Source organism: Ascidiella aspersa, chromosome 5 (genome assembly GCF_963924565.1).
Source record: "Ascidiella aspersa chromosome 5, kaAscAspe10.2, whole genome shotgun sequence".
Taxonomy (NCBI): Eukaryota; Metazoa; Chordata; class Ascidiacea; order Phlebobranchia; family Ascidiidae; genus Ascidiella; species Ascidiella aspersa.
Window position 1 is genome coordinate 23,986,774 of NC_139451.1, and position 144,179 is coordinate 24,130,952.

At 36.1% G+C, this 144,179-nt stretch overlaps 4 protein-coding genes and 1 long non-coding RNA gene across 5 annotated transcripts; all 5 read left to right on the forward strand.

Annotated features, from left to right (window-relative positions):
* The first annotated feature begins 3,220 nt into the window (after nucleotides 1-3,220).
* LOC146145521 (fibropellin-3-like) lies at nucleotides 3,221-8,702 on the forward strand. The gene is made up of 5 exons (XM_083390598.1): nucleotides 3,221-3,359; nucleotides 4,573-4,763; nucleotides 5,995-6,154; nucleotides 7,284-7,403; nucleotides 8,407-8,702. The coding sequence occupies exons 1-5, from the start codon at nucleotides 3,305-3,307 to the stop codon at nucleotides 8,700-8,702; spliced, it is 822 nt and encodes a 273-aa protein (XP_083246724.1). The 5' UTR covers nucleotides 3,221-3,304.
* Nucleotides 8,703-9,253: 551 nt separating this feature from the next.
* LOC146145522 (dorsal-ventral patterning protein tolloid-like) lies at nucleotides 9,254-24,199 on the forward strand. The gene is made up of 14 exons (XM_083390599.1): nucleotides 9,254-9,354; nucleotides 11,009-11,128; nucleotides 11,920-12,033; nucleotides 12,590-12,768; nucleotides 15,209-15,356; nucleotides 16,963-17,082; nucleotides 17,601-17,714; nucleotides 19,014-19,195; nucleotides 20,116-20,269; nucleotides 20,564-20,680; nucleotides 21,251-21,472; nucleotides 21,821-21,934; nucleotides 22,837-22,950; nucleotides 23,444-24,199. Exons 3-14 carry the CDS (start codon nucleotides 11,973-11,975, stop codon nucleotides 23,638-23,640), a joined length of 1,722 nt encoding a protein of 573 aa, XP_083246725.1. The 5' UTR covers nucleotides 9,254-9,354; nucleotides 11,009-11,128; nucleotides 11,920-11,972; the 3' UTR covers nucleotides 23,641-24,199.
* A 22,336-nt stretch (nucleotides 24,200-46,535) lies between these two features.
* Nucleotides 46,536-113,918, forward strand: LOC146145523 (tolloid-like protein 2). The gene is made up of 19 exons (XM_083390355.1): nucleotides 46,536-46,669; nucleotides 47,780-47,970; nucleotides 48,764-48,923; nucleotides 49,621-49,740; nucleotides 50,956-51,137; nucleotides 51,797-51,956; nucleotides 53,636-53,755; nucleotides 54,547-54,660; nucleotides 55,217-55,395; nucleotides 57,801-57,948; nucleotides 59,558-59,677; nucleotides 60,196-60,309; nucleotides 61,609-61,790; nucleotides 62,711-62,864; nucleotides 63,159-63,275; nucleotides 63,846-63,956; nucleotides 110,215-110,328; nucleotides 112,344-112,457; nucleotides 113,042-113,918. Exons 1-19 carry the CDS (start codon nucleotides 46,615-46,617, stop codon nucleotides 113,236-113,238), a joined length of 2,652 nt encoding a protein of 883 aa, XP_083246481.1. The 5' UTR covers nucleotides 46,536-46,614; the 3' UTR covers nucleotides 113,239-113,918.
* On the forward strand, nucleotides 93,218-106,836 carry LOC146145524 (bone morphogenetic protein 1-like). The gene is made up of 13 exons (XM_083390065.1): nucleotides 93,218-93,348; nucleotides 94,460-94,650; nucleotides 95,454-95,613; nucleotides 96,310-96,429; nucleotides 97,823-98,004; nucleotides 98,666-98,825; nucleotides 100,498-100,617; nucleotides 101,398-101,511; nucleotides 102,069-102,247; nucleotides 104,319-104,466; nucleotides 105,256-105,375; nucleotides 105,782-105,895; nucleotides 106,613-106,836. Exons 1-13 carry the CDS (start codon nucleotides 93,294-93,296, stop codon nucleotides 106,834-106,836), a joined length of 1,887 nt encoding a protein of 628 aa, XP_083246191.1. The 5' UTR covers nucleotides 93,218-93,293.
* A 4,227-nt stretch (nucleotides 113,919-118,145) lies between the features above and the next one.
* On the forward strand, nucleotides 118,146-119,570 carry LOC146145525 (uncharacterized). Its single transcript, XR_014498740.1, has 3 exons — nucleotides 118,146-118,283; nucleotides 118,403-118,480; nucleotides 119,415-119,570. It is a non-coding gene; the product is annotated as an uncharacterized LOC146145525 (long non-coding RNA).
* Nucleotides 119,571-144,179: the final 24,609 nt, after the last annotated feature.

A 144,179-nucleotide genomic window follows, 5' to 3' on the forward strand; every position in this document is an offset into this window, starting at 1 on the left:
TCAAAATTTTTAAAACGTTTTACGTTAACGCCAGACGCGTCTAGTGTGAACCAACCTTATAAATGATGTCATCGACATTCAAACCTCTAACAACATCACTATCTATGCTTAAAAAGGGCCATAAGGTCGGAATAAGAACATCATAAACGTAGCAATAAAACACACATCTGAATAAGACCAAAATAGGATCGATACCTAATAGTCGTATAGTACGTATAAATTGAAATAAGTTTAAAACCCGTCAGAATAAGACCTAAATGGCCAGAATAAGGCCTAAACAACACTTTACCTAACCTCAAACCTCACCCTAAGTACATCACTAACTCTCCTAATAAGTTTAACCCCTAACCCCACCCATTACCTACCAATAACCCCAAACAGGGCCAAAATTCCAATGCAAAAACAGCGGCGTTATAAAGGCGCCGGTCAAACTATAGGGCGTCCAAACGTCGACATCAAAACGGCCCATGCCAGACCTAACACAGCGCCCGATCGACCCATACCCTCTCCCTACAGTTTCAGGCGTCATTTGGGCCATTTAGCTTTTATTCAGACGATTTTGATCTTATTCTGTACTGGGCAGTAATCTGCGTATTTGGCTTTATATGTCATTGGTCTTAATACTATGGGTTTATGGAATTTTCTGCTTTAGGTATTAGCCTATTGCTTTTTAGGTTTTATTGTGTGTTCGCCGAAAAGGTGATATAGCACAGAACGTAGATAGTTCTTAACTCGTTTGGAGCATACATAAAACGATTTATTTATCTACTCACACACAAGGCACATATTGACTCGACTCAGTCATTCGTTTTGAAGCAAAACTGTACTGTACCGGTAGTGGATCTGTATCATTGTCAGCCTTACAAAAATTTAACCTTAAAATATTGAGGGCCGAATTTTTTCAGGGCCTAAGGCTATAGCCTTATTAGCCTATTGGTTAATCCGGCCCTGCCTACTACCCTTGATTGCATTGATGCTTGATATCAGTTGGATATTTGCGTGCGAAACTTAATTTATGACGTCTCGTTATTACAATGCCGCACTTTAAACAAAATTGTGTGATCCATCATTGCTCGAATCCTTAATTGTCCTTTTTGTAGATTCAAGTCACAAAGTTCATTAACATTGACAGTGTGATGGCATTTATTTAAGAAGTCCTTAAGTGTAAATAAAATATCGCTTAAATGAAGTCTACACGCAATATTGCTAGTGTGCAACACAACAAATCTATGTGAGCAAAATATAGCCTCTATACTATTTAGCCAAGTAATAAATATGGCTCTTAACTGATTGGCGACCCCTGTGCATAGGCCTAAGCATGCAACTGTAACCTTGGATGAATTTAGTTTAGGCTAAATAATTTTAAATTATGGTGACGACCATTTAAAGACTACAACTTCATCAATACTTGATGACTAGGCCTATTGTTCACGGATATGCCGCGGTAAAACAAAATTATACTTTATTTCAGTTAAAAATATTTTTTGTTAGGCTAATCTACCATAGCTGACATCGAAAAAATTTAAAATGGCACTTTTAAAAATGAAATTGTAATAGGCCTGTATATTCACTTCTTTTTTGTATTTTCCAGCCCAATATGGCCATCATTTTTTTTGTTTTATTTTGATTTGTTGTAGCCTATAGTGCTTGACAAAGTGCTTAGCCTACTTTACTTTTAAACCACGTTTATTTTTCAGTTTTGTGATGATATGCGATAGTAAATTGCACTAGAGTTTTTTATACCATAATGCGATAGTAAATAAACGAGAGTTTTATACCACAAATGCTCGCTCAGAGCAAATCAGTACTTTTTGACATCTAGGCCTACTGATTGCCTGCCGTATCTATTGCTGTCACTGGGATGTCCAGGAGCACACAAAAATTACAACGGATACAGATCTTGGTAATTGACTGTTAAAAAAAAAAGCATTAGATTTTCAAAAACGGTATCATAGGAAACTTCAAATGACAACAAATTTACAAAGCAACTTTTACGTGAGTATCGAAAATCAATCAAATATCAAAGACCGTGACAGTTCAAAGGTGAGTTACAATATTTCAAACAGTATAATGTTGCAACATATTCCCTTTGCCGATACGATGCGAAATTAAATTTATTACAGTAAAACAAGAATTTCTTTCAGAGATAAAGCAATTTCGTGAATCTCAGCACGGAAAGCATTGCGTTTGCACAACACAAATGGCCGATAATATCGGATCGGTGCCGATACCCGATGCCAAGTGGTCAATACTTGGCTGATATCCGTGCCAATATGTTATTATTGAAAATTTCTATAATACCGTTCGACAAGATTTTGGTATGACTTGATACTTTTTGCAGTTTATTTAAATAGCGAACTGCTTGAACGGCGTGCTGTTGTCCCCGTCATAGTCTGGAATCGTGTTGAGAGGAAATTAAAGATTGTGCGTTTAAAAGCGATGATATTTTTAGCGAACCGCTGGTCGATGCTACCATTGGAGACTATAGCTAAGTTACACATTGCTTTTTCTTGGCAGTATTTGCGGTTTGGAACACTTATAGTTAAATTAACAGCAATGATATTGTGCAAACCGTTAAATATGTTGACGTCGAAAGCAAAAAAGCATCTTTTTAAAGTAAGCTTAACGCCCCAACGTAACCCGTGAGTCGCGCGACTACATTTTCCATAAAAATGTTACGAATTTCCAAATGGTAGGCATGTGCCCCATATTGCACCAACAACCAAATTTTACAGGAAAAGTTTTAGGTTTCGGTCTTCGCAGGCAAGACAGCTTAAAGAAAAACCGAGTGTACGAATAATTCAGCTGCCAAAAATACGCTATGTCTTATCACGTTAATTGCGACCCGTCGCAGCCACAACCCGTCGTCCCCGAAACGTTATTGCGACTATACTTTTTTCGGGAAAAAACCTCGGAAACAGAAAACGCCGTGGACATTCGAGCTAATGACCATTAAAACGGTCAGCACGCTGGCAAGAGCGTAGAAAGAATTGCAAGAAATAGATAGGAAAAAATTAAAATTGGTTAAAATTAAAAGTATTTAACACAAAAATAATTTTTTTTTTAGTTTGGTAGCGGTTGTATTTTTTTATAACGTTATAATTTTCAAAGGGCATCCACACAGTGTTTTCTTGGTGGTAAAGTCAGTGATGAAAATCCTCTGATTTAACTGATAAACTTGGCGAAATTTTAAATAAATTTTGTTTTTCACCTTTCAAGTTTCAAGTACTGCAGTTATTCGAATTAGACGAATAGTAGTTGATTAAAGTTTTCAGTTTAATCGATTAGCTGGCAGTTTGTGAAGATGAAGGTACACCTGATTATTACAGTTGCTGTTGGCATGATATTTTCTTGTGACGGTGAGAGAATTTAAGTACATTGTTCAATTTTGTCTAAAATAAACAGTTATTGTAATTTAAACTTTACTGATAAGAATCGGAGTAAGTAATGTTGGGCCGTTTTTCAACTAAAAACATATCGAAGTGTCATATAAAACCCTAAAATGAATCACTACAACCTTTCAAGTCCAATATTGGTGGGATTAAATTCAAATGTAAACACAGCCTGTTTGTGAGTGTTCTGTACACCCAACAACGTTCACCTAAAGTTTTTATATAATGTTAGGACATTTTTTTTGGTGTAGTTTATCACATTAACACAAGTCAGCATTAACAGTTATATGCCACACTAAAACGACTGCCTTGCTTTCTACGTTTTCAAGGCGTTTTTTAAAGCTACATGTTTGTTTTCCTTTCGTTTGATAGCGAAATTGTTTAGGAACACCGAGGTCCCATATTATCTTTTCATATATTCTATCATAAAAAGTGAAAAATTGATATATATTTAGAAGGACCTATGTCATTTGTTTTGGCGAGGTAAGCAAGGAGCAGTAGGCCTATCCTCGCTGTAAACATGAAAAGTTAAATTATATTTTTCTGTCAGTGCTCCGTGCACCGTATTGGGTACCTTGTAAAGTGCACTGTCGGAAAGCGCGCTACAGACATGGCGTCATTAATCATGGTCGTTACAAAACTATCGCAGCAGTTAGTGGCCGGTGATCCCACAGCAAATTGCGAGCCCCGAACACTGTAAAATCCAGAATGTTTTCTCTCAACCTTTGTAAATCTGACAATTTATTTGTTTGCATTTTGAGACAAAAAAACGCTGAGGTAAAATAATTTTAAAGTACATGAGTATTTGTTTATGCGTTTCAAAAAATAACAAAGACTATAGAAAACAACAACGATTTTGTTTCGTCTTGAAAGAAAAGAGTAAATGTCTCCACTCGGTTGTATGTGTGAAGTCGAAATGAGTAAAACGTTTTCCACAGGAAAAATAACGAAAGTCGGCCTACATGGGGTGGATAATGAATCCCTTTTATTAAAATATATAAATCAGTGCATTTGGTTTCTTTTTTGCTTTTAAAATTCTAATATTCATAATGTGCGAAAAGTATACGCTAATAACAATTCTCAAAATGCCGAGAAAAATATACTCCAGGATTCCGATTGAATTTTATTTTGTGCCCTTTAAACAACATAACAAAAATCGTATTGAACTGTGTTCGCATAGGTTGCAACAATCTGGGGGAAACCAATCTGACGGCCAGCGAGAACCCGCAGTACCTGACGTCGCCCAACTACCCCATGAAGTACGGCAACAACCTAAATTGTAAATGGGTGATCCGCTGTATTAAAGGCGTCGGCCACTTGCACCTAAAGTTCACGTTCTTTCGCACCGAGGCTAGGCTCGACTATCTCTCGGTAAGTCGAACAGTGACAGGGCTCGTGATTGGGTCACTGTACAGTGTACAGTAGTGTTGTAATGACTAGGGCGATTATTTTTTGACCTAAAAATAGGAAATTTTGACCTAAAATTTTTTTTTCCTAAAAATAATAAGAAAAAAATAAGCTGGTTATTTTCGAAAATATTACATTTGTCCAATTTAGGGAGGCCTGGGTGGTTAATTATACCGGCTCGCGTATACCGTATATTGCTCTAATCAAGATATAATACAGTTAAAATGTCGTTCTACATAAATAAAAACTAATTTTTTTAATAAATTTGAACAACATATTGCGAGAAAACTTAACGACAATTTTAAAAAGCTGACTATCAGTGTATTTTTTAATTTGAAAACTATATATGTTCATTTTTGTACGATTTTAACTTAAATTAATTTTGACAAATTTTGACCTAACATGTAAGTTTTGACAAAATTTTGACTTTTTTTGACAAGTCAAAAAATAATCGCCCTAGTAATGACTTAAGGCAATGATTCAATGACTTGACTTAAGTGCAATTAAAGACACTGATTTCAAATGACTTGACTCAGCTTAAGTTTTTTAATTACATTGACTTGACTTGACTTAGGTCATTTTTTCTTACAACTTCAGGTCAAATGAAGTGTTTTCATCAAACACATTTTAATTCAATTGGGTTATTTATCTAAAGTGTGCAGATAAAACAATTTGCATGCTGTATATTATATTTTTGTTATTTTTAGGTGTGTTATTGCTCATAGTTGGACGACTTTACTGATTTTAATAGCTTTAAACTAGGAAAACTTTTGTGCATGATTATTGGGCTTGTCGATAATCCCAGCAGGAAAGCAAATTATGGGATTAATAAATCATTAGCCTAGTTTAAAAAAAAAAACTTTATTGGAATAGCATGCTATTCTAAACAGGCAAAACAGGAAAAGGATTTGTGCGTTAACCCTCGTTAGTCGACATAGCAATGACAACTATTAAATAAATGGCTACAAGGTCTAGATAATTACGCAGAAAAAAAAGTATTTTTTAAAGTATTATTTTTAAAGTATTTTTTTTCTAGTTTGTACCTATATATACAATCATAGGTAAGCTAACTAAATGCAAAGTTGCCAATTTAAAAGCGTTCTGATGCCCTAGACCAACCCTTTCCAAAGAAGTTTTTCCGTCTTTCGATCAAACCTTGAAGGTGTTTTCTTTGTATGTTTTCACCTTGTGACAGGTGTATGACGGCTCAACCGGCGAGGAACATCGTCTTGCCAAATTGTCAGGAATACGAACAAATACGATTTTCACTCCAAATTCAACCAGCGTATTTCTGAGGTTCCACACCGACAGCTCTTACACGATGAAGGGCTTCAGATTGCGTTACTTGTGTGTCGGTATGTACCACGGTACCTTAACACTGTAAATACCTTGAATTATCTTTACCCTCTATAACTGTTGTGTTAAGTAAAGGTCAAACAGCGGTTATAATAAGACTTTAATACATCTCAAATGTCGTTTCACTTTGTTTGACAACATTCAGTGTTTTTTGCAAGTCTATATGTTGTGAGTTTGGCAAAACTTAACCAAATTTCGGCAACAAGTACGAACATTTGAGCCGATACAAATGACTTTATTAATATTTTTAAATAGGCAAAGCTTCTCATATGAAGAAGTACAATGGTAACTTTTACAAAAATAATTTTAAGAAATTTATCTTAGAAGGTATAATATTTTATGTTAGATCATCAAACATTCCTAGTGGAATTAATTTATTTTAAAACTACATGAACTTTTTTTTTGTCGTAGGCCAACTTCGTTTTATTTAAAAAAAACTTTGCGTTTAAATCTAATTGAAAAAGTTTTTTATTATAACCAAATTTTATTGAACTCAAAGTTTTGAAACTGATTAGCCTAAATGGTTTAAATAGTAAATTTATTTCGTGACATTCAATTCAATGTTATTTTGCATAATTAAGTCCCGTCAAACAACTTTAAATATTGGCTCAATGTCAATCAATTGAAACACTTCGAAATACTCACTGTTCATATTCATTTGTCGATCACTGTCAGGGCATGCCATGCCTTAACGGTGCAACCTGCAAACGCGAAATTCAAAAAATTCAAATTAGGACGAATTTTTAGAAATTTATCTTTAAAGGTATAATATCCTATGTTAGATCCCAAACTAAACGCATACTAATGGAGTTACAGACCGGTATCTCCATAATCATCAAACATTCCTAGTGGATATAATTTGATTTAAAACTACTTAAAACCATTTTTTTTTGTCGCAGGCCAAATTCGTTTTATTTAAAAAAAGTTTGCGTTTAAATCTAATTGAAAAAGATCTTGATAACTAAATTTTATTGAAACTTCAAACTTTTGCAACTGATTTGCCGGAATGAATTTGAAACTGGTTTAATCCAATGTTATTTTGCACAAAAGAATTAAGTTCCGTCAAACAACTTTAAATATTGGCTCAATGTCAATCAATTAAAACACTTCGAAATACTCACTGTTCAGATTCATTTGTCGATCACTGTCAGGGCATGCCATGCCTTAACGGTGCAACCTGCCAACGCGATGTTTACAACTACACCTGCGTTTGTGCTCCAGGCTTCATGGGACAAAACTGCTCTCAAGGTAAGTGGCGAGACAAAGTAACTTTTGTGAAACAATTATATTGGAAAAAATTGTCGTTACATAAATTGAACGCAGCTTACATTTTAAACGGGGTGATTTATATAATAATAGCAGGTCTGCAGCGAAATCGACAAAGTAGTTTAATTAGGCTGAGGTCAGGCTCGGGAGTCTCGTAAAAGATTACTTGGGTCCATACGACGTAAACTTGAGCTTGCGTTATAGCAAGCTCGAAACCTATAAGGCCGCGCTCTGTGAATCGTTAAAGTGGAATAACATAAGATGAAATATTGTTAATCCACGTTATCACGTTATGACACCCCAATGGTTGGATTGTTTTACACCCACTCTATTTTGGTTAAGGCAATGGATAGAATACAGGGCTGTGGAGTTGGAGTTAGACACGGGACTTGACCTGGTGGCTAATCTGTTTGAAATCGGACAAGACTTATTACTTTTTCGGCCGAATTCGAACTAGCGTTGTTTAAACAGACTCCGCAGCCCAGCTTTGTAGTCGATAAACGTACAGTGCTGCTCGTTGTACCGAAACGCCGTTGAGTCATATACCGCTTTGTTCTAATATACTTTTATCATAATTTTTAAGCAGCGCCTTTTCAATTTTATTTTTTTAATATTTTGGTAAATGAAAGGGTTAAATGGATCGGGTATATATTTTCAAAACTCTTTAAATAGTTCCTCCAATGCACATGGAAAATGTAATCTGACTTTCTAAATAAACTGACATCGAACAAACTGGTAATACGTTGACGACAATTCTTTGCAAACTGAATCAGGTGGCAGTTAAGTGTGTGTAGGAAAATATTTCTAAATGGTTAGCAATTGTTTGACGAGCGTATGGAAGGCGGCAACAGAAATTGAGAGTTGAGAAGCACTGGTTTAATGTCTTAATATAGCAGGATAACCAACATAAATATGTTTTTTTTTATTTTACCTGAAGAAATCATATTGTTCTTAAGATCAACTAGATTTTTGTGCTTTTCGACAGGTTGTGGGAGAACACAGATAGTGTTGAACGCTACAAGAGGGAATCAGTACCTTACGTCTCCAAACTACCCTAATAAATACCCGGACCGGTTGTTCTGCAAGTGGGATATCACCTGCGGCTTTGGACGCATTTACATCAACGTCATGCACTTGGCCACAGAATCTGGCCTCGACACATTAAGGGTATTCGTCAGATTTAAGAAAAAAGATTCAGATCACATTCCGTACCACGCCTTAAAAACAGGCAGCCCTTCCTTTCAACATAACGTTAAATCTATTAATTTCAAGACAGACTGACTTATTTTGCGATATCACTTTAGCTAAAAAACAGACTCTAAATCCTGAAAGAAAAATCCTGCCTTTTTAGTATAGTAGACATCGTTAGGCCCTACGTGATGTTCGTACTATATAATTAGCTTATGAGATTTAGTTAACAAAGTATCTTAATATTGATAAAAAAACAGCTCCCCTGGTAATTGGTATTTTTAATCAACGTTTCAAAAACCTATTCAAATCGCTTTCTTCGAATCCCTGATTAAAACAAATACATTTGACAGAGAAGCTGTTTTTGAATATTATTATTATTACGTCTGTTAGCAACAGTTTATATAAAGTATGGTAAAATGAAGGGCATTCGAAAACTCACATCTACCTTTGAAACATTCGATAGATGACGTCAAATTTAAAAATATAAGTAAGAAAGAGTAATTGTGCCGTGCTCGTTTCCCAATCGAGTCGGGAATCTTGAAAAGTTTCTACCTGATAAAAACTTCTGCATGTTTTATGTAGCTCTACGATGGATCGACGTCGTTTCTTAACATGGTGGCCACCCTATCGGGCTTCAAGAACGATAGCATTTTTGGCTTCAACTCCAGCAACGTATACTTGCAGTTTAGATCAGACAGGTCAGCATCGCAAAGTGGATTCCGCTTGAAATTCCATTGCGCAGGTCGGTGAAACAAATATAACCTAAAAAGTGTACAGCATTGCTCTAACCTACGAACTTTTTGTAACATAACTATATATTAAAGCGCATTGTTCCAGTTTGTGGCGACATAAACCATACATGCTAAATGGTGAATATCATTTTTTTAATATGTAAAAAGGTTTTTAAGAATATATGTTAAATCTACTTACTCGTAGTGGTTTAAAACACCAAGAAAAGAACTTTTTAATATCAGAGAGTTACGCCAGAAAAGCAACAAAAAAAGTTGCCGTTATTAAATAGCGTCAAAAATTTCATATTTGCCCTCGTCTCAAGGTCAATTCACGATGGAGCGTTTAGAGAACAAAGTAAATAACGAGACACTATCGGCTGATTAGGTGAATTGATATATGGAAGGGTGGTTTAATGGTTTAGGGCAGTGCTCTTCAACGGTGTGCACGGTGCACCCTAGGGTGCACCAAAATATGCTTGGGGTGCACCGTTACTAAAAGGTATACACGGGTACATCACAAACTTTTAATGAATCCTTAATATTTGACGTTGAATGCTGTTGTATGACATGCAATAGTAGGCTACTCGCAAGCAGCCTGCAGCCATAATAAAACTCTCACCGACAGTGTGTAAAACTTCGGCAGCTCCGCTCGGTTTAATTGACATTATGATATTGACATGCATAATGATTTTTCATATCGCTTCTTACCTCAGTTTACCTTTTAAGTAAACAGGGTGCACGAGTTCGTCACAACAACTTTAAGGGTTCATCAAACCAAAAAAGGTTGAAGAGCACTGGTTTAGGGTGCTGTAACGGCAATTCGGGGATTTCCCGAAATTTCATTGCGCAAAGCTGTCTTTTTAGGGCTGTGTTGTTTTGTTGTGTGTTCGTGACACTCGTTCATTCGCCCCTCGTGCAAATATTTGCATTTTTTCAATTTCCAGACGTGACATATCATAATCATTTACGTTCCTCATGATGAGTATCGCACCATTAAAAAAAAAAAAAAAAATTTGGGGGGGAAATCTAAATTTGCAGTTAAAGTTAGCTACTATAATGTTAAACGAAAAACGACAAACTTGAAAATCAGTTTCCCTTGAGTTATTTTTAATTAAGCAGAATTTCATGCAAACGATTTGCTACGCCACGTCAAATGAACAATAAAGCAGGAGAGTACTTCAGAAAGCTTGAAAAACGCTTAAAATGCTGTCAATAGCTGCACGATGTTTTACGAAATGGTTTTTGGCGGCTCAATATAATTCTTGGTGGCTTTTGGTTGGCCAATGTTTCCATAATCTCATAATGTAACTTTTAAGGATTGTGATTTGTTTTGTTACATGTTTAAATATTGGAAAATATATATAGAAAGTGGGTGTACTTTGTAAAGGGTCTAGGTCAAACAACACATTAAGAATAATGTAAACCTGTTAATCCACAAGGTGTGACTTACATTTTCTCACAGGGATGTTTTTAGGGTTTAAATTAACAGTTATGTCTTGTCTAATAAGACCTACGGAAATGCTGCGTTAAACATTATTGGGTAAATCATGGCAATCGGAAAATAGAGTTTAGGAACAGCGCTTTCAAACAAACACAATTGCCCACATTAACTCAACGGATGTTTTACTTAAACTTAAAATTAAACTTTAAAGCATTATATTGCAGATAACACAACGGACCAATGTCAAAAAGGCGTGTGTCTTAACGGTGCCAGTTGTTACAACAGAATTACAAACTACACCTGTATCTGCAAGGCAGGCTTTACGGGAAATAACTGTGAAACTGGTAAGCAATACATATAGTACACCTTTACTAAGGTTAAGCTACAGTTCCAGGCTTTATATTGTTTATTTTTTCAACCTGTTTGCCAAATCATTTTAATCAGATCAAGAACTTTTTTTCCTTATTATATTACTGAAAATGAACGTGGCGGCAAAAGCAACAGCATATGCAACAATATTTTTCTTTTGTTTTGCAACATTATTAAATGTTTTTTAAAGAAATTGCAAAAATGCCGTAGGGTCAAAAAGCTTCCAATAATATAAAATTTTCTGTTTTTAAAATTTAAATTTTTGATCACTTAATCATCATAAATGGTTTTATTATTTGGCTGCCAGACGTTTGTTTGTAGAGCGGTTTAAAGTTAATACAGTTTCATCTAGAGCAGGAGTAGGCAGTTATTTTTAACCGTGGGCCGCATGAGAAACTAAAAATGTTGTGGCGGACCGGGTCAAAAATAGGATCTCAAATATCTCGTTATTACGTTTGTAGTTGTAAAAAAATGTGTAATTAGCTGAAACAAAGGAGTTGTTAGAATGAAAACATCTAAAGCATGCTAGTAAAATTTTAGTCTGGTGCATCCCAGAATAAAACGATTATTTGGCAACATAAAGAAAGGTATAGGTAAACCTTTTTTTACCGGAACAGTGTACCTGGTAACATTTTGTTAACTTGAACACCGTTCCAGGTTACTTTACCACCTGGTAAAAGCTTACTAGCGCAAAGAATCTCATTCATAATGCTGCTGATATACTGTAGTCTCGAAAAACGCTTAACCTATTCCAGCTGCTTTACAGAAATTAACGAATGTCTTTCGGATCCGTGCAAGAATGGAGGAACCTGCTCTGACATGGTGAACTCCTTTAACTGCTCGTGTGTTGAAGGTTTTCGTGGAACCACGTGCTCCAAAGGTGTGGTTTGCCTCTAGGCTTAATAGAAAAGGTTTGGCCTACCTGAAGTGTACAATGACAACGCCTATAGGTGTTAGTTCAATGTTTAGTGAGTCTAATACAATAGGAAACTATTGAAATCTTGTAGAAATGATTTGAGTTTGATTAAACCGACCAAACGGCTGGATCAATGTTAAAGGCTGCCCACACTTGCTGTTATACTGAACAAACGACTAGAATCGCGTAGGCAACACCATCGAGCGTTTATTGTTCTATTATGTAAACCGGCATACATTACATACCTGGTAAAGCAAATCTCTGAGGATTTTTAGTAAAACGCTTGTTTTCCTCTATATTTGCTTATAATTCGCATGTAAGGTAGATCATACTCTGTTTTTCCAAACCATGTATATGCAACTTGCTAAGGCGCTTATAAAAGGCATTTAATGTATAGTGCGACGTAACATAAGCGCACAGTACATTGCTTAATCCACAGTGCTGTTCCGAGCAAACATTTTATAGATCTCCTTGTTCATCTTGATGTTGAGTATTTTCAATAAAAACAAACTTGTTTTAGGATGTTCTCCAAACCTTTATATTAACGCGAACTGGACAATGGGCACCATCAATTCCACAAACTACCCACGGAGATACGACTCGTCAATGAACTGCACATGGAACCTTGTTTGTCCCGGAAAACAAATTGAAATCATTGTGGTCCGCCTTGAAACCGAATCCTGCTGCGACTATTTAACGGTGAGTTGTCCCAGGCCTGCCAAGAAGACAGCTTATTGAAACGGTTTTCGATAGTTGAGGAATAATCGCATTCCTATATAGGGTTTCGACACTAAATGGTTTAAATTTTGTACTCGCCCTCTGGCCAATGCGAGCGCAATTCGTCCCGACGGGGTACTTATTAACATTCATTCACCCACTGGCGATTTATGTAAGAAAAAATTGATTGTCGGTATTTAACGAATCGGCTAAACTTTTGGGTCTTCGAAAAATATTATCTTAAACTCGAAATGCTAAAGGTCGATAATGCCAAAATTCGTTTTTTTTTGGCGAGTGTTATTTCGTCCAGACGGGTTATTGGTAGATAATATTCGGCCCACTGGCGAGTGCAAGTTTTAATTCAGTATTAACCTCGTACAAGATATATATTTTTTCTTCAATGTTTGACTTTTTTATAGTCTTTGTTTCTACTGTAGACATATACCGCTCTTGAAATTTCCGTATCCCTGATAGGCCTGTGTCTGAGATTCAGATTTCCAGAAAACGGTCTCGCAACTTGACTGCATTAAGGCGACGTGTATCAGATGAGAATACTATATTAAGGCGAAAAAAATGGTGTTGAGCTACACAAAATAAGCTTATTTAAACTTATAACTATATCCTTCTAATCTTTTCAGTAACGGCAGGAAAAATCCTCATGTGTATTGAAACGCATTCCATCAGTGCCAAATCTGCCTGCTTTAGGGTAATGCAAATGGCGAAAAAAACTTCTAAAAAAGGAAAAACACTTACAAACCGTCCAGTTATACTAAACAGCATGAAGTAGCAAAAAATCCAGTCGGATATGTCCGGATACGTAAAAATCGTGTGTTCGAGATGGGGAGCTCCAGTCGTGATACGTTAATCACAAAACGAAAAGTCACGCGCTTTGGAATTGCGTAATAGTTTAAAGACCTTGTGTCGCTAATTTCGGTTGGCTGACGAATGAGGAATACTTTAAAAACAAATTGCTTTTATTTTTGATTGGCGGACAGTTTTTTTTTTTGCTAGGAAGAAGTATAAAATTTAAATTTCCACCCTTAATATAGAAACTGAAATACAAAACAATTGCTCTTAGCAGCCTATATATAACAGTTAGTCATTTAAGGGTAGTTTGTTTCGCGTTTTATTGCGATGTTCAAGCAGGTTGCAATTTGTAACATTTTAAAGAACTGTCATAGGTCGATGTAGCGTTATCTTGTTCGATTCCATGGTTCGGAGGTAGAGTAAATTTATGATTAAAATACCGGATTAACTTGTAAAAGGACCCCTGCGTGAGGAGGTTAACAGTTAGTTCACTCGCAAATTTTGCACACGAAAACAAAATTAGGACACGATGTAAGGCCATTTATAAACGCATCCTGGATGTAACGAAGTAATTAACTCGCCATAGCGCTGTGAACAGGCCCAACTCATTTGGCAATCATTCGTTTAAAGATCGCCCTGTTTCGGTTTGTATGTAAACGGACTATTTTATTTTATTTTTTAAAGGAGCACATCAACAAATAGTTTTGCAGTAATTATTTTTTTATTTTTTTTTACTTCAGTTTTGCTTTAGTGGTTAGTGGCAAAAATCGAAACATTTCCAAAACATTTTTAGTTCCGTCTATACTCTATAATCTATATTGATCTTATTTCTCCCTCAATAAACCAATCAATTAAACTATATCCAGCAAATCCACATCAGATACATGAACAGAAACAAATAAGTATCCCATTTCTTTATTATTCACATATTCATACAAACATTTGCATTTGTTTTGCCCAACAACCAAATGTTGACTTATAATGGCAGTTTTGTAAACAATTCATTTTGAATGACTTCAGTCCCAGTCAAATCATTTGCTTAATAACATAATTTCAAAGACACTTAAAAAAATTATCAAGTCTAGTCCAAGTCCAAGTCATCAGTTGCTCAAGTAAAGTCCCAGTCAAGTCATTATAAAAGCAGGTCAAATTTAAAACAAGTCATTGATATAAAAAACGTTAATCTATTAAATTGGGTATAAGCTCGTCAAAAAATAAGCATTGCCTCAACTAAAATTAACAAAAACATAACAAATAGAAAATTGTTAGAGGTGCAAAAATTAAGATATATATAAATCAATTTTATTAACAATTTTTTTCGAAAACTTCTAATTTTCGTTCAAGTCATTTGGCACTATGAGCTAAGTCCAAGTAGGTATTTGTATATCAAGCTTAAGTCAGGTCAAGTCTGTTTGATCAATAAAATCAAGTCAAGTACGGTAATAAAAAAATGGCCTAATTGCATATAAGTTAAGTCATTAACTTTAGTTGTTACAACAGCAAAAATAAGCTTCGTTAACAGGGATCATTATTTCTTCTAAAAGAGTAACTTAAAAAAGCAACTCTTGCAACCCTAAGTCTAATACAAGCCGACCTAACAATTCTTATTGCTTAGATTGACAGCGGAAAAGGTAATGACACGAAGCTAAAAGGTAATGTTAGAAACCTTGTGCTGCACTACAACCGCCCATCTTTGAGGTTCAACTTTATATCTGACTCGTCTCTCTCCAGACGTGGCTTTAACCTCAAGTATCTCTGTCTAGGTCAGTGTTTCTTATCCTTTTCAGTGCTCGTACCATTTAAGCTTTCATGAATTTTTCTCGTACCCCTGTTTAAATGGCCGACGAAAGTAAATGAAAATTGTAACAACAGGAATTTAACTCAGTGTATTTATAACTTACGCGTTGAATGCATGCATTAAATACAGTCTTGTAAGTTCAACAATATTTACAGCACAGAAACAATCAGTCAATTTACTAATGGCTTTTATTGTTGCTTTTCGACAAATATGACTGAATAGCGCGTTTCACACTGCATGTCGTACCCCCTGTTTCCCTGCTTTGGTGCTTCGTACCACCAAGGGGTACACGTAACCCTGGTTACGAACCACTGGTCTAGGTAATCGAAAAAATATCCCACGAAAGCAAATCCTGCCTTATGATTGACGAGAATGGGAAAATTAGTTTATTTATTTAGATCGGTAAAATATTTCATTAGCGCTACAAGATGCATCGGAAAAGTTAAAAAAGTAATAGCATCAATATGTTATTAGCAGAAAAGTGGGCCCTTACTATATTAACGTAGAATATAATTTAAATCAAAAAACATCTGGTAATTTTAATTCTTGCCCTAACACCATGAACATCAGAAAAGGCGTGATGCTCTCGGCATGCTACAAGCAACTACAGGATTAGAGGCAAAACGTTATCGCTAATTGTTTTCTTATCGTTTCGTTGCTCGCCTTTTTTTCTGCTTTTTTTCTTTCGTTTCCGTTTATTGTACAAGCGTTTAGTGTTATTCACTCAGACCAGTGCTTTTCAACCTTTGAAATTTCCATCCGTACTTTTTTATTTCGAAAATTTTTCATCCGCACGAAACTAGCACAGAAAGTTTGCAACCTATAGTTTTTTTCCTTAAGTTTATTTTCAAGGAAAGGGTTTGTGTATTAAAACCGTAGGGGCGTGAGCCTAAGCCTTGACCGATATACATTAGATAGTTTAAGCTGCAATGAACCGCTGAGAGACTATACTACTGTGTCTGTAACGCATAAGTGGGCTCACCAGCTTATTTGATTACTGTAGTCGCATCATATAAAAAAAGAACATGCACCATTTGATCCGCGCAACGTTTGTCATCCGCATTACAATTTTTTTCATTCGCACAAGTGCGTACCATCCCACAGGTTGAAAAGCACTGACTCAGACGAAGGCGGATTGCATAGGTTTCCAAAACGTTGATCAAAAATTGAAATTACCAGAGAAGCTGTTTTTTTGATTTGTATTACTATGCTTGGTAGCATCAGTTTATATGTAGGATATAATTTATTCAATATTAAAGTTATATTGGAATCTTGAAGCCGTTTTTTTATTATATGCACTATGTTTAATGCTTATATACGTTTACAGTAGAGCAACTAAAGAAAAATATATCATCGGATTTGACGTCCGCTCGTTTGCCTAAAATATTGGTATGGCGAAAAAATAAAGCTAATTTAAGCCATTAATGTCAAATGTTTGTGTAAATCCTTATAACACTTGGCATGATACCGACTTTTAAGCATTCTAAAAAGTTATCAGACCGCTTTGGCACAAATAGGAAGCTTTTACATAGGAATCATGGCAGAAGTTTAATTCCACACCTGTTTTTCAGAATCTCAGTCGATCTGTGACATTAATAATCCATGTCAAAACGGAGCAAACTGCAGCGGAAACAGATTGAATTACATTTGTACCTGCGCTAGCGGTTTTACCGGCAAGAATTGCTCAATCAGTAAGGCGAACTCAAAATAATAAATAAATACTGCACATAATAACAGTGGCGACAGTTTAAAAATCAGTTTGCTGCGACATGTTAAACTTAAAGGGGACTGTCTATAGTGCTTTAAAAATAATTAAGTTTTAGTTGTATTCGTTCGTTTTAAAGTTCTGCATGCTGGGCTGTGATATATTTTCTACGAATTTTGCTACAGTCTTTATTCTATCTTTCTATTTTAATACTAAAACCAGAATATAATCATTTTATAAATTTCGAAGTATTAAAACGCTTTCTCATGGTGATCGCGTGTTGCGAATCTTTGCATAACAAGACGAGTTTTTCACCGACCTAAACAAAACGGAAAACAAGCGAAAGAATAAATGACCAACGAAAAACAGTGGAGAGCGCCAGTTTTCGTAATATGGTTATATTGATATTTCCTGCCAAAGCAATCTTTACAACTGTGCAGTTGAACTAAAACACAATGTTGAACCGACAAAGGCAGCACTGAAACATTAAAAACGTTATTTTAGATATTGACAACTGTTCTGGAAACCGGTGCCAAAACAATGGAACTTGTATCGACCTGGTCAACGACTATAACTGTTCCTGCCTGCCTGGATTCGGCGGTCGACGCTGTACCGTCAGTAAGTTACTTTCTATCGGTGCCCCAAGGGGGCATTGCTATATGTGCAGTGTTTTTTTTAAGGTGTTTAGGTGGACCGAAACGGTCCCCCAAATTTCTCCAGCAGTTTTCCAAATTTTGGACTTGCAACTTTTTGGTATTTAAATATAACACTTGCGGTCTCTTATACTACTTAGCGGTCACCCAAACCAAACCTTAAAAAAAAACTGTATATGTGAATCAGGGTTTCCAAAAGTTGGCGGTACAGTACCCTTATGTGTAGGCCTATAAAGACGTTAAGGGGTCGTTGTGTGAGTGTTTTTCTTTAATTAGTTGGTTTTCAAGAAACTTTGTTTTATCACGATTCAATTTTTTTCTAAAACGCGACGGAGCTACCCTTATTTGGCAACAAACACCTGTGACAAAGATAATAATAAGGTGTACTGTTTAAGCCAGGGATGTCCAACATTTTATTATAGTGGGCCGCATTGACACTTTAAATAATTTAATGGGACGCAGAACCTATTAAGTTTCAAGATTAAGTATCGCTCTTTAGAGTTATATATATATATTTTTACCCATAATATACTAGAAGTGCGCCCCTAAAAGCTGAGTGGAAATTTTAATTAGGCTAATATTGAACGTTTGAAATACTACTTGGGAGTGAAAATGACTAGCGGGCCGCACAAAAATTTTAGACGGGGCGCAATGTGGCCCGCGGACTGCAGGTTGGACATCCCTGGTTTAAGCCTTCAATTAGCCAACCTTGAAAAAAGCAAAACAGCCATAGTAAATGAAAAGCAAAGAGCCACAGTAGCCTGTAAGGCGTACACCAATGGGCGACGACTTGTACATAAAGATCTGCATGCGGCTGGTGAACCGTTATCTAAACTGTTTTAAGGACTCAATAGGCTTACTGTAATGTATATTGGTATAAGCATATTGATTGACACATTGATTATATCTTGACACATTGATTTCCCCAGAGACACTAAAATACGAGATAGAAATACCATAGCCTACATGAAGTCCCTTTGACATTGGTATCTATATAAGAAAGTCCATAAAAGTATCAATATCACTGTTTTGTATACCAAATAGACCGACAACGTTTCAATAATAGTTCTGAAAATACAGGGTATAATATAGTTAAAAAAGGCCGTCCGTGCTTTTGATGCTCTGTTACCGTTATTAAGCAAAACACTTAATTCGAAACTGCCCATTATTTAATTGCATCGAAAAGCAACAAAAAGCGCCTTTCTAGAAAAGCTCATTCTGCGAAAATTTAGCGTAAGCCAAAAAAGTTATTTTTGTATCCAAGGCTGCTACGGACTTCAGTACATTAATGCAACCTTCAACGACCAGCGTTTGACATCACAAAATCATCCGAACAAGTACAGGAACCGACGCAACTGCACTTGGGAAGTGATGTGCCCGGCAAATATGAAGGTCTCCATTCGCGTGACAAGACTTAGAACGGAATCGTGCTGCGACTTTCTCTACGTAAGGCATTTGCTCATGTGAGCTAAGATTGGTTTTTCACTAATCCGGTCTATTTCCGAAAAGAGTCATTCTTTGCTAGTTGTATGTGAGACTTGTTCAACCGGACATCTCAGTTTTAATTTTTCGAAATCCACCAATACAACATAAGCACTATTTGAGATGTATCAGGTTTGAACTAGAATACTATCTTACCAGAACGCATGAATATTTTAAGATTACGTCACAAAGTTACGTCTATAAAACAAGTAAACTTCTCAACTTGAAGTAAATGCTCGATGTCGTGCACAAAAAGGCCCTGAAAATCTTATTTTAAATACATATGTAAGATAAGATTACCTGTTTTAAAAAGAAACGTTTTTTAAATCTTTTACCGGAACACCATTTCTAAACCCGCTGGGTAGGCCCTTTTGGCTGTGAGCCACCAGGTATATGGAAGCTGATAAAAACAGTCATTGCCGCCAAAGCTATCTTTTCTATTTCGACAAGTACAATGTACTGTCTAAAACTTATCGATTTAGGTCTACACTAATAACTGCGAAAGCAAATGAACAGTTATATGCTTATTGTAAACTTTTCTAGTTGTAAATTAAACCGCCTTAAACCCGATTGTGGTTTTAACTCTGCTTAAGTAGGGAATCTAATTGATTAGTTTTGTCGCTGATAAATTGGTTCCGATAGGTTTTAGGATTGGAGAAGGGCAATAAGTAAACCAACCAAAGTTAGTGAATTCGACGTTTGTAACAAGAAAAATATATCAAATGCTTTTAGTACATGTAAATTAAAATAAATTACTGGAACAGAGCTCGATGCGATCGTATTAGTTTTACTATAGTAGTAGTGTTAACTGGCAAATAAATGTAATTTCAACAAGCGCCATTACCACACACTATTATCTAATACCGTTCAAACATAAATGACAGATATATCAAGACAGTCTGACAAGATTAGGCAGGATGGCAAGTCTTAGTGGCAATAACGATATGCGGAGATTCGTGACCAACGGCCGCGTTGCCTACATCCATTTCCAAACTGACAGTTCTGTTAATGACGAGGGATTCGACCTCAACTATAAGTGTGAGTTATACTTGGCAATAAATCAGTTCAACCTCGATGACAGATTCCTTAAAATACACGTTTATGTGGATTGTGTTTTTAGTCGTATTTAAAAAAATCGGCAATACAAAATTGAAAAGAAACGGAAACACAAAATTTAAAGTTTTGAATCTTGAATCGTATAATACGCTGTTAGTACTCATTTACGTTATGATATTACAATTTTTAAATTTTATTTTTCGGGGTGTATTTCTGCCTTTATCCAATTTATGACATAAATGCAGAATTGTTTAGTCAATTTTTTTACTGTGTCAGGTGAGAACACGGTGTGTGAATCAAGTCCGTGTCACTATGGCAGCCAATGCATAACCAGCGGTAGCAATTACACCTGCAATTGCACTAAAGGATACGAAGGAAGAAATTGCTCCAAAGGTTAGTTTGTTTTAAAAAAATACGTTACATGTAGTGGACATTTTCTTCTATAGTGTATCCTTAAACCAGTGGTTCCCAGCCTTTTTGTTATCGCTATTTCAGTTTTTAACAACCTAATCAACCCCTGATGTTGGTGTTATAGTTTACAATAATGTACAATTTAAAAAATGTCTACATGTCCATACACTTTGTGTGCTAAAACTTGAATGTTCGGATTTACTCCATAAACATGCACAATTAGCTATATAGCCTTACGGTTTAAGTACGTTATACCGATTTTGTTTGGTTATTTTCCTTGAACTATTTGTACTATAGTTACTATACCAAGCTTTTAGCCACATCTTTTTGATAAACAAACCACTTTTCATGAATATGACAGATTTTCAAAGTAGATTACAAATAAATTTTATCAGCACACAAAGTAAAGTTCGAAGCTTAAACAAATGTTAACACTCTTTTTATACATAGGCTAAAAAAAAAAAAAACATAGGCTAATCGTAACTTAACATTATCTATGCCCATTGGATTACAACTGGCGCTGCCTATCATTTTTTCTATTTTGTGTTTCAGTTGTCGAAACATGTCTCGCAAAGCCATGCAGTAGGGGAGCCTGTTATAATCGACCGAACGACTATTACTGCAAGTGCCCTGCTGGTTACGTCGGCAAGAACTGTTCACTAGGTAAGCCGGTCGGCGGGATTCTACGATTTAAAAAAGCAAAAAAGTATTTTAAAACGTTGAAACAGCATGCCGTTGTAAAACAAACATATAACCAGCAAATTTACAAAATTTGTGAGGTTTTTTTAAAAAAAATTGAGGCGTAAACGTTTTAAAACTTTTTATAAACATTTTTACTTTAAAAAAAAAGTCTTAGTCAATTCATAATTAAACCATAAGTCAATTCCAAGTCAAATCCTTGCCATAAAAGTTACACGTTAAGCGCTTAAAGTTGGATAAACTCGTCCAATTGCAATACCTTAACTATAAAAACCCAAAATACACTGTATACTTATAGTTATAGGCACAAATCTTTGAAATCATAAATGACTGGTAACCCTGGCTATCAGCGAAATCGCTTTTAACCACCGAGTTTTTCTGGCCCGTTGCTATTTCGTTATTTAAAGTACTCATGTGATTAAGACATTGACGAATGCGCTCTTGGCTACTGCAAAAACGGTGCGTCGTGTACCGACTTGATCAACGACTACCAATGCCTCTGTGCACCTGGTTTTAAAGGACGAAATTGTGAAACTGGTAAGTAAGGGGGGGAGCATTTTCGTTGTTGTACTAGAGTTCTATTTGTTTTTTTGTTGTACTAGAGTTCTATTTGTTTTTCTGGTAATTTTAGTTTCGCCCTTGCCTTACTAACATTGCTATTGCTGATGAACGACAGAAAACACCTGAAGGCCTTAGATAACACCTAGTTAATATCTTTGTCTTCGTATTTCTCTCACAATTTTCCCAAATTTTTAGGAAATCTTGTTTACAAGCACATTCTAATAAATCCCACCATATAAAATTACTGCGCTCCGCGGCCTAACCAATTTTAAAATTTTGCGTCGCTACCCATAGGTTGAGAAACACTATGATAAATAGAAAACTATAGGTACCTAAATCTCGCTAACTGACGTAATGCCATTTACTATACGGACTAAAACATAAAGGCCGAATAATTTGTCTTAGTTTGCTACTAGCCATTGATTTGTAGTATTGGGGGTTGTGAAGTGTAAAGAAATTTCTCTCTAGTTTAAAATTAAAAATTTTAATGCTGTAGAAATTCCGCTTTCGTGTGTCGATCCAAGAAATTTTTCCAATAAAATCTTCCGATTGTTTCGGAATTACTTTTCTAGCAATCATGCCGAGCAAGTACAATGATAAAATCACACGTTAATTCATTTAAGGCAAACACTTATACTTTTACTATCTTGTCGTTTAAGGTATATGGTTTATATTTTATAAGGTCACCTACTGTTAACTCGCTAGCAACCTATTCAAAGGGAGCTATGCTACAGCGGCGTTACCCATTGTTATAATCTTGCTAAAATCTTAAAATATCATTACCAAATGTTTTTACGCTCATCCTACATGGCAGATTATTTTGTCTTTTTCAGATAAACTGCTTTTTATAAATGTTTTTACAATTAACCTGTGCACAGAAATCAAAAACTGTAAAACCAACCCTTGCTACAACAACGCAAACTGCACCAGTCTGGTCGACGGCTTCAAGTGTACTTGTGCTCCTGGTTATACGTCAAACCTTTGTGAAATCGGTAAGCAAACCGAAATCAGTTGATTTAATAAGGATTTTTATGCAGTATAAATAAAGCATAAGTTTACTACTTAAGGCTTTTGGAAGTTCACGCACACGGAGCGTATGTTATACTGATTATGAACATTTCAGTCGGTCGAACGAAAGCCTTATAGCTACTAAAATTTAATACCTATAATTGATCACTTCGAAAAATAAATGTTTTAATTCTTGGACGTGTGACGTAACGAAATTACAATTTTGACGTTACCCCAAAAGAATCTTGACGTACCTCACCGCAGGCTAGATATTTTGGTCTTGCTTGTACTGCGATACTGTTTTAGCCTACTGCGTTCGGTAATAGATTTTCCGTAGGCAGCCTTTGTACCTGGCTGTAAATGGTTTCCCTGCTTCGCAAATACTTTACCGAAATAGGTTAGGCGAATCAGGTTTTTAGTGTAAGCAAGTCCGGGCTAGATGAAAAATCGAACAATCGTTACTTCATTTTTTTTCAGAAATAAACGAGTGTGATACGAACCCGTGCAAGAAGGAATACGCGTGCGTAGACATGATTGACGACTTTAAGTGCGTTTGCCCTCCTGGCAGCAAAGAAAAAGATTGTAAAAGCGATGGAATTGCTCCACGTTCGCCAGGCATGATGCTTGTGCTCCTTTCCACACTGTTTATCATGCTTGTTCAGAGGAGCCATTGACAGTGTAGACCAGTGGTTCTCAACCGCCGGTCCGCGTCAACTCTCCTGCCGGTCCGCCAAATGTATTACAATTTTAAATCTAAATTGCAAATCTTTAAAAGAGTACACATACCGTACAACAGGGTTCGGCAAACTTTTTGTAGTCGCGGGCTAAAACCAAACTCAGAAAGGTCTCTGCGGGCCTCACAGGATGTTAACTACGAATTATGTTGCTAAAATATTAGAACAACTGTTAATCAGGCGGGCTTCGGAACTGTTTTTGCACTTAAAATCGTGTTCAGTTACTTTTAAGGAGGCAGTAAAGTGTTGGCGCAAAGCGGGACAAAAAGCGTTTGTCAGGTTCAAAATTTTTAGGGAGTTTACCGGAATTTCTTTCAAATTTCTTCCAAGTTTTTATTACATTTCAAAAATAAAAAGTAAAAATGTTTGTTCAATATTTTTGAACACGTTATTTACGTTTGTATGCGACGCACTTTGGCACTTGGCAGTCAGTCTTCAACAGCGCAAGAAGCGCTAAACTAGTTCAAATGACAGCATCATAACGTAAACAAACCTGATGTATAAAGATCGTTAAAGCAAAGCGCGAACATTTTTTCGCACTTACATATAGTTAAACTAGTCAAAAAGTATGAGAAATGGACTCGTGTCTAGTTTGTCAAAATATAAATTACATTTGCAGGCCGGATCCGGCCCGCGGGGCGTAAGTTGTCGACCCCTGCTGTAGGCTACAAAATATATGTGTAACTTTTTTAATTTCTTGTCATATCGCCACGGACCACCTGTGCATTCGTAGCGGACCACCAATGGTCCGCGGACTACAGTTTGGGAAACCCTCAGTTAAAGGTCTACTTTGGACTTCATTGTATCGTCACAATGCTGCAAGTGTTTTGTCCAACTGTTTAAAAGTAGGCTACAACGCGTTTAAGTCTTCAACTTTAAGACCAGTTGTATGTGAAAGATAACAGTGTTTTAGTTGCAACTGTTGCGTTGTAAAATGTTTTTTTTTTTTTATTATTTTTTTTTTTTTGAAGGTCCACCGGTCCGCAAAACTTGTTTTGAAACTTTACCGGTCCCGTAAGCTAAAAAGGTTGAGAACCACTGGTGTAGACCATGGGTCGGCAACCTTTTTTGCACTGTGGACCGGTTAAAAACTAAAATTTTGTCGCGGACCGGCCTTGAAAAAAACAACAAATGTTCAGGAAAGGAAACTTATTACAACTTTCAATGCCAACTTTATGCTTGTTTTGCCTGAAAGAGATGCTCCCATCTAAGAATTATTGAACTTACTGAAACCCGCGAGCGGCATCCGGCCAGCCAAACAATTTAGTTTAACCCAGCCCGCGGCTTATTTCAATAACACTTTTAGGCCGTTACAGTTTTTTCTTAAATTACACTGGTATAACATAATTACCAATTCCTATATTCTTACCAGCTTCTCAAAATAAGGATATTTAAGTTCGTTTTTCAACAAAATTTTAATCTTACAACCCTGCTACGGCCCGGTAACCAACTCCTCGCGGACCGGCGTTTTGCTTAGCTCAGGGATGGCGAACCACTGTCCCACGGGTCACGAAGTGACCCACCACAGATTTTACTGACCCACTTGTCTCTCTAGAAATACTGAAATATTATCAATCATTTAAAAAAAAAGTCCTTCGTTAGATGACACTATACTGTTTAAACCAGGGCTGGGAAATCTGTGGTTCGTGCAAAAGTGTTTTAGGGTGACGAGTAGGCCTACATTAACTGGAATTTAACAATTGAGCGCAGAAAAGCAAACAACTGAAAGCATTTTGCTTGTCGCTGTAAAACTTAAAGGGTGGCGAAGCTTTTAATTAAATTGATAGTTCGCAGACTAAAAGTTCTAAAAACCCGGTTTAACCAATAAACCATGCTGAAAAGCTTTCTGCTGAACTCCTGTATTCCCATAAAAATGCTACATTTGAACTAATAAGCTTCTCAATATTTGTGGGAATCCGAATTTGGAAATCATCCAAAAACCTTAAATTACCAACCCAGACAATAACACTTAAAACGACGCAGCAACAAAGTTTCACATAAATTTAACAAATAATTAAATATATGACTTACTTTGGCATTTTGTAAGGATTAAGGTCGTGTTTGTGACCCGCGCGATGAAAAGGTTCGCCATCTCTGGCTTAGCTATTTGTTTGCATTTTCGCATTATCTCATTAACGAAACTCCTATTTGGGATGCGAGATCTATCTTTTCATCGTTCGTTACTAATCTACTTTTAATTTCAAATAATGTTTTTGCTATGCTTACCACAAATGTTTAACAAAAGCTGATTCCTATTAACTTTAGGATTTGGCAGCTGGAAACAAACTTGTTGGTCAAGCAAATTTGTCAATGAAAACGGTGCCTTTAAAATGGTACTGCCCGGTTATGACACATTTAGTAATCGCCTTTCACGACAAATCAATTCGCGTTATGTCCTTATTTAAGCCAGACTGAGTCGGCTCTGTGTACTTTATTTCGGAACATTTTGTTTAATTTAACGTGTGAAATATACTAATGCATCACTAACTCCCATTACAAACGTACGGTCTCGGAGTTTCATCCCCAGCTTTGATGAATTGGTTTTCTTTTATGTCCTTTTATTATAAAACATTTCAGTTATATTTGAACTGTACACCACATTTCACATTTACGTGTTTTTTTTATGAAGTAACAGTGCAGTCACCGTTGGAATCATACATACGAAAAACAGGAAAAATATTTGTCACCGTCAGTCCATGCTTCATAATCACAGCAACGGAAAAATGTATTAGATGATTTTATCTATTGATAACACTGGGGAACAATTTTGTTGCATTGACACCGACACTTGCCCTTACCTAATTTTTGTGGAGCTGAGTTTAAATATGAGCAAATTTTGCATTACTGGCGCAAAATAATAGATTTTTTATTGATAACCAAGTGATCTATAATTAAGCGATCTCAACTCAATCTTGCTCATCGCGAACAACCCCAAGTTACCGGGAGTTCATCAATGTGACTATATTGAGGAAACGGAGCGATATGCTCATGTTGCACCCAAGGTTGTGATGAGCTAGCAGCATTGTATTTACCAGAACTTTTTTTTTGTAACGCAGTTTTAATTATTATATAGCGACACAACAAAGCGAGTGCGAAGGAAAAAAAAGAGGCGAGATAAAACACATGTCAGAAAGCGACGAATTAGCAGGAAGGCATTAAAATACAGTTGGGGATTCGGGGGAATACATGTAGTGAGCTTTAAAATAGCCCTTGCCACTTGCAAAGAAAGTCGTTAATTTTATAATTCCAAATGGCGATAAGATGTTCCGACTTCTGAACCGATTTAACCATACTTAGGAACAATTTGAAATTCGGCACGGATTCGGCGTACTTACAGCGGTAAATTACAAAACGCGCGCACAACAACAAACAACTAGACGGGGTTGCGGTTGATGTATATTTTGTCATGGGGTATTTTTCAGGGCCTTATTTTCATGGGTGATTCAATAATTGGGTCATTATAAATAGAGTTCTCTACCAGGTTAGTTTTTGTAGTATTACGTATTATAAGCCTACTTTGGTTTATTCGTTTTACGCTTTACATTAAGTGGTACTTTCTCTTGTCTTGTTTCTGCAAGCAAAAACAAATATGGGCCGAAAATTTCCTGCCTTCATTTCTGATGAGATGCAAATATTTTTTCAAAACAAAAATGCCTATTGATTTAACCCCCTCCCCCAAACAAAATAAAAAAAAAAAATAAAAAAAATAAAAACTTATTTCCTCCCTATTATCAAAAAAACTGCAGTCCATTAAAAAAATATGTTTGATTCCCCCGAAACCAGAGACTAGCGATAAGCAAAACTAACATTCTCCACCCAGGAGTAAATATTTCATTAACAAAATAATATTTTTAATTTTTCTTTCAAACGCCCTTCAAAAAATGCTACCCCAACCCTTTGGCCAAAACCACAAAAATCTACAAACTTCTTCATCATTTTTTTTTATATAAATTCAAATTAACTTTTTTTATTAATTTCCCACAAAAGCACCCGAATGTTGGGTTGTTTAGGCCTGAAAAACAAACAAGGGATTCGTAGTATCATTTTTATGGTTTACTAGCGGTTTGATTTAAATAACTAGCATATTGGCGACCACTTAATAAAGGGAGATATATTGCTAGATACTACTGTCGCTATTCGCTATAGGCGTAGAATGCTTCAAATAACTTAACGTCACACTATTTTATAGCAAAAAAAGGACCCGCTCATAATGTTGAACCTATAAACCCAATTAACATAATACACATAAATTTTAAAGATGAAAGCCGAATATGTTAAGTTTCAAAGTTTAACTTTATGTGTACCATATTATAGACCCTAAAAACTATTTGAGGCTCAATTACCAAAATCCGTTTTTCAAAATCGAACAATGAACATGGTATAAACAATTAAAAAAACGTTTTCGCGCTTTGCGCAAAAACACTTAACTTAAGCTGCTTGTTTGCGCACTGTTTCGCGTGACAACAGCAAGTTTCTTATAACTTTAAAAACGTTTTGACGTTTCCGGCCTTTTTATGCCCCCTTAAATCATGATATTGTTTATCAGAGATGATGTAAAAAACATGGCAACCCTAGTAAATAGTATTGCACGACAGATTTCGTTCTGTTATCATTTTATCGTCTTTATTGTATAATTTAGATCAGCGGTTCTCAACCAGTGGGCCATGGCTCACTGGTGGGCCTTAAGAACATTTAAGGTTGGCCACACAGACCAATTTAAAAAAGCTAGATTTAGTTTCATTTGTGTCGCTATATTTAATTTTACAGGAATAATGGCTTGGGAAGGAATTAAAAAGGAATGTAAATTTATTGTTCAGCCGCAAGTATCTCAGGTTGAATATGCCCGGTTGAATAAATAATCTGTTTTTAAATATGTTCTGCTGTGTTTTGTTGTAAACCTGTTTTACATTTTTTTTAAACTATTGGGCAACAGAATTTTTTTGCAACGTAAATGGACCACAAAAGAAAAAAGTTTGAGAACCACTGATTTAGAAGATTGCTTTTACCATTATAGTCAATATATTTTGCTTAGTTTCGATAATTATACTTCCTTCTTAAAACTGTGAGATTTTAGTCTATAATTCATTAAAACTGTTTCTTATCGTATTGCCGTACGCATTTGTTTATTCAGATAAAAATTTAGATTGCGCATAAATTCAAATTGACGTTATACATTCCAATGAACTGTTTATACTGCGAGAAATCTAAAGGCTTGTGGAAACATATAAAACAGTTTTCATAGTTGCATATAACATCCGATGGCCAGGGAGACGTTTAGGTTTTTTTCTGTATTTGTTGGGCATACTGGCTTCTGGCGTTTTAAAGTAATATACAACGCTTTGACGTAATCTGTTTGGCTGCAATCAAAGCCCCTTAGTCACTTATTACCGCGAGACAACCTCCACAACTTTTTCGTTTTAACGTATTATGGGCTATCGAAATTATAGTCCAAAGAGCTGTACACAATGTTGAAGTTCTACTACTCATTTATAATTGATCTTCTCTTATATTCGACTTTTGACATAACATATTACAAGCCTTTGCGTTTTAAATATTAATCCTGGTAATGGATATTGTAATGGTTCTTTGAAGTGTGTATTTTGGCTAAAAGTAAAAATATTTTGCTCTGTACACTTAAAAAACATTAAGTGCATGTGCCACTTGTAAAATTGCGGCAAACTGGTTAGGTTCTTTTAAAACATGAACACAGGCTTAACCCGTTAGATAGGTTCCGTTTCGTTAGGACTTGTTTATTGCAGGGGCTGATATTCACCAGGTTTCGTCACTAAACCTGTTGGTGCTTAACGAAATTTCCAAGACCACAAAAAACTTTTAGAATTCTATTCAAAGACTGAATTCGTTTTATAGTTGCCCATTATATTCTACCATTGCAAGCGAAAGTTTTTTTCTGCCTATTTTGTGTAATTAATTTTTGCAGTTAAAATTCAAAATTTTGTTTCATGCTAATCCTGGCGAATAATTATGTTTTCATGGTATTGTAGCAATAAATAAACGTTGTTGTGTAATCGCAAGTGCGTAAAAGGTTCCGGTTCCGGTTAAGCGTAGTCTAATTCCTTTCGTTTAGTATGTTTCGCTATTCATTACGTATTTTTGTTCCAATGAGGTGCATTGAAGGTCACTAGAACCACATCACTGCAGTTTGTACGCGACAATAAACAGTAATTATATTGCGTTACGCGGTATCTGTTTAGGGCGGCCAGGCATCAGTTTCAAGAATGCAGCCAACCAAAGATCATTACATATCTAAAGGCTTATAAAAACATAATGGACAGTTTTCGTAATTGCAGATAACAGCCGATGGCAGGGAAGATGTTTAGGTTTCGGCTGTATAGATTGACATACTTGTGTCTGGCGTTTTAAAGCAGAATGTACTTCCTTGACGGAATCTGTTTCGCTGCTTTAACAGTGCCCCTTCGTAGTAACGCGAGACAGTCGATATAACCGGTGTCGTTTTATCCAGATCATTTTTTTAGGAAATATGTCACCGCTATAGGTAGGAGTACAGAGCTAAAACCAATTTTATGATGGCGTCATATTTTGTTTCCAATTTCTACCCCCAGCTGAAGGCCCCTAGATTAATAGTCTTCTAAACCCTTAAAAGCTCATATTCATATACGCCTCCCTCTTTTATGGACATTTGAAGTCTCTCCAAATCATAGTTTTCCTGTAAAACTCTGGACAAAAAACGGTCTGAAACAACCAAAAAAACCATAAAAGAATTCGAGCAAAAACAAGATATGTCCCGAAAATAAATTTTCGGCCCATATAATTCAAATAGGTTTCAGATTGATCTGCCACAATACCAAACAACATATAAACAGGGTTAAGGCGTAAATCAATCAGAAGTTTCGCCGAGATCCAGGCAGTTACTTCTTCCCAGAAAGTTACTGCAAAATAAAACACGTGCGCAAAAGTTTCTAATGCATCGCAGCAGAAAACACATTTATTTTATTCTTTAATTTGGTAAAGTTTGTCCCAAGGGATTCGGTTTGGTAAAACTTGTAAGAACAGTTCCCACTTGATTTGCTGTTTGACTGGGGGGGACAAGCCAGCTTCTTTAATATGTGAATAAATTTCTTTAACTGTCTTAAGTTTTAAGAAAAATTTGGTACAAGTCTGCAACTTGTTGTCAATCATGGATATGTTAGCCTACTAGGTTCATTAAAGTCATATTGTCCAGGGATAGCCAAATTAGTTTTAGATGTTCTAAATAATCCTTATTGTTGATGGAAAAGCTGTAATATTGGGCGAGATTATCGTAAGACAAATAATGGCCTGTATTGAAGATAAAATGAGCGTGAACCAATATGACAGCATTAATCATAGTTTTTTAAAAAAGGTTTGTTTACGGTATCGAACCTGGTCGTTAATCCACAACGGCCTGCCGTTCCTTAGATTTGTAAACATTATGTTAATCAACTGTTTTCACTCCGCAATTGTTTTTCTGATAGCTTGCAAAGGAATCAGTTTTCGGGCTTTTTGAGAGAGGGCAGACTGGCTTCCGCGAAGCCAACATTCTATTTCATTGTTGCTTATACTACTTCTTTCCAGTTTTTTCCAAACGGCCTTATAACTGTCATCAAACAGTTTTGTTACCCATTTCATACCCATCGCGAGGATGTAGGCATCCATATCGATCTTATTTGCGCCACCTTGACCAACGCTAGCGCATAATTTTGTTCGTTTTATCCTCTCCCATTTAGAGCCCCAAATAAATTGAAAAAGTTTTGTTTTAAGTTTGCGCAGGAAGTTTTCTGCAAGGTTGATCGGGTTGACGCTGACCCTATAAATTAGTGATGGGATAACCAGGCTTTTGAGAATACATAGGCTATTCGTCCTAGAAGGGTGAGCCCTCGTGCCGATTATAAATTAAGTATTGTACCTAAATTGCTTAAGAAGTTACCGAAATTTAGTTTAAAAAGATCATCTCGTGACATGATTGGAACTTCTATGCCTAAATACCTAAATGATTCTGCAGGCCAAGCTAACCCTTTATCCAAAAAGGGACGCTCCGTCCTAACCTGTCGCCCGGGGCCGACGTAAAAAGCCAGTGATTTATTCATGTTAATTTTACAACCTGACATAAGGCCGAATTCGTCGAGAACATTAAACACTCTGTCGAAGTACACCTGATCACCCTTGAGGAAAACCAAGGTGTCATCTGCAAGATGAGATACTTTAAATTCGTTATTAAATAGCTTAATACCAACAAATTCATCAGCGCGTAGTGCTGAGGCCAGGCAGTTGCACAGTACAAAAAGGGTAGGGGAGAGTGGGTCGCCTTGCCTCACACCACGTTCGATTACGAATGCCAGGGATAGAAAGTTATTGTTTGTGATTTTACATGATGGGTTGTTGTAGCAGCACCGCAGCCAGTGTAAAATGTTGTTTCCTAAACCAAAGCTTTGCATAGCTTCATATATAAAGTCCCACTCTACAGTGTCAAACGCCTTATATATGTCTAGGAATAGCACGGCTCCCGGGATCTCGCAAGAGTCAGTTAGATCCATAGTATCAAATAAAAGTCTGAGATTATCTCCGATAAACCTACCCGTGATAAAGCCGTTTTGGTCGTGACTTACAAGTTGTTGTAAGTTTTTCTTAATGCGATTGTTAATTACCTTTGATATAATTTTAAAGTCAGTATTAAGCAACGTGATTGGTCTGTAGTTGTTTGTAAACAAATGGTCTTTTTTAGGTTTAGGAATCAAGTTACTACGCCCTGAGATTGCGTTAGGCTGAAACGACCCGTTTTTTTGGTATGCGACTAGTAGTCGAGGAAAATATACTCAGGCCAAAATGATTGATAAAACTCTGCCGGAAACCCATTCAGCCCCGGGGATTTGTTTTTTTGGCATACATAGGACCGCTGTATGTAGTTTATGTGCAGTGATAGGCAGTTCGCTTGCGGCTAACTGTTCCGTGTTTAGTTGCGGAAGATTTAATTTAGCTAACCGTGATTTAATTGCAGGCAGTGAGTATTTATTGTTCTACTCCTTGGAATAGCCCCCTTTGTTCTAGTTTCAACTAACATGTCAAGTTCGTTTTTAAGTTTTGTTAGTTCATCATTTTTGTTGAATAGGGGTTGAGTGGATGACGTTATTTCATGTTCGAGATCTCCGATGGCTTTTTCTAGGTTATACTGTTTGGCCTTAATTTGTTTTTAAACTCAGAGCTTTATTTAATTGACACCCCACGAACAACTGCTTTGAGAGCGTCCCATCTAACATGCATGACCTTTTGGATTGGTTATGTTATAATCTTTAATTGTACTACAAATTACAGTACTTTTTATCCCCTTATAAGTTATTGTTAAGCTTCCAATAACCAGTTCCGTGCAGACTTGGAGCTAATTTAATAGAAATTTTCACTATTTTGTGGTCTGACATGATTGTCGGTGGTCAAAACATCACACATAAATGTTTGGGAAACCAGAAAGAAATCTATACGTGTTGCTGCCTTTGGATTAATTTGAATCTAGGAAATATTTTGGGGTTATTGGATGCAAGACACGAAACGCGTCATGCAAGCCTAGCGTGTTCATATGCGCTCTTATAGTAGAGCTTTAGTTGCGGTTTGCGTGCTATGGGCCTGTACTCTTATCTAATTTTTCATTTAGTATAACGTTAAAGTCACCACCCATTATAAGGTCAGGGCTGCTTGACGTCATTAGGTTTGAAATTACGCTCTCAATGAATGTTGGACTGTCAGAGTTTGGGCCATAAATATTAGTTAGTGCAATCTTTCTATCCTCAACTATCAACGAGGCAATCAAAAACCTTCCAAGTGGGTAAGCGATTAAATCTGTTACTGAATACGTTAGTCCAGGGGTCGGCAACCTTTCGTACGTAGTGTGCCAGTTTATGAATAATGTCAAAGTATTAATAACTCGCGTGCCAAACATTTTTCTATGTTTAGTTTCGCACTGGCAATCAGGGCTGCGGAGTTGGTTAAAAACAACCTGAGTCTGACTCCGGCCAAATATGAGATTTTATCGCGTCCCGAGTCCGACTCAGCCTCTGTGTTCACCAATTTACGTAACTAAATTAAGGTGGATATTTCGCAATCCACTCATAGGGTCATGGAAAAAAGTTCATTTTCTAACCAAGTTTGAGAAGTAAGCTGTGCTGTACTTGTTAAGTTACTAATTGTTGAAATGTGTGTTTAGCAAACTTAGATAAAAAAGTATAACTGTAAAACCTGTAATTGAATAGACCTGCGTCGCAAAAATACTTAATTTACTCTGTGAAAACGTTTGTCGTTTATGTTCGTTTCTTAAAAGTTGACTTTCTTGTTTAGAAACCATGCTTCGTCCTTTGTGCTGCGTGAAAGTGCTTCGTTGCTACTCGTGTACTGAATAAATTAGGCGTCATTAAACAAAGATTTGAAGACTTTCGTCTCTGTGCGTTAGGGCAAGGTGCTAGTTTCAACTTGACAACTCCCTTTGTGTGACTTAGCCTGCAGGTCGGCCGTTTAGAGTCTACAATGATTTTAAGCCCATACCTAGAAGTGTTAACTATCAGTTTCGCTTTTTGTTGGTTTTTCAGTCGCACAAAATACACGTGTGTTAGTAATGTAATGGTAAAGTTAATGATGTGGTAGTGATATAATCGTTGTACTTTCGTAAGGTGATACAACATGCGCGTTAAATCAATTGACGTGCCACGCAAAATCATCTTGCGTTCCACAAGTAGCACGCGTGCCAGGTGTTGCCTACCCCTGCGTTAGGCGCTTGGAAAACAAAATAGCCACACCTCTACTACGTTTAGTTCCATGTGCCCATATGACTTCTCCGCCCCATTCCATCCGCCATAACTTTTCGTCTGCGGGGGAACAATGTGTCTCCTCAAGCAACGTAATATAATACTTTTTGTCTCTAATAAAATTAAAAATCGATTTACGTTTGGTACCATCACGAATACCGGCAACATTGAAAGAAGTAATGTTAATAGGCATAAGTATAAACATTAAACAAATAAAAAACACTTACATCTAAGAGAGTTTACACCCGCTCTACTCCTAAGTCAATGTCCCATTCGTATTCAAAGCCACATGCACGTCTATATGGGCACCTAGGTTCGATTTGCTGTGCTGACTTTTGTCCACAGCTACGTTAATAAGTTTAAACTTACACAGGTGGTTAGAACATTCCTTGTTCGTAGTGAGCTTTGGAACCGGATTAAGGGTTTTGCATACACAAGCAATAGAGTACCTTTCACACTGGATGCATTCGAAAACGTTTCCGTCCACTCAGTGGCGTAGCAGCCACTTGGCGGTTCTGGCTCTGCGCCATGGGCGGCAGGCTGCAAGGAGGCGGCAAAATGAGTTTGCACAGTGCACACATCACGAGAAATGAAGTAATGCAAAAATAAATAAAAAGTAAAACAAGAAAATGATTTACAAAGAGACAGCTAGCACACCTTAAAACATTCAAGGATAGAACAACAGCTAAAAAGCTCGAGTTGCTTCTTCTTGCGTGATGTTGGATAGCTGTAGCCTGTACTCCGTCTGTTGTTCAATTCTTAGTAACATTTATTACGTCATAAATCTGTTGTTATTCCTCACGCGCTGCTGCAAAGCGAAAGTCACAATGGATTCACCAACGCTTTAAAAAGCTCTTATGACGACGAGGTGGACTTTTTGGAGTTAGCTGTGGAAATTGACAGATGGCTGGTGCGAAGAAATAAAACCACATTTGATCATAATGCAACAGCGTTTGATGTTTTTTTTTTCTGTGGTTAGCTAAATCACATCTACTTGATTCGACACCATATGCCTGTGTCTGAAACTTTATCTTACCATTGGTGTTTCAATTGCGAGCTGTGAGGGGAGTTTCTCAAAGCTTAAAAAGATAAGGTCGAATTTTTGTTCTACCATGAATAATGATCGGCTACCAGCTCTATCGATTCTTTCTATAGAAAGAGACTACGTTCAAAAACTTGATTTTGAAGATATTATCGCTGATTTTGCTTCGGCGAAAGCTCAAAAAGTTCAATTTTGAGGCGGCTAATGATCTTTTATTTGCCCAATACATTTGTTCTCCATTTTTTGTCTTTTATTTTTGGCCTTAACGCTGAGACAGTGAGGCTTCTTTCTCAAGCAATATAGAATTTCTGAGAGGCGGCACATTATTTGTAATTAGTTTTATTTAAAAGATTGCTTGAACATGAAACTATTTGAAATTTTGCTGCATTCTACTGAGGGGGGCGGCAGCATATGCTCCTACGCCACTGCGTCCACTTCCACCGCATGCTGGAGTGGCATTTTGGCAAACAGAATTCCCTTTGCTTGACCGGGACCAGGTACATAGCATATTCGCAACAGGCCTTTACTATATTGAAATCACTCTTGCACTTGTAACAGTGAAAGTGCTTGGAATTCGGAGCCATTGCGCTTTCCGTTTTACATTTGGAGCAAGTCAAAGATATGGTGTCTTCGCAGAGGCTCTGCGATTTGCTATCTGGCAAAGCTGGAGGGCTCGTACGGAGACGTTTCTTGAAGTTTGTTGTTGGAAACGTTGTCTTGTTCGATGCTGCTTTGTTCATATAACTTAAAATGTATTCTTAAGTTGTCATGGTACTATGTATTTTAGTTTTCATTTAACCATTTACACTGTTTAAATCCTAAACTTAAGCTTGAAATATAATTTATGTAGTACTTTTTGTATGCTAATGTCTGACCCTATCCGGCCTGTTTTTTGCAAAGTGCAATATAAGAGCAGTTTGCTGTCAAACTTTTATACTACAAGATGAACGATAGATAATGCTGCAGCTTGTTTTATATTATCGGTCCAAGTCACAGCAAATAGCAAAGTTTCTTTAAACCATACCCCCTGGCGAACCGAATTGTTGTTTTTAGGGCAGCATGTTTATTAACTTTCATGCCGACCCAGCCACCTTTAACTACGGCTTTAAGGCCACTTTCGAAAGTTAAGATTTAGGTTCTATTTAAAAGTTTTGATATAGGGGTTCCTAAACTAGGTTCCGTAAACTATCTTTAGGGGGTCCATAAATCCCCAGTTAAAATATTATTGTATTATATATTTAAAAAGGGAATATAATCATTAAACAAATAGATTTTTATAAAAAAAAACAGTTGATCCTGCACCTTGAATGTATTTAGACTTTGTTTTATGTTAACCGACAGTGGTCCATGCAAGCTAAAACATTTTAGGGCCCTCGTTAAAATAATTCAAGATCCCTTGTTTTTGAAAAAGGTATATATGGTTTAAATAGAAAACATATTGTTTTATTGTATAACTTTTTTATCTGTATTTTGCTTCCCCAGCTGTTTAACTGAGTATTGCTCTTTATGCAAAAATAATTCAAAGATGAAAAAAGGACAAACAATGTTTTTTTTACCATAATATATTCCACTTGTTTAAAATGTTATATTCGCTTTGGAATCTGCTGAAATTTTTCAATACACTTCTTAAAGGTTTTAAAAGACTAAGCGTCTTTCAAGATTTTTGGGCTTAATTGTTCTAACAAATATTGATTACTCAGGTGTTGGGGACCAAATGATTTAATAATTCCAACTTGCTAATTACATTTTTTTTTTGGTCTACGCATCTACGTTAATGCTGCCTGCTTTAAATTTTTTTGCGTGTTTTAAATGTGCCGAGAAACTCTTTTTAAACCTTTTTTTTCGGTTTGTAGGCGACATAAACGCCTTCACCCACTCGGACATTCTCAACACCGGGAACTGCACGTGGTGGATTTGGGTTCCCCACCAAAGCTGACTCGTCGAACTAAAGTTGTCTACTTTTGACCTTGAATCACACTCCGGATGCCAGTACGACTATGTCAAGGTCACTAGTCTTTAATTTAATTGATAATATTTTATGTGTAGCAATAAGTAGATATTTGGTTACTTTTTGTTGTTTTATTTTTGCATGTCCGAGTAAATATAGCTGTATTTTTTACGATTCATTTTCGCTATTTTTGTATTAGGCTTTCTTCTAAATGTGTGCCTCTTGATTAGAAACGTTACAGAAAAGTTAATACATCTTAAATAAATAAAAAAATAAAATATTATTGCAAAAAAAACTAAATATTTTGTAAAAGTTAACCTTACTATTGTTTATATCACGTTTTAAAAACGTTAAGAGTCTCTCATTAAAACCTGAAAGATTGAAAAAACGAGAGATTCTTTTGGAAAGAAAATACATTCTGTGAACATTCCCCCTTGTTTTTTTATGTATTTATTTTAAAAAAATTCTGTCTTTTGTTTAGGTTTATGACGGCATCAACACGCAGGCGCCTTTGATAGGGAACTACTGTGGAAGTCGCGTCAACTCCTACTCCTATTGTCACAACTGGCAACGAAATGACCATAGAATACGTCACTGATGATCTCATTACAGGTCTGTTTTATACACATTTTTATAACCTAATAATTGTCCTAAAAGCAATACATCCGAGTTGCCACCGATTCTTTCAGTCTTTAAAAGTCTTTAAAAAAAACTGGTTTTTTTTTCAAAAATCTTTAACCAGTCTTTGAATTTATTTTATGTATAACTTAAGTTATGTAAACAATGCAATTATAAACGAATGTTCAAACTAATTGTTGTTGAATTGACCATTTACCATGTTATTTAAACAGTATTGTTTTCGAATTATATTTAAAAAAGTTGAACGGTACAATTTTAGGACTGTTAAACGCTATAAATTTTCATTAAAAAGTCTTTGAATTGTATTTATAAAAGTGCGTGGCAGCCATGTACACTAGTTTTTTGTTTTTTTTATACTAATTGCAGTCTTACATTATAGTATAGGTAACATATTTTGAACGTTGTGAAATATTCTTTGTTCATTTTCAATATGTTAAATACTCAATCTACAAATAGGGTTATAAGTTTTTATAGATAAGTTTGGTTTTGGGCGACCAGCGACCCTGCTTTTTGTTTTTCACAAAACAAATGTTAAAATGCATTTTCCTTTTATTTAACATGCCAAAAAATATGATGAGTTGATTAATTGTTAGTTAACTATGTTCCAGGCAACGGTTTCATAGCCGGTTATCGCGAGATGCCTGGACCATAAGAAGGCTGTGGCAGATCACTTACTGCAGACACAGGGACATTCTCATCAATTCACCTCGATAACTCTCGTAAGACCATCGTCTAGAAAAAAGGAAAATTGTATAACCCCTTGAGCCGAATTAAACTAGTTTAACGTATATTTACTGGTTAAAGTCACTATTTTAGCTGTATTATTTGTAGACAGTTACTTTTATATTTTGTTTGGCAAATGTCGTTTATATCTTTATTTTAGCATTTTGTGTTAATGACATTACAGTGATGAGATGTATACACTTTGAATCATACATGTTGAAAGAATTTAAGTATTCTGTTTTTTTGATTTACAATAGTCATGGGCATGGCTGCCAGTTATGCAGTATAGTACAAAAGGAACCTCTTTCGGCAAGTTCCTGTTTATTTTATCCGACGTTTCGGCATATACATGATTTCTTTACTAGGGAATGCAAATATATAAATTTATAAAGAGAACAACTTAGTTACGCGCCATTGCTCTTTTGTGCTTTTTACTTTACTTGGCGTTGAGCGTGGTTCAATGTTGCATTCTCTGATAAAGCCATCCTGTATTCTACTTCTAAGCAAGCATAATATTTTTAACATTTATGAACACCCTAAACGCCCCCCAGATAAAATTGTGCAAAACGTTGAAAAATTAGCAAGGTGCGACCACTAGCGGAATTTATTATTTCAAAACAACATTGATCTAAATAACTAAGAATTTGCCGAAAGGGCTTATTTTTAAGTGTGGTCTTTGCTTCGTAGCCAATTACGACCCCAACTTAAATTGCATCTGGAGAATTGAAACCGATTTAAATAAAGTGATTAAACTGGAGTTCAATTCGTTCCGTTTGGAAAACGAAACGTCGTCCGGAGTGTGTGCTTACTACAGGGTTGACGTAAGTTTTTAATCTAGTTCTATTATCAAGGTATATTTTCCCTCCGTTAGACAGAAATTGCCAATACTTACATCGAATTGAAACCAGTTGATCGGACTAAATGAAACGTAAAGTGTCAGACAAAAACAATCTGTTTGTTTTTAAGCTGATTTGGTTTTTAGTCGGTAGTATAGTGGTTTTCAACCTGTGGGACACGAGATTTCATTTCAGGTCCAATGACTACTTTAGGAAATTAATTCAAGGCTTAAAAATGGTATAATATTATAAAACTGTAGCTAACGCTGGGAAGCGTGGTTTTTAAATTCATTTTCTGCTTAAATAGACATAAGTCGAATTTTAGAACCGATGTATTGATCATTTGAAAAAAGTTAAAACAGTTACTTGGCGCTTAACCTAAACAGGATAACAACCGCTAAAGTTTAGGGCAACGGCCTTGGCCAGCCTAACCCAGATAAGGTATTTTTTAAATATTTTTTTTTTTTATAAGCGTTTTAAGGCTGATTTCGCCAGAGCCAGCTCACCTGTTCACGTTTGGGTTGACCCGTGTTTTCTAATAAATTGCTGCCCATTTTCGCAGGTTCAAGAAGGCACCAGTGAATTGGACACAGGTACTTGGAAGACATAGGTACTAATAATAATAACACTTGTAATGACTTAAGAAAAGGAATTGACTTAACTTAAGTGGTCACTATTTTCACAAGACTTAACTTGACTCGAGTCTTTCGGACAAATAACTCGGGTTGAAATAAAGTGTTTTTTAGGGTTGTTCAAAAAAACAGTTTTTTGTCAAATTTCAGTGGGAACCCTCTGGAATTGTTAGGTTGCGTCTGAAAACCCCATCAACCAAATCTAAGCACTTTTGGTTCAGTATTAACTGTGGTACGTCAATTTAAAAATTCAGATTTAGGCTAAAATTTTGGAAAAAAATAATTTATCCTCCCCAGAAAAATTTTTTTGAAGGCAACGACTTCTTTATTATGATTAATATCCTACTGAGGTTATCTTCTGGTATAACTTCCTGTAATAATCAAAACACTAGAGCGCCATTAAAATTGCCATATGATTTTCTTAAGGATGTTATTGCCTTAATCATTCAAGAGCGAAAGAGGTTTGTTGTAGTCTGCCAGGAGGGGAGAATTTTTACTCTTCATTTTGTATAGTTTCCTGCAAATATAATCCTAGCACTGTACCCTTGCAGCATATCGCCTAGCTCATTTTGCTTTTTTGATTGCATTCATTCCGTGCAGAATGTTCAACCACCATTGGATTTTCATTGAGACAAACTACCATAACATTTAATTTTTCAAGTTTTAAATGTATATTTTCACACGTTTATTACTTGCAACATGTACGAAAACAATCAATACATTGTATATACATATTTTTCGGATATTTTTTTATTAGTAAGCCCGTTTATATGCACGTTTAAGCGGGATTCGAATCTATTTCGTTAATTCATTCTCTCTCGTTTTGGCGCTGGAATGAATTAAGTTCTCTCGTTTCTTAATCGGTATGAAGCGAGTAAAGTTAAGTAAATATAATGGTAACATAAAAGCACAACAAGGCGATAACGTAAAATTGTCTTAATAGTAACATGTTCCCAAGGGAGTTGTGTGTATTCTAGGCCACGAAAGACAGAAATATCGCTTTTCAGATTTTTACAATCACGGTAGAAATATACAATTGGTGAACATAGGGCGAAGATTTTGGTTTTTACACAGCATTGTTAATTTGAAATGTTCGCCTACCAAGTACAAAATGTAATTTGAATACATATCACAGTCTGTTTAGAGCAGGGTTTAATGCTTGTAGCAAAAAATGGTAGAGATTTTAAACACAAACACTGAAATTGTTTAAAAAGTAGGCCTACATCTGCCATGTGTGTCGACTAAACGTAAATCCTAATTTGTCTAGGACTGACTGTTGAAGTTTGTTCATACTTATAAGAAAAATGTTCCAATTATTTTTGTAAAATGTTTCGCAAATGATATTGCCATTTAAAAAAGGTCTGTAGGATGGATACAGGCCACACCATAACAGTTTTAGGTGAAAATAATTTTGAGCTCTCCCCAAAACAACTGAAGTGGAATCGCGAAATATTAAAATATGTATAAAAGTTGGCCAAATTTTGTTAACCAAACAGAATGCTTTCGACGATAAAACTAACATTTAGGTCATTTAATTATTGCCGTTTGGAAGATATGGCGAGCCTTTGCACACAGCGTTTTTCTCCTGCTCCCTGCAGGATATTTCTCCTAATAGAAAGAAAGAGTAAGCCTAAATGGCTTTCTTCTTTATGCTTAATATCCTACTGAAGGAATCTCCTGGTATAACTTCCCGCAATAATCAAAACACTAGAGCGCCAAGTAAAATTACCATATAATTTTTAAGGATGTTATTGCCTTAATCAGTTTAGAGCGAAAGAGGTTTATTGCTCAAAATCTGCAAGGAGGAGAGGTTTCTTCTCTTCACTTTGTATAGTTTCCCGGTACTCTGCCCTTGCAGCATATTGCCTGGCTTGTTTTGTTTTTTGTCGTTTAAATTTGATCTCACCCACTCTGTGAAGCGCGTTGGACCATCATTGAATTTCACTTTAGCATGGAGACCAACTTTTAAAATTATGAGTTTATTTCATCTTATTTTTTGTCTTACCGGTACTGCGGCATTAATATCGAACACGTACGAAAAACAACCTTCCAATATCTGTAATTCATACACTTTTTAACGTTTGTTTATTTTCGTTTTCTAAAAAACTTGACTGTCTCTCTTTACAAACATTGCATGTCAGATAAAATACATTTTAACAATTTTATATTGGCAAATCAACATAAAAAAGCATGGGATCTGTGTAAATGTAAATTTTCCATAATTATGTAAAATGGGGACGAAGTCCAAGTGACAAGTTCGCGTTGGCTACTAAGTTTCTGATGTTGCCGAGAACGGTTTACGCCTTTACGGCATAACAAACATACTGCTATTTTTGCACACGGGGCGGAGAGGCTCGTCTTCCGAGATGCAATGAGAGAGTTAATGACTTCCAATTAAAACCATCCGGTAAGTGCCAGAGAAGGATGCATTGATAATAATGCTGCAATTTGCTGCTGCAATTTGCGGCTGCAAGATTAGCACCGACCTTTGCTTTGGTTTATGAGTAAGGTTTGGTGTTGTGTAAATAAATTTAGGCTCGTTTAAGGATGTATCGTTACACGATTAGGAAACGTTTATCTTATCAAACAGAAACAGATTCACAAACAGCTACTTAGTTTGGTTTAGTGGAAAATTACTGAACTTTTTTCACAAGTTCGTCAGATGACGATATCAGTACTAGCTGGAAACCCAAAAAAAGCATACCCAAAGTGTATTTCCAATTTTTACGTAGTACAACACTCGTATATTGTATGTTACACTAGACGCGTGATATTTTAAATCACCTTGGCCACCTTGCAAAACAAAGAGCATACATCAAAATTTAAAAAAACGTTTAACGTTAACACCAGACGCGTCCAGTGTGAACCAACCTTATGAATGATGTCATCTACATTCAAACCTCTAACAACATCACTATCTATGCTTAAAAGGGCCATAAGGCCGGAATAAGAACATCATAAATGTCGCAATAAAACACACTTCTGAATAAGACCAAAATAGGATCGATACCTAATAGTTGTATAGTACCGTATAAATTGAAATAAGTTTAAAACCCGTCAGAATAAGACCTAAATGGCCAGAATAGGGCCTAAACAACACTTTACCTAACCTCACCCTAAGTACATCACTAACTCTCCTAATAAGTTTAACCCCACCCATTACTTACCAATAACCCCAAACAGGGCCAAAAATCCAATGCAAAAACAGCGGCGCTATAATGGCGCCGGTCAAACTATAGGGCGTCCAAACGTCGACATCGAAACGGCCCATGCCAGACCTAACACAGCGCCCGATCGACTCATACCCTCTCCCTACAGTTTCAGGCGTCATTTGGGCCATTTAGCTTTTATTCAGACGATTTTGATCTTATTCTGTACTGGGCAGTAATCTGCGTATTTGGCTTTATATGTCATTGGTCTTAATACTATGGGTTTATAGAATTTTCTGCTTTAGGTATTATTGCTTTTTAGGTTTTATTGTGTGTTCGCCTAAAAGGTGATATAGCACAGAACGTAGATAGTTCTTAACTCGTTTGGAGCATACATAAAACGATTTATTTATCTACTCACACACAAGGCACATATTGACTCGACTCAGTCATTCGTTTTGAAGCAAAAATGTACTGTACCGGTACTGGATCTGTATCACTATCAGCCCTACAAAAATTTAACCTTAAAATATTGAGGGCCGAATTTTTTCAGGGCCCAAGGCTATAGCCTTATTAGCCTATTGGTTAATCCGGCCCTACCTACTACCCTTTGATTGCATTGATGCTTGATTTCAGTTGGATATTTGCGTGCGAAACTTAATTTATGACGTCTCGTTATTACAATGCCGCACTTTAAACAAAATTGTGTGATCCATCATTGCTCGAATCCTTGTCTTTTTTGTAGATTCAAGTCACAAAGTTCATTAACATTGACAGTGTGATGGCATTTATTTAAGAAGTCCTGAAGTGTAAATAAAATATCGCTTAAATGTAGTCTACACGCAATATTGCTAGTGTGCAACACAACAAATCTAGGTGAGCAAAAGTAGGCCTATAGCCTCTATACCGGTCATGTTCAAATGGCGGATCGCGATCCGGTTCCGGATCTTTTCAACGTTTTGCGCGGATCTTCTAATGTACTCTTGAAAATATAAAATACTTACTTTTTGACTATTTTAACTATACGTAAGTGCGAGAAATTTTCGCGCTTCGCGCGAAGGATTTTTCTACGTCCAACTTGTTTACGTATTAATGCTGTCATTTAAACTAGATCAGCGCTTCAACGGAAAACGTATTCAAAAATAGTCATATATTTTTTAACTTTTTTTTTATTTTCGGCAATGTAATAAAAACTTGCAAGAAATTCAAAAGAAATGCTGGTATACCTAAAAAAAAATCGCGCTCGCTTCGCTCGCCACGTGCCCCTGACAAGTTTAACAAAAAATAAACAAGATTAACTATTATCGCGTTTCTTCGAAAGTACTTTTATTACACTTTTCATTAGTAGTATGGATGACGACGTTTGGGCTCGAATTTCAAACCAAACAAACGCCTTTTTTCGCGCTTTACGCCAACACTTTACTGTCTCCTTAAATGTAATTAAACACGCTTTTAAGTGAAAAAAGAAATCCGAGGTCCGTCTGATTAAAAGTTGTTCTAACAATTTAATAACACAATTCTCAGTTAACATTTTGTGCAGCCCACAAAGACCTTTCTGAGTTTGGTGTTGGCCCGCGACTAGAAAAAGGTTGCCGACCCCTGGTCTAAACCAACTCATCATTTTTCTCACTGAAACATTCTTGGTGCTGTAGCACACTTCATTTTTGACTTTTAAAAGTTATCAATATGTTGTAAGGTACATTTACACAAATAAAGCACCATAAAAATTAAAGCGTGACCAATATGTTTACTATTCGCATTTGGTGGATCATCATGTTGTCAGGTTTGACTGTGGTGGATCATGGCAGAAATCATTTAAACACCCCTGCTCTATACTATTTAGCCAAGTAATAAATATCAATCAAATATCAAAGACCATGACAGTTCAAAGGTGAGTTACAATATTTCAAACAGTATAGTGTTGCAACATATTCCCTTTGCCGATACGATACGAAATTAAATTTATTACAATAAAACAAGAATTTTTTCAGAGATAAAGCAATTTCGTGAATATCAGCACGGAAAGCATTGCGTTTGCACAACACAAATGGCCGATAATATCGGATCGGTGCCGATACCCGATGCCAAGTGGTCAATACTTGGCTGATATCCGTGCCAATATGATATTATTGAAAATTCCTATAATACCGTTCGACAAGATTTTGATATGACTTGATACTTACGTTGTTTTGAATTCCATATTTCTTGCAGTTTATTTCAAAGAGCGAACTGCTTGAACGGCGTGCTGTTGTCCGCGTCATAGTCTGGAATCGTGTTAAGAGGAAATTAAAGATTGTGCGTTTAAAAGCGATGATATTTTTAGCGAACCGCTAGTCGATGCTACCATTGGAGACTATAGCGAAGTTACACATCGCTTTTTCTTGGCAGTATTTGCGGTTTGGATCACTCATAGGTAAATTAACAACAATGATATTGTGCAAATCTTTGAATAAGTTGACGTCGAAAGCAAAAAAGCATCTTTTAAAGTAAGCTTAACGCCCCAACGTAACCCGTGAGTCGCGTGACTACATTTTCCATAAAAATGTTTCGAATTTCCAAATGGTAGGCATGTGACCCATATTGCACCAAGAACCAAATTTTACAGGAAAAGTTTTAGGTTTCGGTTTTCGCAGGCAAGACAGCTTAAAGAAAAAACGAGTGTACGAATAATTCAGCTGCCAAAAATACGCTATGTCTTATCACGTTAATTGCGACCCGTCCTCCCCGAAACGTGATTGCGACTATACTTTTTTCCGGAAAAAACCTCGGAAACAGAAAACGCCGTGGACATTCGAGCTAATGACCATTAAAACGGTCAGCGCGCTGGAAAGAGCATTGGTAGAAAGAATTGCAAGAAATAGATAGAAAAAAATTAAAATTAGTTAAAATTCAAAGTATTTAACACAATAATATTTTCGGTTTTATTTATAGTTTGGTAGCGGTTATGATTTTTTATAACGTTATAATTTTCAAAGGGCATCCACACAGTGTTATCTTGGAGGTAAAGTCAAGGATAAAAATGCTCTGATTTAACTGATAAACTTGGGGAAAATTTTAAACAAATTTTGTTTTTCACCCTCAAGTACTGCAGTGATTCGAATTAGACAGATAGTAGTTGATTAAAGTTTTCAGTTTAATCGATTAGCTGGCAGTTTGTGAAGATGAAGGTACACCTGATTATTACAGTTGCTGTTGGCATGATATTTTCTTGTGACGGTGAGAGAATTTAAGTACATTGTTCAATTTTATCTTAAAATAAACAGTTATTGTAATTTAAACTTTACTGATAAGAATCGGAGTAGGCTAAGTAATGTTGGGCCGTTTTTCAACTAAAAACATATCGAAGTGTCATATAAAACCCTAAAATAAATCACTACAACCCTTCAAGTCCAATATTGGTGGGATTAAACTCAAATGTAAACACAGCCTGTTTGTGAGTGTTCTTTACACCCAACAACGTTCACCTAAAGTTTTTATATAATGTTAGGACATTTTTTTTGGTGTAGTTTATCACATTAACACAAGTCAGCATTAACAGTTATATGCCACACTAAAACGGCTGCCTTGCTTTCTACTTTTTCAAGGCGTTTTTTAAAGCTACATGTTTGTTTTCCTTTCGTTTGATAACGAAATTGTTTAGGAACACCGAGGTCCCATATTATCTTTTCATATATTCTATCATAAAAAGTGAAAAATTGATATATATTTAGAAGGACCTATGTCATTTGTTTTGGCGAGGTAAGCAAGGAGAAGTAGGCCTATCCTCGCTGTAAACATGAAAAGTTAAAATATATTTTTCTGTCAGTGCGCCGTGCACCCTATTGGGTACCTTGTAAAGTGCACTGTCGGAAAACGCGCTACAGACATGGCGTCATTAATCATGGTCGTTACAAAACTATCGCAGCAGTTAGTGGCCGGTGATCCCACAGCAAATTGCGAGCCCCGAACACTGTAAAAGCCAGAATGTTTTCTATCAACATTTGTAAATCTGACAATTTATTTGTTTGGATTTTGAGACAAAAAACGCTGAGGTAAAATAATTTTGAAGTACATTGGGATTTTTTTGTTGCGTTTCAAAAATTGAAAAAACGAGAAAAAAAACAACAACGATTTGTTTCGTCTTGAACGTAAAAAGTAAATATCGTCACATGGTAGTACGTGCAAAGAAGTTTTTTTTTAATTCTAACATTTAAAAAGTGCGATTGGTATACGCCAATAACAATTCTCAAAATCCCAAGAAAAATATACTCCAGGATTCGGATTGAATTTTATCTGGTGCCATTTAAACAAAATTAACAAAAATCGTATTGAATTGTGTTCGCATAGGTTGCAACAATCTGGGGGAAACCAATCTGACGGCCAGCGAGAACCCGCAGTACCTGACATCCCCTAACTACCCCATGTTGTACGACAACAACCTAAATTGCAAATGGGCGATCCGCTGTATTAAAGGCGTCGGCCACTTGCACCTAAAGTTCACGTTCTTTCGCACCGAGATTTTGCACGACTATCTCTCGGTAAGTCGAACAGTGTCAAGGCTCCTGATTGGGTCACTGTACAGTAGTGTTGTAATGACTTAAAGCAATGACTCAATGACTTGACTTAAGTGCACTTAAAGACACTGATTTCCAATAACTTGACTCAACTTAAGTTTTTTATTTACATTGACTTGACTTAGGTCATTTTTTCTTACGACTTCAGGTCAAATGAAGTGTTTTCATCAAACACATTTTAATTCAATTGGGTTATTTATCTAAAGTGTGCAGATTAAACAATTTGCACGCTGTATTATATTTTTGTTATTTTTAGGTGTGTTATTGCTCATAATTGGACGACTTTACTAATTTTAATAGCTTTAAACTAGGAAAATTTTGTGCATGACTATTGGGCTTGTCGATAATTCCAGCAGGAAAGCAAATTTATGGGATTATTAAATCATTAGCCTAGTTTTAAAAAGATCACTTTATCGAAATAGCATGCTATTCTAAACAAGTCAATTGTGTGAAAAGACAAGGGAAACATTTTTATATTTTGCAAGATAAAAAGGATTTGTGCTTTAACCCTCGTCAGTCGACATAGCAATGACAAGTGTTAAATAAATTGCTACCAGGTCGAGATAATTACCCAGAAAGAAATTATTATTTTTTCTAATTTGTACTTATATATCCAATCATATGTAAGCTAACTGAATGCAAAGTTGTCAATTTGAAAGCGTTCTGATGCCCTAGACCAACCCTTTCCAAAGAAGTTTTTCCGTCTTTCGATCAAACCTTGAAGGTGTTTTCTTTGTATGTTTTCACCTTGTGACAGGTGTATGACGGCTCAATCGGCGAGGAACATCGCCTTGCCAAATTGTCAGGAATACGAACAAATACGATTTTCACTCCAAATTCAACCAGCGTATTTCTGAGGTTCCACACCGACAGGTCTTACACGATGAAGGGCTTCAGATTGCGTTACTTGTGTGTCGGTATGTACCACGGTACCTTAACACTGTAAATACCTTGAATTATCTTTACCGTCAATGACTGTTGTGTAAGTAAAGGCACAGCAGCGGTTATAATAAGACTTTAAAACATCTGAAAGGCCGTTTCACTTTGTTTGACAACATTAATTGTTTTTTACAAGTCTATATGTTGTGAGTTTGGCAAAACTTAACCAAATTTCGGCAACAAGTATACGACCATTCCAGTCGATACAATGGACTTTATTAGTATTTTTAAATTGGCAAAGCTTCTAAAACGGAGAAGTACAGTGGTCAATTTTACAAATTAGGACGAATTTTTAGAAATTTATCTTGAAAGGTATAATATCCTATGTTAGATTCCAAACAAAACGCATACTAATGGAGTTACAGACCGGTATCTCCATAATCATCAAACATTCCTAGTGGATATAATTTGATTTAAAACTACTTGAACATTTTTTTTTGTCGTAGGCCAAATTCGTTTTATTTAAACAAAGTTTGCGTTTAAATCTAATTGAAAAAGCTCTTTATAACCAGATTTTATTGAAACTTCAAACTTTTGCAACTGATTTGCCGGAATGAATTTGAAACTGGTTCAATCCAATGTTATTTTGCACAAAAGAATTAAGTCCCGTCAAACAACTTTAAATATTGGCTCAATGTCAATCAATTAAAACACTTCGAAATACTCACTGTTCAGATTCACTTGTCGATCACTGTCAGGGCATGCCATGCCTTAACGGTGCAACCTGCAAACGCGATGTTCACAACTACACCTGCGTTTGTGCTCCAGGCTTCATGGGACAAAACTGCTCTCAAGGTAAGTGGCGAGACAAAGTAACTTTTGTGAAACAATTATATGGGAAAAAATTGTCGTTTCATAATTTGAACACAGCTTACATTTTAAACGGGGTGGTTTTATATGATAATAGCAGGTCTGCAGAATCACTGCCGGACTCGCGATTCGGCGCAGTAGTTTAATTAGGCTGAGGTCAGGCTCGGAAGTCGAGTATAAGATTACTTGAGTCCAAGTATACGACGTAAGCTTGCGCTTGCGCCATAGTAAGTTAGTAACCTATAAAGCCGCGCACTGTGAATCGTAAAAGTGGAATAACATAAGATGGAATATTGTTAATCCACGTTATCACGTTATGACACCCCAATGGTTGGAGTGTTTTATATCCACCCATTTTAATTAAGGAAATGAATGGAATACAAGGCTGTGAAGTTGGTTAGGCATGGGACTTGACCAGTCGGTTGATTAGTTTAAAATCGGACTAGACGTTACTTTTCAGGCCGAATCGGACCAGCGTTGTTTAAACTGACTCCGCAGCCCAGCTTGTAGTCGACAAACGTACAGTGTTGCTCGTTGTACCGAAACGCTGTTGATAATCGTATACCGCTCTGTTATAATAAGCTTTTATCATAACTTTTAAGCAGCGCCTTTTCAATTTTATTTTTGTTTAATGATAAGTTTGTTTTTTAAATTCGAATAGGATTTGTCCCCTTTGTTTGTGTTATCTAATATACACCATACGACTATTATAAAATTCATCAATCAAATTTAAAATTGACATTAATTAATAGGCGAAAGTAGGGAAACCCAAATAAAGTTAAAATCGAAAGGTTGGACAGATCTTTGTAGTATGTATTATCAAAAGCTTTTGGTCAAACCGTTCCTCCATTACATATGCAAAATGTAACCTGACCCCCTAATAAACTGACATCGAGCAAACTGGTAATATGTTGCCTAACAATTCTTTGATAACTCAATCAAGTGCCACTTTAGAGTGTGGGGGGAAACTTGTCCAAAACGTTAGCAATAGTATTTGAGAACCGCTGGTTTAATGTTTTAGTATGGTAGTATAAAATTTGCGATTTCGAAACAAAATATGTTTCCGCGGAACGAATTGGGAACAATACTACGAGCGCATTGCAAATTCCTATAGAAGGCATCTCCAACATATACAGATTTTTTTCCCTGAAGAAATCATATTGTTCTTGAGATAAACCACATTTTTGTGCGTTTTGACAGGTTGTGGGAGAACACATATAGTGTTGAACGCTACAAGAGGGAATCAGTACCTTTCGTCCCCAAACTACCCGAATAAATACCCGGACCGGTTGTTCTGCAAGTGGGATATCACCTGCGGCTTCGGACGCATTTACATCAACGTCATGCATTTGGCCACAGAATCTGGTCTCGACACATTAAGGGTATTCGTCAGATTTAAGGAAAAAGAATTAGATCACATTCCGTACCACGCCTTAAAAACAGGCAGCCCTTCCTTTCAACATAACGTTAAATCTATTAGTTTCAAGACAGACTAACTTATTTTGCGATATCACTTGTCTAAAAAACAGACTCTAAGTCTAAATCCTAAAAAAAAATCCTGCCTTTTTAGTAGTAGACATAATTAGGCCCTACGTGATGTTCGTACTACATAATTAGCTTATGAGATTTAGTTAACAAAGTATCTTAATAATGATAAAAAAACAGCTCCCCTGGTAATCGGTATTTTTAATCAACGTTTCAAAAACCTGTTCAAATCGCCTTCTTCGAATCCCTCCCGGTGTCCTTCAGCCCGAAGAAGGAGATTTAAATTACCGAAACGTTGGTTAAAACAATTACATTTTACAGAGGAGTTGTTTTTGAATATTATTATTATGATGTCTGTTAGCAACAGTTTATATAAAGTGTGGTAAAATGAAAGGCACGCAAAAACTAACATCTATACCTTTGAAACATTTCGATAAATGACGTGACATTTGAAAATATAAGTAAGAAAGAGTAATTGTGCCGTGCTCGTTTCCCAATCGAGTCGGGAATCTTGAAAAGTTTCTACCTGATAAAAACTTCTGCATGTTTTATGTAGCTCTACGATGGATCGACGTCGTTTCTTAACATGGTGGCCTCCCTATCGGGCTTCAAGAACGATAGCATTTTTGACTTCAACTCCAGCAACGTATACTTGCAGTTTAGATCGGACAGGTCAGCATCGCGAAGTGGATTCCGCTTGAAATTCCATTGCGCAGGTCGGTGAAACAAATATAACCTAAAAAGTGTACAGCATTGCTCTAACTAACCTACGACCTTTTTGTAACATAACTCTATATTAAAGCGCATTGTTCCAGTTTGTGGCGACATAAACCATACATGCTAAATGGTGAATATCATTTTTTAATATGTAAAACGGTTTTTAAGAATATATGTTAAAACTACTTACTCGTAGCGGTTTAAAACACCAAGAAAATAACTTTTTAATATCAGAGAGTTACGCCAGAAAAGCAACAAAAAAAAAGTTGCCGTGATTAAATAGCGTCAAAAATTTCATATTTGCCAGTTCACGATGGAGCGTATAGAGAGCAAAGTAAATAACGAGGTGAATATGGAAGGGTGGTTTAATGGTTTAGGGCAGTGCTCTTCAACGGTGTGCACAAACTTTTAATGAATCCTTAATATTTGACGTTGAATGCTGTTGTATGACATGCAATAGTACTCGCAAGCAGCCTGCAGCCATAATAAAACTCTCACCGACAGTGTGTAAAACTTTGGCAGCTCCGCTCGGTTTAATTGACATTATGATATTGATATGCATAAGGATTTTTCATATCGCTTCTTACCTCAGTTCACCTTTTAAGTAAACAGGGTGCACGAGTTCGTCACAACAACTTTAAGGGTTCATCAAACCAAAAAAGGTTGAAGAGCACTGGTTTAGGGTGCTGTAACGGCAATTCGGGGATTTCCCGAAATTTCATTGCGCAAAGCTGTCTTTTTAGGGCTGTGTTGTTTTGTTGTGTGTTCGTGACACTCGTTCATTCGCCCCTCGTGCAAATATTTGCATTTTTTCAATTTCCAGACGTAACATATCATAATCATTTACGTTCCTCATGATGAGTATCGCACTATTAAAAAGCAAGAGAATTATTTTGTTCGTCCAGAAAGGCTGTATCGAGTTTTGCTGTTTTTGTGATTAGTCCAATACTTTTGGTTAATAAATATATGCGTTTTAATTCAGCTCCAACTAATATGTATAACAAGTTCTGTTCCACAAAAGAAAAATTAAAAATGATACTAAATTTGCAGTTAAAGTTAGCTACTATAATGTTAAACGAAAAACGACAAACTTGAAAATCAGTTTCCCTTGAGTTATTTTTAATTAAGCAGAATTTCATGCAAACGATTTGCTACGCCTCGTCAAATGAACAGTAAAGCAGGAGAGTACTTCAGAAAGCTTGAAAAACGCTTAAAATGCTGTCAATAGCTGTCACGATGTTTTACGAAATGGTTTTTGGCGGCTCAATATAATTCTTGGTGGCTTTTGGTTGACCAACGTTTCCATCATCCCATAATGTAACTTTCAACGATTGTGATTTATTTTGTTACATGTTTAAATATTGTAAAATATATATAGAAAGTGGGTGTAATTTTTAAAGGGTCTAGGTCAAACAACACATTAAGAATAATGTAAACCTGTTAATCCACAAGGTGTGACTTACATTTTCTCACAGGGATGTTTTTAGGGTTTAAATTAACAGTTATGTCTTGTCTAATAAGACCTACGGAAATGCTGCGTTAAACATTATTGGGTAAATCATGGCAATCGGAAAATATAGTTTAGGAACAGCGCTTTCAAACAAAGACAATTGCCCACATTAACTCAACGGATGTTTTACTTAAACTTAAAATTAAACTTTAAAGCATTATATTGCAGATAACACAACGGACCAATGTCAAAAAGGCGTGTGTCTTAACGGTGCCAGTTGTTACAACAGAATTACAAACTACACCTGTATCTGCAAGGCAGGCTTTACGGGAAATAACTGTGAAACTGGTAAGCAATACATATAGTACACCTTTACTAAGGTTAAGCTACAGTTCCAGGCTTTATATTGTTTATTTTTTCAACCTGTTTGCCAAATCATTTTAATCAGATCAAGAACTTTTTTTCCTTATTATATTACTGAAAATGAACGTGGCGGCAAAAGCAACAGCATATGCAACAATATTTTTCTTTTGTTTTGCAACATTATTAAATGTTTTTTAAAGAAATTGCAAAAATGCCGTAGGGTCAAAAAGCTTCCAATAATATAAAATTTTCTGTTTTTAAAATTTAAATTTTTGATCACTTAATCATCATAAATGGTTTTATTATTTGGCTGCCAGACGTTTGTTTGTAGAGCGGTTTAAAGTTAATACAGTTTCATCTAGAGCAGGAGTAGGCAGTTATTTTTAACCGTGGGCCGCATGAGAAACTAAAAATGTTGTGGCGGACCGGGTCAAAAATAGGATCTCAAATATCTCGTTATTACGTTTGTAGTTGTAAAAAAATGTGCAATTAGCTGAAACAAAGGAGTTGTTAGAATGAAAACATCTAAAGCATGCTAGTAAAATTTTAGTCTGGTGCATCCCAGAATATAACGATTATTTGGCAACATAAAGAAAGGTATAGGTAAACCTTTTTTTACCGGAACAGTGTACCTGGTAACATTTTGTTAACTTGAACACCGTTACAGGTTACTTTACCACCTGGTAAAAGCTTACTAGCGCAAAGAATCTCATTCATAATGCTGCTGATATACTGTAGTCTCGAAAAACGCTTAACCTATTCCAGCTGCTTTACAGAAATTAACGAATGTCTTTCGGATCCGTGCAAGAATGGAGGAACCTGCTCTGACATGGTGAACTCCTTTAACTGCTCGTGTGTTGAAGGTTTTCGTGGAACCACGTGCTCCAAAGGTGTGGTTTGCCTCTAGGCTTAATAGAAAAGGTTTGGCCTACCTGAAGTGTACAATGACAACGCCTATAGGTGTTAGTTCAATGTTTAGTGAGTCTAATACAATAGGAAACTATTGAAATCTTGTAGAAATGATTTGAGTTTGATTAAACCGACCAAACGGCTGGATCAATGTTAAAGGCTGCCCACACTTGCTGTTATACTGAACAAACGACTAGAATCGCGTAGGCAACACCATCGAGCGTTCATTGTTCTATTATGTAAACCGGCATACATTACATACCTGGTAAAGCAAATCTCTGAGGATTTTTAGTAAAACGCTTGTTTTCCTCTATATTTGCTTGTAATTCGCATGTAAGGTAGATCATACTCTGTTTTTCCAAACCATGTATATGCAACTTGCTAAGGCGCTTATAAAAGGCATTTAATGTATAGTGCGACGTAACATAAGCGCACAGTACATTGCTTAATCCACAGTGCTGTTCCGAGCAAACATTTTATAGATCTCCTTGTTCATCTTGATGTTGAGTATTTTCAATAAAAACAAACTTGTTTTAGGATGTTCTCCAAACCTTTATATTAACGCGAACTGGACAATGGGCACCATCAATTCCACAAACTACCCACGGAGATACGACTCGTCAATGAACTGCTCATGGAACCTTGTTTGTCCCGGAAAACAAATTGAAATCATTGTGGTCCGCCTTGAAACCGAATCCTGCTGCGACTATTTAACGGTGAGTTGTCCCAGGCCTGCCAAGAAGACAGCTTATTGAAACGGTTTTCGATAGTTGAGGAATAATCGCATTCCTATATAGGGTTTCGACACTAAATGGTTTAAATTTTGTACTCGCCCTCTGGCCAATGCGAGCGCAATTCGTCCCGACGGGGTACTTATTAACATTCATTCACCCACTGGCGATTTATGTAAGAAAAAATTGATTGTCGGTATTCAACGAATCGGCTAAAATTTTGGGTCTTCGAAAAATATTATCTTAAACTCGAAATGCTAAAGGTCAATAATGCCAAAATTCGTTTTTTTTTGGCGAGTGTTATTTCGTCCAGACGGGTAATTGGTAGATAATATTCGGCCCACTGGCGAGTGCAAGTTTTAATTCAGTATTAACCTCGTACAAGATATATATTTTTTCTTCAATGTTTGACTTTTTTATAGTCTTTGTTTCTACTGTAGACATATACCGCTCTTGAAATTTCCGTATCCCTGATAGGCCTGTGTCTGAGATTCAGATTTCCAGAAAACGGTCTCGCAACTTGACTGCATTAAGGCGACGTGTATCAGATGAGAATACTATATTTAGGCGAAAAAAATGGTGTTGAGCTACACAAAATAAGCTTATTTAAACTTATAACTATATCCTTCTAATCTTTTCAGTAACGGCAGGAAAAATCCTCATGTGTATTGAAACGCATTCCATCAGTGCCAAATCTGCCTGCTTTAGGGTAATGCAAATGGCGAAAAAAACTTCTAAAAAAGGAAAAACACTTACAAACCGTCCAGTTATACTAAACAGCATGAAGTAGCAAAAAATCCAGTCGGATGTGTCCGGATACGTAAAAATCGTGTGTTCGAGATGGGGAGCTCCAGTCGTGATACGTTAATCACAAAACGAAAAGTCACGCGCTTTGGAATTGCGTAATAGTTTAAAGACCTTGTGTCGCTAATTTCGGTTGGCTGACGAATGAGGAATACTTTAAAAACAAATTGCTGTATAAGAAGTATAAAATTTAAATTTCCACCCTTAATATAGAAACTGAAATACAAAACAATTGCTCTTAGCAGCCTATATATAACAGTTAGTCATTTAAGGGTAGTTTGTTTCGCGTTTTATTGCGATGTTCAAGCAGGTTGCAATTTGTAACATTTTAAAGAACTGTCATAGGTCGATGTAGCGTTATCTTGTTCGATTCCATGGTTCGGAGGTAGAGTAAATTTATGATTAAAATACCGGATTAACTTGTAAAAGGACCCCTGCGTGAGGAGGTTAACAGTTAGTTCACTCGCAAATTTTGCACACGAAAACAAAATTAGGACACGATGTAAGGCCATTTATAAACGCATCCTGGATGTAACGAAGTAATTAACTCGCCTTATCGCTGTGAACAGGCCCAACTCATTTGGCAATCATTCGTTTAAAGATCGCCCTGTTTCGGTTTGTATGTAAACGGACTATTTTATTTTATTTTTTAAAGGAGCACATCAACAAATAGTTTTGCAGTAATTATTTTTTTATTTTTTTTTACTTCAGTTTTGCTTTAGTGGTTAGTGGCAAAAATCGAAACATTTCCAAAACATTTTTAGTTCCGTCTATACTCTATAATCTATATTGATCTTATTTCTCCCTCAATAAACCAATCAATTAAACTATATCCAGCAAATCCACATCAGATACATGAACAGAAACAAATAAGTATCCCATTTCTTTATTATTCACATATTCATACAAACATTTGCATTTGTTTTGCCCAACAACCAAATGTTGACTTATAATGGCAGTTTTGTAAACAATTCATTTTGAATGACTTCAGTCCCAGTCAAATCATTTGCTTAATAACATAATTTCAAAGACACTTAAAAAAATTATCAAGTCTAGTCCAAGTCCAAGTCATCAGTTGCTCAAGTAAAGTCCCAGTCAAGTCATTATAAAAGCAGGTCAAATTTAAAACAAGTCATTGATATAAAAAAGGTTAATCTATTAAATTGGGTATAAGCTCGTCAAAAAATAAGCATTGCCTCAACTAAAATTAACAAAAACATAACAAATAGAAAATTGTTAGAGGTGCAAAAATTAAGATATATATAAATCAATTTTATTAACAATTTTTTTCGAAAACTTCTAATTTTCGTTCAAGTCATTTGGCACTATGAGCTAAGTCCAAGTAGGTATTTGTATATCAAGCTTAAGTCAGGTCAAGTCTGTTTGATCAATAAAATCAAGTCAAGTACGGTAATAAAAAAATGGCCTAATTGCATATAAGTTAAGTCATTAACTTTAGTTGTTACAACAGCAAAAATAAGCTTCGTTAACAGGGATCATTATTTCTTCTAAAAGAGTAACTTAAAAAAGCAACTCTTGCAACCCTAAGTCTAATACAAGCCGACCTAACAATTATTATTGCTTAGATTGACAGCGGAAAAGGTAATGACACGAAGCTAAAAGGTAATGTTAGAAACCTTGTGCTGCACTACAACCGCCCATCTTTGAGGTTCAACTTTATATCTGACTCGTCTCTCTCCAGACGTGGCTTTAACCTCAAGTATCTCTGTCTAGGTCAGTGTTTCTTATCCTTTTCAGTGCTCGTACCATTTAAGCTTTCATGAATTTTTCTCGTACCCCTGTTTAAATGGCCGACGAAAGTAAATGAAAATTGAAACAACAGGAATTTAACTCAGCAGTGTATTTATAACTTACGCGTTGAATGCATGCATTAAATACAGTCTTGTAAGTTCAACAATATTTACAGCACAGAAACAATCAGTCAATTTACTAATGGCTTTTATTGTTGCTTTTCGACAAATATGACTGAATAGCGCGTTTCACACTGCATGTCGTACCCCCTGTTTCCCTGCTTTGGTGCTTCGTACCACCAAGGGGTACACGTAACCCTGGTTACGAACCACTGGTCTAGGTAATCGAAAAAATATCCCACGAAAGCAAATCCTGCCTTATGATTGACGAGAATGGGAAAATTAGTTTATTTATTTAGATCGGTAAAATATTTCATTAGCGCTACAAGATGCATCGGAAAAGTTAAAAAAGTAATAGCATCAATATGTTATTAGCAGAAAAGTGGGCCCTTACTATATTAACGTAGAATATAATTTAAATCAAAAAACATCTGGTAATTTTAATTCTTGCCCTAACACCATGAACATCAGAAAAGGCGTGATGCTCTCGGCATGCTACAAGCAACTACAGGATTAGAGGCAAAACGTTATCGCTAATTGTTTTCTTATCGTTTCGTTGCTCGCCTTTTTTTCTGCTTTTTTTCTTTCGTTTCCGTTTATTGTACAAGCGTTTAGTGTTATTCACTCAGACCAGTGCTTTTCAACCTTTGAAATTTCCATCCGTACTTTTTTATTTCGAAAATTTTTCATCCGCACGAAACTAGCACAGAAAGTTTGCAACCTATAGTTTTTTTCCTTAAGTTTTTTTTCAAGGAAAGGGTTTGTGTATTAAAACCGTAGGGGCGTGAGCCTAAGCCTTGACCGATATACATTAGATAGTTTAAGCTGCAATGAACCGCTGAGAGACTATACTACTGTGTCTGTAACGCATAAGTGGGCTCACCAGCTTATTTGATTACTGTAGTCGCATCATATAAAAAAAGAACATGCACCATTTGATCCGTGCAACGTTTGTCATCCGCATTACAATTTTTTTCATTCGCACAAGTGCGTACCATCCCACAGGTTGAAAAGCACTGACTCAGACGAAGGCGGATTGCATAGGTTTCCAAAACGTTGATCAAAAATTGAAATTACCAGAGAATCTGTTTTTTTGATTTGTATTACTATGCTTGGTAGCATCAGTTTATATGTAGGATATAATTTATTCAATATTAAAGTTATATTGGAATCTTGAAGCCGTTTTTTTATTATATGCACTATGTTTAATGCTTATATACGTTTACAGTAGAGCAACTAAAGAAAAATATATCATCGGATTTGACGTCCGCTCGTTTGCCTAAAATATTGGTATGGCGAAAAAATAAAGCTAATTTAAGCCATTAATGTCAAATGTTTGTGTAAATCCTTATAACACTTGGCATGATACCGACTTTTAAGCATTCTAAAAAGTTATCAGACCGCTTTGGCACAAATAGGAAGCTTTTACATAGGAATCATGGCAGAAGTTTAATTCCACACCTGTTTTTCAGAATCTCAGTCGATCTGTGACATTAATAATCCATGTCAAAACGGAGCAAACTGCAGCGGAAACAGATTGAATTACATTTGTACCTGCGCTAGCGGTTTTACCGGCAAGAATTGCTCAATCAGTAAGGCGAACTCAAAATAATAAATAAATACTGCACATAATAACAGTGGCGACAGTTTAAAAATCAGTTTGCTGCGACATGTTAAACTTAAAGGGGACTGTCTATAGTGCTTTAAAAATAATTAAGTTTTAGTTGTATTCGTTCGTTTTAAAGTTCTGCATGCTGGGCTGTGATATATTTTCTACGAATTTTGCTATAGTCTTTATTCTATCTTTCTATTTTAATACTAAAACCAGAATATAATCATTTTATAAATTTCGAAGTATTAAAACGCTTTCTCATGGTGATCGCGTGTTGCGAATCTTTGCATAACAAGACGAGTTTTTCACCGACCTAAACAAAACGGAAAACAAGCGAAAGAATAAATGACCAACGAAAAACAGTGGAGAGCGCCAGTTTTCGTAATATGGTTATATTGATATTTCCTGCCAAAGCAATCTTTACAACTGTGCAGTTGAACAAAAACACAATGTTGAACCGACAAAGGCAGCACTGAAACATTAAAAACGTTATTTTAGATATTGACAACTGTTCTGGAAACCGGTGCCAAAACAATGGAACTTGTATCGACCTGGTCAACGACTATAACTGTTCCTGCCTGCCTGGATTCGGCGGTCGACGCTGTACCGTCAGTAAGTTACTTTCTATCGGTGCCCCAAGGGGGCATTGCTATATGTGCAGTGTTTTTTTTAAGGTGTTTAGGTGGACCGAAACGGTCCCCTAAATTTCTCCAGCAGTTTTCCAAATTTTGGACTTGCAACTTTTTGGTATTTAAATGAAACACTTGCGGTCTCTTATACTACTTAGCGGTCACCCAAACCAAACCTTAAAAAAAAACTGTATATGTGAATCAGGGTTTCCAAAAGTTGGCGGTACAGTACCCTTATGTGTAGGCCTATAAAGACGTTAAGGGGTCGTTGTGTGAGTGTTTTTCTTTAATTAGTTGGTTTTCAAGAAACTTTGTTTTATCACGATTCAATTTTTTTCTAAAACGCGACGGAGCTACCCTTATTTGGCAACAAACACCTGTGACAAAGATAATAATAAGGTGTACTGTTTAAGCCAGGGATGTCCAACATTTTATTATAGTGGGCCGCATTGACACTTTAAATAATTTAATGGGACGCAGAACCTATTAAGTTTCAAGATTAAGTATCGCTCTTTAGAGTTATATATATATATTTTTACCCATAATATACTAGAAGTGCGCCCCTAAAAGCTGAGTGGAAATTTTAATTAGGCTAATATTGAACGTTTGAAATACTACTTGGGAGTGAAAATGACTAGCGGGCCGCACAAAAATTTTAGACGGGGCGCAATGTGGCCCGCGGACTGCAGGTTGGACATCCCTGGTTTAAGCCTTCAATTAGCCAACCTTGAAAAAAGCAAAACAGCCATAGTAAATGAAAAGCAAAGAGCCACAGTAGCCTGTAAGGCGTACACCAATGGGCGACGACTTGTACATAAAGATCTGCATGCGGCTGGTGAACCGTTATCTAAACTGTTTTAAGGACTCAATAGGCTTACTGTAATGTATATTGGTATAAGCATATTGATTGACACATTGATTATATCTTGACACATTGATTTCCCCAGAGACACTAAAATACGAGATAGAAATACCATAGCCTACATGAAGTCCCTTTGACATTGGTATCTATATAAGAAAGTCCATAAAAGTATCAATATCACTGTTTTGTATACCAAATAGACCGACAACGTTTCAATAATAGTTCTGAAAATACAGGGTATAATATAGTTAAAAAAGGCCGTCCGTGCTTTTGATGCTCTGTTACCGTTATTAAGCAAAACACTTAATTCGAAACTGCCCATTATTTAATTGCATCGAAAAGCAACAAAAAGCGCCTTTCTAGAAAAGCTCATTCTGCGAAAATTTAGCGTAAGCCAAAAAAGTTATTTTTGTATCCAAGGCTGCTACGGACTTCAGTACATTAATGCAACCTTCAACGACCAGCGTTTGACATCACAAAATCATCCGAACAAGTACAGGAACCGACGCAACTGCACTTGGGAAGTGATGTGCCCGGCAAATATGAAGGTCTCCATTCGCGTGACAAGACTTAGGACGGAATCGTGCTGCGACTTTCTCTACGTAAGGCATTTGCTCATGTGAGCTAAGATTGGTTTTTCACTAATCCGGTCTATTTCCGAAAAGAGTCATTCTTTGCTAGTTGTATGTGAGACTTGTTCAACCGGACATCTCAGTTTTAATTTTTCGAAATCCACCAATACAACATAAGCACTATTTGAGATGTATCAGGTTTGAACTAGAATATTATCTTACCAGAACGCATGAATATTTTAAGATTACGTCACAAAGTTACGTCTATAAAACTAGTAAACTTCTCAACTTGAAGTAAATGCTCGATGTCGTGCACAAAAAGGCCCTGAAAATCTTATTTTAAATACATATGTAAGATAAGATTACCTGTTTTAAAAAGAAACGTTTTTTAAATCTTTTACCGGAACACCATTTCTAAACCCGCTGGGTAGGCCCTTTTGGCTGTGAGCCACCAGGTATATGGAAGCTGATAAAAATAGTCATTGCCGCCAAAGCTATCTTTTCTATTTCGACAAGTACAATGTACTGTCTAAAACTTATCGATTTAGGTCTACACTAATAACTGCGAAAGCAAATGAACAGTTATATGCTTATTGTAAACTTTTCTAGTTGTAAATTAAACCGCCTTAAACCCGATTGTGGTTTTAACTCTGCTTAAGTAGGGAATCTAATTGATTAGTTTTGTCGCTGATAAATTGGTTCCGATAGGTTTTAGGATTGGAGAAGGGCAATAAGTAAACCAACCAAAGTTAGTGAATTCGACGTTTGTAACAAGAAAAATATATCAAATGCTTTTAGTACATGTAAATTAAAATAAATTACTGGAACAGAGCTCGATGCGATCGTATTAGTTTTACTATAGTAGTAGTGTTAACTGGCAAATAAATGTAATTTCAACAAGCGCCATTACCACACACTATTATCTAATACCGTTCAAACATAAATGACAGATATATCAAGACAGTCTGACAAGATTAGGCAGGATGGCAAGTCTTAGTGGCAATAACGATATGCGGAGATTCGTGACCAACGGCCGCGTTGCCTACATCCATTTCCAAACTGACAGTTCTGTTAATGACGAGGGATTCGACCTCAACTATAAGTGTGAGTTATACTCGGCAATAAATCAGTTCAACCTCGATGACAGATTCCTTAAAATACACGTTTATGTGGATTGTGTTTTTAGTCGTATTTAAAAAAATCGGCAATACAAAATTGAAAAGAAACGGAAACACAAAATTTAAAGTTTTGAATCTTGAATCGTATAATACGCTGTTAGTACTCATTTACGTTATGATATTACAATTTTTAAATTTTCTTTTTCGGGGTGTATTTCTGCCTTTATCCAATTTATGACATAAATGCAGAATTGTTTAGTCAATTTTTTTACTGTGTCAGGTGAGAACACGGTGTGTGAATCAAGTCCGTGTCACTATGGCAGCCAATGCATAACCAGCGGTAGCAATTACACCTGCAATTGCACTAAAGGATACGAAGGAAGAAATTGCTCCAAAGGTTAGTTTGTTTAAAAAAAATACGTTACATGTAGTGGACATTTTCTTCTATAGTGTATCCTTAAACCAGTGGTTCCCAGCCTTTTTGTTATCGCTATTTCAGTTTTTAACAACCTAATCAACCCCTGATGCTGGTGTTATAGTTTACAATAATGTACAATTTAAAAAATGTCTACATGTCCATACACTTTGTGTGCTAAAACTTGAATGTTCGGATTTACTCCATAAACATGCACAATTAGCTATATAGCCTTACGGTTTAAGTACGTTATGCCGATTTTGTTTGGTTATTTTCCTTGAACTATTTGTACTATGGTTACTATACCAAGCTTTTAGCCACATCTTTTTGATAAACAAACCACTTTTCATGAATATGACAGATTTTCAAAGTAGATTACAAAGAAATTTTATCAGCACACAAAGTAAAGTTCGAAGCTTAAACAAATGTTAACACTCTTTTTATACATAGGCTAAAAAAAAAAAAAACATAGGCTAATCGTAACTTAACATTATCTATGCCCATTGGATTACAACTGGCGCTGCCTATCATTTTTTCTATTTTGTGTTTCAGTTGTCGAAACATGTCTCGCAAAGCCATGCAGTAGGGGAGCCTGTTATAATCGACCGAACGACTATTACTGCAAGTGCCCTGCTGGTTACGTCGGCAAGAACTGTTCACTAGGTAAGCCGGTCGGCGGGATTCTACGATTTAAAAAAGCAAAAAAGTATTTTAAAACGTTGAAACAGCATGCCGTTGTAAAACAAACATATAACCAGCAAATTTACAAAATTTGTGAGGTTTTTTAAAAAAAATTGAGGCGTAAACGTTTTAAAACTTTTTATGAACATTTTTACTTTAAAAAAAAAGTCTTAGTCAATTCATAATTAAACCATAAGTCAATTCCAAGTCAAATCCTTGCCATAAAAGTTACACGTTAAGCGCTTAAAGTTGGATAAACTCGTCCAATTGCAATACCCTTAACTTTAAAAAAACCCAAAATACACTGTATACTTATAGTTATAGGCACAAATATTTGAACTCATAAATGACTGGCAACCCTGGCTATGAGCGAAATCGCTTTTAACCACCGAATTTTTCTGGCCCGTTGCTATTTCGTTATTTAAAGTACTCATGTGATTTAGACATTGACGAATGCGCTCTTGGCTACTGCAAAAACGGTGCGTCGTGTACCGACTTGATCAACAACTACCAATGCCTCTGTGCACCTGGTTTTAAAGGACGAAATTGTGAAACTGGTAAGTTAGGGGGGGAGCATTTTCGTGTTGTACTAGAGTTCTATTTGTTTTTTTGTTGTACTAGAGTTCTATTTGTCTTTCTGGTAATTTTAGTTTCGCCCTTGCCTTACTAGCATTGCAATTGCTGATGAACGACAGAAAACACCTGAAGGCCTTAGATAACACCTAGTTAATATCTTTGTCTTCGTATTTCTCTCACAATTTTCCCAAATTTTTAGGAAATCTTGTTTACAAGCACATTCTAATAAATCCCACCATATAAAATTACTGCACTCCGCGGCCTAACCAATTTTAAAATTTTGCGTCGCTACCCATAGGTTGAGAAACACTATGATAAATAGAAAACTATATGTACCTAAAACTCGCTAACTGACGTAATGCCATTTACTATACGGACTAAAACTTATAGGCCGGATAATTTGTCTTAGTTTGCTACTAGCCATTGATTTGTAGTATTGGGGGTTGTGAAGTGTAAAGAAATTTCTCTCTAGTTTAAAATTAAAAAATTTAATGCTGTAGAAATTCCGCTTTCGTGTGTCGATCCAAGAAATTTTTCCAATAAAATCTTCCGATTGTTTCGGAATTACTTTTCTAGCAATCATGCCGAGCAAGTACAATGATAAAATCACACGTTAATTCATTTAAGGCAAACACTTATACTTTTACTATCTTGTCGTTTAAGGTATATGGTTTATATTTTATAAGGTCACCTACTGTTAACTCGCTAGGAACCTATTCAAAGGGAGCTATGCTACAGCGGCGTTGCCCATTGTTATAATCTTGCTAAAATCTTAAAATATCATTACCAAATGTTTTTACGCTCATCCTACATGGCAGATGATTTTGTCTTTTTCAGATAAACTGCCTTTTATAAATGTTTTTACAATTAACCTGTGCACAGAAATCAAAAACTGTAAAACCAACCCTTGCTACAACAACGCAAACTGCACCAGTCTGGTCGACGGCTTCAAGTGTACTTGTGCGCCTGGTTATACGTCAAACCTTTGTGAAATCGGTAAGCAAACCGAAATCAGTTGATTTAATAAGGATTTTTATGCAGTATAAATAAAGCATAAGTTTACTACTTAAGGCTTTTGGAAGTTCGTGCACACGGAGCGTATGTTATACTGATTATGAACATTTCAGTCGGTCGAACGAAAGCCTTATCGCTGCTAAAATTTAATACCTATTGTTCACTTCGCAAAATAAATGTTTTAATTCTTGGACGTGTCTAACAACAGTGACGTAACGAAATTACAATTTTGACGTTACCCCAAAAGAATCTTGACGTACCTCACCGCAGGCTAGATATTTTGGCCTTGCTTGTACTGCGATACTGTTTTGGCTTACTGCGTTCGGTAATAGATTTTCCGTAGGCAGCCTTTGTACCTGGCTGTAAATGGTTTCCCTGCTTCGCAAAGACTTTACCGAAATAGGTTAGGCGAATCAGGTTTTTTAGTGTAAGCAAGTCCGGGCTAGATGAAAAATCGAACAATCGTTACTTTATTTTTTTCAGAAATAAACGAGTGTGATACGAACCCGTGCAAGAAGGAATACGCGTGCGTAGACATGATTGACGACTTTAAGTGCGTTTGCCCTCCTGGCAGCAAAGAAAAAGATTGTAAAAGCGACGGAATTGCTCCACGTTCGCCAGGCATGATGCTTGTGCTCCTTTCCACACTGTTTATCATGCTTGTTCAGAGGAGCCATTGACAGTGTAGACCAGTGGTTCTCAACCGCCGGTCCGCGGACCGGTGCCGGTCCGCGTCAACTCTCCTGCCGGTCCGCCAAATGTATTACAATTTTAAATCTAAATTGCAAATCTTTAAAAGAGTACACATACCGTACAACAGGGTTCGGCAAACTTTTTGTAGTCGCGGGCTAAAACCAAACTCAGAAAGGTCTCTGCGGGCCTCACAGGATATTAACTACGAATTATGTTACTAAAATATTAGAACAACTGTTAATCAGGCGGGCTTCGGAACTGTTTTTGCACTTAAAATCGTGTTTAGTTACTTTTAAGGATGCAGGGTTGGCGCAAAGCGGGACAAAAAGCGTTTGTTAGGTTCAAAATGTTTAGGGGGTTTGCCGGAATTTCTTTCAAATTTCTTGCAAGTTTTTATTACATTTCAAAAATAAAAAGTAAAAATGTTTGTTCAATATTTTTGAACACGTTTTTTACGTTTGTATGCGACGCACTTTGGCACTTGGCAGTCAGTCTTCCACAGCGCAAGAAGCGCTAAACTAGTTCAAATAACAACATCATAACGTAAACAAACCTGATGTATAAAGATCGTTAAAGCAAAGCGCGAAAATTTTTTCGCTCTTACATCTAGTTAAACTAGTCAAAAAGTATGAGAAATGGACTCGTGTCTAGTTTGTCAAAATATAAATTACATTTGCGGGCCGGATCCGGCCCGCGGGGCGTAAGTTGTCGACCCCTGCTGTAGGCTACAACATATATGTGTAACTTTTTTAATTTCTTGTCATATCGCCACGGACCACCTGCGCATTTGTAGCGGACCACCAATGGTCCGCGGACCACAGTTTGGGAAACCCTCAGTTAAAGGTCTACTTTGGACTTCATTGTATCGTCACAGTGCTGCAAGTGTTTTGTCCAACTGTTTAAAAGTAGGCTACAACGCGTTTAAGTCTTCAACTTTAAGACCAGTTGTATGTGAAAGATAACAGTGTTTTAGTTGCAACTGTTGCGTTGTAAAAATGTTTTTTTTTATTATTATTTTTTTTTTGAAGGTCCACCGGTCCGCAAAACTTGTTTTGAAACTTTACCGGTCCCGTAAGCTAAAAAGGTTGAGAACCACTGGTGTAGACCATGGGTCGGCAACCTTTTTTGCACTGCGGACCGGTTAAAAACTAAAATTTTGTCGCGGACCGGCCTTGAAAAAAAACAACAAATGTTCAGGAAAGGAAACTTATTACAACTTTCAATGCCAACTTTATGCTTGTTTTGCCTGAAAGAGATGCTCCCATCTAAGAATTATTGAACTTACTGAAACCCGCGAGCGGCATCCGGCCAGCCAAACAATTTAGTTTAACCCAGCCCGCGGCTTATTTCAATAACACTCTTAGGCCTTTACAGTTTTTTCTTAAATTACACTGGTATAACATAATTACCAATTCCTATATTCTTACCAGCTTCTCAAAATAAGGATATTTAAGTTCGTTTTTCAACAAAATTTTAATCTTACAACCCTGCTACGGCCCGGTAACCAACTCCTCGCGGACCGGTAACGGTCCGCGGACCGGCGTTTTGCTTAGCTCAGGGATGGCGAACCACTGTCCCACGGGTCACGAAGTGACCCACCACAGATTTTACTGACCCACTTGTCTCTCTAGAAATACTGAAATATTATCAATCATTTAAAAAAAAAGTCCTTCGTTAGATGACACTATACTGTTTAAACCAGGGCTGGGAAATCTGTGGTTCGTGCAAAAGTGTTTTAGGGTGACGAGTAGGCCTACATTAACTGCAATTTAACAATTGCGCGCAGAAAAGCAAACAACTGAAAGCATTTTGCTTGTCGCTGTAAAACTTAAAGGGTGGCGAAGCTTTTAATTAAATTGATAGTTCGCAGACTAAAAGTTCTAAAAACCCGGTTTAACCAATAAACCATGCTGAAAAGCTTTCTGCTGAACTCCTGTATTCCCATAAAAATGCTACATTTGAACTAATAAGCTTCTCAATATTTGTGGTAATCCGAATTTGGAAATCATCTAAAAACCTTAAATTATCAACCCAGACAATACACTTAAAACGACGCAGCAACAAAGTTTCGCATAAATTTAACAAATAATTAAATATATGACTTACTTTGGCTTTTTGTAAGGATTAAGGTCGTGTTTGTGACCCGCGCGATGAAAAGGTTCGCCATCCCTGGCTTAGCTATTTGTTTGCATTTTCGCATTATCTCATTAATAAAACTCCTATTTGGGATGCGAGATCTATCTTTTCATCGTTCGTTACTAATCTACTTTTAATTTCAAATAATGTTTTTGCTATGCTTACCACAGATGTTTAACAAAAGTTGATTCCTATTAACTTTAGGATTTGGTGTACTTTATTTAGGAATAAAAATGCTCATGATATCACTGATAATGGCATGAGCATTTGCCGAAACGTTTGAACAATAAAGCATGTCGCTTTTTACGTCTATTTGGGCCCTTATTTTCACCATTAGACTTATGTTGGTTTAGTTACTTATTTGAGTTGAAATATGGATCAACTTGCATAGGTTAGCAATATAATAAACGATACATCACTAAATTGCAAAAACGGTGACTTTAAAATGGTACTGCCCGGTTATGACACATTTAGTAATCGCCTTTCACGACAAATCAATTCGTTATGTCCTTATTTAAGCCACACTGAGTCGGCTCTGTGTACTTTATTTAGGAATATTTTGTTTAATTTAACGTGTGAAATATACTAATGCATCACTAACTTCCACTACAAACGTACGGTCTCGGAGTTTCATCCCCAGCTTTGATGAATTGGTTTTCTTTTATGTCCTTTCATTATAAAACATTTCAGTTATATTTGAACTGTACACCACATTTCACATTTACGTGTTTTTTTTATGAAGTAACAGTGCAGTCACCGTTGGAATCATACATACGAAAAACAGGAAAAATATTTGTCACCGTCAGTCCATGCTTCATAATCACAGCAACGGAAAAATGTATTAGTTGATTTTATTTATTGATAACACTGGGGAACAATTTTTTTGTTGCATTGACACCGACACTTGCCCTTACCTAATTTTGTGGAGCTGAGTTTAAATATGTATTTTTTTTCTAGAAACTACAAATCATTTGCTGTTTAAGTTTCCCTTTTTAGAAAATTTTGCATTACTAGCGCAAAATAATAGATTTTTTATTGATAACCAAGTGATCTATAATTAAGCGATCTCGCTCAATCTTGCTCATCGCGAACAACCCCAAGTTACCGGGAGTTCATCAATGTGACTATATTGAGGAAACGGAGCGATATGCTCATGTTGCACCCAAGGTTGTGATGAGCTAGCAGCATTGTATTTACCAGAACTTTTTTTTTTGTATCGCAGTTTCAATTTTTATATAGCGACACAACAAAGCGAGTGCGAAGGAAAAAAAAGAGGCGAGATAAAACACATGTCAGAAAGCGACGAATTAGAAGGAAGGCATTAAAATACAGTTGGGGATTCGGGGGAATACATGTAGTGAGCTTTAAAATAGCCCTTGCCACTTGCAAAGAAAGTCGTTAATTTTATAATTCCAAATGGCGATAAGATGTTCCGACTTCTGAACCGATTTAACCATACTTAGGAACAATTTGAAATTCGGCACGGATTCGGCGTACTTACAGCGGTAAATTACAAAACGCGCGCACAACAACAAACAACTAGACAGGGTTGCGGTTGATGTATATTTTGTCATGGGGTATTTTTCAGGGCCTTATTTTCATGGGTGATTCAATAATTGGGTCATTATAAATAGAGTTCTCTACCAGGTTAGTTTTTGTAGTATTACGTATTATAAGCCTACTTTGGTTTATTCGTTTTACGCTTTACATTAAGTGGTACTTTGTCTTGTCTTGTTTCTGCAAGCAAAAACAAATATGGGCCGAAAATTTCCTGCCTTCATTTCTGATGAGATGCAAATATTTTTCCAAAACAAAAATGCCTATTGATTTAACCCCCTCCCCCAAACCAAATAACAAAAATAAAATAAAAAAATAAAAAACTTATTTCCTCCCTATTATCAAAAAAACTGCAATCCATTAAAAAAATATGTTTGATTCCCCCGAAACCAGAGACTAACATTCTCCACCCGGGAATAAATATTTCATTAACAAAATAATATTTTTAATTTTTTTTCAAACGCCCTTCAAAAAATGCTACTCCAACCCTTTGGCCAAAACCACAAAAATCTACAACCTTCTTCATCATTTTTTTTTATATAAATTCAAATTAACTTTTTTTATTAATTTCCCACAAAAGCACCCGAATGTTGGGTTGTTTAGGCCTGAAAAACAAACAAGGGATTCGTAGTATCATTTTTATGGTTTACTAGCGGTTTGATTTAAATAACTAGCATATTGGCGACCACTTAACAAAGGGAGATATATTGCTAGATACTACTGTCGCTACTCGCTATAGGCGTAGAATGCTTCAAATAACTTAACGTCACACTATTTTATAGCAAAAAAAGGACCCGCTCATAATGTTGAACCTATAAACCCAATTAACATAATACACATAAATTTTAAAGATGAAAGCCGAATATGTTAAGTTTCAAAGTTTAACTTTATGTGTACCATATTATAGACCCTAAAAACTATTTGAGGCTCAATTACCAAAATCCGTTTTTTGAATCGAACAATGAACATGGTATAAACAATTTAAAAAAACGTTTTCGCGCTTTGCGCAAAAACACTTCACTTAAGCTGCTTGTTTGCGCACTGTTTCGCGTGACAACAGCAAGTTTCTTACAACTTTAAAAACGTTTTGACGTTTCCGGCCTTTTTATGCCCCCTTAAATCATGATATTGTTTATCAGAGATGATGTAAAAAACATGGCAACCCTAGTAAATAGTATTGCACGACAGATTTCGTTCTGTTATCATTTTATCGTCTTTATTGTATAATTTAGAACAGCGGTTCTCAACCAGTGGGCCATGGCTCACTGGTGATCCTTAAGAACATTTGAGGTTGGCCACAGACCAATTTAAAAAAGCTAGATTTAGTTTCATTTGTGTCGCTATATTTAATTTTACAGGAATAATGGCTTGGGAAGGAATTAAAAAGTAATGTAAATTTATTTTTCAGCCGCAAGTATCTCAGGTTTAATATGCCCGGTTGAATAAATAATCTGTTTTTAAATATGTTCTGCCGTGTTTTGTTGTAAACCTGTTTTACATTTTTTTTAAACTATTGGGCAACAGAATTTTTTTGCAACGTAAATGGGCCACGAAAGAAAAAAGTTTGAGAACCACTGATTTAGAAGATTGCTTTTACCATTAGTCAACATATTTTCTTTGTTTCGATAATTATACTTCCTTCTTAAAACTGTGAGATATTAGTCTAGAATTCATTAAAACTGTTTCTTACCGTATTGCCGTACGCATTTGTTTATTCAGATAAAAATTTAGATTGCGCATAAATTCAAGTTGACGTTGTACATTCCATTGAACTGTTTATCCTGCGAGAAATCTAAAAGCTTGTGGAAACATATAAATCAGTTTTCATAGTTGCATATAACACCCGATGGCCAGGGAGACGTTTAGGTTTTTTTCTGTATTTGTTGGGCATACTGGCTTCTGGCGTTTTAAAGTAATATACAACGCTTTGACGTAATCTGTAAGGCTGCAATCAAAGTGCCCCTTAGTCACTTATTACCGCGAGACCTTCACAACTTTTTCCTTTTAACGTATTATGGGCTATCGAAATTATAGTCCAAAAAGCTGTACACAATGTTGAAGTTGTACTACTCATCTATAATTGATCTTGTCTTATATTCGACTTTTGACATAACATATTACAAGCCTTTGCGTTTTAAATATTAATCCTGGTAATGGATATTGTAATGGTTCTTTGAAGTGTGTATTTTGGCTAAAAGTAAAAATATTTTGCTCTGTACACTTAAAAAACATTAAGTGCATGTTCCACTTGTAAAATTGCGGCAAACTGGTTAGGTTCTTTTAAAACATGAACACAGGCTTAACCCGTTAGATAGGTTCTGTTTCGTTAGGACTTGTTTATTGCAGGGGCTGATATTCACCAGGTTTCGTCACTAAACCTGTTGGTGCTTAACGAAATTTCAAAGACCACAAAAAACTTTTAGAATTCTATTCAAAGACTGAATTCGTTTTATAGTTGCCCATTATATTCTACCATTGCAAGCGAAAGTTTTTTTCTGCCTATTTTGTGTAATTCATTTTTGCAGTTAAAATTCAAAATTTTGTTTCATCCTAATCCTTGCGAATAATTATGTTTTCATGGTATTATAGCAATAAATAAACGTTGTTGTGTAATCGCAAGTGCGTAAAAGGTTCCGGTTCCGGTTAAGCGTAGTCTAATTCCTTTCGTTTAGTATGTTTCGCTATTCATTACGTATTTTTGTTCCAATGAGGTGCATTGAAGGTCACTAGAACCACATCACTGCAGTTTGTACGCGACAATAAACAGTAATTATATTGCGTTACGCGGTATCTGTTTAGGGCGGCCAGGCATCAGTTTCAAGAATGCAGCCAACCAAAGATCATTACATATCTAAAGGCTTATAAAAACATAATGGACAGTTTTCGTAATTGCAGATAACAGCCGATGGCAGGGAAGATGTTTAGGTTTCGGCTGTATAGATTGACATACTTGTGTCTGGCGTTTTAAAGCAGAATGTACTTCCTTGACGGAATCTGTTTCGCTGCTTTAACAGTGCCCCTTCGTAGTAACGCGAGACAGTCGATATAACCGGTGTCGTTTTATCCAGATCATTTTTTTAGGAAATATGTCACCGCTATAGGTAGGAGTACAGAGCTAAAACCAATTTTATGATGGCGTCATATTTTGTTTCCAATTTCTACCCCCAGCTGAAGGCCCCTAGATTAATAGTCTTCTAAACCCTTAAAAGCTCATATTCATATACGCCTCCCTCTTTTATGGACATTTGAAGTCTCTCCAAATCATAGTTTTCCTGTAAAACTCTGGACAAAAAACGGTCTGAAACAACCAAAAAACCCATAAAAGAATTCGAGCAAAAACAAGATATGTCCCGAAAATAAATTTTCGGCCCATATAATTCGAAAGGGTTTCAGATTGATCTGCCACAATACCAAGCAACATATAAACAGGGTTAAGGCGTAAATCAATCAGAAGTTTCGCCGAGATCCAGGCAGCTACTTCTTCCCAGAAAGTTACTGCAAAAATAAAACACGTGCGCAAAAGATTCTAATGCATCGCAGCAGAAAACACATTTATCTGATTCTTTAATTTGGTAAAGTTTGTCCCAAGGGATTCGGTTTGGTAAAACTTGTAAGATCTGTTCCCACTTGATTTGCTGTTTGACTGGGGGGACAAGCCAGCATCTTTAATATGTGAATAAATTTCTTTAACTGTCTTAAGTTTTAAGAGAAATTTGGCACAAGTCTGCAACTTGTTGTCAATCATGGATATGTTAGCCTACTAGGTTCATTCAAGTCATATTGTCCAGGGATAGCCAAATTAGTTTTAGATGTTCTAAATAATCCTTATTGTTGGTGGAAAAGCTGTAATATTGGGCGAGATTATCGTAAGACAAATAATGGCCTGTATTGAAGATAAAATGAGCGTGAACCAATATGACAGCATTAATCATAGTCTTTTTAAAAAAGGTTTGTTTACGGTATCGAACCTGGTCGTTAATCCACAACGGCCTGCCGTTCCTTAGATTTGTAAACATTATGTTAATCAACTGTTTGCACTCCGCAATTGTTTTTCTGATAGCTTGCAAAGGAATCAGTTTTCGGGCTTTTTGAGAGAGGGCAGACTGGCTTCCGCGAAGCCAACATTCTATTTCATTGTTGCTTATACTACTTCTTTCCAGTTTTTTCCAAACGGCCTTATAACTGTCATCAAACAGTTTTGTTACCCATTTCATACCCAGCGCGAGGATGTAGGCATCCACATCGATCTTATTTGCGCCACCTTGACCAACGCTAGCGCATAATTTTGTTCGTTTTATCCTCTCCCATTTAGAGCCCCAAATAAATTGAAAAAGTTTTGTTTTAAGTTTGCGCAGGAAGTTTTCTGCAAGGTTGATCGGGTTGACGCTGACCCTATAAATTAGTGATGGGATAACCAGGCTTTTGAGAATACATAGGCTATTCGTCCTAGAAGGGTGAGCCCTCGTGCCGATTATAAATTAAGTATTGTACCTAAATTGCTTAAGAAGTTACCGAAATTTAGTTTAAAAAGATCATCTCGTGACATGATTGGAACTTCTATGCCTAAATACCCAAATGAATCTGCAGGCCAAGCTAACCCTTTATCTAAAAAGGGACGCTCCGTCCTAACCTGTCGCCCGGGGCCGACGTAAAACGCAAGTGATTTATTTATGTTAATTTTACAACCTGACATAAGGCCGAATTCGTCGAGAACATTAAACACTCTGCCAAGTACACCTGATCACCCTTGAGGAAAACCAAGGTGTCATCTGCAAGTAGAGATACTTTAAATTCGTTATTAAAAAGCTTAATACCAACAAATTCATCAGCGCGTAGTGCTGAGGCCAGGCAGTTGCACAGTACAAAAAGGATAGGGGAGAGTGGGTCGCCTTGCCTCACACCACGTTCGATTACGAATGCCAGGGATAGAAAGTTATTGTTTGTGATTTTACATGATAGGTTGTTGTAGCAGCACCGCAGCCAGTGTAAAATGTTGTTTCCTAAACCAAAGCTTTGCATAGCTTCATATATAAAGTCCCACTCTACAGTGTCAAACGCCTTATATATGTCTAGTAATAGCACGGCTCCCGGGATCTCGCAAGAGTCAGTTAGATCCATAGTATCAAATAAAAGTCTGAGATTATCTCCAAAAAACCTACCCGTGATAAAGCCGTTTTGGTCGTGACTTACAAGTTGTTGTAAGTTTTTCTTAATGCGATTGTTAATTACCTTTGATATAATTTTAAAGTCAGTATTAAGCAACGTGATTGGTCTATGGTTGTTTGTAAACAAATGGTCTTTTTTAGGTTTAGGAATCAACGTTACTACGCCCTGAGATTGCGTTGGGCTGAAACGACCCGTTTTTTTGGTATGCGACTAGGAGTCGAGGAATATATCCTTAATCTCAGGCCAAAATGATTGATAAAACTCTGCCGGAAACTCATTCAGCCCCGGGGATTTGTTTTTTGGCATACATAGGACCGCTGTATGTAGTTTATGTGCAGTGATAGGCAGTTCGCTTGCGGCTAACTGTTCCGTGTTTAGTTGCGGAAGATTTAATTTAGCTTACCGTGATTTAATTGCAGGCAGTGAGTATTTATTGTTCTACTCCTTATAATAGCCCCCTTTGTTCTAGTTTCAACTAACATGTCAAGTTCGTTTTTAAGTTTTGTTAGTTCATCATTTTTGTTGAATAGGGGTTGAGTGGATGACGTTATTTCATGTTCGAGATCTCCGATGGCTTTTTCTAGGTTATACTGTTTGGCCTTAATTTGTTTTTAAACTCAGAGCTTTATTTAATTGACACCCCACGAACAACTGCTTTGAGAGCGTCCCACCTAACATGCGGGTTGACATGACCTTTTGGATTGGTTATGTTATAATCTTTAATTGTACTACGAATTACAGTGAGGTACTTTTTATCCCCTTATAAGTTATTGTTAAGCTTCCAATAACCAGTTCCGTGCAGACTTGGAGCTAATTCAATAGAAATTGTCACTATTTTGTGGTCTGACATGATTGTCGATGGTCAAGACATCACACATAAATGTTTGGGAAACCAGAAATAAATCTATACGCGTTGCTACCTTTGGATTAATTTAAATCCTGGAAATATTTTGGGGTTATTGTATGCAAGACACGAAACGCGTCATGCAAGCCTAGCGTGTTCATATGCGCTCTTGTAGTAGAGCTTTAGTTGCGGTTTGCGTGCTATGGGCCTGTACTCTTATCTAATTTTTCATTTAGTATAACGTTAAAGTCACCACCCATTATAAGGTCAGGGCTGCTTGACGTCATTAGGTTTGAAATTACGCTCTCAAAGAATGTTGGACTGTCAGAGTTTGGGCCATAAATATTAGTTAGTGCAATCTTTCTATCCTCAACTATCAACGAGGCAATCAAAAACCTTCCAAGTGGGTAAGCGATTAAATCTGTTACTGAGTACGTTAGTCCAGGGGTCGGCAACCTTTCGTACGTAGTGTGCCAGTTTATGAATAATGTCAAAGTATTAATAACTCGCGTGCCAAACATTTTTCTATGTTTAGTTTCGCACTGGCAATCAGGGCTGCGGAGTTGGTTAAAAACAACCCGAGTCTGACTCCGGCCAAATATGAGATTTTATCGCGTCCCGAGTCCGACTCAGCCTCTGTGTTCACCAATTTACGTAACTAAATTAAGGTGGATATTTCGCAATCCACTCATAGGGTCATGGAAAATATGCCACGAGCATATGCTATTCCACCTTAACAATTTACAGTTTGCTGTCTTATCAGTTTCGAAATTTGGTAGTGCGCATGCCGCACACGTCGGACTCGAGTAGTTTTACCTGGTTTTAATCGAGTCCCGAGCCCGACTCAGCAGCCCTGCTGTGAACTGACATCTAATTTACGTATCTTTTTTCAAATATACTTCAATGATTGTTACATCTCCACGTTTATGTTATAGCAGTCTTGGTTTTTACAAACTACGTATCAGTAACTGACGTAACAATGGTTTCGGAATTGGCTTTGTTATCTCAATTGCTGTTTGCCGTTCATTTGCTAAACAGGTTTGAGAAGTAAGCTGTGCTGTACTTGTTAAGTTACTAATTGTTGAAATGTGTGTTTAGCAAACTTAGATAAAAAAGTATAACTGTAAAACCTGTAATTGAATAGACCTGCGTCGCAAAAATACTTGGTAAGTTAATTTACTCTGTGAAAACGTTTGTCGTTTATGTTCGTTTCTTAAAAGTTGACTTTCTTGTTTAGAAACCATGCTTCGTCCTTTGTGCTGCGTGAAAGTGCTTCGTTGCTACTCGTGTACTGAATGAATTAGGCGTCATTAAACAAAGATTTGAAGACTTTCGTCTCTGTGCGTTAGGGCAAGGTGCTAGTTTCAACTTGACAGCTCCCTTTGTGTGACTCAGCCTGCAGGTCGGCCGTTTAGAGTCTACAATGATTTTAAGCCCATACCTAGAAGTGTTAACTATCAGTTTCGCTTTTTGTTGGTTTTTCAGTCGCACAAAATACACGTGTGTTAGTAATGTAATGGTAAAGTTAATGATGTGGTAGTGATATAATCGTTGTACTTTTGTAAGGTGATACAACATGCGCGTTAAATCAATTGACGTGCCACGCAAAATCATCTTGCGTGCCACAAGTAGCACGCGTGCCAGGGGTTGCCGACCCCTGCGTTAAGCGCCTGGAAAACAAAATAGCCACACCTCTACTACGTTTAGTTCCATGTGCCCATATGACTTCTCCGCCCCATTTCATCCGCCATAACTTTTCGTCTGCGGGGGAACAATGTGTCTCCTCAAGCAACGTAATATAATACTTTTTGTCTCTAATAAAATTAAAAATCGATTTACGTTTGGTACCATCATGAATACCGGCAACATTGAAAGAAGCAATGTTAATAGGCATAAGTATAAACATTAAACAAATAAAAAAACACTTACATCTAAGAGAGTTTACACCCGCTCTACTCCTAAGTCAATGTCCCATTCGTATACAAAGCCACATGCACGTCTATATGGGCACCTAGGTTCGATTTGCTGTGCTGACTTTTGTCCACAGCTACGTTAATAAGTTTTTACTTACACAGGTGGTTAGAACATTCCTTGTTCTTAGTGAGCTTTGGAACCGGATTAAGGGTTTTGCATACACAAGCAATAGAGTACCTTTCACACTGGATGCATTCGAAAACGTTTCCGTCCACTCAGTGGCGTAGCAGCTACTTGGCAGTTCTGGCTCAGCGCAAGGGGCGGCAGGCTGCAAGGAGGCGGCAAAATGAGGCTGCACAGTGCACACAGCACGAGAAATGAAGTAATGCAAAAATAAATAAAAAGTAAAACAAGATAATGATTTACAAAGAGACAGCTAGCTCACCTTAAAAAATTTAAGGATAGAACAACAGCTAAAAAGCTCGAGTTGCTTCTTCTTGCGTGATGTTGGATAGCTGTAGCCTGTACTCCGTCTGTTGTTCAATTCTTAGTAACATTTATTACGTCATAAATCTGTTGTTATTCCTCACGCGCTGCTGCAAAGCGAAAGTCACAATGGATTCACCAACGCTTTAAAAAGCTCTTATGACGACGAGGTGGACTTTTTGGAGTTAGCTGTGGATATTGACAGATGGCTGGTGCGAAGCAATAAAACCACGTTTGATCATAATGCAACAGCGTTTGATGTTTTTTTTTTCTGTGGTTAGCTAAATCACATCTACTTGATTCGACACCATATGCCTGTGTCTGAAATTTATCTTACCATTGGTGTTTCAATTGCGAGCTGTGAGGGGAGTTTCTCAAAGCTTAAAAAGATAAAGTCGAATTTATGTTCTACCATGAATAATGATCGGCTATCAGCTCTATCGATTCTTTCTATAGAAAGAGACTACGTTTAAAAACTTGATTTTGAAGATATTATCGCTGATTTTGCTTCGGCGAAAGCTAAAGAAGTTCAATTTTGAGGTGGATAATGATCTTTTATTTGCCTAATACATTTGTTCTCCATTTGTTGTCTTTTATTTTTGGCCTTAACGCTGAGACAGTGAGGCTTCTTTCTCAAGCAATATAGAATTTCTGAGAGGCGGCACATTATTTGTAATTAGTTTTATTGGAAAGATTGCTTGAACATGAAACTGTTTCAAAATTTGCTGCATTCTACTTAGGGCGGCATTTTCAACGAAAGCCAGGGGCGGCAGCATATGCTCCTACGCCACTGCGTCCACTTTCTGGCTGGATTTCCTGGAAACATGGCATCCACCGCATGCTGGAGTGGCATTTTGGGCAACAGAATTCCCTTTGCTTGACCGGGACCAGGTACATAGCATATTCGCAACAGGCCTTTACTATATTGAAATCACTCTTGCACTTGTAACCGTGAAAGTGCTTGGAATTCGGAGCCATTGCGCTTTCCGTTTTACATTTGGAGCAAGTCAAAGATATGGTGTCTTCGCAGAGGCTCTGCGATTTGCTATCTGGCAAAGCTGGAGGGCTCGTACGGAGACGTTTCTCGAAGTTTGTTGTTGGAAACGTTGTTTTGTTCGATGCTGCTTTGTTCATATAACTTAAAATGTATTCTTAAGTTGTCATGGTACTTAATGTATTTTAGTTTTCATTTAACCATTTACACTGTTTAAATCCTAAACTTAAGCTTGAAATGTAATTTATGTAGTACTTTTTGTATGCTAATGTCTGACCCTATCCGGCCTTTTTTTTGCAAAGTACAATCTAAGAGCAGTTTACTGTCAAACTTTTATACTACAAGATGAACGATAGATAATGCTGCATCTTGTTTTATATTATCGGTCCAAGTCACAGCAAATAGCAAAGTTTCTTGAAACCATACCCCCTGGCGAACCGAATTGTTGTTTTTAGGGCAGCATGTTTATTAACTTTCATGCCGACCCAGCCACCTTTAACTACGGCTTTAAGGCCACTTTCGAAAGTTAAGATTTAGGTTCTATTTAAAAGTTTTGATATAGGGGTTCCTAAACTAGGTTCCGTAAACTATCTTTAGGGGGTCCATAAATCCCCAGTTAAAATATTATTGTATTATATATTTAAAAAGGGAATATAATCATTAAACAAATAGATTTTTATAAAAAAAACAGTTGATCCTGCACCTTGAATGTATTTAGACTTTGTTTTATGTTAACCGACAGTGGTCCATGCAAGCCAAAACATTTTAGGGCCCTCGTTAAAATAATTCAAGATCCCTTGTTTTTGAAAAAGGTATATATGGTTTAAATGGAAAACATATTGTTTTATTGTGTAAAACTTTTTTATCTGTATTTTGCTTCCCCAGCTGTTTAACTGAGTATTGCTCTTTATGCAAAAATAATTCAAAGATGAAAAAAGGACAAACAATGTTTTTTTTACCATAATATATTCCACTTGTTTAAAATGTTATATTCGCTTTGGAATCTGCTGAAATTTTTCAATACACTTCTTAAAGGTTTTAAAAGACTAAGCGTCTTTCAAGATTTTTGGGCTAGGTTAACAAAATATTGATTACTCAGGTGTTGGGGACCAAATGATTTAATAATTTTCAATCACGTTTTTTTTTGGTCTACGCATCTACGTTAATGCTGCCTGCTTTAAATTTTTTTGCGTGTTTTAAATGTGCCAAGAAACACGTTTTAAACCTTTTTTTTTTCGGTTTGTAGGCGACATAAACGCCTTCACCCACTCGAACATTCTCAACACCGGGAACTGCACCTGGTGGATCAGGGATCAGGGTTCCCCACCAAAGCCGACTTGTCGAATTAAAGTTCTCTACTTTTGACCTTGAATCGCACGCCGGATGCCAGTACGACTACGTCAAGGTCACTAGTCTTTAATTTAATTGATAATATTTTTTGTGTAGCAATAAGTAGATATTTGGTTACTTTTTGTTGTTTTATTTTTGCATGTCCGAGTAAATATAGCTGTATTTTTTACGATTCGTTTTCGCTATTTTTGTATTAGGCTTTTTTCTAATTGTGTGCCTCTCGATTAGAAACGTTACAGAAAAGTTGATACATCTTAAATAAAACCCGAAACATTGAAAAAACAAGAGATTCTTTTGGAAAGAAAATACATTCTGTGAACATTCCCCCTTGTTTTTATGTATTTATTTAAAAAAAGTTTTGTCTTTTGTTTAGGTTTATGACGGCATAAACACGCAGGTGCCTTTGGCTTTGATAGGAAACTACTGTGGAAGTTGCGTCAACTCCTACATTGTCACAACTGGCAACGAAATGACCATAGAATACGTCACTGATGATCTCATTACAGGTCTGTTTTATACACGTTTTTATAACCTAATAATTGCCCTAAAAGCACTACATCCGAGTTGCCACCGATTCTTTCAGTCTTTAAAAGTCTTTAAAAACAACTGTTTTTTTCAAAAATCTTTAACCAGTCTTTGAATTTATTTTATGTATAACTTAAGTTATGTAAACAATGCAATTATAAATGAATGTTCAAACTAATTGTTGTTGAATTGACCATTTACCATGCTATTTAAACAGTATTGTTTTCGAATTATATTTAAAAAAGTTGAACGGTACAATTTTACGACTGTTAAACGCTATCAATTTTCATTAAAAAGTCTTTAAATTGTATTTATAAAAGTGCGTGGCAGCCATGTACACCAGGTTTTTGTTTTTTTTAGACGAATTGCAGTCTTACATTATAGTATAGGTAACATATTTTGAACGTTGTGAAATATTCTTTGATCGTTTTCAACATGTTAAATACTCAATCTACAAATAGGGACAAACGTTCGACGCATGATTTATAGATAAGTTTGGTTTTGGGCGACCAGCGACCCTGCTTTTTGTTTTTCACAAAACAAATGTTAAAATGCACTTTCCTTTTATTTAACATGCAAAAAACTATGATGAGTTGATTAATTGTTAGTTAACTATGTTCCTGGCAACGGTTTCACAGCCGGTTATCGCCAGATGCCTGGACAACAAGAAGGCTGTGGCAGATCACTTACTGCAGACACAGGGACATTCTCATCAATTCACCTCGATAATTCCGGTAAGACCATCGTCTAGAAAAAAGGAAAATTGTATAACCCCTTGAGCCGAATTAAACTAGTTTAACGTATATTTACTGGTTAAATTCACTATTTTAGCTGTATTATTTATAGACAGTTACTTTTATATTTAGTTTGGCAAATGTCGTTTATATCTTTACTTTAGCATTTTGTGTTAATGACATTACAGTGATGAGATGTATACACTTTGAATCATACATGTTGAAAGAATTTAAGTATTCTGTTTTGTTGATTTACAATAGTCATGGGCATGGCTGCCAGTTATGCAGTCTAGTACAAAAGGAACCTCTTTCGGCAAGTTCCTGTTTATTTTATCCGATGTTTCGGCATATACATGATTCCTTTACCAGGGAAAGCAAATATATAAATTTATAAAGAGAACAACTTAGTTACGCGCCATTGCACTTTTGTGCTTTTTACTTTACTTGGCATTGAGCGTGGTTCAATGTTGCATTCTCTGATAAATCCATCCTGTATTCTACTTCTAAGCAAGCATAATATTTTTAACATTTATGAACACCCTAAACGCCCCCCAGATAAAATTGTGCAAAACGTTGAAAAATTAGCAAGGTGCGACCACTAGCGGAATTTATTATTTCAAAACAACATTGATTTAAATAACTAAGAATTTGCCGAAAGGGCTTATTTTTAAGTGTGTTCTTTGCTTCGTAGCCAATTACGACCCCAACTTAAACTGCATCTGGAGAATTGAAACCGATTTAAATAAAGTGATTAAACTGGAGTTCAATTCGTTCCGTTTGAATTTCCTATGGTTCTTACAAACGCGGCTTATTTTACATAAGCATAAGTATGTATTTAAGATATAATTATATAAGTGTATGCCAACTGTTAGGTTGAAGTACGATCAAGGTTGCATTCGAACCCCACTTGGTTGCATTCGAAAAGCCCACATGTTAATGTCATATTTTTAACGTTTACACAAAATGTTATTTCTAACAGTCTGTACCCCTAAGCTGAATAGTGGCATTGGAAATGATAACTCTCATCGAATTTGTTTATAATTACGTGCAAAAAGTAATGAAATCCATGAAAATGTGTCACTCACGTTTATTGTAGTTAAGGGAAGTTTTAGTTGTCTCAACTGCCGATCCTGGCTTTGCAAAAAAAATAGGCTATAAACAGCAATACACATGACGCGTTCATTCCGTTTAACCTATTGTAAAGCGAGTAAAGTATGGGAGTAAATATCCTGTTGACATAAATGCACAATAAAACAGAATTCAAACTAAGTTTTGGATTCTTCTCAATGCATCTAAAATAGAAACGCGCAATATTAAAATATGTATAGAACTTTGATGAAATATGGCTAACGAAACATATTGCTTTCGATGATAAAATAAACAGTTTAGGTCATTGCTTGAAAGCAGTTTGGACGACAAAGCATTTTGCTCCTTGAAGATAATTATTCATCCTAATAGGAAGAAAGACTATCGCTTTATTTATTATGATTAATATCCTAGCGACGGAATCTTCTGGTTTAATTTCCCAAATGAATCAAACACTAGAGTGCCAACTAAAATTACCATATGACTTAAAAAAAAAGGATATTATTTGCCTTAGTCATTTAAGAGCAAAAGAGCTTTATTGCTCAAACCCTGCAAGGAGAAAGGTTTCTTCTCTTTATTTTGTACAGTTTCCTGCAAATAAAATCATAGCACCCTACCCTTGCACAATATTGCCTAGCTTATTTTTCGTTTTGTCGTTTAAATTTGATCTCATTCACTATCCAAAGCATTTTGAACACCATTAAATGTCACACGAAAATTGAGACTAACTTTTAAATTTCCTTGTTTTTTAGGTTATAAGTTGACCTATCTTATTTTTTGCACTTACTGTCGCAAAAAGCAAGTATGAAAGATAATGCTTTTTATGTCCCAGTGAGTCGTTGTGCAGACATACTGGTATTCTTACCCATTATTTTTTACGACATGTATAAAAACAACTTTTTTTCAAAGTTTTGTTATTGTAGCTTTTCACAAATGTCTTACAAACGTTAGGCTATATGTCAGATAAAAATACATTTTAACTTTATATTGGCAGATCATTAGAAAAATAAACATGGGAAATTAGCTGTGTGAATGCGAATTTCCCACATGTGAAATGGGTGCGAAATCCAAGTGACAAGTTAGAGTTGGCGACTAAATTTGCGATGAAATAGTTTTTTCGCATGATTAACATACAGCTATTTTTGCACACGGGACAGAGAGGACTCGTCTCTTTAGATGAAATTAAGTTAATAACTTCCAGTCTAAACCATCCGGTAAGTGCCAGAGAAGGATGCATTGATAATAATGATGTTCATCACAAAACATTTGCTAAGTTTGGTTTAGTTGAAAATTACTGCACTTCTTTATAACGTTTGTCACACAACGTCGAAAACATTTTACAAAGTTTTCTACAAAGCACACCCAAATGATATTTCTAATAAATATATTTTGTTAGTTGCTACAACACTCCTATTGTGTGTTACACTAAACGTGTAATATCTGAAATTACCTTGGCTACCTTGAAAAACGAAATTACATAAAAACTGCCTGTGTTTGGTAAAACAAAATATATTATATATATACCCAAAGGATTAACAGATGTACCAAGAACCGTTTTTAATTTAGTAACTATTTTTTATTTCTGCAATGAATGCATGAAAGTATTTATATGCTGCCTACTGTGTATGTGCTTTCGACATTTTGAAATATTAAAATATGTATAAAACTTTGACGAAATATGGCTAACGAAACATATTGCCTTCGATGATAAAATAAACAGTTAGGTCAATGCTTGAAAGCAGTTTGGACGACAAAGCATTTTGCTCCTTGAAGATAATTATTCATCCTAATAGGAAGAAAGACTTTTGCTTTGTTTATTATGATTAATATCATCGCGACGGAATCTTCTGGTTTAATTTCCCAAATGAATCAAACACTAGAGTGCCAACTAAAATTACCATATGACTTAAAAAAAAAGGATATTATTTGCCTTAGTCATTTAAGAGCAAAAGAGCTTTATTGCTCAAACCCTGCAAGGAGAAAGGTTTCTTCTCTTTATTTTGTACAGTTTCCTGCAAATAAAATCATAGCACCCTACCCTTGCACAATATTGCCTAGCTTATTTTTCGTTTTGTCGTTTAAATTTGATCTCATTCACTATCCAAAGCATTTTGAACACCATTGAATGTCACACGAAAATTGAGACTAACTTTTAAATTTCCTTGTTTTTTACGTTATAAGTTGACCTATCTTATTTTTTGCGCTTACCGTCGCAAAAAGCAAGTATGAAAGATAATGCTTTTTATGTCCCAGTGAGTCGTTGTGCAGACATACTGGCATTCTTACCCATTATTTTTTACGACATGTATAAAAACAACTTTTTTTCAAAGTTTTGTTATTGTAGCTTTTCACAAATGTCTTACAAACGTTAGGCTATATGTCAGATAAAAATACATTTTAACTTTATATTGGCAAATCATTAGAAAAATAAACATGGGAAATTAGCTGTGTGAATGCGAATTTCCCACATGAAATGGGTGCGAAATCCAAGTGACAAGTTAGAGTTGGCGACTAAATTTGCGATGAAATAGTTTTTTCACATAATTAACATACAGCTATTTTTGCACACGGGACAGAGAGGACTCGTCTCTTTAGATGAAATTAAGTTAATAACTTCCAGTCTAAACCATCCGGTAAGTGCCAGAGAAGGATGCATTGATAATAATGATGTTCATCACAAAACATTTGCTAAGTTTGGTTTAGTTTAGTTGAAAATTACTGCACTTCTTTATAACGTTTGTCACACAACGTCGAAAACATTTTACAAAGTTTCTACAAAGCATACCCAAATGATATTTCTAATAAATATATTTTGTTAGTTGCTACAACACTCCTATTGTGTGTTACACTAAACGTGTAATATCTGAAATTACCTTGGCTACCTTGAAAAACGAAATTACATAAAAAATGCCTGTGTTTGGTAAAACAAAATATATTATATATATACCCAAAGGATTAACAGATGTACAAAGAACCGTTTTTAATTTAGTAATTATTTTTAATTTCTGCAATGAATGCATGAAAGTATTTATATGCTGCCTACTGTGTATGTGCTTCGACATTTTGACGGATTGTTTAGGAATTACGTTTTTTTTTTTTTTTTTTTTTTTGATTTTTAGAGCACTGCTCTAACCCGTATAGTATAACACGTCTTTCAAGTCTGTTTCTCATCACCTTTTTTTCTTTCCAACTTAGAACATCTACAGAGACGAAGCTAGCAAGGCTCTTCACCAGTACTCTGTGGTAGCCGATGCACCTGATATTTTGCACGCAAAGGTCGTTGCCAAAATGTGTTTTATATCTTTTGCACGTATTTTGAAAAAATCGATAAAAGCCCATATAGCATACGGTACCTTGGCTCGTAATTTTACTTATTCCATCTGGCCATCTTTCAGGGAATAATTTTGACAAAATTTTAACAAACTGAAAAATGATTTCGTCAATAACCTCAAATTCAACTCTATAAATAATCTTTTTGACTTTGTGACAATTCATTTCGCGGATTGAACAATGGCCGGAAAAACAATAATTACAATTTGCAATAAAAGTTAAAGCCTTTCGAAAAGGGACTTAATTATTAGGGAAATTGAAAATTTGTAACAGTAAGCCTACGTTCGTTATTCCTTGCGCAGTTGAAAACTAATCATATGGTCAAATGCTTTACTATCAAATTAAAACAACGAACAAAGCCAAAGCACTACGGCAATATGCTGTAAAGACAATCTGCAAGGATTTGTTTTGCAGAAAATTATGCTCAAAGAAGAGAAGAAAATTCCTCCTTGGGGCAGAGTTGAGGAATAAACTTCCTCTTCTCTTTGATGATTCAGTCAAAAAAAAAAAAAAAAAAAAAAAAAAAAAAAACGCTTTTGTGTTGTTGTTATTCTAGGACAGTGTTTCCCAACCTTTTTACACTAGTACCCCCTTGGGCTCAATATTATTTCATATCGCCCCCTTCATCTTGTTTTACAGTAAAGTATTATATTAATCGTTGTCTTACATCATATTGTCTTCACTTTCGTTTTGATAAGCTGTCAGTCATATTTTAGGTTGTCTAATTAACATACATTCACTATGGGAATTTATAGATACATTATTTCACCAGGTTATGTCATTACCAGGATAATTTAAATCAGGGGTCGGCAACCTTTTCTAGTCGCCAACCAAACTCAGAAAGGTCTCCGTTGGCCGCATTTTTTCATCCATACTACTAATGAAAAGTGTAATAAAGCTACTTTTAGGAAACGCGTTAACCTTAATAGATAGTGCAGTGTTTGTTAATCTTTTTAAGTCCGGGCGCACCTGGCGAGAGAAGCGAGCGCGATTTTTGGGTGGTATACCGACATTTCTCTTAAATTTCCTGCTAGTTTTTGTTATTACATTGCCAAATAAATGTTAAAAATATATGTGTAATATTTTTTAGTACGTGCCTTCCACGGCGCAATGGTAAAGAAGCGCTGATCTATTTCAGAAACAGCTTCAAAATGTGTAAACAAACCGGACGTAGAAAAAACATTCGCGCGAAGCGCGAAAATTTTTCTACCGCACTAAAGGTAAAATCGTCAAAAAGTATTTGAAATTAACTCTTGTCTAGTTGTCAAAGGGGCGCGGCTGGCCGAATCCGGCGGCGACCCCTGCTTTAAATATACAAACATTTTACCGCGTATAAAACGGTGAAACGCAACAAACAACTTGACATAAGAAAGCCAATTATTACGTAAAAATGGTCGGGAAACTACTACAAGTTCGCAGTACGGAAGTTGCCATAAGGCTAAAAGTTACCTACAATGCTGTTTGTTACTATATTTATGTGAACCTTTTACAAAATTTTGCCATTAGTACTTTCATGTAACTCCCCCTTATGTGCGTTCAGCGCCCCCAAAATTAGAAAAAGACCCAAAACAAACCGTTGTAAGTCGCCAACGCCCACAAGGGGGCGGTACCGCCCACGTTGGGAACCTCTGTTCTAGAATGTAGGCCTAATAATAAAGTACTTCCTCAGAAGGGTGTTATGATACATAACGAAAGAGAGAAAAAGGTATTTCAAGCAAAAAAGCGGAGCGACGCCTTTTCAAAACGACAACGGCTCCCTCTTTATTCCGCCGATTTAGTAAAATACAAAACTTCCCACCATTAGATATAACATAAAACAAAAAACAATGATTGGTCTTATTTAAAATTTTACTTTATTAAATTGAGTGTGAATTAGGAACTTTATTTGAGGCAGCATATGCTGTGGTCAGGTTATAGGCTCTCCACACTTGTGACCCTCTACGTAGCTTTGAGAAATATACTTGTATAACGTCAAGGGGACGAACTCTAACCATAATATAAAGCACAAATTTGAGTTTATTTGGCTTATATTATAAGCATTATAGTGCCACCCCATATTTCTCTCCGCCACCCCCTGATGTTTGATATATCCCGATTTAGAATATTGAAAAACCATTTGGGCAAAGTGCTTAGCAAGTTTGAGCATGAAAGTTCTTTACAATTTTTGGTGCTTTTTTTAGTATGACATGTTAGACCAGGGGTCGGCAACCTTTTTTGCACTGCGGATCGGTTTTACAACTTAAATTTGTCGCGGACCGGCCTTAAAAAAAACAAATGTTTAGTAAAGGAAATTTATTACAGTTTTTTCAATGAACTAATACAAAAAGAGCGGAGATGTGGGCCAGTTGGACAGTTTAGACGTTTTTGGATCCGCAGGTTTTATTTGCCTAAAATGGGATTTAAAAGTCTTAACATGAAATTTAATCTATAATCATTCAACATACCACAACATTTAACTCAAAATATAAGCAGAAAAAAGTTTATTTTGCATGCAAAAAATGCTACTCAAATGAAACATTCGTCTATGGGTTGGCGACCATTGGTTTATATTTTACCACAACCGTTGCAGATTTTTTCTCTACTAGGAATTAAGAAAGATTATCCCTTTCTTTATTATGATTAATATCCTACTGAGGTTATCTTCTGGTATAACTTCCTGTAATATTCAAAACACTAGATCGCCATTAAAATTGCCATATGATTTTCTTAAGGATGTTATTGCCTTAATCATTCAAGAGCGAAAGAGGTTTGTTGTAGTCTGCAAGGCGGGGAGAATTTTTACTCTTCATTTTGTATAGTTTCCTGCAAATATAATCACTGTGCCCTTGCAGCATATCGCCTAGCTTATTTTGCTTTTTTGATTGCATTCATTCCGTGCAGAATGTTCAACCACCATTGGATTTTCATTGAGACAAACTACCATAACATTTAATTTTTCAAGTTTTAAATGTATATTTTCACACGTTTATCACTTGCCACATGTACGTAAACAATCAATACATTGCATATACATATTTTTCGGATATTTTTTTATTAGTAAGCCCGTTTATATGTACGTTTAAGCTGGATTCGAATCTATTTTGTTAATTCATTCTCTCTCGTTTTGGCGCTGGAATGAATTAAGTTCTCTCGTTTCTTAATCGGTATGAAGCGAGTAAAGTTAAGTAAATATAATGGTAACATAAAAGCACAACAAGGCGATAACGTAAAATTGTCTTAATAGTAACATGTTCCCAAGGGAGTTGTGTGTATTCTAGGCCACGATAAATCAACTTGAAAGACAGAAATATCGCTTTTCAGATTTTTACAATCACGGTAGAAATATACAATTGGTGAACATAGGGCGAAGATTTTGGTTTTTACACAGCGTTGTTAATTTGAAATGTTCGCCTACCAAGTACAAAATGTAATTTGAATACATATCACAGTCTGTTTAGAGCAGGGTTTAATGCTTGTAGCAAAAAATGGTAGAGATTTTAAACACAAACACTGAAATTGTTTAAAAAGTAGGCCTACATCTGCCATGTGTGTCGACTAAACGTAAATCCTAATTTGTCTAGGACTGACTGTTAAAGTTTGTTCATACTTATAAGAAAAATGTTCCAATTATTTTTGTAAAATGTTTCGCAAATGATATTGCCATTTAAAAAAGGTCTGTAGGATGGATGCAGGCCACACCATAACAGTTTTAGGTGAAAATAATTTTGAGCTCTCCCCAAAACAACTGAAGTGGAATCGCGAAATATTAAAATATGTATAAAAGTTGGCCAAATTTTGTTAACCAAACAGAATGCTTTCGACGATAAAACTAACATTTAGGTCATTTAATTATTGCCGTTTGGAAGATATGGCGAGCCTTTGCACACAGCGTTTTTCTCCTGCTCCCTGCAGGATATTTCTCCTAATAGAAAGAAAGAGTAAGCCTAAATGGCTTTATTCTTTATGCTTAATATCGGAAATCTCATGGTATAACTTCCCGCAATAATCAAAACACTAGAGCGCCAAGTAAAATTACAATATAATTTTTAAGGATGTTATTGCCTTAATCAGTTTAGAGCGAAAGAGGTTTATTGCTCAAAATCTGCAAGGAGGAGAGGTTTCTTCTCTTCACTTTGTATAGTTTCCCGGTACTCTGCCCTTGCAGCATATTGCCTGGCTTGTTTTGTTTTTTGTCGTTTAAATTTGATCTCACCCACTCTGTGAAGCGCGTTGGACCAATCACCTTCCAAAACAAAGAGCATACATTGGCAAGTAATATTGCTAATTCCATCTGGCCACATACTTGTCAAAATAATTTTGACTAATTTATCAAAAACTCTAAAATGATTTGGTCAATAAATCTCAAATCTAATTGTATAAACAATCAAAATTTTTTCGTTAACGCCAGACGCGTCTAGTGTGAACCAACCTTATGAATGATGTCATCGACATTCAAACCTCTAACAACATCACTATCTATGCTTAAAAGGGCCATAAGGCCGGAATAAGAACATCATAAACGTAGCAATAAAACACACATCTGAATAAGACCAAAATAGGATCGATACCTAATAGTCGTATAGTACGTATAAATTGAAAAAAAGTTTAAAACCCGTCAGAATAAGACCTAAATGGCCAGAATAAGGCCTAAACAACACTTTACCTAACCTCAAACCTCACCCTAAGTACATCACTAACTCTCCTAATAAGTTTAACCCCTAACCCCACCCATTACCTACCAATAACCCCAAACAGGGCCAAAATTCCAATGCAAAAACAGCGGCGCTATAAAGGCGCCGGTCAAACTATAGGGCGTCCAAACGTCGACATCAAAACGGCCCATGCCAGACCTAACACAGCGCCCGATCGACCCATACCCTCTCCCTACAGTTTCAGGCGTCATTTGGGCCATTTAGTTTTTATTCAGACGATTTTGATCTTATTCTGTACTGGGCAGTAATCTGCGTATTTGGCTTTATATGTCATTGGTCTTAATACTATGGGTTTATGGAATTTTCTGCTTTAGGTATTAGCCTATTGCTTTTTAGGTTTTATTGTGTGTTCGCCGAAAAGGTGATATAGCACAGAACGTAGATAGTTCTTAACTCGTTTGGAGCATACATAAAACGATTTATTTATCTACTCACACACAAGGCACATATTGACTCGACTCAGTCATTCGTTTTGAAGCAAAACTGTACTGTACCGGTAGTGGATCTGTATCATTATCAGCCTTATAAAAATTTAACCTTAAAATATTGAGGGCCGAATTTTTTCAGGGCCCAAGGCTATAGCCTTATTAGCCTATTGGTTAATCCGGCCCTGCCTACTACCCTTGATTGCATTGATGCTTGATTTCAGTTGGATATTTGCGTGCGAAACTTAATTTATGACGTCTTGTTATTACAATGCCGCACTTTAAACAAAATTGTGTGATCCATCATTGCTCGAATCCTTGTCTTTTTTGTAGATTCAAGTCACAAAGTTCATTAACATTGACAGTGTGCTGGCATTTATTTAAGAAGTCCTGAAGTGTGAATGAAATATCGCTTAAATGTAGTCTACACGCAATATTGCTAGTGTGCAACACAACAAATCTAGGTGAGCAAAAGTAGGCCTATAGCCTCTATACTATTTAGCCAAGTAATAAATATCAATCAAATATCAAAGACCGTGACGGTTCAAAGGTGAGTTACAATATTTCAAACAGTATAGTGTTGCAACATATTCCCTTTGCCGATACGATACGAAATTAAATTTATTACAATAAAACAAGAATTTTTTTCAGAGATAAAGCAATTTCGTGAATATCAGCACGGAACGCATTGCGTTTGCACAACACAAATGGCCGATAATATCGGATCGGTGCCGATACCCGATGCCAAGTGGTCAATACTTGGCTGATATCCGTGCCAATATGTTATTATTGAAAATTTCTATAATACCGTTCGACAAGATTTTGGTATGACTTGATACTTTTTGCAGTTTATTTCAAAAAGCGAACTGCTTGAACGGCGTGCTGTTGTCCGCGTCATAGTCTGGAATCGTGTTAAGAGGAAATTAAAGATTGTGCGTTTAAAAGCGATGATATTTTTAGCGAACCGCTAGTCGATGCTACCATTGGAGACTATAGCGAAGTTACACATCGCTTTTTCTTGGCAGTATTTGCGGTTTGGATCACTCATAGGTAAATTAACAACAATGATATTGTGCAAATCTTTGAATAAGTTGACGTCGAAAGCAAAAAAGCATCTTTTAAAGTAAGCTTAACGCCCCAACGTAACCCGTGAGTCGCGTGACTACATTTTCCATAAAAATGTTTCGAATTTCCAAATGGTAGGCATGTGACCCATATTGCACCAAGAACCAAATTTTGCAGGAAAAGTTTTAGGTTTCGGTTTTCGCAGGCAAGACAGCTTAAAGAAAAACCGAGTGTACGAATAATTCAGCTGCCAAAAATACGCTATGTCTTATCACGTTAATTGCGACCCGTCCTCCCCGAAACGTGATTGCGACTATACTTTTTTCCGGAAAAAACCTCGGAAACAGAAAACGCCGTGGACATTCGAGCTAATGACCATTAAAACGGTCAGCGCGCTGGAAAGAGCATTGGTAGAAAGAATTGCAAGAAATAGATAGAAAAAAATTAAAATTAGTTAAAATTCAAAGTATTTAACACAATAATATTTTCGGTTTTATTTATAGTTTGGTAGCGGTTATGATTTTTTATAACGTTATAATTTTCAAAGGGCATCCACACAGTGTTATCTTGGAGGTAAAGTCAAGGATAAAAATGCTCTGATTTAACTGATAAACTTGGGGAAAATTTTAAACAAATTTTGTTTTTCACCCTCAAGTACTGCAGTGATTCGAATTAGACGAATAGTAGTTGATTGAAGTTTTCAGTTTAATCGATTAACTGGCAGTTTGTGAAGATGAAGGTACACCTGATTATTACAGTTGCTGTTGGCATGATATTTTCTTGTGACGGTGAGAGAATTTAAGTACATTGTTCAATTTTATCTTAAAATAAACAGTTATTGTAATTTAAACTTTACTGATAAGAATCGGAGTAGGCTAAGTAATGTTGGGCCGTTTTTCAACTAAAAACATATCGAAGTGTCATATAAAACCCTAAAATAAATCACTACAACCCTTCAAGTCCAATATTGGTGGGATTAAACTCAAATGTAAACACAGCCTGTTTGTGAGTGTTCTGTACACCCAACAACGTTCACCTAAAGTTTTTATATAATGTTAGGACATTTTTTTTGGTGTAGTTTATCACATTAACACAAGTCAGCATTAACAGTTATATGCCACACTAAAACGGCTGCCTTGCTTTCTACTTTTTCAAGGCGTTTTTTAAAGCTACATGTTTGTTTTCCTTTCGTTTGATAACGAAATGGTTTAGGAACACCGAGGTCCCATATTATCTTTTCATATATTCTATCATAAAAAGTGAAAAATTGATATATATTTAGAAGGACCTATGTCATTTGTTTTGGCGAGGTAAGCAAGGAGAAGTAGGCCTATCCTCGCTGTAAACATGAAAAGTTAAATTATATTTTTCTGTCAGTGCGCCGTGCACCGTATTGGGTACCTTGTAAAGTGCACTGTCGGAAAACGCGCTACAGACATGGCGTCATTAATCATGGTCGTTACAAAACTATCGCAGCAGTTAGTGGCCGGTGATCCCACAGCAAATTGCGAGCCCCGAACACTGTAAAAGCCAGAATGTTTTCTATCAACATTTGTAAATCTGACAATTTATTTGTTTGGATTTTGAGACAAAAAAACGCTGAGGTAAAATAATTTTGAAGTACATTGGGATTTTTTTGTTGGGTTTCAAAAATTGAAAAAACGAGAAAAAAAACAGCAACGATTTGTTTCGTCTTGAACGTAAAAAGTAAATATCGTCACATGGTAGTACGTGCAAATAAGTTTTTTTTAAATTCTAACATTTAAAAAGTGCGATTGGTATACGCCAATAACAATTCTCAAAATCCCAAGAAAAATATACTCCAGGATTCGGATTGAATTTTATCTGGTGCCATTTAAACAAAATTAACAAAAATCGTATTGAATTGTGTTCGCATAGGTTGCAACAATCTGGGGGAAACCAATCTGACGGCCAGCGAGAACCCGCAGTACCTGACATCCCCTAACTACCCCATGTTGTACGACAACAACCTAAATTGCAAATGGGCGATCCGCTGTATTAAAGGCGTCGGCCACTTGCACCTAAAGTTCACGTTCTTTCGCACCGAGATTTTGCACGACTATCTCTCGGTAAGTCGAACAGTGTCAAGGCTCCTGATTGGGTCACTGTACAGTAGTGTTGTAATGACTTAAAGCAATGACTCAATGACTTGACTTAAGTGCACTTAAAGACACTGATTTCCAATGACTTGACTCAACTTAAGTTTTTTATTTACATTGACTTGACTTGACTTGACTTAGGTCATTTTTTCTTACAACTTCAGGTCAAATGAAGTGTTTTCATCAAACACATTTTAATTCAATTGGGTTATTTATCTAAAGTGTGCAGATTAAACAATTTGCACGCTGTATTATATTTTTGTTATTTTTAGGTGTGTTATTGCTCATAATTGGACGACTTTACTAATTTTAATAGCTTTAAACTAGGAAAATTTTGTGCATGACTATTGGGCTTGTCGATAATTCCAGCAGGAAAGCAAATTTATGGGATTATTAAATCATTAGCCTAGTTTTAAAAAGATCACTTTATCGAAATAGCATGCTATTCTAAACAAGTCAATTGTGTGAAAAGACAAGGGAAACATTTTTATATTTTGCAAGATAAAAAGGATTTGTGCTTTAACCCTCATCAGTCGACATAGCAATGACAAGTGTTAAATAAATTGCTACCAGGTCGAGATAATTACCCAGAAAGAAATTATTATTTTTTCTAATTTGTACTTATATATCCAATCATATGTAAGCTAACTGAATGCAAAGTTGTCAATTTGAAAGCGTTCTGATGCCCTAGACCAACCCTTTCCAAAGAAGTTTTTCCGTCTTTCGATCAAACCTTGAAGGTGTTTTCTTTGTATGTTTTCACCTTGTGACAGGTGTATGACGGCTCAATCGGCGAGGAACATCGCCTTGCCAAATTGTCAGGAATACGAACAAATACGATTTTCACTCCAAATTCAACCAGCGTATTTCTGAGGTTCCACACCGACAGCTCTTACATGATGAAGGGCTTCAGATTGCGTTACTTGTGTGTCGGTATGTACCACGGTACCTTAACACTGTAAATACCTTGAATTATCTTTACCGTCAATGACTGTTGTGTAAGTAAAGGCACAGCAGCGGTTATAATAAGACTTTAAAACATCTGAAAGGCCGTTTCACTTTGTTTGACAACATTAATTGTTTTTTGCAAGTCTATATGTTGTGAGTTTGGCAAAACTTAACCAAATTTCGGCAACAAGTATACGACCATTCCAGTCGATACAATGGACTTTATTAGTATTTTTAAATTGGCAAAGCTTCTAAAACGGAGAAGTACAGTGGTAAATTTTACAAATTAGGACGAATTTTTAGAAATTTATCTTTAAAGGTATAATATCCTATGTTAGATCCCAAACAAAACGCATACTAATGGAGTTACAGACCGGTATCTCCATAATCATCAAACATTCCTAGTGGATATAATTTGATTTAAAACTACTTGAACATTTTTTTTGTCGTAGGCCAAATTCGTTTTATTTAAACAAAGTTTGCGTTTAAATCTAATTGAAAAAGCTCTTTATAACCAGATTTTATTGAAACTTCAAACTTTTGCAACTGATTTGCCGGAATGAATTTGAAACTGGTTCAATCCAATGTTATTTTGCACAAAAGAATTAAGTTCCGTCAAACAACTTTAAATATTGGCTCAATGTCATTCAATTGAAACACTTCGAAATACTCACTGTTCAGATTCATTTGTCGATCACTGTCAGGGCATGCCATGCCTTAGCGGTGCAACCTGCAAACGCGATATTCACAACTACACCTGCGTTTGTGCTCCAGGCTTCATGGGACAAAACTGCTCTCAAGGTAAGTGGCGAGACAAAGTAACTTTTGTGAAACAATTATATGGGAAAAAATTGTCGTTTCATAATTTGAACACAGCTTACATTTTAAACGGGGTGGTTTTATATGATAATAGCAGGTCTGCAGAATCACTGCCGGACTCGCGATTCGGCGCAGTAGTTTAATTAGGCTGAGGTCAGGCTCGGAAGTCGAGTATAAGATTACTTGAGTCCAAGTATACGACGTAAGCTTGCGCTTGCGCCATAGTAAGTTAGCAACCTATAAAGCCGCGCACTGTGAATCGTAAAAGTGGAATAACATAAGATGGAATATTGTTAATCCACGTTATCACGTTATGACACCCCAATGGTTGGAGTGTTTTATATCCACCCATTTTAATTAAGGAAATGAATGGAATACAAGGCTGTGAAGTTGGTTAGGCATGGGACTTGACCAGTCGGTTGATTAGTTTAAAATCGGACTAGAGGTTATTTTTTAGGCCGAATCGGACCAGCGTTGTTTAAACTGACTCCACAGCCCAGCTTGTAGTCGACAAACGTACAGTGTTGCTCGTTGTACCGAAACGCTGTTGATAATCGTATACCGCTCTGTTATAATAAGCTTTTATCATAACTTTTAAGCAGCGCCTTTTCAATTTTATTTTTGTTTAATGATAAGTTTGTTTTTTAAATTCGAATAGGATTTGTCCCCTTTGTTTGTGTTATCTAATATACACCATACGACTATTATAAAATTCATCAATCAAATTTAAAATTGACATTAATAGTTATAACCCAGAATACCAAAATTAATTATTATGGTGAGAATTCAACATGCGTTAAATAAGATATTATACAGCTGTCTGGCTTGGTATTAAAAGCCATTGGCTGTACTACACAATAACAAAGCTATGGTTTAAAATAGCTTAGCCTTTGTCATCCGTCTTAACGTTGCATAACGTGACGCTACGTGTTTGCCCTGATAGAAATCGCAGTGTTGTAAGCACGTCATTTTGAAATGACGTAATTTAAGTATTATCAAAAGCTTTTGGTCAAACCGTTCCTCCATTACATATGCAAAATGTAACCTGACCCCCTAATAAACTGACATCGAGCAAACTGGTAATATGTTGCCTAACAATTCTTTGATAACTCAATCAAGTGCCACTTTAGAGTGTGGGGGGAAACTTGTCCAAAACGTTAGCAATAGTATTTGAGAACCGCTGGTTTAATGTTTTAGTATGGTAGTATAAAATTTGCGATTTCGAAACAAAATATGTTTCCGCGGAACGAATTGGGAACAATACTACGAGCGCATTGCAAAGTCCTATAGAAGGCATCTCCAACATATACACATTTTTTTCCTGAAGATGTTATATTGTTCTTGAGATAAACCACATTTTTGTGCGTTTTGACAGGTTGTGGGAGAACACAGATAGTGTTGAACGCTACAAGAGGGAATCAGTACCTTTCGTCCCCAAACTACCCGAATAAATACCCGGACCGGTTGTTCTGCAAGTGGGATATCACCTGCGGCTTCGGACGCATTTACATCAACGTCATGCATTTGGCCACAGAATCTGGTCTCGACACATTAAGGGTATTCGTCAGATTTAAGGAAAAAGAATTAGATCACATTCCGTACCACGCCTTAAAAAACAGGCAGCCCTTCCTTTCAACATAACGTTAAATCTATTAGTTTCAAGACAGACTAACTTATTTTGCGATATCACTTGTCTAAAAAACAGACTCTAAGTCTAAATCCTAAAAGAAAAATCCTGCCTTTTTAGTAGTAGACATAATTAGGCCCTACGTGATGTTCGTACTACATAATTAGCTTATGAGATTTAGTTAACAAAGTATCTTAAGAATGATAAAAAAACAGCTCCCCTGGTAATCGGTATTTTTAATCAACGTTTCAAAAACCTGTTCAAATCGCCTTCTTCGAATCCCTCTCGGTGACCTTCAGCCCGAAGAAGGAGATTTAAATTACCGAAACGTTGGTTAAAACAATTACATTTTACAGAGGAGTTGTTTTTGAATATTATTATTATGATGTCTGTTAGCAACAGTTTATATAAAGTGTGGTAAAATGAAAGGCACGCAAAAACTAACATCTATACCTTTGAAACATTTCGATAAATGACGTCAAATTTAAAAATATAAGTAAGAAAGAGTAATTGTGCCGTGCTCGTTTCCCAATCGAGTCGGGAATCTTGAAAAGTTTCTACCTGATAAAAACTTCTGCATGTTTTATGTAGCTCTACGATGGATCGACGTCGTTTCTTAACATGGTGGCCTCCCTATCGGGCTTCAAGAACGATAGCATTTTTGTCTTCAACTCCAGCAACGTATACTTGCAGTTTAGATCAGACAGGTCAGCATCGCGAAGTGGATTCCGCTTGAAATTCCATTGCGCAGGTCGGTGAAACAAATATAACCTAAAAAGTGTACAGCATTGCTCTAACCTACGACCTTTTTGTAACATAACTATATATTAAAGCGCATTGTTCCAGTTTGTGGCGACATAAACCATACATGCTAAATGGTGAATATCATTTTTTTAATATGTAAAACGGTTTTTAAGAATATATGTTAAATCTACTTACTCGTAGCGGTTTAAAACACCAAGAAAATAACTTTTTAATATCAGAGAGTTACGCCAGAAAAGCAACAAAAAAAAAGTTGCCGTTATTAAATAGCGTCAAAATTTTCATATTTGCCAGTTCACGATGGAGCGTATAGAGAGCAAAGTAAATAACGAGGTGAATATGGAAGGGTGGTTTAATGGTTTAGGGCAGTGCTCTTCAACGGTGTGCACAAACTTTTAATGAATCCTTAATATTTGACGTTGAATGCTGTTGTATGACATGCAATAGTACTCGCAAGCAGCCTGCAGCCAAAATCAAACTCTCACCGACAGTGTGTAAAACTTCGGCAGCTCCGCTCGGTTTAATTGACATTATGATATTGACATGCATAATGATTTTTCATATCGCTTCTTACCTCAGTTCACCTTTTAAGTAAACAGGGTGCACGAGTTCGTCACAACAACTTTAAGGGTTCATCAAACCAAAAAAGGTTGAAGAGCACTGGTTTAGGGTGCTGTAACGGCAATTCGGAGATTTCCCGAAATTTCATTGCGCAAAGCTGTCTTTTTGGGCTGTGTTGTTTTGTTGTGTGTTCACGACCCTCATTCATTCGCCCCTCGTGCAAATATTTGCAGTTTTTCAATTTCCAGACGTAACATATCATAATCATTTACGTTCCTCACGATGAGTATCGCACCATTGAAAAGCAAGAGAATTATTATTTTCGTCCAGAAAGGCTGTATCGAGTTTTGCTATTCTTGTGATTAGTCCAATACTTTTGGTTAATTAATATATGCGTTTTAATTCAGCTCCAACTAATATGTATAACAAGTTCTGTTCCACAAAAGAAAATTAAAAATGACACTAAATTTGCAGTTAAAGTTAGCTACTATAATGTTAAACGAAAAACGACAAACTTAAAAATCAGTTTCCCTCGAGTTATTTTTAAATAAGTAGAATTTCATGCAAACGATTTGCTACGCCACGTCAAATGAACAATAAAGTAGGAGAGTAGTGCAGAAAGCTGGAAAAACGCTTTGAATGCTGTCAATAGCTGTCACGATGTTTTACGAAATGGTTTTGGCGGCCCAATATAATTCTTGGTGGCTTTTGGTTGGCCAACGTTTCCATCATCCCATAATGTAACTTTCAACGATTGTGATTTGTTTTGTTACATGTTTAAATATTGTAAAATGTATATAGAAAGTGGGTGTACTTTTTAAAGGGTCTAGGTCAAACAACACATCAAGAATAGTGTAAACCTCTCAATCCACAACGTGTGACTCACATTTTTTCACAGGGATTTTTTAGGTTTTAATTTAACAGTTATGTCTTGTCTAATGAGACCTACGGAAATGCTGCGTTAAACATTATTGGGTAAATCATGGCAATCGGAAAATAGAGTTTAGGAACAGCGCTTTCAAACAAAGACAATTGCCCACATTAACTCAGCGGATGTTTTACTCAAACTTAAAAATAAACTTTAAAGCATTATTTTGCAGATAACACAACGGACCAATGTCAAAAAGGCGTGTGTCTTAACGGTGCCAGTTGTTACAACAGAATTACAAACTACACCTGTATCTGCAAGGCAGGCTTTACGGGAAATAACTGTGAAACTGGTAAGCAATACATATAGTATAGACCGATTTACCAGTTCCAGGCTTTCTATTGTTTATCTTTCCAACCTGTTTGCAAATCATTTTAATCAGATCAAGAACTTTATTTTCCTTATAATATTACTGAAAATGAACGTGGCGGCAAAAGCCACATAGTTTAAGCAACAATATTTTTCTTTTGTTTCGCAACATTATTACATGTTTTTTGAAGAAATTGCAAAAAAGCAGTAGGGTCAAAAAGCTTCTAATAATATAAAATTTTGTTTGTCAAATTTAAAATTTGGATCACTTAATCGTAATAAAAGGTTTTAATATTTGGCTGCCAGACGTTTGTTTGTAGAGCGTTTTAAAGTTATCATAGTTTCATCTAGAGCAGGGGTGGGCAATTATTTTTAACCGCGGGCCGCATGAGAAACTTAAAATGTTGTGGCGGACCGGGTCAAAAATAGGATCTCAAATATCTCATTATTACGATTGTAGTTAAAAAATGTGCAATTAACTGAAGCAAAAAAGGGGTTAGAATGAAAACATCTAAACTGAAGTATGCTAGTAAAATTCTATTCTGGGGCATTCCAGAATATAACGATTATTTGGCAACATAAAGAAAGGTATAGGAAAACATTTTTTTTAACAGTGTACCTGGTAACATTTTGTTAACATGAACACCGTTCCAGGTTACTTTACCACCTAGTAAAAGCTTACTAGTGCAAAGAATCTCATTTATAATGCTGCTGATATACTGTAGTCTCGAAAAACGCTTAACCTATTCCAGCTGCTTTACAGAAATTAACGAATGTCTTTCGGATCCGTGCAAGAATGGGGGAACCTGCTCTGACATGGTGAACTCCTTTAACTGCTCGTGTGTTGAAGGTTTTCGTGGAACAACGTGCTCCAAAGGTGTGGTTTGCCTCTAGGCTTAATAGAAAAGGTTTTGCCTACCTAAAGTGTACAATGACAACGCCTATAGGCGTTAGTGTAGTGTTGTGTGATTGTAATACAATAGGAAACTATTGAAATATTTTTTTTTATGATTTGAGTTTGATTAAACCGACCAAACGGCTGGGTAAATGTTAAAGGCTGCCCACACTTGCTGTTATACTGAACAAACGACTAGAATTACGTAGGCAACACCATCGAGCGTTTATTGTTCTATTATGTAAACCGGCATACATTACATACCTGGTAAAGCAAATCTCTGAGGATTTTTAGTAAAACGCTTGTTTTCCTCTATATTTGCCTATAATAAGCATTTAAGGTAGATTATACTCTGTTTTTCCAAACCATGTATATGCAACTTGCTAAGGCGCTTATAAAACGCATTTAATGTATAGTGCGACGTAACATAAGCGCACAGTACATTGCTTAATCCACAGTGCTGTTCCGAGCAAACGTTTTATAGATCTCCTTGTTCATCTTGATGTTGAGTATTTTCAATAAAAACAAACTTGTTTTAGGATGTTCTCCAAACATTTATATTAACGCGAACTGGACAATGGGCACCATCAATTCCACAAACTACCCAGGGAGATACGACTCGTCAATGAACTGCACATGGAACCTTGTTTGTCCCGGAAAACAAATTGAAATAAGGGTGGTCCGCCTTGAAACCGAATCCTGCTGCGACTATTTGACTGTGAGTTGTCCCAGGTCTGCCAAGAAGACAGCCTACTGCAAGGGTTTTCGATAGTTTTGGATTAACCGCATTCCTATATAGGGTTTCGAAACTATATGGTTTAAATTTTGCACTCGCCCTCTGGCCAATTATCTTAAACTCGAAATGCTAAAGATCGATAATGCCAAAAATCGTTTTTCTTGGGCGAGTGTTATTTCGTCCGGACGAGTAATTGGTAGATAATGTTTGGCCCACTGGTGGGTGCAAGTTTTAATTAAGTATTAACTTCGTACAAGACATATTTTTTTTCTTCAATGTTTGACTTTTTTAGTCTTTGTTTCTACTGTAGACATAATGTATACGGCTCTTGAAATTTCCGTATCCCTGATAGGCCTGTCTCTGAGATTCAGATTTCCAGAAAACGGTCTCGCAACTTGACTGCATAAAGGTAACGTGTATCAGATGAGAATACTATATTTAGGCTGAAAAAATGGTGTTGAGCTACACAAAATAAGCTTATTTAAACTTATAACTATATCCTTCTAATCTTTTCAGTAACGGCAGGAAATGTAGATTGAAACGCATTACATCAGAGCCACATCTATCTGCTTTAGGGTAATGCAAAAAAAAGGAAAAACACTTACAAACCGTCCAGTTATGCTGAATAGCAATGAAGTAGCAAAAAATCCAGTCGGATATGTCTGGATAAGTAAAAATCGTGTGTTCGAGATGGGGAGCTCCAGTCGTGATACGTTAATCACAAAACGAAAAGTCACGCGCTTTGGAATTGCGTAATAATTTAAAGACCTTGTGTTGCTAATTTCGGTTGGCTGACGAATGAGGAATACTTAACAAACAAATTGCTTTTATTTTTGATTGGCGGACAGTTTTTTTTTGCTAGGAAGAAGTATAAAATTTAAATTTCCACCCTAAATATAGAAACTGAAGAACAACACAATTGACGCACTCTTAGCAGCCTATATATAACAGTTAGTCATTTAAGGGTAGTTTGTTTCGCGTTTTATTGCGATGTTCAAGCAGGTTGCAATGGCAATATTTTAAAGAACTGTCATAGGTCGATGTAGCGTTATCTTGTTCGATTCCATGGTTCGGAGGTAGGGTGAATTTATGATAAAATACCGGATTAACTTGTAAAAGGACCCCTGCGTGAGGAGGTGAACAGTTAGTTCACTCGCAAATTTTGCACACGAAAACAAAATTAGGACACGATGTAAGGCCATTTATAAACGTATCCTGGATGTAACGAGGTAATTAACTCGCCTTACCGCTGTGAAGAAGCCCAACTCATTTGTCAATCATTTGTTTAAAGATCGCCCTGTTTTCAGTTTGTATGTAAACGGACTATTTTATTTTATTTTTTAAAGGAGCACATCAACAAATAGTTTTGTAGTAATTATTTTTTTATTTTTTTTTACCTCAGTTTTGCTTTAGTGGTTAGTGGCAAAAATCGAAACATTTCCAAAACATTTTTAGTTCCGTCTATAGTCTATAATCTATATTGATTTATTTCTCCCTCAATAAACCAATCGATTAAACTATCCAGCAGATCCACATCATATACATGAATAGAAACAAATAAGTATCCCATTTCTTTATTATTCACATATTCATACAAACATTTGCATTTGTTTTGCCCAACAACCAAATGTTGAATGGCAGTTTTGTAAACAATTCATTTTAAATGATTTTAGTCCCAGTCAAATCATTTGCTTAATAACATAAATTGAAAGACACTTGCAAAAATTATATCAAGTCTAGTCCAAGTCAAAACAATTTTTTTCGAAAACTTTTAATTTTCCATCAAGTCATTTGACACTATGAGCTAAGTCCAAGTAAGTAATTTATATATCAAGCTTACGTCAGATCAAGTCATTTTGATCAAAAGAATCAAATCAAGTAAAGTAATATAAAAATGGCCCAAGTGCATATGAGTTAAGTCATTAACTTGTTACAACAGCAAAAATAAGCTTCGTTAACAGGGATCATTATTTATTCTAAAAGAGTAATTAAAAAAGCAACTCTTGCAACCCTAAGTCTAACACAAGCCGACCTAACAATTATTATTGCTTAGATTGGCAGCGGAAAAGGCAATGACACGAAGCTAAAAGGTAATATTAGAAACCTTGTGCTGCACTACAACCGCCCATCTTTGAGGTTCAACTTTATATCTGACTCGTCTCTCACCAGACGTGGCTTTCACCTCAAGTATCTCTGTCTAGGTCAGTGTTTCTTATCCTTTTCAGCGCTCGTACCATTTAAGCTTTCATAAATTTTTCTCGTACCCCTGTTTAAATGGCCGACGAAAGTAAATTAAAATTGTAACAATAGAAATTTAACTCAGTGTATTGATAACTTACGTTGAATGCATGCATTAAATACAGTTTTGTAAGTTCAACAATATTTACAGCACAGAAACAATCAGTCAATTTACTAATGGCTTTTATTGTTGCTTTTCGACAAATATGACTGAATAGCGCGTTTCACATTGCATGTCGTACCCCCTGTTTCCCTGCTTTGGTGCTTCGTACCACCAAGGGGTACACGTAACCCTGGTTACGAACCACTGGTCTAGGTAATTGCAAAAATATCCCACGAAAGCAAATCCTGCCTTATGATTGACGAGAATGGGAAAATTAGTTTATTTATTTAGATCGGTAAAATATTTCATTAGCGCTACAAGATGCATCGGAAAAGTTAAAAAAGTAATAGCATCAATATGATATTAGCAGAAAAGTGGGCCCTTACTATATTAACGTAGAATACAATTTAAATCAAAAAACATCTGGTAATTTTAATTCTTGCCCTAACACCATGAACATCAGAAAAGGCGTGATGCTCTCGGCTTGCTACAAGCAACTGCAGGATTAGAGGCAACACGTTATCGCTAATTGTTTTCTTATGATACCGACTTTTAAGTATTCTAAAAAGTTATCAGACCGCTTTGGCACAAATAGGAAGCTTTTACATAGGAATCATGGCAGAAGTTTAATTCCACACCTATTTTTCAGAATCTCAGTCGATCTGTGACATTAATAATCCATGTCAAAACGGAGCAAACTGCAGCGGAAACAGATTGGATTACATTTGTACCTGCGTTAGCGGTTTTACCGGCAAGAATTGCTCAATCAGTAAGGCGAACTCAAAATAATAAATAAATACTGCACATAATAACAGTGGCGACAGTTTAAAAATCAGTTTGCTGCAACATTTTAAACTTAAAGGGGACTGTCTATAGTGCTTTAAAAATAATTAAGTTTTAGTTGTATTCGTTCGTTTTAAAGTTCTGCATGTTGGGCTGTGATATATTTTCTGCGAGTTTTGCTACAGTCTTTATTCTATCTTTCTATTTTAATACTAAAACGGAAAACAAACGAAAGAATAACTGACCAACGAAAAACAGTGGAGAGCGCCAGTTTTCGTAATATGGTTAAATTGATATTTCCTGCCTAAGCAATCTTTACAACTGTGCAGTTGAACAAAAACACAATGTTGAACCGACAAAGGCAGCACTGAAACATTAAAAACGTTTTTTAGATATTGACAACTGTTCTGGAAACCGGTGCCAAAACAATGGAACTTGTATCGACCTGGTCAACAACTATAACTGTTCCTGCCTGCCTGGATTCGGCGGTCGACGCTGTACCGTCAGTAAGTTACTTTCTATCGATGCCCCAGGGGGCATTGCTACATGTGAATCAGGGTTTCCAAAAGTTGGCGGTACAGTATCCTTATGTGCATAAAGACGTTAAAGGGTCGTTCTGTGAGTGTTTTCTTTAATCAGGTGGTTTTCAAGAAACTTTGTTTTATCACGATTCAATTTTTTTCTAAAACGCGACAAAGCTACCCTTATTTGGCAACAAACACCTGTGACAAAGATTAAAGTGTACTGTTTAAGCCAGGGATGTCCAACATTTTATTATAGTGGGCCGCATTGACACTTTAAATAATTTAATGGGCCGCAGAACCTATTAAGTTTCAAGATTAAGTATTGCTCTTATAACGGGCCTTTTGATTGACACATTGATTTCCCCAGAGACACTAAAATACGAGATAGAAATACCATAGCCTGCACGAAGTCCCTTTGACATAGGTATCTATATAAGAAAGTCCATAACAGTATCAGTATCACTGTTTTGTATACCAAATAGACCGACAACGTTTCAATAATAGTTCTGAAAATACAGGGTTTATTATAGTTTAAAAAGGGCGTCCATGCTTTTGATGATCTGTTACCGTTATTAAGCAAAACACTTTCGAAACTGCCCATTATTTAATTGCATCGAAAAGCAACAAAAAGCGCCTTTCTAGAAAAGCACATTCTGCGAAAATTTAGCGTAAGCCAAAAGAGTTATTTTTGTATCCAAGGCTGCTACGGACTTGAGTACATTAATGCAACCTTCAACGACCAGCGTTTGACATCACAAAATCATCCGAACAAGTACAGGAACCGACTCAACTGTACTTGGGAAGTGATGTGCCCGGCAAATATGAAGGTCTCCATTCGCGTGACAAGACTTAGGACGGAATCGTGCTGCGACTTTCTCTACGTAAGGCATTTGCTTAAGCGTCAAAACTGCCGTTTCATGTGACCCGAGATTTGAATTGATTAAAATTATCTGTAATTTGGTCTAAATCTGAAAAGAGGCATTTTTTGCTTTTTTGCTAGCTGTATAGGAGACTTGTCCAATCGGGCATCTCAGTTTTAATTGGTGTATCAATACAAGACAAGAACTCTGATACATCATGATTAAACGTAGAACAATTTGCTTACCGTAATGGACATTTTTTTACCGAAAAACATGGAAATTTTCAGAGTTGACGTCATAAAGTTACGTCACGACCGGACGTCCAGTACAAATAAACTTATAAAACCTGAAGTAATTGTTTGATATCGTACATACAAGTATATTTAAAACCTGATTTTAAATACATTCAAGACGAGATGGCCTGTTTTCAAATAAACATTTTTTTACCGGTTCGGCTTATCTGCAAAAATTTACCTGAAAATCCTTTTCTAAACCAGCTGGATATTGGCTGTGAGCCACCAGGTATATGGAAGCTGAATAAAACAGTTTGTTTCCAATTGTCAAACAAAATTGCCGCCAAAGCTTTCTTTTCTATTTCGACAAGTACAATTTACTGTCTAAAACTAATCGATTTATAGACCTAAACCAATAACTGTGTGGTAAGCAAATGAACAGTTCTGCTTAGTGTAAACTTTTCTGGTTGTAAGTTAAACCGTCTTAAACCCTATTGTGGTTTTTACTCTGCTTAAGTCAGGATTCAAATTGATTAGTTTTGTCGCTGATAAATTTGTTTCGATAGGTTTTAGGATTGGAGAAGGGCAACTATAGAAGTAAGCCAACCAAAGTTAGTGATTTCGACGTTTGTAACAAGAAAAATATATCAAATGCTTTTAGTACATGTAAATTAAAAGAAATTACTGAAACAGAGCTCGATGCGATCGTATTTAGCCTATGTTAAGTAGTTTTACTAGTGGTGTTAACTCGCGAATAAATGTAATTTCAACAACCGCAATTACCACACAACATTGCCTATAATACCATTCATATAACAATGACAGATATATCAAAACAGTCTGACAAGATTAGACAGGATTGCAAGTCTTAGCGGCAATAAAGATATGCAGAGATTCGTGACCAACGGCCGCGTTGCCTACATCCATTTCAAAACTGACAATACTGTTAATGAAGAGGGATTCGACCTCTCTTATAAATGTAAGTTATTTGGCGATAAATGATTTCAACTTCTGGAACAGATTCCTTAAAATACGCTGTGAATGTGGTTTGTGTTTTTAGTAGTATTTTAAAAATCGGCAATACTAAAATTGAAAAGAAACGTAAACACAAAATTTAAAGTTTTGGACCTTGAATAGTAGTACGATGTTGGTACTTATTTACGTAATGATTTTACAGTTTTTAAATGATCTTTTGTGGGGGGTGTATTTTTGCCTTTATCTAGCGTATGGCATAAATGTAGTATTTTTTAATTTTAAGTAGAGTTTTTATTGTGTCAGGTGAGAACACGATGTGTGAACTTAATCCGTGTCTGTACGGCAGCCAATGCATATCCAGCGGTAGCAATTACACCTGCAATTGCACTAAAGGATACGAAGGAAGAAATTGCTCCAAAGGTTAGTTTGTTTTAAAAAAATACGTTACATGTAGTGGACATTTTCTTCTATAGTGTACCCGTAAACCAATGGTTCCTTTTTGTTATCGCTATTTCAGTTTTTAACAACCTGATCAACCCCTGATGTTGGTGTTATAGTTTACAATCATGTACAATTTAAAAAATGTTTACATCCATACATTTTGTTCTAAAACTTGAATGTTCGGATTTACTCCATAAACATGCACAATTAGCTATAGCCTTCTGGTTTAAGTACGTTATACCATTTTTTTGTAATTTTCCTTGAACATTTTGTGCTATAGTTACTATACCAAGGTTTTGGCCACGTCTTTTTGATAAACAAACCACTTTTCATGAATATGAAAGATTTACAAAGTAGATTACAAAGAAATTTTATCAGCACACAAAGTAAAGTTCGAAGCTTAGACAAATGTTAACACTCTTTTTATATATAGGCTAAAAAAAAAAACAAAAAAAAAAACATAGGCTAGTCGTAACTAAACATTATCTATGGCCATTGGATTACAACTGGCGCTGCCTATCATTTTTTCTATTTTGTGTTTCAGTTGTCGAAAAATGTCTCGCAAAGCCATGCAGTAGGGGAGCCTGTTTTAATCGACCGAACGACTATTACTGCAAGTGCCCTGCTGGTTATGTCGGCAAGAACTGTTCAGTAGGTAAGCCGGTCAGCGGGATTCTACTATTTAAAAAAGCAAAAAAGTATTTTAAAACGTTGAAAAACCGTGCCGTTGTGAGACAAACATATAACCAGCAAATTTATAAATTTTAACAGTTTTTTTTTTAAATTGAGGCGTGAACGTTTTAAAACTTTTTATAAACTTTTTACTTTTTAAAAAAAGTCCCAGTCAATTCATAGTTAAAGCAAGTCAATTCCAAGTCAAGTCCTTGCCATAAAAGTTACACGTTAAGCTCTTAAAGTTGGGCAAACTCGTCCAATGGCAATACCTTGACTAAAAAAAACCAAAAAGGCACTTTGTCCAACGGTATTATTAGTCTCTCAGTCAAAACAAAGAATTTGAAATAAAACTCTTTGGATGGAACGACCTGTAGGTGATTTTTACCGTCTGAAAAGCATATGATATTCTAAAAGGCATAAAACTTAGCAAACACTTATTCACCATTTACATTCTTATTAGAATAATTTCAATGAAGTTGATTGTGAATAATTAAATGTAATTCTACTTTAAATTCTAGTTTAAATTCGTTTTTTGACAATTCGTTAATTCTAATTCTAATCTAATTTGAGGAAACTCAAAATAGTCTAATTCTAATTCTAATCTAATTTGGAAAAACTGAACTGTTCTAATTTTAATTCTAATCTAATTTTAAAAAGCTGAAATAAATCTAGTTGTCCAAGTCTGCCTAATTCCTCCTTGACCAGCCACTAGTGATGACCAAGTAGTTTCCTCTTCTTTTACTCTTATTATGAATTCACCGTTACTATACGTGTTGGATACATGTTTTCATAATCCGATGGAAGAAATAAGGTACCGGTAATTAAATAAATGTTACAAGGAGTTCTTTACTGCTCATTTCAAGTGTCCGAATTGCAAAAAAGAAACATTCTGAGGAAAAAATTCAGACAAAAAGAAGAAAGCACGTTTATTTGGAAATAAGCACGTTAGTGTTTTGTGCAGACACTGTATAATTATAGTTATAGGCACAAATATTTGAACTCATAAATGAATGGTAACCCTTGCTATCAGCGAAATTGCTTTAAAAAAAATGCTTTTAACCACCGAGTTTTTCTGGCCCGTTGCTATTTCGTTATTTAAAGTACTCATGTGATTAAGACATTGACGAATGCGCTCGTGGCTACTGCAAAAACGGTGCGTCGTGTACCGACTTGATCAACAACTACCGATGCTTCTGTGCAACAGGCTTTAAAGGACGAAATTGTGAAACTGGTAAGTTAGGGGGGGGGGGGTCATTTTCGTTGTTGTAGGGGGGGGGGGCATTTTCGTTGTTGTAGGAGGGGGGGCATTTTCGTTGTTGTAGGAGGGGGGCATTTTCGTATTTGTCTTTCTGGTGATTTTAGTTTTGCCCTTGCCTTACTAGCATTGGAATTTGCTGATGAACGACAGAAAACAGCTGAAGGCCTTAGATCAGGGGTTCCCAACCTGTGGTACGCGTACCACTTGTGGTAGGTGAAGGTTTTCCAGGTGGTACGCGAGTATCTTCCGTTTTTTTCACAAAAACCTGGTTGACAACTTTATGTTTTGTTGGTCTGTTTTTTACAAAAAAAATTCCCTAAAGCCTATTCATTGTTACGTAATTATTCCGGTTGTTTCGTACCATAACGATCTTCAAAAGACGGGTCATATCAAATGTCGACAAGGAGCGCAGTTGCTTTGTAAAGCGTACAACGCTGTTGAGCAGTGGGCGTTAATTATGTCAAACGATTGCTCTTGATAGATATCATCTACTGATTTATAGCTTATAATTTGCAAATAGCATTGAATTGCTAGTTGTAAGCTAAAAATAGGCAAAAATATGATTCGATTCTACAAGAGTGGTTTTTAACCGGGGGCGCCAAGCAAATCTTAGGGGGGCGCAAGCTCTATTCCTATATTTAACTTTTTGTAATGTTTTATCAGTTCCATGTTGCTTTAGTTACTAAATCTGCTTGTATGCTATCTTATGCATAACATCAAAATTAAACATGTTTAGAAAAGAAACTGAAGAAACGCGATCATAATTTAGCGATTTTCCGAACTTTGGGGCTGTGCCTATTCAGAACAGTATGATATGTTTGAAGAAGATCTAAGTTGTGCAGCATGCCACCCTCTCCACATACTGTGTTTTGCCAATTTTTACAACAAAACTACAAAAAATTTTGCGCTTTGCGCAAACTACTAACAACTTTTTGCGCATCACTAATTGGGTGGAACTCCGACTTTATTGCGCCAATTTGTAATGTTATTTGCAATATAAAGATAAAGAATTTGCATTGTGTGCCATCACCCCTTTTAAAACACGATTAACGCAATGTTTTAATTTTTACAACATGTTTGTCAAAATTAGCTCGAGGAAAACCAATATATCGAGCACGAGCAGCTTTTGTGTGTCGAAAATTAAGGTTTAGCCAATACAAACCAAATAAACGCAATTTCTTTCGCGCTTCACACTACAAATTTCCTTTATTATTGTTGTTTAATATCTAAGGGGGGCGCAAGGCACAGAACAATTACCACAGGGGAGGCGCGGTAGAAAAAAGGTGAAGAACCAGTGTTGTAGAAGAAGTGGTACGCGTGGCGTAAATAAACGTCCAAGTGGTACGGTATTGCAAAAAGGTTGGGAACCCCTGCCTTAGATAATATCTAGTTAATATCTTAGTCTTCGTATTTCTCTCACAATTTTTCCAATTTTTTAGGAAATCTTGTTTACAAGCACATTCAAATAAATCCCACCATATAAAACTACTGCACTCCGCGGCCTAACCAATTTAAAAATTTTGCGTCGCTACCCATAGGTTGAGAAACACTATGATAAATAGATTTAGTATGATAAATAGATTTTAGTTTAAAATTAAAAATTTTAATGCTAGAAATCCAAAGAAATTTTTCCAATAAAATCTTCCGATTGTTTCGGAATTACTTTTCTAGCAATCATGCCGAGCAAGTACAATGATAAAATCACACGTTAATTCATTTAAGGCAAACACTTATACTTTTACTATCTTGTCGTTTAAGGTATATGGTTTATATTTTATAAGGTTACCTACTGTTAACTCGCTAGCAACCTATTCAAAGGAAGCTATGCTACAGCGGCGTTGCCCATTGTTATAATCTTGCTAAAATCTTAAAATATAATTACCAACAAGTTTTTACGCTTTTTGTCAAACATCCTACATGGCAGATGATTTTGTCTTTTTCAGATAAACAGCTTTTTATAAATGTTTTTACAATTAACCTGTGCACAGAAATCAAAAACTGTATAAACAACCCTTGCTACAACAACGCAATCTGCACCAGTCTGGTCGACGGCTTCAAGTGTACTTGTGCGCCTGGTTATACGTCGAACCTTTGTGAAGTCGGTAAGCAAACCGAAATCAGTTGATTTAATAAGGATTTTTATGCAGTATATATAAAGTCTAAGTTTACTACTTTAGGCTTTTGCAAGTTCATGCACACGGAGCGTATGTTATACTGATTATGAACATTTCAGTCGGTCGAACGAAAGCCTTATAGCTACTAAAATTTAATACCTATTGTTCACTTCGCAAAATAAACGTTTTAATTCTTGGACATACGTTTAAGATCAGGAAATCAGAAAACAGAACAAAGGCACTAAATTTGAGCTGCCCATCAAGAAGACCTGGGGTTCTAACTGTGTCTAACAACAGTGACGTAACGAAATTACAATTTTGACGTTACCCCAAAAGAATCTTGACGTACCTCACCGCAGGCTAGACATTTTGGCCTTGCTTGTACTGCGATACTGTTTTAGCCTACTGCATTCGGTAATAGATTTTCCGTAGGCAGCCTTTGTACCTGGCTGTAAATGGTTTCCCTGCTTCGCAAAGACTTTACCGAAATAAGTTAGGCTTATCAGGTTTTTAGTGTAAGCAAGTCAGGGCTAGATGAAAAATCTAACAATCGTTACTTCATTTTTTTTCAGAAATAAACGAGTGTGATACGAACCCGTGCAAGAAGGAATACGCGTGCGTAGACATGATTGACGACTTTAAGTGCGTTTGCCCTCCTGGCAGCAAAGAAAAAGATTGTGGAAGCGACGGAATTGCCCTACGTTCGCCAGGCATGATGCTTGTGCTCCTTTCCACACTGTTTATCATGCTTGTTCAGAGGAGCCATTGACAGTGTAGATTATACGGCAAATTAGAGAAACAATATGCCATTTTCAATATAAACTGTAAAACATATAACAAGCCATGGTAGTAATTAAAGTATTACGAGTAAGTGGCAAAATCTTAATCATCAGGTAAAACATATAACAAGTCATGGTAGTAATTTAAGTATTACGAGTAAGTGGCAAAATCTTAATCATCAGGTATTAGTTATTTTGTTTGCATTTTCGCATTACCTCATTAATAAAACTCCTATTTGGGATGCGAGATCTATAACTTTTCATCGTTCGTTACTAATCTACTTTTAACTTCAAATAATGTTTATTGCTATGCTTACCACAGATGTTTAACAAAAGCTGATTCCTAATAACTTTAGGGTTAGGGAGCTCGAAACAAATTTGTTGGTCAAGCAAATTTGTCAATGGAAACGGTGCCTTTAAAATGGTACTGCCCGGTTGTGACACATTTAGTAATCGCCTTTACGACAAATCAATTCGCGTTATGTCCTTATTTCAGCCAGACTGAGTCGGCTCTGTGTACTTTATTTAGGAATATTTTGTTTAATTTAACGTGTGAAATATACTAATGCATCACTAACTTCCATTACAAACGTACGGCGTACCGAGTTTCATCCCCAGCATTAATGAATGTGGTTTACTTTTATGTCCTTTTATTATAAAACGTTGCAGGTATATTAAACTGTACACCACATTACGTGTTTTGTTGTACCGTTTTCTTTTATGAAGTAACAGTGCAGTCACCGTGTTGGAATCATGCATACGAAAAACCGGAAAAATATTTATCACCGTCAGTCCATGCTTCATAACCTACAGCAACGGAAAAATATATTAAATAATTTGATTTATTGATAACATTGGGGAACAACTTTTTTGTTGCATTGACACCGACACTTGCCCTTTATGTAGTTGTTTTGTTTTTTCTAGGAACTGCAGATCATTTGCAATTTAGGTTTTCCTTTTTAGCAAATTTTCCATTACTAGCGCAAAATAATAGTTTTTTTTATTGATAACCATGTGATCAATAAGCGATCGCACCTATAGGCTACATGCGGCGACTAACGTAAATAAGTTGCTCACAAACAGTAAAACAAAATGTTGATGGATGACACTTCACTTAAAACTTGGAATAAAAGATTTATTTTGTGTGCTCGGGGCAATCCCGTGCGATGCTCTAGCAGTAATCTTCCAACATGTTTTAGTCCCATCTCCAATGCTAGTCAAGTCATGTCATGATCATAAGGTACTTACGAAATTGCTTTTCTTGCTCATCGCTACCAGCCCCAAGTTATCAGGGAATTCATCAAGGTGATTATTGAGGAATTGGAGCTTGATGCTTATGAGGCACCTAAGGCCGCTAAGAGCTAGCAGCATTGTAATAACCAGAACGTGTAGTTATTTGTTGTTTGTTACCGGGAACGTTTTTTTGTAACTGCCACAAAAGACTTCCGTGCGGATTCTCTCTAGTATATTCATCTTTTTGACGAAGTCCTTATCAGGGTATAAGTCCATTGATCAAATCCGCCTTGATATGTATGCCCTGGATCGCATGCGGGACTAAAACGCTCACAGCTTACATTTTGAGTTCTTGTTTTTGAAATGTTTCCGTGTGAGATAACGCTGTTCACATTTGACACTTAAGCCCGACTATGTTTTGCGAAAAGATTATCGTTTCCAACTTTTGCACCGAAAAAAAGTTATGCTTTTTGTAAAATTTATATGATTTTCGTACACATACTACTTCAGGGGTCGGCAAACTATGGTCGGCGGCCGGATGCGTACACAACATTACAAGTTTAAGGATCCTATTCAAACTACACTACAAACTAGATTAACGATTGAATATATTTCGTTTCTCCAAAGTATTTTGTGACACCTTTACGTTATGATCATAGCAACGCCGTGTGTTTACATTTTAGACCATACAAACGCAACGCTGCTTTTGTCAAATTTGGTTGGACCCATTTTTTAATTGCAAAGCAATTCCGCCTCTGATTAACGGTTTTGCATTGAGAAGCCTAATAGCTATATGATTTATCAAAAAATGTTCCGTTTAATGCTAATGCATTACGGCCCGCCGAGACATTTTTGAGTTTAGATTTGGCCCTCGACTGGAATAATGTTGCCATTGTACAATTTTATAATGCCATTAAATCAGGGTTTTTTTCTAGTCGCGGGCCAAAACCAAACTCAGAAAGGTCTCTGCGGGCCGCACAAAATGATAACTAAGAATTGTGTTATTAACATTTTAGAACAACAGTGCATCAGGCGGGCCTCTGATCGTTTTTGTACTTGAAACGTGTTTATTTAAATTTAAGGAGGCTGTAAAGTGTTGGCGCAAAGCGCGAAAAAAGCGTTTGCTTGGTTCAAAATTCGAGTTCACACGTCGTCATCCATATTACTAATGAAAAGTGTAATACAACTACTTTGGGGAACGCGATACCTTTCAAAGTTAAGCTAGCTCAGTGTTTGTAAACGTTTTCAAGTGAAGGCAGCACTAGCGAGCAAAGCGAGCGCGATTTTTTTTTTTTGTTTACCGGCATTTCTTTCAAATTCTTGCAAGTTTTTAACAATTCGTGGCACTTCCCCCCCCCCTCTGGAATTTCAAAATGCAAATATTAATATTTTTAAGTGTAAATATTTAGTAATTCAGTTTTAGTAAGTTACTAATGGAATAATATTGATTTATATACTGATATAAAAATGTACATATTCATATCATAGGTAGCCTACTGAAGTTAAATTATTGTGTACATATTCCTATTGCCCCCTGCCACTCAAAGTGTTTAGTTACAGAGTTTTGCATTAGAGCAACAAACGTCTGGTAGCCAGGGGCCACGAGGCCATTTTATCAAAATTGCATTTGTTGCCTAATATAACAACGTAACTACAAAGAAAATTTAAAAAATACATTCCTGGTGTGTCTTAACCTATTTTGATAAAATTTTTTTAGCTCAAAGGCGTCATGCGCTCGTGGCACCATCACAAAAGAAAATTTTGCCAACTTAAATGATACAAAGGTGTCTCTTAGTTTTGCGTGATCGATAACATATATTAGCATCTTTGTAATGTAGCTTTTGTATTGAAAGTAATAACTCTCCAATCCAAAACTTAAAAAAATAAACGAACTGTGTGTTGTTCTTAAGGTTGCTTTTTATGACGTCACGTTTAGATGTAAGTTGCGACGTCATATCTATATATAAACGTTTCCCACAAAACAAAATATTAAAAATATGGTAATATTAAGTATTTTAGTCACAATTTATTTCTTCAACTCATTTTAACTCATAAAGAAACGTCAGCTTTTATGGCAGTTTTGCAAAGTGCCTAAATTTAAAACTTCATAATGTTTCACCTTGACATACAGTATGTAGGTATATGTATGCTTATTGGATTTCATTCAACTGTGGGACTTATTTTATTAACAATCCAACGAGTTGGCCTGCTAGTCGAATGAGGTGTGGTTATTGTGTAGCAGCCGGGCATAGCCGAACGTGAACTATACTGTGACAAAAAAGAACCCGATGTTTTGCTTGACGAAAATGCTGTTTGATTCTCGCTAGACAATGGGATATTTTGTACGCCCCTGCAGAGAATGAAAAGAGGAACTGTTCTGTGAAAGACAAACTTCATATTTGTTAACCATAACTAGCTTGAACGTTGATTAACCTTACGTTAATTTAGTTTCGTACGTTCAGCTATGGCAGGATAAATATTTACGATTTGCTAAAAACTCAGTTTAAATATTACGAATGTATAGTTTGCTGTAGAATACGTTTTGTTTCTCCTTTATTATTTGTATTCGAATTTTGTCTAAACAGAAAACATTTCTGTTTTTAAATTTAATTCATAGGAATGATTTTGTAGTTATCAGCAAAAATCTTATTTGCAAAGTTTGAACGTTTTGGATTTCGTACAATAACTATGTAAACACTAAGAAATAGAAAGGCAGGATTAATCATTTGGAAAGGGCAACTTAAAAGTGAATATTAACCCTGGGTTATTGTGCTACTGTCCAACACAACACGACCTGTTCAGTTGACGCTATGGTTGAATTGAATGGGTTGGTGTTTATGTGTTAGCTTAAATTAGTCAGACGTTATTTAGACCGGGGCCAAAGTTGAATGAAGTCCAAAGTTGGGGGTTTTGCTGAGTCAAGCGAAATGTTTTTTGCTCTTCGCTGTCTGCGCTTATATCCGATATTGGCGTAACAACTTTGTTTTTTCAACAGATGTATTTTATTGACAATGTATTTTATTGAATATATGTGATAAATTAGATGACAACTTAAGAGTACATTTTAAGTGATGCTTTCTTGCCATTGTTTAATATAAAAATTACAAGGTTTAGCTGTGTTTCATAAGAAAAACGCACAGTATCGTGTTGGGGGAAGTCCCAGATTTTAGCAATTTTAGTGTGGTAACTTTGGGTTGTCTGTGAATCTAACTTAGGTGTACAGTGGTGATATACGTATATATCAATATATATATACTTTAATTTGTTTTTTGATAAATGTGTAGTAATAATGTTTAATTAGCTGTGCAAGACTATCTTTTTCAGGAAGTGAAATTTATGTTAAAAAAAGTTTTTCAAGCGAAAACAAATGGAAATTGCATGTTTATTTAAGAATTTTAGGTATTTCATTCATAAATCAGCGCGCGCTCTTTCACTATTGTACGTAAAAAAATATTTAAAAAAAAGGTTACGGTAGCCAAATTATAGTCAATTTAAGATTGCGATCGCTGTGGGTAGGTCAGCATAATATTTTTTACTTTTTCTGAACCAGCTAAACACCCCCCAGATAAAATTGTGCAAAACGTTAATAAATTTAGCAAGGTGCGACCACTAGCGGATAGTATTATTTTTAAACCACAAAATAAAATTAAAAAACACATTGCGTGACAACAAACTTTCAGACTTTTAGGTATTTCATTAATAAATCCAAAAGCAATGGAAGTTGCAAAAGAATATTTCATGATGATTTGTTGCTTTACACTTTGTACACATAAAAGGATTGACTTAAATGAAACATTAAAAGGTTTGTATGCTATTTTTTTCCTAAATAGCAATTTAATTATTCTGTAAACAATCAAGTATGCTTTTAACATTTTAAAACTATTAACATACTTAGATTACACTGCTTTGTTTTTGTTTCAGGGCAATTAATGACAGCAAACCATTTGCTCTTTTCATCTTCTAAAACAACTTAGTTCACTGGAGATTAAGGGTAAAATTGTAAGTAAATTTTATTAACATGTTTTGTACTATAATATAGTTAAGGCGCATTTTGCTTTTTAAAATTAAATATTGTATAATTTTTTAGAATTTTGATCTGAACCTTTCATCATGGAATATATAAAAAATATTTTAAATACTATTCCAGCATTTTCACCATTTCTTATGTTTTTTAATCTCCATAGAACTACTTGGGTACTTAATGTGTTTTAGTTTTCATTTAACCATTTACATTGTTTAAATCCTAAATTTAAGCTTGAAATGTAATTTATGTATTACTTTTTGTATGCTACTGTCTGACCCTATCCGGCCTTGGGCAAATATAAGAGCAGTTTACTGTCAAACTTTTATAACACAAGATGAACTATAGATAATGCTGCATCTTGTTTCATATTAGGTCTAAGTCACAGCAAAATAGAAAAGTTTCTTTAAACCATACCCCCTGGCGAACTGAAGTGTTGTTTTTAGGGCAGCATGTTTATTACCTTTCATGCCGACCCAGCCACCCTCGACTACGGCTTCAAGGCCACTTTCAAAAGTTAAGATTTAGGTTCTGTTGAAAGTTTTGATATAGGGGTTCCTAAACTAGGTTCCGTAAACTACCTTTAGAGGATCCATAAATCTCCAGTTAAAATATTATTGTATTATCTAAAAAGGAAATATAATTAATAAAAAAATAGATTTTTATGAAAAAACAGTTGATCCTGCACCTTGAATGTATTTAGACTTTGTTTTATGATGTATTTCTAAACACCATTTAACCGACACTGGTCCACGCGAACCAAAACATTTTTAAGGGCCCTCGTTAAATACAATTCAAGAACCCTTGTGTTTGAAAAAGGTGTGGTTTAAGTGGAAAACATTGTTTTATTGTGTAACTTTTTCATGTATAGTTTGCTTCACCAGCTGCAACTGAGTATTGCCCTTTATGCAGGTTTGTAGGTGACATAAACGCTTTCACCCACTCAGACATTCACAACACCAGGAACTGCACCTGGCGGATAAAGGTTCCCCACCAAAGCCGACTCGTTGAACTAAAGTTCTCTACTTTTGACCTTGAATCGCATGCCGGATGTTAGTACGACTACGTCAAGGTCACTAGTCTTTAATTTAATTTATAATATTTTTTGTGTAGCAATAAGTAGATATTTAGTTACTTTTTGTTGTTTTATTTTTGCATGTCCGAGTAAAAATAGCTGTATTTTTTACGATTCGTTTTCGCTATTTTTGTGTTGGGCTTTTTTCTAAATGTGTGCCTCTCGATTAGAAACGTTAAAGAAAAATTCATACATGTTAAATAAATAAATAAATTAAAATATTATTGGAAGAAAAGTAAATATTTTCTAAAAGTTAACCTTACTATTTTATATCACGTTTTAAAAATGTTAAGTGTCTCTTATTAAAACCCGAAAGATTGAAAAAACGAGAGATTCTTTTGGAAAGAAAATACATTCTGTGAACATTCCCCCTTGTTTTTATGTATTTATTTAAAAAAAGTTCTGTCTTTTGTTTAGGTTTATGACGGCATAAACATGCAGGCGCCTTTGATAGGGAACTGCTATGGAAGTCGCGTTAACTCCTACATTGTCACAACTGGCAACGAAATGACCATAGAATACGTCACTGATGATCTCATTACAGGTCTGTTTTATACGCATTTTTATACCCTAATTATTGTCCTAAAAGCAATACATCCGGGTTGCCACCGATTTTTTTTTTTAAATCTTTAACCAGTCTTTGAATTTATTTTATGTATAACTTAAGTTATGTAAACAATGCAATTGTAAACGAATGTTCAAACTAATTGTTGTTGAATTGACCATTTACCATGATATTTAAACAGTATTGTTTTCGAATTATATTTAAAAAAGTTGAATGGTACAATTTTAGGACTGTTCAATGCTATAAATCTTCATTGAAAAGTCTTTTAATTGTATTTATAAAAGTGCGTGGCAGCCATAGACACCAGATTTGTTTTTTGATACTAATTGCAGTCTTACAAGCATATTTTGAACGTTGTGAAATATTCTTTGTTCATTTTCAACATGTTAAATTCTCAATCTACGAATAGGGTTTATATTTCAACAAACGTTCAACGCATCATTTATAGATAAGTTTGGTTTTGGGCGACCCGCAACCCTACTTTTTGTTTTTCACAAAACAAATGTTTAAAACTTTCCTTTTATTTAACGTGCAAAAAAATATGATAGTAGGTTAATTGTTAGTTAACTATATGTTCCAGGCAACAGTTTCACACTGCGGGTTACCTTGAAATGCCTGGAACACAAGAATGTTGTGGCGGATCACTTACTACAGACACCGGGACATTCTCTTCAATTGACCTCAATAACTCGGGTAAGACCACCTAGAAAAAAGGAAAATTATATATCCCCTTGAGCCGAATTAAACTAGTTTAACGTATATTTACTGCTTAAACGCACTATTTTAGCTGTATTATTTGTAGACAGTTACTTTTGTATTTTTTTTGGCAAATTCCGTTTTTATCTTTATTTTAACATTTTTGTGTTAATGACATTACAGTGATGAGATGTATACACTTTGAATTATACATGTTGAAAGAATTTAAGTATTATTTTTTTTTTTGGTTTACAATTTAGTCATGGCAACCAGTTATGTAGTATAGTACAAAAAGAAGCTCTTTCGGCAAGTGCCTGTTTATATTATCCAACGTTTCGGCCTATAAATGATTCCTTTAAACAGGGAATGCGAATATATAAAGAAAATGGTATATTTTCCCTCCGTTAGACAGAAATTGCCAATACTGACATCGAATTGAAACCAGTTGATCGGACTAAATGAAACGTAAAGTGTTAGACAAGAACAATCTGTTTGTTTTTAAGCTGATTTGTTTTTTAGTCGGTAGTACTGGTTTTCAACCTGTTGGACACGAGATTTCATTTCAGGTCCAATGACTACTTTAGAAAATTAAATTTTTTAATAAGTTTGCCTATCGGGGTAGAAACGTTGCGTTGGAACGCAAATCATGGCTGGAATTTCAAAATTAAGTTGTATAATCGGACCGGCACACAATACCTAATATCGGACGAGTTCCGATACCGCGACCGATTTTTTTGACATCTCTATTACAATCTTCTCTATATAATGGAGTGTTGCTCTTCCAGCAGTATATAGCTTACAACAAGAATCCTCTCTATGTAGTTTTGTAGTGCCGGCTTTCCCGACCCGTACCCCCACAACACAGAGTGCGAGACCACAATCCAAGTGGAGCCGGGATTTAAAAATCATCAATATGTTCGACGTCGAGTTCGAAGGAAACTGCGACTACGACCACCTTGAAATCAGGTGAAGTATGTTTTTTGTCCCGAATCGTTTTTATACGAAAAGCGATAACAGTCCTGTGTGTTCTGCAAAAACACGTGGATACTGTTATGTTTAAGTTTATTGTGTCACGAGTTAAATCGCCCTGGCTAAATGTTGTTTTTTTGGCAGGTTTACCCTGTACTTGCAGTAAGCAGGGTAGGGGCACAATTTTGGGTAACTTAGACATATAGAGGCCTTTTGCGGTTTGCGCGAATCGATAACATCGTAGCTTTTGTATTGAAAGTAGAACCTGACCAACCTAATTCTGAACTTTGTGACAAAATTGTCGTATAAAAATATAGTAGGGTAACTACCAGAGGTAATTAAACTTATAAAAGCAAATTTCGGCTTAATAACCTATGGAAAAAAATAATTTTTCAATTCACCTATATTTCCACCTATTCAAATCCACCCCCGCATTGTTGAGTGACTGTAAGTAAAATGTTTCTGATCCAAGTTTGAGGTTATTATTCACTCAGGGAGCCATGAGTGTTTGTGGTTGAATTGCGGTCTTGTAGCTTCTAAATGTTTTGTTACAGGAACGCTGACCTCTAGTGACCCGCTTATTCAAAAGTTGGGCGGCAATTACATCCCGGATCCTGTGTTCGTACATTCCAACACCGTCTATCTTAAACTGCGCACCGATCATTTGATTGTAGGAATGGGGTGAGTAAATTATATAGCAGAGTTTTTATCTTTTGTTACGCTATGAGCTGCTTGCATACACCACTAAGTTGCAAAATTACTTAAAAATGGAAAATAATGAAAGTTACTTTGGTGTCATATATATGTAATTCCTTTCGATATATTTTATTAATTGGACAATAAACAACCGCCCTTATGGATAAAAGAGTTTTATAATAAATAATATAATTTATCACAGTGTCCCCATGGGTCGCGACCCAAAAGTGTTTCGTTTGTTGGGCGGCGACTAAAGTAGATTTATTAAGATTGGTTCTCAGCAATATTTGTCCAAAATTTACGAAAATTGCGGAAGCAATACGGAGACATGACCCATATTTATTAAAATTGACCTTATTAATGCTATTGTATAATTTATTGTTTGTTTGCTTTAAACTTCAGTGAAGATAACTGTGTCCTCAAAGTATTGCTGTTATGCTTACTCTTGGTTATATTTGGGTTGCCGCGAAAAAATGTTGAGAAACACTGATATAGATAATAAAAAGGTGGTGCTAGCAAGATAAGGCATCTTTAGAAACCGAAACTTCTAAAAATGACTGAATAGTTTACATCACACTATAACTTTGGTTTTCGTTATAAACCAACACTTAGTAGAAACAGTTTATAACAATAACGTTGTGAATTAGCTCAATTAAACTTTGTATTTATCGTGCCTCACTGATAAGCTTTCCTGAAGAGGCGTAATTGCATTTGTATCGTTTCAAAACTATAGTTGTTTTGTTGTTCTATGCCCCCCTTTTGCTTTAACAATAATAACCCGTTGTTTGTCTGTTTGCCCAGTTATGACATCACGTACACGTCATCGCCGGGAAGTTGTGGGGGAAACGTCACAGGTGACCATGGCAGCGTTTACAGCACGTTATATCTACAGGTTGGTAAAAAGAACAACGCAGAATATTTTAAAATTTAAAGAAATATTTGAAAAGTTTTTGAAAAAATTTTTCAAGGCATTTTAAATTTGCAGTAAATAATGTATTTATGAGTAATTTCGGCACGACGATTAGGTTTGCCAAACTATGAACTGCTGGTCAACCCGGATTTCCTTAAAACTGAATAATAATAAACGTTTAGTATTCGAGGAGATGTAATGATATCGATACGTATATTCCAACTCGACTCCATTATCAACTTTTTTCATACTCGGTTGAGTGAAATAACTGAAAGTTATCTTTTTTAAATTAGTCACTTGCATCGAGCAACATTGTGGATTAAAATAATTTGAACAACATTTAATATAATTTACTCAACGAGTAACTATAAACTAGTCGACCTTGTCACTTATCGAAAGAAATTTTTTATTCTTGATTTGCATTGTCGGTAAACAATCCTTACTGTGGTGGAACATTTGCAAATCAAAACGCTATTTAGTTTTCAATTTCTTGATGTTCGTTTATTTTGAAGGCGTATCAGCCAATCACCGACTGTGGCTTCAGCATAAAAACACCAGCCCGCCGTCCAGTTGCCATCCACATCACGTACATCAATGTCTACTACGAGGTATTAAAAAATCCGTTCACACAAAAAAACTTCAATTTTTGGAGCGGAAATTTATTTCCGTTTCGAACAATTTAAATTACCGCATATTTTTTTAAATTGTTGTAGGCTAAGTTAACCAGAGAAATCTTTTTTCAAAGGGAATATACAAACCCTGTTCAGTAATCTATTTGAATCACTTTAAACTGATTTTGGGCAAAGTAGGAGCAAAAAAATGGGCCAAAGTTTCATATTCCCCAAAAGTTTTTTTTTTCTTTATGTATTTAACTATAGAATTGTGTTGTTTTCTGTGGCTGATTTCAGGCGCCGTACGCTGATTTCTGCTGAAAATAAGCCAAGAAAGTTATTTGTAAGCTTAATAACTATGTCAAGGTGCTGATGTTTTTTGCGCTGTGCATAAAACTTGAACGTTTTAGTGCGGAGATGGCGGATGCTACTGCGTGGACGATCTTCTTTACATTTACGGAGGACCTGACAAGACCTGTCCTCTGATCAGCGGTTATTGCGGTAACGGAAGGCTCAGCGATCTGCTAAGTCAAACCAATTCAGCGTTCCTAAGGTAAGGACCGATTGAAACCAAAATTTTACGTTAAGAAGCTCATAAAGAAGTAAGCAATTTAATATCCCAAATGAAAATGACCTTTTGTTTGGCGTTTTAGTATTTGTTCCATTGTGTAATGCTTCCTTTTTCAATAGTTCTAACCAATATTGTTTGTTACACCCCTAATCCAAAATCTTTTAATTTTTTAGATTGAAGACGACCGATTTTCCAGTTGGTAACCGAACCACCATTGGTTTGAGGATAGACTGGAAATTGTAGTTCAACCTGCGTTTTCTTTCCATATTTTATCTCGCCTTAATTTACAACCATTTCACAACCTTCCAATACTATAAAAAATGTGAAATAGTAAGTTTACTTTCCTATAACGTTTGGTCTGTTTTTCGGAGATACTTTTTTCAAAAATGAGGATCTTTTTGGTATAAAGCTTCTTTGGGTTTTCTTATTTTAAGTTATTACAGTTGCTAACTTCATCGATTTTGTTAACAGGACTTTAAAAGTGCAATAGGCCGAGTTTGTCACATTTTGTTATTTTTGTTATGATTTATCGTTTTATTTTGTCGTGCTTGATTTTCCGCTCATCTTGTTTTTTATTCTTCCAAACTTAAACCTTCGAATATTCTTTATGTTCTATAGTAATTCCGCGTTTCGCAGGTTGAAAAATAAAAGCAAATTTTGTGCTTTTGCACCACCAGCTTATTCGGTTTGTTTACCACTGGTTGTAAAGTTGTGCTTATCTAACGTCTGTATCGTTTTAATTGACTGGGCGAGGTAAGAAATGAATATTTTCTTGTCCACATTGATAAATCTGCGAAACAAAAATGCCCACCAAATTTTTTTATTGATTTTTGTATTTGTAGCTCAGCATACACGGGTGTTTTCACAAGTGATAAACAAGGCAAAACATGCCAAACAAATATAAGATTGCAATATTTAGTTAGATGAAAATCGAATATAAATACAATACAATTCGAAATCTATTGCAATTACTCCAAAAATTGTAAACAACAGTCACGATTGACGTGAATTGAAAATGAACATTTCAATAACTGAACTTGATTGTGGCAGCCAAAGAAGCTACGGGAAAATAATAGTTTAGGTTTTCCTAGAGGTTAATAATTGTATAATTCGTCGTGTGTCTCGTAGGTGTTGTTTTCTGTTCCACTGAAGTAACTACTTATTTGGTTTTTGAGTGTTAACATTTTAACTCAATGCTAATGTTTTACAAAAATGTTAATTTGGGGGAAACTAGGTCTTATATGATTTGCTTTGTCAGATTAGGCTATACTTTGTAGTATAACATTAAATGATCGATTTTACAAAAAATCTTCTTGTTGTTTCCACGCAGTTCAACCTAATATTTATTTTAGGCAAGAAATAGGAATTTTTAGGCAAAGAAATAGAAAGAAACACTCTGCACTACAGTTGGCGGGAATTGATTTTGTTGTGTTATTCTGAAAAAAAGTAACTGCAGTGCGAAGCACGTCGTTTAATGGGGATAACGGCAGTACTGCTAGGCATATAGGCCTATAGTTTGTTAATTATTTTAAAAAGCAATCAGTTTCTTGAATTCTTGTGTTGCAGTTTTACTTTTATTGACAGCGCTTAAGTACTCCTATATTGACTTGAAAAAGCAATCACAATAGTTGTAATTGTTGTTAAATAGACAAGTATGACATTCGCATGAGCGGATCAAGGGGTACTGTGTCATGCTTCTCCACTAAAATAAACTATAACTATTGTCCGTTCTATATTCATTGTCTGAAACTATAACTATTGTCTGTTTCACTTAAAAGATTTCGGCAAATTTAACCAAATAAATGCTGTTTGTTGTACTTTGCGCGTTTAAACTGATTTTAAGCTGCATGTTTTCACACAAGTTCGCCTAAAAACAGCTTATCTATGAAGCAGTGTCCGAATGCGCAACTATCAGATCACTATTTTCCTTCGCATACGGTTAATACATTCGTTGGTGAATACAACTTTAGAGACGAGGCCAGAAACGAAAAATTTGGGCCCAAAACGCTTGTCACCAAAAGATTCTGCCAGCCTGATACCAACTCTACCATTCGATTGAAATTTTACAGACGAACCTAAAATTTATACCAGGCATAGGCCTATATGTTATGTCAACCAAAAATTGGGAAAAAATCGAATCAAATCTAAATAAAACATACTAAATGATGTGAATAAAAAATAGAACAATTAACAAAAACTCATAAACTTTTTTTTGAAAAATTATCCAAAGAAATTTACTGTCTGTTTTCCTTGCTGCACTCCACAGGCTGTGATTGAATTCGGCGACTCTTAATTAGTTAATTATTATGTTATTTATTGAACATTCTATAGTTTTAGCAGATACGGTATTGGGAATTTACGGTTAATTTATCAGGTTCGAACCCGTGGAATGCTATCGTCTACCAGGAATAAAAATATTAGGCTACTTTTAAGAAGATTCCAACTCGGGCGGAGCGATTTTTAACCAATTGCGTTTCGGCAAAGTCACAATCCAAGGCTGATATTTTGTGTCAGAGATTTCTTGGTAACAAAAAGTCACAAGTGAAAAAAATCACAATTTAAAAGTTCCAACTTTGTAATATTGAAATAGGCATCTGGAAACTTATGGACGATGAAATAAAAGAGAGGTAATCCAATATGACATTGTATTGCTGTTTAATGACCATATATAAATAATGGTAAAGATTGTTTTCATAATTAATGGTAAGATTGTTTTTATACTTAAATGGTAAGATTGTTTTTATAATTTGCGTTTTGGATGGCCAATCCACCAGGTTTGGAGAAAAACTATTAACTTCTTAGATGCTACCCTTGGTCACTTAGGGTAGCTGTACTTTTATCAGTCGTGTAGCGCCCACCAACACCTTATAAGTCCCTTCTTGTATTAAAAAATTGCGCATCGTTTTACAGATTGTTTACAGTTTGTCACACTTTTGGACTGTCGTCTATCATGTGTGGTATGGCCTAATGGTAGGTTTCCAACGTGATGTATCATTGGTCTGTGGTTCGATTCTCTCAAGTGACAATCCAATTCCAGGATAATCAAACCTCATGTTAACCGCAGCGTTACATTATTATGTGCTGAACTGCACCTAACGTTTCCTTATAATGTTAACTAACAATCACTTATAATGTAATCTTAATCACAGCGAACTTAACCGCATAGCTCACCTGTTGTATAACGCCATCGTCCTTCCTGAACCTTACATCGCCCTTAATTGCAAATCATGTTGACCGATATACCTTTCATAGGCTATTAAAACCTTTGATCTTAACTATAGTAAGCCGATGTGGCCAGGTAAAAATCTTAAATTTTCAGGGTCATTTAAATTGCTCTTATCGAAACATCTTCAACATAGTTCCTCATCTCCTTGTTGTGGCGTAGCGGAAACGCACTCTGGTTAGAAACCGCGACGCCCGAGTTCGAACCCGGTTAAAGGTAAAATCTTTCCTCGGTAGCCGATAGAATTCTATGGGTTCGAACCTGATAACTTAACTGTAATTTCTCAATCTCTGTTAATGATAGAATTAACCATAAATAATCTCACAATGAACAAGGAGTCGCCGAATCCTTTCCCAGCCTGTGGCGGGATTCGGTTAGCCCGGTAAAGTTTCTTGTATGTCACGTTAAACCCCAATGCACACAGGTCAGAACACTGGTTAGGTAGCCGCAAGGTTTCCTAGGTCAGCTTAGTCAGGCAAGAAGTCGCTGCTTCGGGCTGGCAACAGTGTTCGAAAAACTTAGGCCCTCAGAGGGCGTGGCTCAGAGCCACACAATAGGGAACCAGCCCGAAGCAGCGCACGAGGAGTATAGGCAGCGACTTTTTTTGCATAATTTTTGAAAAAAATTTGTCGCGTTTTTTTTGTAGTTTTTTAATGTTTGTCACTTAAATTGGATGGCTGTGGCTAAGGTTTATATCATTGTCTTGTGAACGTTTTAGGTGGGTTAACGTGATTTACATTTATTGGCGACTAAGTTACAGCAGGTGAGCTATGGAGTTACAGTTAAGTTAGAGCAGGTAAGCTATGGAGTTACAGTTAAGTTTGCTATGATTAAGGTTATACTATCGTCTCTTGAACGGTTTAGGTGGATTAACGTGATTTACATTTATGGGCGACTAAGTTACAGCAGGTGAGCTATGGAGTTACAGTTAAGTTACAGCAGGTAAGCTATGGAGTTACAGTTAAGTTTGCTATGATTAAGGTTATACTATCGTCTCTTGAACGGTTAAGGTGGATTAACGTGATTTACATTTATGGGCGACTAAGTTACAGCAGGTGAGCTATGGAGTTACAGTTAAGTTTGCTATGATGAAGGTTATACTATCGACTTTTGAACGGTCTAGGTGGTTTAACGTGATCTACATTTAATGGCGACGAAGTTGTAACAGGTGAGCTATGGAGGAGTTTGAGTTAAACTGGCTTTATGATAGATTTACCAGGTAACGAATGAGCAATTGAAGGGAATCGAACCCCAGACCAAGTGAACATCATGTTGGAAACCTACCATTAGGCCATACCAGACATGACAGAAGACAATGCAAAATAGTTTAGAATCAGTAAACAATCTCCAAAACGACTCGCAATTTTTTAGAACCTAATATTGCAATTATACACTATAGCAGGGATGGCGAACCATTGACCCACAAAGAGAATCATTTCATACTTGTTAATCAAAAAATATAAAATGTAATGAATTGTTTTAGAAAAGAAAAAATGCGTCAAAAACAATTTAAAACCATTAAAACAATAGTTGTATCTTTGTTAACTTTTATGGGATCTTGAAATTTGTGCAAATCCTGATTTTCGAATTTAAAATTAGATTCGTCTCAATAAACTTATGAACTACCAACCAAGGATAATAATATTTGTAGAGAAGAGCAAGTACCACATTGAATTAACTTGTAATTTGCATATTTTTTCTAGGAGGTATAGGTCTTGTTTGGGACCAGCGCAATGAAAGGTCGGTACCCCTGCATTATAGTGACTATACTGTTTGTTTGGGCGCCATACCCGCGGACAAAAGTTGTGTCCTGTAGGTGTAAGATCTTTGCCAAGGTAGAGGTTAATATGGTCTTTAAACTACAATATAGGCCACATGTCATATTTGAATAAAACCGTGTGTTTTACATTGCGTCCCTGTTTTGGGCCAGATTCGAATAAAACTATTTCAATTGATGCTGGAACAAAGTGACACGAGCGAATATGCGTAAATTATACACAATTCCAGAGAGCTGTGGCTACACATGTAGGCCTACACCAAAATGATTGACTTCGGAAAATATAATAACATATAAATTTCAATTTAACAAACGAACGATATTTTTAATTTATTTCAACAGTAAATTGCAGTGCGATGGTTGCGCCTGCACAGTATTTACTATAGTTTTTACAAACGCGGCTCATTTCACATAAGCATAACCGCATGTCATGCTACACTTCCAAGCGATTACAATGTTTCGTTTTTCATATTATGCTCATTCCGCTGAATCCAGCTTCACAAAGCCATGTGGTTGAAAACGGAATGAGTATTTCAATAACATAATTAGACAGGGTAGGGTACGTTGATTACATCACATTGATTTGGTAGCTCTTAAGAGCTAAAAACAACAAGTTTATGTAGAAGAAATGAAAGCTTGTCCAACTATGCACTCATTCACGTTTATTGTGACAAGGAAAACAAAATACATAAATCGTATTAAAACAGTAGGAATATGATGAGTTATGGCGACCCCAGCAAAATTTTAGGCGACCCCACACGGTGTCGCGGCCCACAGGTTGAAGACCACTGCCACTGGTCTAAGCCACTAATGTTAACGTAACAGCCTCAGCCCAAGATATTGAAATGGTCAGTCAGGTAAAAACGATCAAAGTTTAGTTTTGCGAACATTTTCGGTATAATACATTAATTAGAGCAATACTTGGTGTCCTACGGGGGTCGGTAGAATTACCCAACCAGCTACGCCTAGATCAGGGGTCGGCTAAGTTCGCAACTGCGGAAAGTTTTGCTGTCATACCCTAGTTTGGAAGGGGTTGTGGCCGCGTGGAGTGTATTCAAGTCAAGATAAGAAATAATAGCTTATTCGCATTATCAAAAGAGCATATTATGGCTCGCGAGCCATAGGTTCCCGGTTCCTTGCCTAAATTATCGTTCAGCTAGAGCAGAGGTTCCCAACGTGGGCGGTACCGCCCCCTTGTGGGCGTTGGCGACTTACAAGTGGGCGTTCTGTTTCATTTTCAAATTTGGGGGGCGCTGAACGCACATAAGGGGGCGTTACATGAAAGTACTGATTGCAAAATTTTGTAAAAGGTTCACATAAAAATAGTAACAAACAGCATTGTAGGTAACTTTTAACCTTAAGTGGCAACTTCCGTACTGCGAACTTGTAGTAGTTTCCCGACCATTGTTACTTAATAATTGGCTTTCTTATGTTAAGTTGTTCGATGTTGTTGCGTTTCACCGTTTTATACGCGGCAAAATGTTTGTATATTTAAAGCAGGGGTCGCCGCCGGATTCGGCCAGCCGCGACCCTTTGACAACTAGACATGAGTTCATTTCCAATACTTTTTGACGATTTTACGTTTAGTACGGTCGAAAAATGTTCGCGCTTCGTGCGAATGATCTTTCTACGTCCAGTTTGTTTACACATTTTAAAGCTGTTTCTGGACTAGATCAGCGCTTCTTTACCGTTGCGCCGTGGAAGGCTACCAAGTGCGTCACGGAAAAACGGAAAACGGATTAAAAAATATTACACATATATTTTAACATTTTTTGGCAATGTAATAATAAAAACTAGCAGGAAATTTAAAAGAAATGCCGGTATACCACAAAAAAATCGCGCTCGCTTCGCTCGCCAGGTGCGCCCGGACTTAAAAACATTAACAAACACTACACTATCTATTAAGGTAAACGCGTTTCCTCAAAGTAGCTTTATACACTTTTCATTAGTAGTATGGATGAAAAAATGCGGCCAACGGAGAACCATCGGAGTTGGGTTGGCGACTAGAAAAGGTTGCCGACCCCGGATTTAAATTCTTGGTGCACAAAGTTAAAATTTTCCTGGTAATGACATAACCTGGTGATAATGTATATCTATAAATTCCCATAGTGAATGTATGTTAGACAACCTAAAATATGACTGACAGCTTTTTGAAACGAAAGTGGAATATGATGTTAGACAACGATTAATATAATACTTTACTGTAAAACAAGATAAGGGGGCACTAGTGTAAAAAAGGTTGCTAGGGCTTCGCTTTTGCTTATCGCATGGCTTGTATCTCTGATTAGGGTAATACAATTGAACAACATTTGTTGTGGTGATTTACAATTATGCTATTTCTTATTTTAATAATATATGCTAGGCCCGTCTTAATTCTTCGCTACTCCTATTATCTTGTATTTTAATTTTTAAACTGTTTATTCTGCAATTCCTTTAAAATAGGCAGCGTTTTTTTATAGGCTTTTCTTTAGTTTTGATTTTCTTTAGTTACATAAACCCGGAAAAAAACAATGATTTACTTTGCCCCGATCTTCAGAATAAAACGGATTTACTTTCCACCGATTTTCAGTATATACACCAAGGCTTAGTTTTAAAGCAATGTATTCCGAACTGGTCAAAAAAACTATTGCGATAATGATTTTTTTATTTATTTTTATATGTTTTAATTTTTCTTAAATTTATCTGCGACGGAGGTTCATAAATCTATAATTAATAAAATATACCTAGCTGCGAGGGCAGACCTAGAATTATTTTAAAAATTTTAACACTTCTTAAAGGCTAGCGACGCGAAGGAATAAAATATCAATTAGAAGTAAGCACTAAAACGGCAAATCGCAAGTGCATGGCGGTCAATTCGGCAAAATATTTTACACCTTTTTACAAGGGGTTTTGCTTAGTAAAATTTAGAAGAATTGGGTTCAGGATTAGCGTAAAATGAAAGCAAAAATCCTAAAACTGGAGTGACACATTAACAAATAACTAAAAGCAATACAACAAAGTAAAGCTGAAACATTGTAAAGCAAAAAAAGCAAAGTACAAAATGTTTTAACAAACTGCCGAAAACTAGTGTTTTAAAATAATAAGCACATTGTAAAATTACATTAAAATTTCCAAAAAATTGCATAAAAACAAAAAACAAAGCTAGTACGTAAAACTGCGCATGGAAACCTTGAAAAATATATTTTATAACTGATTTTATTGGACACGCACGAGCAAATTGCAACCAAAGAGGCAATGAAAGATTAATTTATGTGTGAAGCAGCATCGCATGTAAAATTGCCAATTTAAAAACACAATCCAAAGAGACTGGTGTTGTAGGATTAACGAAGTCGTTAATTCTCCGTTTGCTTGTTGATGTCAAAAGGTAGTGAAAACTTCGTGCTTTGTATGAATTCTTGGAAAGTATGCTGTATAATAAAGATAAAAAGCAAATTTAAAACTTGCTATATAGCATATCAAGTGGAATAATAAATCCATAATTAACTTTACTGTTGAAAAAAATCAAAAATGTATGATTTAATAATTCGCTGTCTTATGAAACCAGAAAACAACCAAATATCGAAATTTAATTTCACTAAATTATAAAATTAAATAAAATTAATGAATGTATAACGTAAATGTTAATTCCTTATGGTTCAAATCAGTGATATACATATTTTAATAGGTTATTGTTTAACAATACATTGGCGAGAAATGTAAGCACCTTGTTTGAGTAAAAAGCTCGCCAACGGAAAACTTCTTTCCTCATCTGTCCGTATTGCGTTCCATGGACAGGGTGCTCTTGAATCCTGGCTGTAAAACTTTACTGAAATCTGTAAAATTAACTTAATTCAAAATTCCCTTCGATGCAATACGTGACGCTTAAGGTCGGGGGTTCTTTTCAATCCTTTTAATTTTGATCAAAACAGCAGGTTTATTACGTTTACTTGTTTATGACGTCATCTCTAAACGCTTTGTTGACCCGGGTCCACGCAAACGAAAACAAAACTTTAGAAAAGAAACAAAAAATCCTGCTCTTAACACACTTATAGTACCAAGAAACACCCCGGCCTAGCCACTTTTCTAATTCTCCAGTAAGTTTATATTTCTACAAATTATGTTGACTATACTCTATGGTTCCCAACCGGCAACCAGACTGCGACGCCGACACCCCTTGTTAGATTTTATGTTGTTTGTTATTAATTGTGTCACAATATACACATCAACTCCAACCAATGAAGGAAAATGTAATTTAAATTTATCGTACTTCGTGTACAAAAAATTTTAAAAAGGCTTAACTGCGCCAAAATCTAATTTTTAAAGATACACTTATAACGTTTTGGCACCTTGGAGCATAACAAATAATAACCCAGGGTGTCGCAGTTCCTTTTAAAAACTAAATTTTAGTACACATAAGAACAAATGTAACTGACCGGGACTTAATCTTGTTCAGACAATTTCGGGATCTTGGTACAGAAATATAGAATTCGGCAGATATCAACGTAATTTCTCACAATCTGAAAAAACATACAGGGTTAGGGACTTTTCATTTTAATCGTAAAACTTGATAAAATAATCGCACAGTCAGCATATAACACTATAAAATTATTTTATAACCTTATAACTTTAAATCTACGGCCACATTTAAACACGTACCTATTCACAAATAAACTTTATGGAAACTGGCCGTTCTCATCAATCGGCGTGACATGTAGAAAACAAAAAAGCAGGTTAGCATTTAATAATATGCTACCCGTTTAAAAATGCCCCGTAACTGTTGTTTTTTTTTTGTCCCTGTTTTGACCGACTTGAAATTTTGCAAGTTTTGGCATTCCGGCAATTCCAAGAAAAAAAACTTTTTAGGGCTGGACAAGTGTTTCAGGGCTGTTTGCATGGAAATGCACCAGACTGCCTCCAGTTGCCTAATTTTTTTTGTCGGACTGAACAACTAATTGCAGCCTAAATACCGTGCATTCTGTTATTGACAAGCGTCCTAAACCGGCAATTCCACTTGGCCTACGGGTTTTTGGGGGAAGTGAGTGGGAGATACGTGGAATTGCCAGGTTAATCAATAGTCAGCTTGTAACCGGTATTTCCTGTTTTTGACCCAATCACTAACTTACAAGCGTAAACATATATTTAACAAATCACGGGAGATTTCACTGACTTACAGCAGTGAATGTGCAGACTTACCACTGCAGAATCGAAAGGTCTTGTGCAGCAGACTTACCACTACTGCACTACAGCACTACTGCACAATCATATCATAAGGGTTTGATGCAGCAGACTTACCACCACTGCACAATGATAAGGCCTTGTGCAGACTTACCACTGCACAATCAAGCAGAGAAAAAGAAGCACTGTATTTATTAAATTTCACGGACTTACCGTCATTTTTTCTCAGGGCAAGAATCATACTGGTTGATTTGTTGTTTATTTGCGCGATAAAACACAACGATATAGTAAATTATTTTAAAGTAGGACGCCAAACCGACGGTTGAAACGTCAGTTTGGAAACAAACTTCAAAGAGACGCCAAACTGCGGTGTTTTAGGCAAAGGATATCTAAAAGCACAGGAAGTTTGGAAGCAATCATCGGGGCTCAGATTGAGCAAGAAGATGTTTAGTTTTGCGAAGCAACTGAAACACCAGACTTTGGGAAACAATCATCAGCGCTCGATAAAGCAAAAAAGATAATTAAATTGTGTTGAATTTGCTTTGTTGTAGTGTAATTTATTTTAAGTCACGAAACGTGGCGCAAAAACATACTGACCGCTAACTTCCTGAACAAAGGGAGGCGAACGCGAAAGGGCAGAATGTCGGCAGCGGCGAAAGTGCAACTTTCCTGACACCTATACATAGGCTATAAGTTCGATAATGAATTAGTCTAACCTAGTGATAATTTTAACAAAAAATCGTAGATTTCGAAGGAGGGTGTCGTGTACTCGATTGAAACGCTCCAGCTCGTACTCGGTTCAACTCATCTCCGTTACACGACCGCCATCATCCGTCATTTGTCTTCTTATCCCGGTTATTTTGTTTCAGAGCGAAACCTTTACTTCACGAAAAACTCGAAAACGCAATTTTCGGCATTTCGTGTTATCCGCAAAGTTCAATTTAACGCAAAGAAGAAAGTTCGGACATAAAATGGACAACCAAAATTTTTCGTCGCCGCCGACGCGATCTAGCGATCCAGAGCGGTAGAGTCAACAAAAGACGGGTGCATGCAGTTAGGTGAAAAAACTCGCCGCCCTAGACCGCTCCTGACTGCTACACAAATAAAAACACAAAAAAATGGTGCAAAAAAATAGAAGGCGAGGCTGCCGCGCGATCTTACCGATTGCTGAAAATTGATGGGCATTACAGAGAAAGGGCTGGTTAGCATGAAAAGCGTTCTAGCGTTAAACGTGGGACGTTGGATACAAGCAATACAGCAACGCAAGCGATGACTGTGGGGTAAATTTGCACAACAATACCTGCTACAAACAACAGTCTAAAGCAAGTCGCCAGTGAAAAAAAAGCGAGCGCGTATGACTGGAACGAGTGCTCGGGCAGGTTAAGACAACTCGTTGCGTCCCACGGGGGACGGAGTAAAGGCCTACTCGGTTTTTTTCACCGTGAATTTGCTTTTAAACAGTGGTACGAAGGCGCCGTTTTACACATTGTGATTTAACGCGACCGGATCAAACTGGTTTCCAAGCGGATTCTCTTTTTCCGGCATTTTCAGGACCTAGTGGGACTGGGAGGTGGGAAAGTGAGAATGAAAATGCCAGGAAAAAGAACTTAAATCTTGCCGTTTGTGGCAAATACTAAGCGAAACCTGCACAGCAATTCTTTCCTGACATTCTATCTTGAAAACCAGTGTCTACGGGGACCAGTCACAGCGCTCAAAAAGAGTCAAACAAAAACCCTAGAGCTAACAATAATTGGGGAAACCAAGAAGTTACAACGAAGTTTAAGGACGGCGCCTGTCTCGCGCAAGTGGACCTAACTAAATCGTAGACACCATCCTTTACATAAAGACGTGAACCCAGGAGCGCAAAAACAATTTTTTTAACTAAAGGCAAACAGGAGGCGGTAAGCTAGCACGCAAAACCTTACGTTTTATGGGCGCCACACTCTCAAATATTCGACCTTGCGTTGACCTTGGAGGTCGCCCAGCACCCACTGTAGGTTAAAATTGTGTATCTAAATGCCACCCTATTTATTGAAAGGGTGCCACGCTAAGGGATGTCCTAACTATGGAGACCGGCTGTCAAGTGGCACCCAGCTTGTTGGACCGTCTCAAGTAAACCAAAGTCCCCTGCCACGACCTTGGTTTACCGTCGACGGTTATCTGAAAAGCAAGTGCGAGGTTAGCGATTTAGGCCTATGACCCCACAGTCGAAAGCCGGCGCGCGCGGTAGCCTCTATATGTATACAGCACTTTCTAGATGGTTTGATGTCGACGTCTCGTCGATGTCATCCGTCGTACGAAGAGCAGCGAAGTCTTTGTAGTCCGGCGTTTGTCTTGATTCCTTGTTTTTCTTTCATCCGAAATCCGTAAAGTATAATAAGTAATCCGTAATCCGCGCTTTTCGTTGTTCGATGTTCCGCTTTTCTCCATCCATGAAGATTCCATCTTTTTCCCGTCGCTTACCAGCCAGTTCCCCGAAACGCCGCCGAAGACAAATCAGCATAAAAATCCTGACAACAAAGAATATGCGTTTTCAGTTTATGACGACAAAACAAAATTACACGCCCTTTTAAAAGTCCTAAAAAAATAAAGCGAAACAATAATAAAGACCTTTGTGCCCACCTTGTGTCACTGAATGCCTTCGCATTTAAATTTGCTTCTCATAAAATGTTTGATTTGGTTTGATATTTGTTTCTGTGCAAGAATGTAATTGGGGTTAGTAGTGCACAGAAAACAACGTCACCTATAGGTATCTATACAATGAATTGTTTTATAACCGTTTGTGATGGTTTGTTATCTATTATTATATAGGAAGTTTGAGCAAAATAACGAACTAACCTTGTTTTGCGTGAAGCGGGTCATTTTTGGCAAGCGAATCTAGGATCCGGCCGACCGACGACTTGCGCCGACTCGTAACATTGATGTAGAAGGTAAAAAGTATTGTGTGATGTCATGACAACTGACATCATCAATGTTTATTCCAAATTGTTTGACGTCATTGTTCTAGACTGCTGATGCTTCTCTTGGTATTGCTAAAATGTAGAAAATTGGTCATTTATTGCTACAGTTTAATTAAAAAGAAACAATAAATATAAAACTTAGAAAACTAACGAGTCTGCTAATATGTAAATAATGAATAATAAAAAAAAAACTAAATTCAAATAATTAATTATAAACTCATTAAACACACCGCTGTCTTCTACAATGAATGTGGTTTCGGCGATTCCATCTTCTGTCTACAGACTGACTTCCCCGAATGCCGCCGAAGACAAGTCAGCTCTAAAATCTAAAAAAGGAAAATTCATCAAAAACCAATTGTTCCAACTAGATATCTCCTAATTAACAGAAATTTTAGTGTAAGCAAAATAATAAAAATAAAAAACTTTAATAAAAAGTAAAAACTCTGTTATTTACCATTATTGCGAAATGCCTTCGTAGTTGAATGTGCTTCTTATTTCCCGGTTGTGTGCTCGATGACTGTTATGCCTATAAAGTGCACGTCAGGTTAAATACAAGAAAATCAAACAAAAATCTGAACAAATGCATTGCTTTTAACAAATGCAAAACTTTTCAAGTCCTTGTAGGCCGTTAGATTTATTACTGGTACGCAGTTATTGCGTGTTTGGATATTACAACTCACATTGTTTCGTATGTAGCGCGGCGTTTCTGGCGACAAATTAGGAATACAGATTCTGTATCAGACGTTTCATCCCGGACGATTGCTGACGTATATATAGCGGCCTTAAAATGGCTTACGTCAATAAGTTGCATGTCCCGAAAATGTTTTTGAACAGTTCTTGAGCTTTAAGAGTATATCGAAGGGCATTCTCAAAATGTACTTTGTTATTTACAAATTGTTTGTTTTTTTGTCAATTGCAGGCGACAAATTTGCTAGACATAACCCCCAAAACAATAATGGGTGACCAATTGCTAGATATCACCCTAAAAGAATTATGGGTGACCAATTGCTAGATATCACCCAAAAAGAATTATGGGTGACCAATTGCTAGATATCACCGCAAAAACAATATGGGTGACCAATTGCTAGATATCACCCTTAAAGAATTATGGGTGACCAATTGCTAGATATCACCGCAAAAAACAATATGGGTGACCAATTTCTAGATATCACCAAACAAACAATTATGGGTGATCAATTGCTAGATATCACCGCAAAAACAATATGTGTGACCAATTGCTAGATATCACCGCAAAAACAATATGGGTGACCAATTGCTAGATATCACCGCAAAAACAATATGGGTGACCAATTGCTAGATATCACCGCAAAAACAATATGGGTGACCAATTGCTAGATATCACCGCAAAAACAATATGGGTGACCAATTGCTAGATATCACCCAAAAAACAATGATGGGTGAACAATTTCGAGATATCACCCCAAAAACAATGATGGGTGACCAATTTCGAGATATCACCCCAAAAACAATGATGGGTGACCAATTTTTAAATATCACCCAAAAAACAATCATGGGTGAACAATTTAGAGATATCACCCCAAAAACAATGATGGGTGACCAATTGCTAGATACCACTCTATAAAACAATTATGGGTGACCAATTTTTAAATATCACCCAAAAAACAATATGGGTGACCAATTGCTAGATATCACCGCAAAAACAATATGGGTGACCAATTGCTAGATATCACCCTAAAAGAATTATGGGTGACCAATTGCTAGATATCACCGCAGTGGGTGACCAATTGCTTGATATCACCGCAAACACAATATGGGTGACCAATTGCTAGATATCACCCTTAAAGAATTGTGGGTGACCAATTGCTAGATATCACCGCAAAAACAATATGGTTGACCAATTTCTAGATATCACCCTAAAAGAATTATGGGTGACCAATTGCTAGATATCACCCTAAAAGAATTATGGGTGACCAATTGCTAGATATCACCGCAAAAACAATATGGGTGACCAATTGCTACATATCACCAAAAAACAACATGGGTGACCAATTGCTAGATATCACCCCCAAAACAATATGGGTGACCAATTGCTATATATCACCCCTAAAACAATACGGGTGACCAATTGCTATATATCAACCCCAAAACAATGATGGATGGCCAATTGCTAGATATCACCCCAAAACGATTATGGGTGACCAATTGCTAGATATCACCACAAAAACAATAATGGGTGACCAATTTCTAGATATCACCCTAAAAACAATTATAGGTCACCAATTTCTAGATATCCCAATACAATATGGGTGACCAATTGCTAGAAAGATATCACCGCAAAAACAACATGGGTGACCAATTGTTAGATATCACCACAAAAACGCACATGGGTGACCAATTACTAGATATCACCCCAAAAATAACATGGCTGACCAATTGCTAGATATCACCCCAAAAATAACATGGCTGACCAATTGCTAGATATCACCCCCAAAACAATATGGGTGACCAATTGCTATATATCACCCCTAAAACAATACGGGTGACCAATTGCTATATATCAACCCCAAAACAATGATGGATGGCCAATTGCTAGATATCACCCCAAAACGATTATGGGTGACCAATTGCTAGATATCACCACAAAAACAATAATGGGTGACCAATTTCTAGATATCACCCTAAAAACAATTATAGGTCACCAATTTCTAGATATCCCAATACAATATGGGTGACCAATTGCTAGAAAGATATCACCGCAAAAACAACATGGGTGACCAATTGTTAGATATCACCACAAAAACGCACATGGGTGACCAATTACTAGATATCACCCCAAAAATAACATGGCTGACCAATTGCTAGATATCACCCCAAAAATAACATGGGTGACCAATTGCTAGATATCACCCACAAAACAATATGGGTGACCAATTGCTAGATATCACCCAAAAAACAATGATGGGTCAACAATTTCGAGATATCACCCCAAAAACAATGATGGGTGGCCAATTGCTAGATATCACCCTAAAAACGGACATGGATGACCAATTTTTAGATATCACCCTAAAAACAACTATGGGTGACCAGTTGCTAGATATCATCCAGAAAACAACTATGGGTGACCAATTGCTAGATATCATCCAAAAAACGGACATGGATGACCAATTGCTAGATATCACCCTAAAAACGGACATGGATGACCAATTTTTAGATATCACCCTAAAAACAACTATGGGTGACCAATTGCTAGATATCATCCAAAAAACAACTATGGGTGACCAATTGCTAGATATCATCCAAAAAACAATTATGGGTGACCAATTGCTAGATATCACCCTAAAAGGATTATGGGTGACCAATAATAATGAGATACCAATTGCTAGATATCACCGCAAAAACAATATGGGTGACCAATTGCTAGATATCATCCAAAAAACAAATATGGGTGAACAATAATAATGGGTGACCAATTGCTAGATATCACCCCAAAATAATCATGGGTTAACAATTGCTAGATATCATCAAAAACACGGTGAGTGGCATAATTTTAAACATTAATTAATTTGGCATTACGTTGAAAATGTTAATCTCTACAAGCACTTGACTTCTTTTAGACTGGAAATCAAACCTAAAACAAGAAGGTTTACCGTCAATTGAGGGAGACATTAGGATAAAAGTTTAACAACAATGTTACCTTGTGATGTTTCGATAGACGAAGTGTTACATTAGTATAGATGAGCTTTTTTTTTAAAAAATATTGGAAATTAGCCTGCCTATCCTGCCTATCTAATTTGCTGTAAGCTATTTTTTTCATTTTAACCTTTTTACTTTAAGCTTGATAAATGCTAGTCGGACTGCCACTAACTGATCAAAATTGTATTTACATTTACTGCTAGTAGTATGTGAGATTTGAACAAGATTTTGTCATTTCTATTCTTTCGAAAACTTTTAGCTTCGTAATACTAAATAACGCTTTTGCTTTTTATTTTAAATACATACCGAAGTATGCTAATAATTTTCTATTCTGCATCAACTGCCATGTAATATCAAGAAAACGATTTTTTTTGTAAATCACGTACGCGTACTGAAAACTGCATCTAAACGCTGTATTGAACTACGATAACACTGGGACTTTTGATGCGTATTACAAAATAAAATCACGCGTCCCATTCACACAGTGGGGTCAGTCTACATGCCACCCGGAATTTTTTTCTCGCGAGACCCAATAACCACCCATGGAAAGTCCCTACCCAGCCCTTGACCCCACAACCACACAAGACCACATCACAAATAACTCAAAAATCACATACGCACCAAAAATGACTAAATGACATGCATCTGAAAATACTCACTGGACTGCCTTTAGCATACGTGATTTCAGCGAAAATCGTCTTCAATCAAATACAAATATTCTGCTTTATATTTCGTTTTCTAGAACTGTAAATCCTCTACTTGTAAGCGATTCGCTTTAAAAAAATTTATCTTCAAACTTTTCTCGAAAATGTTTCTGTAAATTTAAGGTCTTCTCGAAAATGTTTCTGTCAATTTGAAAACTTGTTTTACTAAATGCTACATTAAGTATGCGCATTATAATAACCTGCTTGCTTCTCATCTATAACAACCTCGCTCCTCACAACTCAACCTCTCGTTAAAGTGTCAAACCTTTCTGGCAAAGAAACCATGATTTTTAACAAGGCTGCGCGCGCAGCATTCTAGAACACATAATCAGCAATTCCGCGCGGCGCATATTACTTAATTGGATTGCGCCAGTTTTAAGTGAGCAGTAGCAAATAGGTAATTTTCCATGCTTTACTCTGCAGAAAAATCCGTCAAATTGATCCCTTATTACATCTTTTCAACAAGGAAAAAATAGTTTAGGTTGCACAGTATTTTTGACGGTTAAGTTATTTTAGTGTGCGAACTAATTTAGGATTCAAAAATCGATTTTTTGCTGAAAAAACAAACGGCGGAAGAATTACAGCTAACCGCCTGAACGATCATGTGACCAGATTGGGCAGTGTGATTGGTTGGTTGCCTTATGCAATGTCCCGCACCTTTCTTTACCAGAAACAGCTAAAAATGTCAGACAAGCAATTGTCGTCCCTCCTCAACAAAAAGTTTCCGAAACAAAAACCTATTTTTAACGATATTCAATGTTGGATAAATTTTCGTCGTTCGTAGTGGCATTTTAATGGAGGTAGATGCAATAAAATGTTTATTTTACGATGGAGAAGATTTTTTGTTCAGATTCAATGAAATACGCAACTGATGTAATTTGTACATACAACGTGATCCTGGTAACTTTTAGAATATTGTTAATTGGCGCTAGTAACATAAGCACATAAGGTCAAACTAATAATGTTAAACAGCAACAATCAAACAAATCAAGATTCTCATTGAGAAATTATTTTACACAATTTATTGAAACAAACTTATAAAAATGAAACGAATATTTTATAAAAAGTTAACTAGAAACGGAAAAGTAAGATTTAACTAGACGGGGGTGCGGTTGTTGTATATTTTGTCAGGGGGTATATTTTTAGGGCTTAGTGTTTATTTTCAATTTTTATTTTATTTTTTACTTTTAGTTTTCAATTTTTATTTTTTAATATTAATTTTTAATTTTTTATTTATTTTAGGGGTGCAGCCTCATAAATCTCGACATTGCACCTTCATACCACTCTACGCCATGTCTGAAAATTTGAAAGTCCTACGATGTATACTTTTTCAAAAGCTCCGGACAAAAATCGGTCTGAAACATTTGAGCAAAAACAAGATATGTCCCGAAAATATATTTTCGGCCCATATAATTCGAAGAATGTTCAACACGAATTCCAGTAAATACCGTTATTTAATGACGCCTTTAAAAAATACGATCGTTTGTAAATGTGCAAAAATTTGGCAAGAAAACCGATGTGACGAACAGCAGCCCGTGAGAGTTATAGAACAGGTAAAATAAATTTTGTAAGTTTTAAGTTAGGGATGTGTGATAATATTGGACAGGAGATGATTTTCGATGCCAAGGGGCAATATCGGTACCAGACTTTGTTATTTGGTGACAACTAAGACGTATTTTGATATTTTTCCAAAAAATATGGGGTATCGTAATAATAACAAAACATCGGACATTCCTCCTGTCAACTGGGGTTAACCAAACGTTAGTTTGTAACAGAATATTGGCTGCAAAACAAAAAAAAACAAAATACTAGAGCGCGAGGGCTGTTTGTGCAAAAACGTACAAACAAACACCAGGAAAATAATATGCTTGTTTATGGCTGGTTTACATGCTACAAAAAGCGAACACTTTGTTATATCAACCACCCTATACACTGTCAACGAAATAATATACAACAGAAAAACGAAACGAATGGACTTGATTTTGTTTAAGTTAGCCCGTTGTAATGTTAAATTCTATATAATGGTTGCATTTCGAGAGTTGGGCTGCGGCTTTGTAATATCGACAAAACAAGGGCAAATGCGTCAACACA

Bases quoted from the DNA above. Each gene is read 5' to 3' on its own strand.
- LOC146145523 (XM_083390355.1), top strand. From the start codon at position 46,615: ATGAAGGTACACCTGATTATTACAGTTGCTGTTGGCATGATATTTTCT. The intron at 54,661-55,216 runs GTGTGGTTTGCC...AACTTGTTTTAG, and splicing joins TGGAACCACGTGCTCCAAAG to GATGTTCTCCAAACCTTTAT. The intron at 62,865-63,158 runs GTGAGTTATACT...TTACTGTGTCAG, and splicing joins ATTCGACCTCAACTATAAGT to GTGAGAACACGGTGTGTGAA.
- LOC146145521 (XM_083390598.1), top strand. From the start codon at position 3,305: ATGAAGGTACACCTGATTATTACAGTTGCTGTTGGCATGATATTTTCT. The intron at 3,360-4,572 runs GTGAGAGAATTT...GTGTTCGCATAG, and splicing joins CATGATATTTTCTTGTGACG to GTTGCAACAATCTGGGGGAA. The intron at 6,155-7,283 runs GTATGTACCACG...CTCACTGTTCAG, and splicing joins ATTGCGTTACTTGTGTGTCG to ATTCATTTGTCGATCACTGT.
- LOC146145522 (XM_083390599.1), top strand. From the start codon at position 11,973: ATGGTGAACTCCTTTAACTGCTCGTGTGTTGAAGGTTTTCGTGGAACC. The intron at 17,715-19,013 runs GTAAGTTACTTT...TTTGTATCCAAG, and splicing joins CGGTCGACGCTGTACCGTCA to GCTGCTACGGACTTCAGTAC. The intron at 21,935-22,836 runs GTAAGTAAGGGG...ACCTGTGCACAG, and splicing joins AGGACGAAATTGTGAAACTG to AAATCAAAAACTGTAAAACC.
- LOC146145524 (XM_083390065.1), top strand. From the start codon at position 93,294: ATGAAGGTACACCTGATTATTACAGTTGCTGTTGGCATGATATTTTCT. The intron at 100,618-101,397 runs GTAAGCAATACA...GCTGCTTTACAG, and splicing joins GGGAAATAACTGTGAAACTG to AAATTAACGAATGTCTTTCG. The intron at 105,376-105,781 runs GTAAGGCGAACT...AACGTTTTTTAG, and splicing joins CGGCAAGAATTGCTCAATCA to ATATTGACAACTGTTCTGGA.